Genomic DNA, 112500 nt, shown 5'->3' on the forward strand with positions numbered 1-112500 from the left:
AACTCTGGTCCGTGTACCACTCATTCCCTGGTCCATGTACTGGTCATTTCCTGCTCCAATTACCGCTCGTATCCTGGTCCATGTACTGCTCATACCCTAGTCCATACACCTTTCATACCCTGGTCCTTGTCCGGGTCATACTCTAACAAACCCTGCTCCATGTATCAGTCAAACCCTGCTCCATGTATCAGTCAAACCCTGCTCCATGTATCAGTCAAACCCTGCTCCATGTATCAGTCAAACCCTGCTCCATGTATCAGTCAAACCCTGGTTAACACCCTGGCCGGTGTAGCAGGGGGTGTCATTCTGCATACAATTAGCTTAAGGTCTGCCCTTTTTCAACCGCAAAAGAAAGGGCACTGTTGATTAATTTGGACATAAAAAAACTTTACCTCCCTCCCTCCCTCCCTCCATCCCCTGGACTGTTATATAAATGACAAGGAGGGAAAACTAATCACAGAGCAATCGGGAGCCCACTCAAACACACACATAGCAGACACCTACACAGACACACACATACACACACACACACACACACACACACACACACACACACACACGCACATATGAAGCCAAGGGAGAGGAGATGACAGGATAATCAGTTTGTTTTCGGTGTACTTCAGAGTGGAATGTGCTGGACCGGGCTGTAATGATGAGAGCGAGAGCCATAGTCACCCCTGGTCCAGGAGCTTCTGCACTCTCTGCCCACTCTCCCCATGACAAACACAGTGCACACAGTGTCTGGCTTGACCACCTGATATCTGACATAATGAGCAAGGGTGTACGTGTGTGTGTGTGTGTGTGTGTGTGTGTGTGTGTGTGTACGTGTGTACGTGTGTGTACGTGTGTGTGTGTGTGTGTGTGTGTGTGTGTGTGTATGTCCGAGAATGTGTGTGGGCTGTGGCAGGAAATAATGAATGAAGGAAGCAAGAGACTGTGCAGTGCATCTGGTGTCAGGCACTACAAGTCGCCCTGTCAACAAAGCCTAATCGCCGGCGACAGGCCCTATTAGAAGGACACCAGCGAAAAAGTGCTGCTTTTCCCAGATACCCCTCTAAGTGCAGATCATTACTCTCCATGTGTTAAACAAAGAGATATCTGTACTCCCTCTCTGGGCTCAGGCCATTAGCCGGCCTACAATACTGTGACATTTAAGCTAAACTCGCAGCAATATCTAGGCTTTTGCTGTGCTAATGTGGAAAATATCTCTTAATGTCTCTCTATCTCTATTTATCTAGCTATCTAGCTATATATCTATATATCAATCTCTCAATCTATATAGCTATCGCTCTAGCTAGCTATCAAATACATTTTCTGTGTAATTATCGGCCTACCTCTCTCTCTCTCTCTCTCTCTCTCTCTCTCTCTCTCTCTCTCTCTCTCTCTCTCTCTCTCTCTCTCTCTCTCTCTCTCTCTCTCTCTCTCTCTCTCGCTCTCTCTCTGGCAACATATAGATGCCAGTCTATATCTGTATCTGAACACGGCCTGGGTGTTTAATGTAACATTGTAAACAGTGGGCACTCTGGTATGGTTTTCCACTCGGCTGGCCAATGGTGAATGCTCACATTGTGCTTCAATATGCCAGACAATGTGACCCCATGCCTGGGAGGAATTACTCACATTCTACGTGGGACTGTGGAAAATCCATGAAGAGATGTTTACATGGTTCAAGTCAGAGTTACACGCAGATTCTTTTGTACATGAATTGCTGATTTGGCACCTGGAGTTCGTAGGCAAAATCATGTGTCTTATGGCATTTAGCTCAAGACAATTATTTCATTTTGAATGGTCCACTGGCCAAAGGCTATTTGGGTAGATCATTGCCAGCTGGGCTGGCAATGAATTTTTGGTGTTTTTTCCAGGTTCATGCTTTTTCCCACAGCAATGCTTGGCCCTCCATTTAACCCTGAGAGGTGCAGGCAGAGCGGGTTAATGTGTACCGGTGGTTACCGTACCCGCCCCGGCCCTGTTCCCCACCGCTCAGACCAAATGGAACAGGAGGAATATCCACTTGTCATGAACTCACAGGATGGAGCGGTGGGGAGGTGGTGTAGGAATGGCACAGAAATCTGAATGTGTGAGAGGGAGGTGACAGGGTCGGCGTATGGGGCCCAGGCTTTTGGGATAACAGCAGTAGCCATGCATAGGGGCTCCCTGGAGAGAACAAATGGCCCCGTTCGGAAAAAACACCCAACTCCTATTACAGCCCGCGGTAGCGGTTGCTTATGTATCTGTGGTCCAGGGGATTATTGTTAAGTCTATGCCATCAGTCAAACACCATCCGGTCATATTCGCTGTTGTCGCCCACTCTTGCTCATTGCTTATTGTTTCATTCCCCAGTTTTGACGGGATAAGCAATTCATAAGGACAATAAGGGCAGAATGTGATCATTTCTAGAAGCTCCAAACTTTTAATTAGGACATGGCAGCATACAACAAGAACATTAACAATAGAATACAAAACGATAAAGGGGCAATTATGTGGCAGTCATATGGTGGCTGCCAAGAACTCCATAAAACTAATTAGTAATGTCTGACAGCAGATGGTTCGGGGGTGGCGAGGAATACTGTTAAGGTATGTGTGTGATTGCATGACAGTGTCCTGTGCTGACATGTGCACACAAGACACACAAGAGATGTTGATTCCCAACAAAATGTTATTTTCTTCGGGAGTGGCAGAAGAAAAGAAGAATGATTGGCAGTTCTCTCTTTGGAAATCAATTAGGCAACTACAGTGCTCTGAATATTGAACCACGTCCAATGTGGATTAGACAGCTTTATTTTTGTTGATTGTTTGTTTTTAGTTAGCTAGCTAGTTACTAAATTAGATAAATAATAAGTAAGTAAGTACATTTATTTATTTATTTACTTATTTATTCATTAGTGAGTTAGCTGGCTAGTTGTTTGGTTGATCATTTGTTCGCTAGGTAGTTAGTGCAACAGATTGCCACAGACGTTTTGGCTGGCCGACTAACATTACATAAGTGATATGCCTCTTGATCTTATTTTAGAAATATGAAGAAAGTACATTTGTCTCTGTCCTTCGGTCTGGGGATGTTCCTCCATACAATGTGAGAAGGCGCTGAAGACAGCTGGCTTTTATAGCTGCTCTCATGGGAATGAATTTTGAATAGGCTCGGATGGCTTATGTATATTTCCCCTGTCAAATTCTATTCTTTGAACACAAAACTATTTTAACTTTAAGGGATGAAAGGCTGTGTTTTGTATTCTCTGCAATGCCTTGAACACAGAACTGCTCCATATGGGTAGCGGTGAAATAGCTTCCTAAATGTAATATCAAATGTAAAATCTCAGCCGTAGATGACATTTTCCTCCATTTGTATAAAAGCAATATTGCTTGAATCCGAAGTTACTGGTTTGCCAGGAAAATACCTAATAAATAACAATGAACACGGAAATCACGATTGCTATCTCTGTACATGCTAAGGCTTATAGGCCTACCTATCTTAATCTTTTCCATTGGGGATCTTTCTTTATTCCACGTATGGCGGCCTGGCCCAGGCGACATAAGGTTCCTTGCTTATTAAGTTACAGCCCTGATATCTCAGATCCATTTAAAAGACAGAACCAGGAACATGTTGAGGACACCACTTTATATTCCTGAAAGCATCATGGCCACTTTCCAGCAGCACTGGAATAAATGTAATTAACAATTATGGTCTGCCCTGCTTGACATCTCATTATTTGAATCTTTCCTGATGTCCTTCGCCTTTCCTGTTGGCCTCCATTTCCTGTCCTCTGCCGAGTAAAAGGGGAAGGGGGATGGGGTGGAGTGTGGGCGAGACAGACAGGAGTCTTAGGGGGTGCTTGTGTTGTTTAAGTACATTTTTGGCTGGGGTCTCAAAAGAGGGGGTTGAAAGAACGTCCGGCAAAAAACAAGTGGATTAGAAAATCCATTTGCGAGACACTGACACTGTGCCGCCCGTTGATATTCTGACATAAAAGAGTAGTGGGGTGCTGGCGGAGCAGGGGGTGGAGGTGGGCGAGGAGGTGCACACATCAAACACAGCAGTCCAACATGGGCTGTCTGAGGCAAGACATTAGAAGCAGGTGAAGTGGCTGATGGACGATATCTCTCTCCCGCTCTGACTTCCCCGAGCGCTTCTGCTCTCCAGCCAGGCCTGTTGCGGGACTTGATAAAGTCTTGCCGGAGTCACACTGCGGTGAGACGGAGGGGAACATCTGAGTAAACTTCACAAGTGCACTGACGCAACGTGCAATTCTCTCGCTGGGGAACCGAATTGAAAAAGAAGAAAAAAAAAAAGTAACTTTTCTTCATCCTAACCATAATGATATGCTTTTTTTTTTTTTCATTTTGCATATCAAACAGACGCCCTGTGTAAAAATGTTTTTCATGAATTCAAATGTTTGCAGGCCATGTGAAATCTAGGAGCTCTCTTACCCCGTTTATCTCCTCACTTACTTAATCCTCAAAGAAAATATTATGATGTAAGGGAAAAAAAAGACAAGCTGGAGGGACACCACATTGGCCCGGAAAAAAAAACAGCCTGTACTGTGACAACTTAAAAAACTAAAATAAATACAAAAACGACTGGAGCTTGCCTTCGTTTGATGGACCTGTCATAACAGGACGGGTGATGTGGGGTGTGCGCACTGCGAGCTTCGCAGATAATGAATGGCCTTGTCATCGACTCAGTGACCCAGCACACCTTTCAGCTAAACAGCGAGTGATGCTGCGCCTCATCCACGGCCCCATCAAAGAATCATTTTGTCATGGAGGATGAGACCTTGTTCCAAACAAATGTTTTTCAGGCAACACTTTGTTGAGTTGATGCGGCGTAAGAGTTTATTTGATACTAGGGGCCACGGAGAGACGGCCTGTAAACACATTCAACAGTGAACACATGTTTACTGTTTGGCTCTCCGCAGTGGCACTTAATAAAAGTTGGTCTCCAAACCGTACATGGCTTCAAAGGGTAAACCACACAACACGGCAAACTTGATCTATCTATTTTGTCAAACCAACGATTAGGCTTGCATTGTACGTTCACTACAAAGCATTCTCGAAAAGGAGACAGGGAAATAAAGTCCTCATTCCCATCTACAGACAAGTGGCCTGCTCTCCCCCACAACTTTCTGCCATGTCCTCTTCAAATGTTTGCCAAGTTTTCCTTTAATCAGATCAGATAAAGGAGATCCTTCCCCTTGAATCTGAGCAGCACCGTTTAATGAGGCCTCTCAAACTCTCGAGCGCATTTGCTTCAGCCCTGTTAACAATGTCAAAAACAAACCCTTGTGAAACGCAAGCAGCAGGAAAATGTGCTGCATTGCGTACAATCTGCATCTCTCTCTCTCTCTCTTTCTCTCTCTCTCTCTCTCCCTCTCTCTTCCTTCTCTCTCCCTCTCTCTCTCCCTGCAATGTATTCACCTCGTCTAGACGGCAGATGTGTGCGATACCAGATAGTTTGGGTCACAAGGGTTTTTCTGTGGCTACCCAAGGGAATCTTTGCCAAGGAAGAATATGAGGCAACATTTTTTAACAGATCAATTCCATAGAGTGTATTCTCGGCAGTCACACACACACACACAGACACACGCACACACACACACACACACACACACACACACACACACACACACACACACACACACAAACAAACACAGACACACACACACACACACACACACACACACACACACACACACACACACACACACAAACAAACACAGACACATGCTCACACACACACACACACACAGACTAACATGCACACATGTACACACACGCTTACTGTGATTTGGATAATTCCAGGCACTCACAAACAGGGATGACTGACCTTTCATCAATAGCCCACAGGGGACTAACAGGTTCTTGCTGCTGGCAGCGGTGCTAAGATGTGAGCCCTTGCTAGCAGCGGTGCACTGTGGCTTGTGAGCATCTCCATTCATGTCTAGCCCCCCTTTGCCGTTTTGCCGTAATGTGTCTGGGAAAGCGTCTCGTAATTGACTTGATGGAGGCCTTTTTTGCGTTTACGTTTTACTAAAACATCCCCGCATTGATCGGAAAGCTGGGAAAACGGTACATCTTACCTTCCCCCGTCCCCCCCTTCTCCTCCGTCCTTGTGGCGGCTGTGAGCGAAGGAATCCTCCAAGAGAGACACTCCTCCTCATAATCAAGACCCTGCCTGACACCAGAACCACAAGCAGCTCTGGCTCCCCTAGTTTGTTCTGCCCTCCCTAAGTCTCTGGGTTTGAGTCACAGGTCGCACTGGAACAAAAGTAATTAAGAGGGCAGAAGACGGGGGGGGGGGGGGGGGTGAACACGATTGTCGACGGGGGGGGGGGGGCACGAACGCGATTGTCGACGGGGGGGGGGGGGGGGGGGGCGAACGCGATTGTCAACGGGGGAAAGGGCCGAACGCGATTGTCGATGGGGGGGAGGCGATCGCGCTTTCATCGGAACATACGGTGAACTGACTAGGGGTGGCACCTGGGGTGGCCAGTCAGCTTCCAGGGGTGGCCACGGCCCCTGGCCACCACGTGGCTCCGCCACTGGGGTGAGCGCCACATCAAGACGGGCTCCTAGTCTGGTAGAAAAACTGTGATTTTGTCCCATCAAGGGTGCTTTCAAAATGTGATGGATCCAGCAGACAGAGACAGAATGGCTTAAGACAGCCACCGACACATCCATTCAGCAACAACCAGCGGGTGTCTCCGTGGTGACAGTGTTTGTGAATAGGGACTTCTCCAGCCCTACAAAAAGCCCCTCCATCTAAATCCTCATAAAAAGATAACTACATTCCAATCCACATTTGAATTCCACTGGGGAATTTGCTGATGGGATACTATTTTTCAAACAGTAAACCAAGCATCCTGGTATAGCTGATATTGGCAGTGCACAGCATGTCAACTTAATGCTTTTGCACTTTTACTGTGTGTGTGTGTGTGTGTGTGTGTGTGTGTGTGTGTGTGTGTGTGTGTGTGTGTGTGTGTGTGAGCATGCATGTGTGTGCTTGTGTGTGTGTGTGTGCATGCGTGCATGCGTGCGTGTGTATGAGCATGCATGTGTGTGCTTCTTTGTGTGTGTGTGTGTGTGTGTGTGTGTGTGTGCATGCCTGTGTGTGTGTGTGTGTCTGTGTCTGTGTGTATCTGTGTGTCTGTGTGTGTGAGCATGCATGTGTGTGTGCATGCCTGTGTGTGTGTGTGTGTGTGTGTGTGTGTGTGTGTGTGTGTGTGTGTGTGTGTATGGTGCACACAGTAAATACAGCAGACCCAATTCCGAGGTAAGAAGGATCCAAAAAGTTTTTAAAAAATTGGATGTTGGATTTTTGTGGTTGACCAACTGTAATATCCTCAACCAATGGACAGTAATTAGGATTGTATTTTATGTATACACGTATACTACATAGAGATGAGAGATATACGTACATAGCTTGAAGATAATAAATCAGTATTCCAGATTAAATGGGTCAATTGCGACATTTGATTAAATCTCTCAATTTGTATACCGGTAGTTGCCTTAGATATGAGATTGATGGTGTTTGATATGAGAGGATAACACTTTCAGATGCATGTGCCCTCCCCAAGGTCGGGAAATAATCCCCCTTGTGGAATCTCATCATCAATCTTGTTCGCATCAAACCCAACATAACTCCCAAACAAAACTCCAGCCAGTCGTGGCTTATTAGCACATAGCCCACAGAAAACAAGCCATTGTGCAGCAGGGGTTTGATGTGTGTGTGCAGCGAGGTACACATTTTGAAATAAAAATAATATTAGCAGCGATATTAATAGTTATGATAATATTAGAAACAATAATAATGATTATATTATTGATGAGATGAATATGTGCTATTATAATACAAATATTTATGATTACAAATATTGTAACAATATAAACAAATATAATACACATAAAATAATAATTATAGCAATACCATGTTGTGTATCAATTTATTATCTTTCGCTTTTTAAAAAGTGCATCTGTGTGAGATGACAGTGTGAGGGACAGTGGTGCCTGGGCACCATAATTATCAGGCCCTGTCCGCCAACACTTCTGTCTGGGAGCCGCTGAAGGCTGCAATGTTATTCTAAATTGGTTTCATGCTTCTAGCGCATGAAACCAGGTGAGATGTGCTTGAGTGATTTGTCTTCGTAATTATCCCTGCAATCACGTGGCAACCCAGGAGGCTTCCTCGGCCTCTTGTACAAAAGGACCATGTTCATGTCTGGCTTTTCAGGGTCAGTGCACACACACACACACACACACACACACACACACACACACACACACACACACACACACACACACACACACACACACACACACGCACAGACATATACCTACCCCCCCCCACACACACACACACACACACAGGTGAGTGGTATATCATAAATATATAATTTATCATAAAACGTCCAAAATAAAAGGCCTCAGTACTGTGGGGGGACTTAAAGGGGACACATTATACCACCAGGTGTGAGTGGGATTAGCCATTACGAGCCATTTTGAAAATGTGCCGCTTCTGACATCAAAGATGGGCGTGTGTCCACCTAGATGTATGACGGATATATATGACTGATCTATCCAGCATACATCTAGGTGGACACACCCACCTGTGATGTCAGAAGCAGCACATTTTCAAAACGGCTTGTAACCAAGCTGCAGCCTGTAGGACATGGACATCAACATCCAACTGCTACCGTCAAAATCGTTTTACGCCAGCGATGATGTTTAGTAAATTATGTCCCTTTCAGGGTTAGGATAGTAGTGGTTAGGGTAGTAGTGGTTAGGGTTAGGGATAGGGTAGTAGTGGTTAGGGTTAGGGTAGTAGTGGTTAGGGTTAGGGTAGTAGTGGTTAGGGTAAGGGTAGTAGTGGTTAGGGTTAGGGATAGGGTAGTAGTGGTTGGGGTTAGGGTAGTAGTGGTTAGGGTTAGGGTAGTAGTGGTTAGGGTTAGGGTAGTAGTGGTTAGGGTTAGGGATAGGGTAGTAGTGGTTGGGGTTATGGTAGTAGTGGTTAGGGTTACTGTAGTAGTGGTTAGGGTTAGGGTTAGGGATTGAAAGAAGAGACTGAAACTTCCCACGCCCCGTGAACCACGCTTCGCCACTGGACGTGAGTGAGTGACGGTAGCAGTTGGATGTGGATGTCCATGTCCTACAGGCTGCAGCCAGACCCCACTCCTTGTAACGGCTAATCACACTCACACCTGGTATAATATATATATACAGTGGCGGCTGGTGGTTTTTAAAGTGAGGGAGGAAGAACTGCGCTCTTGGTTGCCATTGGCCTGCTTGTACTGTTAGTGGTGTATGGTGGCATAAGTATGTGAGAATCAAGTTGTTTCAGGGTGTTTTGGTGAACTACAAAATATCAGGGAGGGATAATTATGTGAATAAAATTTATACAAATCCACCAGTGGCAGAATTGTACTTTGAAAGCTGGTGGGCAGCATGTCTTGGACTACAAGGGCAGAAGGAACGGATGCAAAGCCAATTAGTCAAATCAGGCCTCCTCTTGGTTTGTAAAATGAAATTAAAAAATCTGCTACAATTGTTTTAAGAAAAATGAAGGCACAAGACCAAAAGTGATGCCATTTAAAATGCATCGTGCTCTGAATCATTCACTAACATCCTTTCCACAATATTAAACAGAACGGTAAGAGTAACAAACAATTAAAAGAACAACAAGAACATAATTTCACAACTATTGACATGGGCTGTAAGCCTAACATTGTTTGAGGTAAAAGTGGATGTTAATGGATGTTTCAGAATGTTGGTCATGGTGTTAAGCCAAATAAGATTGAGGGACTTCATTTATAGATCAAGTCAATCCTCCTCGCTGTTTGTGTTGCAAAGATATCAGTGACCTGGTCATACCAAACAGGATATTTTTTAAGTGATTTCAGAATAACGGCGTGTGTAACTCCATGTTTTCGCCACCCTTTCAGACGGTTTGGTAACCCAACGGTGGAGTACCGAAAATAGGTAGACTCAGCGCGTTTATTTCGGCAAACTTTTGGCGGTGGAAACGCCAATATAAACTAACCGAACCGCAAATCGATCAGATCCCTTAGCTAGTCCCATAGAGGAGGACTTTCCTCCTCTCTCCCATTGACCCCCATGTTATCCACCGGCCGCCATTAGTTCCCGAGAAATTAATGGGAGTCAATGGAGGCTGAGGGAGGAACGTCCTCCCCAAAGTAATATTCAATAGGCGATAGGGGGTGCTAATTTCCCTTTACCCAGGGAAACAAACATTACATATACAAAGGCATTAAAGTAGTCATATTTAAGGGCATTAATTCATTACAGTAGTCTGGGAAATCTACACTTTTTATTCTCAACAATGTTACGGAGGATCTTCCTCCCTCTCCTCAATGGAGAAGCCTCCACTGGTATAATATGTCCCCTTTAAATAACACAGATGAGCTCATTATCCATTCTGGCTAGTTGAAATCTCAGTCCGTCAACAACATTAACATCTCAGTGTGTTATGTAACCTTTTGTCAGGCATCTCTTTGTGTGCTTAATTGCAAGAGCTGAAAGGATTAATTTGGTTTAAGAAAGTTTTGCTCTAAGAGGAGGTCATCTAAGGTAAATTATAACTGACAATGAGCTTCTCGTCCCCCTTGTGTTGTTAATGTAACAACACACCTCCATTGCCTTTGCTAGGGTTAGGGTTAGTCCAAACTGGTTCCACTGTTTTGTTTTGAAACTAACAAAACTAACAAAAAAACTAACATTAACTTTTAGATCGGGTAAAACTTAATATTGCCTCAGACCGGGATATCGGTTGAAGGTTCGTAAATTAGCTATTTTTACTCTAATTATCCCGGTCTGAGGCAATATTAAGTTTTACCCGATCTAAAAGTTAATCATATCAATTAACTTGAGTAGATGCATCCTATTAGATGCATCATAATAATACCGTTTTTGATACAGTTCCCAGCCGTCATTACATCCGACAGACGTACTGGTTTCCCCCCAACAGGTCACAGGTCATGTTCCCTCGACTTCCCGATACCGTCGACAACAAATCAGCCCCATTAAACTATGTGGAGACTACCCATCATTCCTACACGCACACATACACACACACACACACACACACACACACACACACACACACACACACACACACACACACACACACACACACACACACACACACACACACACACACACATACACAGACGCACACAAAAGTAATAACACTAGATAGACCACCATTGACATGCAATTCCCAGTTGGTATTAATCGCATTGAAACTGTTCTGTGGAAGAAGTAGAGTATCTGCACCAGAATTTCAGAATGAATTATCTTATCTTATTGGATCTTACCTTATATAATATCACGGTATACATTTTGGGCTACTTTTTACACTCTTTATTTGATTGACTGTTGAACTAGCCGTCAACCGTAACTTTGGGTTCATTAGTCATACATTGCATCAATGACATCAATTCAACCCTTCTCCTCCACCCTCTCCACCCTCCCTTAAGTCAACAAGGCTGCCCAAGTGACTGTGAGAAGGTGCAGTGACAGGGAACAGCTCAATGTGTCACTGCCAATATTAGGGTCCAACTCACAACCGGCCATAGAGATAGAGCAACGATAAGCCCATTCAGTGTGGAACATTTTTAGATATCTCAGCAGGTTGAAGAGGGAGAGGGAGAGGGAGAGAGAGAGAGGGGGGGCTGGGGGGCAGAGAGAGCACAATGCGTCATTGCCAATGTTAGGGTCCAGCTAACCACCGGTCAAAGAGAGAGAGCCACGATAAGGCTACTCAGAACATTTTCAGATACTTCAGCAGGTTGAAGAGGGGGAGAGAGAGAGAGAAGAGAGCAAGAGAGAGAGAGTGAAAGAACGAGAGAGAGAGAGAGCAGGAGAGAGAGAGAGAGAGAGAGAAAAGGGCAAGAGAGAGAAAGAGAGAGAGAGAGAGAGAAAGAGAGGGGAGAGAGATAGTAATTTGCTGGCACCTCAGTGGAGTTTCGACATCATTGAAGTGCTTTCAGCCAAAGTTCCAGTAAAGCGCCAACGCAAGCCAAGGCAAAGAGGTGTAGAATGTGTTGTGTATTTGCTCAGCTTATCTGACGGTGATGACTTCAGACCCGTTTGTTTCACTCTGGCCTTGTCGGCAACACATAGGCAGAGGGGTGTTGTACAGAATTTCTTGGAATCTGAGGCGCATGAGAAGAACAAGAAGAAGGAAGGACAAAATGTTTGACAAATCCACTTCAACCCGCTACTCAATGTTGAACCAGTAAAACATTCAGTTGCATTTGTGTATTTTGTGCAGTTAAGTGGCACTTCCGTAGCAATTCGTTTTTGCATTTTTCATTCATCCTTATTTTTATTTCCTTCCGTTTTTAATAGTTTCAGTTTTAGTTGTTCTATTCTTTGTCATACATACATACATACATACATACACATTGACAAAAACACAAACTGAAGCTTTCAGTTAGTAATCATTTTTTCTGTACAACCTTGCTATTGTATTATAAAAAATAGTTAGTTATTTTTTTATTTTTCATGAACAATAATAACCTTGCTTCCCAGCAATCTCAAACAGTTTCCCTCAGCTAAGGGAAGAGCCCAATGGTTTCCTATCTCTTGTTTTTGTTGTTGTTGTTTACAGACTCAACATGTACAATATTACATCTGTTTGCAATAATCCCTTTGAGGGAACAATACAATCCATTACGATTTTCCTGTTGGTTTTTCATTGTATACATTTTGAATGAATTGATCATACATGTTCCATGCGTCCAGCCTGTTTGACCAGAATGGAGAGCTGGGGTTTGTGAGATGTTCACTAACAAGTCAAGGGCGAAGGAAATTGGAAAAATAAATAAACAATATATGACACCCAAATGCAATGTAAATCATCTAAATCTCCATTGTACTGGCGTGTGTTTGTGTGTGCCTCATTAGTGACAGACCATTTAGCAGAGCAGCAGGTATGGGCGACAACAAAGACAGTGGCAGATATCATAACAGCATGCGCCATTCGGACGTAACCATCCACCCAATAAATAAATAATCGATATATTTGCATAACAGTTTCCTTCTACTCTCAATACGTTAATGTTGTGAAATTGTGAAATGCTGTGATGCTTTTTTACTCCCCCCTCCCCACACCCCCCCTTTGTAATTATCTTGTGGAAAAACACAAAGACGCAGCGGTCGAGTCACGCAAGGCGGTGTGATGAATTAGAGAGAGGAGGCAGAGTCGAACAGGGCTAGAATGATGCATTATGGGAGGTGTTTTTGTTTTTTAAAAGAAAAGCACCAAACTTGAAAATCCTATTAAGCAAGGGTTGACTTTTTTTTTTTCCTTTTTCTTGCATCAAAATGAATGCTATGGTTTGATTGGATGTCATTAACCTAGCTTGACCTCAGGATATAACCGATGAGGTGAAACTGGTCTTTGTCTCTATGCCTCCACAGCGGTTACTCATCGTAACAACACTGCACATTTGCCAATGCGCTTCGAAGCATTTCATAATCCAAACATGAAATAAATAAACAGAATCGAAAGGAAGGAATTTCCCTTTCATGAGAGAAATGCTAGGGTCACAATACTTTTTATTGAATGATTCACCATTGTTTAAAGGTCTTTGAAAAGATGATTTCTGCTAAACGTGAGGTGTGTGGTAAATATCCTCAATGCCTTCGCACACACAGACGTGGAAGTCTCAACTCGTTCAGCGGAGATAATGGCGACCATACGTTTGAGTCTGGTTCATGAAGGACGATGCGAGGAGGAGTCTGTTAAACATGCCGGCGTTCACAACGCACAAATTCGAATTAGCCTCCATCAGATAGCGTTGGCTTGTTTGTATTGTCATGCGTTGCAAATACATTGAGTTTCCTAATTGTCCACTCAGATGTTACGATTAAAACTCAAATGGAATTAACATCCTTGTGTTCCTGTGGACCTTTATTTGGCACTCCATTAATAGTATTCACGATGGAGCTTTCTTTAGCTCTGATTTGATTTTTTTGCAATATATGGGGCAGGACTCTCATATACAATACAATTCAATTAAATTAGGACGAATGTGTCTACACGTCATGCCTCAGGAGCGATGTGTTCCCCTAAAGCCAAAGAGACACACCGGTGCCCAAACAAGGAGTGTGAACAACAGAGGAGGGGACGGGGGCGACGGGTGTCTGTTGCGCAACGCATGCAAACAACAGCGGCGCAAATCCTTCGCTTTGTTCTCGTTGGTTTAATCCAAACTCCCAGTGAAGGACACTGAAGGACGCTGAAGCCGTGCAGCTGTTTGACCAAGAGCTTTCTGCAGCCTTCAAAGCAAACAGCGGCCAGGACAACACATCCGTGGGCTGATGTTGTCCAGGTCTGCTGGTCTCCGGGTGGAAAAAACACAATAAACAAGAAAAACATTTGTGTCCTCACCACAAACAAAACTATAGTGAACAAGCAGTTCTTCTACAATATGATACAGGAGGCGGGCAGAGAATGGCAGAGAGCATCACTTGGTTCTAGTGAAAGACGGGTGACGTAGATTTCATTTGGCTATGTTCTCTGCCGCCTTCTGTGGTGTGTCGTGTGGTATCCAAGATGACAACCTCGATGCCAGGGGGAGGAAATGGATGTCACAGGCTTGTTTTCCTGTTCAAATTGTGGATGGCGGAGGTTGGAGAAGCACAGGAGCTTGTGGCTTTGATCATATTGTTGCCGTGTAACATGAAAGCACAACACTGTGTTGGTTAGAAATTGTGCTTCTTCCATTAACAAAATAAACAGAGGTGCTGTCAGGGTGTTTGTACATGTATGTGTGTGTGTGTGTGTGTCTTTGTTTGTGTGCGTATGCACACACTTGTGTGGGTGGAAAATGTAAATGCCTTTTACATCTTCACAGGTCTGAAAAATCCAGACCTGTGCCATGAACATATACTACTGCCAACATCCTACTGCCTCTGAAAGTGCAACAAAGTATATGATCTACAAACCTTAAATATTGACTGGAAGCACATACACTGCAATCCAATATTTGTTTATCAGGTCTGACCGGGCGACTGATGCACTCCCAGCCGAGCGCTGTGGCGTTTAAGCCTGATCTACCGGTAAATGTGAGATGACACTCTATTACGAGCATCCTGACACCCCCAGGCCCTATATATGGTCATGATTCCACCACGTCCATAAGAGCCGTTCTGTCAGGACCGGTAGCGGTCTCATTGCCATGACGACAGCCCCCACCATCACTTGAAAACCAACCAATGCGGCTTGTTTTGACCCCGCTGCTGTTGAGAAATCCAGACCAACATTCAATCCTTTACCCAGTGGAAATATTTGGTATAATCTACACAATCAAGTCCTCTTTTTTCAGGGGGAAAGTCACAAAAAAAAAAAAGGCAAGATTGCGCATTTGTGTTGCCCATCTTGAAAAAACAATAAAAGCGGAAACAATGAAACTACAGCCAATCGTTTTTGTGGCGTCTTTTCTGTGAGGGCCCGAGGCAGACCTGGGATGAGGAAGCTAATGATGACTTTATGAGAAGTAATTCCTGACTCCAGAGGAAATTTAACTACATTAGCCTGAAGAGCTATAAAACGCGGGCTCTCAAATCAACCATCAACACTTCCAACAACAGCCCCTGTTACATGATGAGAAACATGCCAAGAAAGGCCTGGATGAATAGGATTGGGTTTCCATGCGTTGAAGGTTGATGTAACCTTTACATGTGTATGGGCAATCAGTCTTAATGTAGTTGGCCCAGTGCTTTGTTAACCTACTCACGTTAGATCACGTCTAATAAATGCGTTTTTTTTTCAATCAGTCCGCATTAGAACAGCAAACTAATGAACTGAACGTGGAACCCAATTAAAAGTTGACTATGAATGTGTATGTCAAAAGGTCAGCAATCTGTCTTACTGTACGCCGGGCCTCAATAACTTAACCTTGTCCAGTTGGATTAGAGTAAAAATAAACGTCACATACCAAAGAGTGGGAGGGGAACCAACTGCTCGGGGAGAAATCGATGTGGCTCTTTAAAGGTGAAGTCATAACCTCGGCGAAGGCTCTCCACAGCCAGGCCTGGCAAAGTGATTAATGTAGCTATTTTTAGATCATTTTCCCGCTGTACCTATTTATTTCATTATTTATTCGGTTTCTAAATCGAAACGGCAGACGGCGACGCTGCCAACAGAAACACTTTGTCAGCAACGTGATTGCATTTACATGGAAGAGTGGAGCCAAAGCTGGAGCAAATTAGAGAGGCGAGCCTCGGAGCTGCACAGAAACAACACGACGGTCCAAACAGAACGACGGGAGCGGAGGACTTCTTCAAATGAATCAACACCACGGCACTTTCAATGTCTTTGGTTAAACGTAAACCAAAAGGATCATCACTCTCGCCCTGATTGGTTGACACAGCCAACACTGTTTCTCAGCTCCCTTTGTGTTCTCCTTTCTCCTCCCTTTTTCTTTCCTCTCCTCCTTTATGGTGGACTTGTGGTTCTTTCCAGCCAACGAGCCGGTACCCCTCCACGTTTAGATGAGGGGGAGGGGGGGGAGAAGATGAGCGGCGGTGGAGGGAATGTAGAGCAGGAGGAGCCGAGCCACAGGAGCAGATGCTCAGTGTGCTATTCATACACCCGTGGCAGGGAAGTAGATCTGCACCCCCCCACACACACACACACACACACACACACACACCCCTACTACCTGCCGAGTGTTCGTCATTATTTGGTACAGCCTCGAATCGCGGCACATTGTCCTCTTGACAGCCACCTAAATGACTAGATCTGGTGTGAACGTGTGGGCCTATGTGTCTGACACCAGATCTAGTCCTTTCGGGTGCAGATAAATAATGTAAGAAGGTCTGGCGGCAGGCGCAGGGATAAAAGCCTGTGTTAACAAAGATGCTCCAAGTGGGAGGATACTGGTGTGGAGCGGGAGTTCGGCGTGCGTCATCCATGTGACTCCTCACTCGCAGAGTCCAGCTTAGTGCTCCTTTTGATGTAAGATTCATGGCTATAAGCTAAGCGCAGATCGCATCTTTTTATATAGGACGTGCTCGTGTAAAACAAAAAAAAAACTAAAACGATCTCATTTGCATTATAATGCACTAAAGATGACAAACTCGAGCTTGTACCAATATTGGTGGTCTGTGCAAACCTTAATCAAGCACCCGCACGATGCTTTTAGATCATATCACCATGGGCGCTTCAGTGGGAAGCTGATTCATTTCATATCCCCTCTCCCCGGCCCCAGACTCCTGCTGACACAGCAGCTGTGAAAAATGTGCATGTGCCCATGTGCATGTTGATGTGAATTTGTGTGTGTGTGTGTTCACGAACGTGTTTGTGTGTGTGTGTGCATGTGTCAGTGTGTGTGTGTGTGTGTGTGCATGTGTGTGTGTGTGTGTGTGTATACGTGCGTGTGTGTGTGTGTGTGTCAGTGTTTGTGCACGTGCGCCAGACTGTTGTTTATTGTGTGCCTGCATGCGTGTGAGTGTGTGTGTGTGTGTGTGTGTGCGTGTGCTTGTCTTTCCATGCAGGTGGTAAAAAGGGAGGGATGGCGGTGTGTGGGCAGAATAACAAATTTAGACTACTCCACACCTGAGGAGCTGTCACTGTCATAATCAACAGCTTATAATGCAGGCTAGAGAGAGGGGCCAGGCCTAGGGAGGAGGAAATGGGGACACAGTCGGTATCAAACCTCTGTCTGTGTTCTAGCCTCTTTTCTTTAAGCCCGTACTTTGCTGTACTGTGTGGAAATAAAGACCAGGGCCGTTTCTTCCCTTTTTTTTTGATCTCGGGCACCGCACGTTGAAATCTCTTCTTCTTCACTTTCAGCGCCAGACACCGAACAAGCTCTCAGTCGCTGCTTGTCACAGACGGAGCAAAAAGCCATGAGAGATAAAGCCCACTCCACCTTCATCTGGCTTCACGCTCCACCTGACCCAGCAGGCAAACTACATCCCGGACACGACTCGCCAAGAGCTCAAGGTGACACGTGTCTCCTACCCCCCCGCCCCCCCCAGCCGAGGCATCAATGCGTGGCCGTGCCATGTGTCCAGACACTCTTCTTACCCACGTCAAGCTAACAAGACCCCCCATCTCGGGGTGTCTCTCTGTCGCCGGGCCCCAGACTGACAGGCTCTCTGTCCCTGCCGGTGGAGGACCGGTCGGTGGGGAGAGGAACCCGACCCTGATCCCCCCCCCAGACTCTAATCCGACCGCTGCAGCCTGGGCCCAAGGCTGGGGAGGCAGGTCGAGTCTTCTCCAGCTCACTGTAGATCATTCATTCACTTCTTGTTGTATTGATAGTGTTGAAGGGTGTGTGTGTGTGTGTGTGTGTTTGTGTGTGTGGTGGAGGTGGGAGGTGGACTTTGGGGTAGGGCGGGGGTTGTAGTGGGTGGTGGTACAGCTGATGTTTGTTTTTTTTCTGCTGGGTCAGCGGCGAGCGGCCATAACGGGCGTCATGGCGGATAAATCAATGAAACCCAATTAGACTCCGAGAGGGGCCAAGGTGAGCGGGAAACGGAGTGTCCGAGGGAGCGGCGAGAGTGAGGAGGGACGCGACGGAGCGACCCGCCACCGTCGTTGTCCGTCCTCGGACACCGACGCCCGGGTTACATCTTCCGGGGGTAACACACAGGAGATTAACGTGTGTGTGTGTTGTCCCTGTGAGGTAGAACGGCAAATGTTATTCCACCACACAATTGAAACGAGAGTGAAGCTGTGAAATGAGCCCCGAATGCATGCACGGTGGAGTTGGGGCGTTGGCAGGGTTGGGGAGCGAGGGGGGGGGGGGGTATTACAGCTCTACACTGTTCTGCTTCACTTGGACAGAAGTCAGCTCTGCGGGCCGTGAAATACATCTGATATGATGAGTCAAAGGGCGGCCTGGGGTTCTCCAACAGAACTCAGGGGAGACAATCCGAGACTCCGCTCCTAGGGAGGGATGGCATACATCTGCTGCTTTTCTGGTGAGCCTTTTCCAAATGTCTCGGACAATTTCCCCCGGGGAGGCCGAGGACGGCCACCCCGAGCTCCATATGGGGAGCCGGAGTGAGAGGCAACAAGTCAGTGGAAGGAGCCAAGTCAGGAGGCTCCGCCCTGCTGAGCCTCCTGCCGCTGACATCTGCTGCTGCTTTAGCCTGGCCGGCTAGTTCAACTGCTGCTGCTCCAGCCGGGCTGCAGAGCCGTTGCTAAGCTTTTGAGGGGCCCTACGCACAGTTTGTTGGCGGGGTGGGGGTGGGGGGACTGCGTTGATAAAGGGTGCTCCGCCTCCGATGCGAAATAACAACGGTGGACCTGTTTGTAATTAATTCATATATTTTGAAAATTGTAATGTAATAATTATCAACCTTAATTTTGGGGGCCCCCCCCCAGGTACTTGGGGCCCTACGCGCTCTGCGTACTCTGCGTATGGGGAGCGGCGGCGCTGCCTAGCTGGCTAGTTCAACTGCTGCTGCTTCAGCCTGGCCGGCTAGTTCATCTGCTGCGGCTTTAGCCTGGTCGGCTGCTCTATCCAGGCCTTCAATCTAAATACAAGGTTCTATAATCACATAAGTACTGACATGCAGAAATATACCCCCACGCAAGCAGATACACATGCCAAGACACACCAACAAACACTGAAGGCCATACAAACATCAAGACAAACAATCTATGTCCTCTAATCTATAAAATGCCTTGCAAAGATATAAGGCATTGCTTCATAAATCACAACGACTTGAAGACAAGAGAAAATGAGAGCTTTCATGAGTCCTGAAAGTGGTCAATTTGACTTTGGTTTTTAACACAGAGGATCAATAGAAACAGCAGCAGAGCTTTGGGAAGGCCAAATACACAGTGCAGCTTAGCCTCAACCAAAAAACAACATTACTGCCCGTGGGAGTTTTCATGGACCAACAAAAATCTGTATGAACTTTTTTTTTTTACCATTTCACCATTATGAAAGGAAAATATATTCCTAAAAGCACCTTGACTGTGTTGCTTTTAATGCACCCGCAAACCTGAAGCACTTGAGTGCATTGCCGCTTAGTAAAAAACTTGTAATTATCCACATACGCTAGTGAGTGTAGTGCACGGGTTTCATTAAAGCAAGTCGTTTAATGTGAAATTCAAGGTATTCTTGCTTAAAAATAACAAGTAAGAGAAAAATATTTGGAAAAAAAAATACTCAACGGTAAAAGGAATCTCAACGATTCCTTGCAAAGCTAGGCCCCTAAATTAAACCAACAGTTATAGGAAGAAGGCTAAAGTGAGATCCAGGCGTTCATTGTAGATCTCTCCATCAGCGCTAGCCTTCATATGTATCCATCACAACACCTTCTTCCCCGTTCAGACGAGCTGATGGTCTGGCCTTAAATCAGACAGCCCAGGACTGTCAAGGACTGACAGCTCTGTCTCTGTACAGATCAATAGTGATAAGCGGAAATTGATTTTGAGTTGCAAATATCAAACATGAGCACGGAGAGTGAGAGAGAGAGGGAGACACAGAGTGCTTGCACAGCTACACTGGCTCCAGCGTCTGAGCGATAGGGAGCGATGGTGATGATGGTGGTAATACGCCTCTCTTCATTAACTCCTTTGAGAAGTGTTAAGCAATATATGTTAGGGAGAGTGATGGAGAGTGGGGGGGGAGAGATAATGTGTGTGTGTGTGTGTGTGTGTGTATGTGTGTGTGTGTGTGTTAAAGGGTGGGCTGAAAAACATATTACTTTCGCAATGATCTCGTCTTTATAATGAGAAAGGTTTTTTATTGCTTGGCTATGCCTTCATTGGATTTTCTCATATGGCATGTTTTGATTTGCAGTGATAGCAAAACAAGTGGATTGTAAATGATATGGTATCTGGCTTATGCTATGCTAATGCTAGAAGGCCAAGATAGCCATTGTAAGAAAATGGCTCTTCACAATTTGTAGCATGAATGTGTTTGTGGATGTCCGAAAGTGTGTCTGTGTTTATGTCTGTGTTTATGTGTGCATGTGCATGTGTGTGTGTGTGTGTGTGTGTGTGTGTGTGTGTGTGTGTGTGTGTGTGTGTGTGTGTGTGTGTGCGTGCCTATGCGTCTTTTCTGTTTAGTGCTGGAAATGAGAGAAAGGTAATCTCTTTCAAATTATTTATTCTTTCCATGGCCTGCTCTTGAGCACAGAGTCATAACAAACTCTTTAGCGAACCGTTTTATTCAAAAAAAGTTAAAAGGAATTTATTGAACTCCCTGAACACCAACCATGTGGACCTTGACACAGAAAACCTGTAGTGAATGACAAAGCAGCAAATGAGAGCCATTTCTAGTGCATTTGCCAAAACTCATTAGCCACACTTGTATTGCCCTGCTGAAGATCACATTCCCTTTCTCACTGGAGTTGTGTGCCGGGTTCAACAATATTCCCATTAATCAAGCGATCAATGGCTATTAGATTGGGGCCCCGCACCGACTCACAGCAGGCACATGTGGCCCCTGGCTTACGTGACAACCCCTGCAGTAAGCGAGGACATTCGCGTGCGTGTGCCACGTGACACGCAGGGAGATGAGGGTGAGTGTGAAAGCCTGCAGAGAATCCACTTTACCACTCTATTAGTGCGGTTCTGCCATTCAGACGGTGGCCAAAACGTCTTTTGCCGTGGAATTTGCTGCAATTAATAAGTTATATTATTATTGTTATTATTATTATTATTATTATTAAATTATATATACTATATATAATGTCCTTTCATGTATTGCAGCTATATTAAAAAGGCCTGAAGTATGAAGCGCCTCTTCGGGCATTGTGGTAAGCCTGTGAAAGCATCATTAGAATGCCAATTCATAGCTTCATGATGAATGCAATGTTTATTTCGCACACAAGGAAAGACACTCACACACGCACATACGCACACACACACACACACACACACATGCACCAAGTCATACACAACTCTCAGGTTTCATTGTAAAATATGCATAAAAGACTGAATGAGCCAATGGGCCCATTTGGCATGAGAGGAGAATCATCAGAGCACTACTGTGGCCCTTAGAGATCCGTTATTGAATGCAACACAATGAAGCTTGATTGGAATTGATAACTGCTTCAAATCCTAGGTCTCTCCTTTCCGATCGCTAATTTGTTCCAGGGCCACCTTTGACATGCCGAAGATTGCTAGCTTGTAGCAAGTTAATTAGCCTATTGTTAACATGGGGTCAATGTGTATATGCTCATAACCGTAGCAGACAGCTCCAGGATACCTGACTGATCGGTGTTCTCTGAGTATGACGTGTGAGAGCTGCCACTTTTGTAAAATGTATATCCTAATTGTCGTTGTTCCAGCGCCGACTGTCTGCTTGCTGTAATGCTGCATTCAGGTGATCCCACCCCTTATTAGCCGACAGCCGGGGTGTCAAAACAAACCTCTTCCCTTTTGCCTTTCTTCTCACAAAGTGTATTTTATTATCTTACAAACAGCGAAAAAACACAGAGTGGGCAAATCCTAGCCTTGACACGCCTGTTTGCCTGTTAGTCCTATCCTTGCGTATGCAAAACCATGGAAACAATGTGGGGAAGTGGCAAATGGCTTTGAAGAAAATTGCAGTTAAACATGTGTTGGGATTGCGGTAGGGGAGAGTGGCTCCCCCGCGACCACGGTAAAGAGGTCACGCATTGGACAATTCCGCCAACAAGGCCAGGCAATGTGAAGTCATTGTATTCAAATGGGAGCTCACACTTGCTCACGTCAAACACAGTCCTGGAGTGCCACTCAGGACTCCCCATTATCGTTTTGATCGAGAAACTACACCTTTGCCTCTGCTAGGCTGCTCGACTGGTGTGCGGTAAACTTTCTGAACAATGACATGTTTTTTTTTTCGTCCCTGACATATGGATACACCTGTCCACTGTCACATGTTCCAAAACACAAACACACCTCTCCACTTTCACGTGTACCAAGGCTAACATAGTGCAGGTTAAATTATTGGAGAGGTTTTACATTCTTATTTGTCAAATGCCAAAACAAAAAGTAAACAGAAATCTTCCATTGGCTCGAACAGACGGATTAACAAGAAAGGTTGTATAGTAATACATGCCAAATGCCAGGGAGGTGAGTGGTTTATAAGCAGGTCTCCCATAAAAGTCAAACCACTCTGGCTAACTGTTTTATCCTTAAATCCCAGGCAGGGGGGTGGCAGCAAAGTACACCTTAATCATGTTTACCGATAATTGTGCTCGGTCCAAATCCTACTAGTCTTCTCATTGCATCACCCATTTACAAAGGGGCTCAGGGGGCAACAATCTTGATATGAGTATAACTCTTGATACTCCCATGATATCCTGAGACCTCCCACTGCTTGCATATATACCAATCACAACAAGCCAGGCCCACAGGCCGAAGTGCTCCTTGAGGGGTTGAAATGCCCCCAAGAGAACTCAACGAGGGACCAGAGATCCCTGCATAATGTGATGTGTTCCACAGCATTTTGTACATGGAGCATTTTTCCATATTTTCTCCTCTAGCAAGTTCACCACAGCCCAATGGGAGCCCATCAGCATCAACTTGGTGTTGATGTTGTTCTCTGTGGACAGGGTCCATGGACTGGAATGCAGTGGGAGGGAAAAACACTAAAAGAGGATGATTTATTAGTATTTGTTTTGCCTTTATTTTAACCGGTGAGTATTTTGGGATTCAAAATATATTTTGCATACGTGGCCTGGCCAAGATCAAATAATACAGCAAGTCACACACAGTATGGAAAGACAACACATTATATTTCATGTTTTTGGGGAGTACAACTATCTGATTCAAATAGCTTAACCAGGAAAGGCCATAGTAAGAGCATGTACAGGCTAATGAGGCCAATTCTAGGTCCTGAATTAATTATTTCCTAACTTTAAAGGGAACCAGGTCTGTCATTTTTTGAGCTCATCCTGAAGCAAATTCCAAATAGAAACCGCTGAAAGCTTCATTCCCTCGGCCAATGAGAGCATTCGGAACTGCTAAAGAGAACATAGTCCTGGGAAGGAAGAGAATGTGATCATGTTGTGAAGCTTAAGACAGCGCATGTCCAGTAGCAAGTCGACTAACGGAGTTCTCTCCCATCGCCATGGCTCCACTTTTACTGTCCCCACATACTGTCCCCACAATCGTTTCACTGCTGCGGTGTGCAGTTGTCCTTAGTGCTTAAAATGATGTGCCGTCGGACAATAAATCTTCCTGCTCCATAATACCCCTCTGCCTGCCGGTGTGCAGAACTGATGGGATTGCAGAACTCCCAGAGAGTCGATGTCAGCGACCGACATCCTACTATTCTCACAAGTACATTGTGTCTGCTGAATACGGGGGCCGAATCATTTCAGCATTACCAGCCCTGCCCGCAGTCCCTCACAATGCAGACAAGCTTGTTAGGGTCCCCTGCTCCATGAGCCATTTCATTTTGTGATGCACTTTTACCTGGGACCTAAGTTTGATTTTGTTTTTCACAATGATTTCAGACGTAGTGTGTTTGGTAAAACAGTCTTCTCTGTTAGAGCCTCCCATCACTGGAATAACCTCCCTACCGAACTAAGAAAGACGAACAACTATGTGACCTTCAAACTTAACCTCAAAAGATGGCTTAAAGCAAATCAAATATGTAATCACTAGCTTCACGTGACTAGTATTACTCCTCTTGTAGTTCTGTCCCCCATATTGTGTTTACTATATTGTGTTTACCTATTTCTGTATTTACTGTATATGTTTCTGTACACAAGATTTTATTACCATTACCTTGTTTAACAACCTGCCCAGGGACTACAGATGAAGATTAGCCTATGGCTAAATCTGGCCCATTTACACTTCATGTGAAAACTGATGTGTTGATTAATGTGCACTGTCCCTTAAATAAACAAATAAATAATTAAAAATAAAAATAATGATTTATGATTAATGATGATTGTACAGCATGACTCCTGGTTTGAGTCGTAGAAGCTGTGTTGGAATTCCCCCATGGTGTTTAATAGCCAGCGCTGACTACTTTACTCTGGTGCCATTAAGACTAACAGTCTGTGATACCATTTGAAAGTAACCACAAAAAAAAAAGTAACCGCTCGAAAGGCTTCCACTCTGTTGGTTTTTTTGCTGGTTTTTACAAGCTATTAAAACACGACATAGGCGTAGAAAGAGTTGACTGTGAAGGGGTTGGCAGACTCCTGTAGATTGATTACAAACCACAAGTTTACACGATATTTGATGTATTCTCGCATCCTAATTTGGCTATAGCACTTAAAAATTGTACTGCAGCCTCTTATCCTAGCTTTGTTGAATACGGGGAATGGGTTAAGCCAGCAATTGTAAGTGCTTGGCACTTGTTTCTATGAATATCTTTACTGTACCAACAGCGATATATATATATATATATATATATATATATATATATATATATGTTGTTTCTCGTTCTTCTGACAAATGTACTTATATTAGTCACTTTTGATAAAAGTGCCGGCTAAATGCTCTCAATGTAAATACAAATGTAATGTAAATGTCAATGTTAAAGGATCTAACTGTCAAGGCAAGAATTCTGCAATTAAACCAAACATTGCTGTCAAAACAGCAAAGGGCTTCAAAACAGGTTGTAGAAAGGGAAACCCAGGGGACAACATGCCCTGACAACGTTTTGTCACACAACCAAAGGAATAAGGACACATGTGGCGTACATATGTGCCAAATTAGCAAACTAGACCAGTCTTTTGTTTATTGTCAGATATCATTGAATGCATAACTAGAACATTTATTTACTATGAATAGAACCAATTGAAATGGGTAATATTCAGCTATCACCAGCTGTCTCATGATGTTCTTCCAAAATCTAACAGAACACAGGAATGAGATTGGATGGGACTCCTCAGGAAATACACCATGTGGTGTGCTTTTTAGATGATATCTTAATCACCACACCACCATGGAATGGTGTGGTGAAGTGGTGTTTAAACTGTCAGAAGAAAATCTTGTCTAAGGGTTGGTTGGGGCCAGTGTTAGTAATAGCGTTAGAGTTAGTAAACAAAGCAAAAGTATGATTCTTTCAGGGTTTTTCAGAGTTAAATGCATCTTACGTGTTGTAAGAGGCCTTAGGCACATGACAAAGAGAGGAGGAGGTAGCCTAATTTGAATCACCACTTCAAACAAATATGTCAAAAGAGTTCTCCATAACCACACTGGAAAGTTCAGAATGAATGCGTGGCCATTGCTGCATTCACTCCATGAGATGCTCCAGATCCATATCAAGTGGAAATGACAGTGGGAACAGTCATTGAAGAAGTGCTAGCTGTGTCTTTTTCACAGCAACTGGTCGGCACTGTGTGATCCGACTGACAATAAGCCTGGCATATTAAACTACCTCATATGTAGAGTGGGGCCATACTGGTCGGCTGGGCGTCTCAAATATTCACCCTTATAGAGAACACTGTTGCATTTGACTGAAGGACTAAATATCCTACAAATGGAAAAATATGGACAAATTGAAAAAGGAAGCCCTAAGTATTAATACATCTTGGTCTAAAGTAAAAACATCCATTAGTTGGATCAATGGTAGAAATTTCAAATAAAGCAACACTCCATATCCAGATTAGTGTGTATGAGTGTTTGAGCCTATTTGTATGAGATTCAATAACGTGTGGCGATGATAACAATGCATAACACTGTGCATTGTCGCAGTTACCATTACTCATCTTAGGTCTCACTAATGGGCAGGCTGCTACTCTCAACGAGACGAGACGCAGAGGAAAACAGAAAACTTAATCCACTTCTCTCAAAAGCGTTGGACCTTACCCGACTAGCATACTGCCACAAATATATATAAGATATGATACGATACAACTTTATTAGTCCCCCATAGGAGAAATTTGTTTGTTGCAATAACCCAGCAGCAGTGGAAAAACGGATAAAAACATTTCTAAGGCCAGAATATACTTATCATAGATGTAGGGAATGGGGTGTTATTATAAAGGAGGCTCTATATGACCTGAATGAAGAACAGACCAGGATAAGAGACATGAAAATGAATACCTGAATGAGCCAAATCCAGACCAGAAAATACAGCAATTACAGGGCTGTGCATAGACATTTTGAGGGGCAAGGGCTCAAGCTAAAAGGGGGCCCTGCCATTCAAAACACACAAACACACACACATTCACACAGACACACACACACACACAGACAGACAGACAGACAGACAGACAGACAGACTTATGTATCGCTGACAGTGAAAAAAGTCTAGTCAAGTAAATATACATAGACCTGATTGGACAAATTGTGAAATGTTGCATCTTAACTTAGTTACAAACTGTTTTATGGGCGAAAGGGTTTTACTTCCTGAACTTTTATTACTGTAAGATATGTTGTTTAAGGGTAACGAAAGCAGAACCTTTGGCAGATACCCTATATGCTGCGTATGCAATACTTTTGAAGTGGTTTGTAACCAACCAGCCATTGCCAAATGTTTGCTTCCGGGGTAACGCACCACAGGGATGTGGTGAGTTAGCCAACAGCTGTGCAGTAATCAACAAACCATATGACCATGGTTATTGTTGATGTCCATTCAAAGTTGATTGTTTTTCTACTCTAGTTGATGACGGCCGAATAAAACGTCCACTGCAAGAGAAACCTTAATGTTCTCTCTTGGACGCTGGTATTCCTTCCTTCACTTCAGCGGTTTTTAACTCATTCCTCAGAGATGATGGAGGGAAAAGGTTTCCCCCACCATTCAACCCTGCTTGAAATGGAGTGGCAAAAAAGAGCTGTCCGAAGTTCAAGAAAGAATGGACCAAACAAGTTATTCATTCCGTTCGAACGCCCAAGAGACCATACCCATTTCCTGTTCAATTATAGCAACACCACACACAAAGTGACTGAATGCATGCCAGCAGAGTTGATTTTGAAACAACAACCCACAAGTCACTTTTTGGTACTGATGGCCAGATTTGTCATTTTCAATTATGGAGAAGCAACAGCACAAGAGGCCGTGCAAATCGTATTTTGAGCCTTTAGGAAACTCCATTGGCATAGAGAGGGCTGTGGCTGGTCCTTTCATAAAAATACCAGATCACAGGTGAGATTTTGAATACAATGGCCCTCTGTTCCACTAGCCTCTACAAGTAGATCACCAAGTCCAACACTTAAAAGACAGAATATATTCACTGAACTTTTAGGAACATGAAAAGAACAGACTGAAGCCGGGCTACCCTCAAACGCCAGACACCCAGAGGCAAAACCTAGCCCTTGAGAGGCACCCATCAAAAATATTGTCCATTTGAAATGAACCAGAGGTTATCAATCTGTCATTCTTTGGGCAAATAAAAAGCGTGCTACAACTCAAAAATCCCTCGCTTGACCAGTAGCTGTGATGAAATTCACGCTCACTGGAAGAAATAAAGCATGACATTTCTTGTGGTTGTCCTCATTATTTAAATATTACAGCAGGAAACGTATGCAGGATTGGAATATAGGGTAATGGTGATTGAACGGTGCTCTGACCCACGGAGGGTTTATTTACAGTGTGGGATCACCTGAGTGTTCACCAGGCAGTCAGACTCGCGGTATCATTTAATAGGCTCCCTACTTAGGAATGATCAAGGTTACTAAATTTTTCCAGTCATTTGGGACTTTAATATGACAGTGAATGTGATTTGAATAGAAAACACATCCATTCAAGTCAAAATAAACCAAAAACATTAAACACAAGACTAAACTTTAAGGAACGACGTTGCTTAAAGTTCACTTAGCAATGCAATATCATTTTATCAATACAACGACAGGTTGAAGAATGTGTTTGTGTGTGTGTAGGTGTGCGTGTGTGTTTTAGTGACCTTGTTGATTTTTTCCCTTCTGCTTGTGCCGCGTGTCACAGTGATGTGTGCTATATCTGTTGTGTGAGAAGAAAAGGTGTGAATGTTGATGCTGCCGACCTTCTGACACTTTCAGGCATGAGACTCAACGTCTCAGACTGAGTCCCCCCAGCACCTCCATGGCCACCACACATCACACAGCAACCTCAGTGGGGAAACATCACTCAAAGAATATATTTTCAGAACACTACCCTGAACTCTCTGTGTAGCCCAGCACTGGTTATAAAATATACTCAATCAGCGGCGGGTATGTTCCCGTTCTCTTTTGCATGTTCTCAGGCATGTCACTTTTAAAGAGGAACAGGCATCAAGCCCGAGGGAAAGATGCTTGGTGTGCATAGCTCGGGCCGCTCGGATTGGTTTCCTCAAATATGGAACATGATATTGTGTGATTGAATGCCGCAAGTAATAATTGGATTTCTTTCTAACGCCTCTCTTCCCTGCCTAGACCCGTACAGATGGAAGATAAGTCCTAACCCATTAATCAAAGAGGGAGCATTTTGATCCCACTCTCAATTAGAATAGATTACATAAACTCAACAATTTGCAGCGAATATGATTTAAATAATCAACAGGTCATTCTGCTTGATCTCTTTGCAGCAAACAACATAAAGAATTTATGAGGAAATCTTATCCTTGTTGAAAGTAAAGCCAAACAGAAAACAATCAAAATCCTATTACAGTTTTAGATTACGGAGAGGTAAACTAATATAATATTTATATTGAATTGATTCCAAAATTAATGTATTTGTCATTGTTTTCTCTATGATAGGATATTGACATCTCATGTTTGCTTTTATGAGCTAAAATAGTATCCATAGACGCATTGGAAACACTTTACAATTGGCAGTAACATTAATTAACCATTAATTAACATCAATTAATGCAGTAATAAGCATTTACTAATTAGTTGTTATTGTTCATTAACACTAACTTATGTGTCTAGTTTATTTAGTAATGGCGTTCTTGTTAATTAAGGTATTCATTTATTATTTATGTCAGGGTTCTGGGTTTGTGTCATGTGATTCACTTCCTGATCCTTGAGGCAATTTGTGACAAATTGCCTCAAGGATTTTAAGGACCCAGGTGCACAACAAGACTATTTTCAAAAAAGGCTTTACTTACTCAAAAAGACAAGAACAGGAAGCACCGTGACCAATACATACAATGACAGAGCAGTGAACTGAATATAGGGAAGTACTTAAATTCACAGAACTAAACAAGACACAGGGAACAAGGTACAACGAGAGGCAGGAGAGTCAGGTGAGGGGCGGAGACACATAATCACAAGACAAACCAAACTGAAGCACATGGCTGGGACAACAAGGAACAGGAAGTGAATCACATGACACAAACCCAGAACCCTGACAATTTAATGGTGTTACCCTTACCCACTAACCCCTATGCATATTATATTTAATAATACTTATTATCACATTATCTACATCCATTACTTGTTAATCAATGTACCCTCATTGTGAAGTGTTACTTGATCATATGCAAAATCTTGAAAATAACCTCTAAATGAAATGTGCTGATTGAATTGCAGAATCACTTATACCCAGGCTCAACAGGCGATTCAGCCAACTCATTTTCCAAGTGTGCTTGACCCATATGCTTAACCTCAAGTCACAAATATTATATCCTGTTTGTTTTGGGATTAACAATAGAATATAAAGTTTGAAGTGGTTTGCAGGTGTAAGTAAGCACTTGGACACAAACCAAAAACTTATACTCATTTGCTTATTGTTTGATAAGGGAGATTCAATATTTTCACGCCAAACCAAATTGTACACGTGCACCAGATTCAATGAATCCCACAGAGCTTTTCCTGAATGTAACTATGTGTCTGAAGCTCTGAGGTAATTTAAACATCATCATCCTTCATCACATGATAAGATAATGTGAAGGAATTATTCATTGCACATATTTTATAAGGGGGAGAGAGACTAAAAAGCCTATACTTACATATTCTAGTCTTAAGTGAAGATGATGCATACAACTGTACTTGTAATTACATACTGGATTGGACATTTATGAAACAGAATAGACTCTTGAAAAGACAAAAGATGTAGAGATACCATTTATTTATTTTAATTTAATAGACTAGACTAGTCAGATTACAGTTCAACAGTTATTAACCGACCTATATCTCGATTTGATGTTTTTTTGTAGTCCTGTTTATTAGTAGCCCACTCTTCCCCAACGCAAGCCTTGCCATTACCTTTTCCTTAGTTAATGTATACGTCAAAAATGTCTATACCATTACCTTTTCCTTAGTTTATGTATACGTCAAAAATGTCTATACCACACAAATATACCAAACAGTAAAAGTCATACAGTAAAAACATACCCAACTTAAATTTAGAAAATCAACCAACATTTACTTCTTCATGTGTCCTGTGTTAAACAAGACTGGTGGTGCTACTGACCGTTACATTTTGAAAAATGTGACCAACAAACAACCACTTCACAGTGAAATGAGTAACACGACCGGTAGGGAGAGACAGTGAGATCGCCTGGTGGCTTTTGTGCTCGGTCTCGGGCTGCATGGGAGGGAGCAGCAGCAGCCTCAGTACCAGCCGTAGCCCGTACCAGGCGGTGATCTCAGAACTGAGCGGAAAGTGGATCGGGGAGGCTGCTACATGCTGCCGCCTTTGTCGTAAGACGAGACTGTGTAATAGACGGATATTTACCACCGATTTCGAGGGACAATACACGCGATATCCATGTACTTAATCGAGGGACGGGGTCTGCTTCTGCTGGTGCTCTTCGCCGGACTGCAGGTAACGTGTTCGCCGTGTTTGAGTAGAGTTTACACCGGACGGTTTTTCCCGTGGTGGTGGTGGCGATGCTACTGCCCGCTAACGGGAGGTGACGAGGAGCCGCTCTCCGCCGTCCGAGTGCTCTCCGTGTTCCGGCGGAATGGGGACATCATGTCTAGCTCATATACTTCGCATGTTTCCTTATGATATTATAATAAAAACATACCAGTGTTGTGTATTTCAGCAAGATGAAAACATCGGATGGCTCTTGTGCTAAATAATTGTTAACGGCAGTTTTAGGGGTTGAATTGTCCGTGCTATGGATGGATGTAGACGGCGGGTCTCATTTGAAAAAAGCTAGCCCGTTTCGTTCACTTTCTTCGTGTATAGTTTGATATTCTGTCTTATCATTGATACGAGTCGAATGAGGTGTTCGTAGCGATGGTTCACAGGCTCTCACTGGGGTGTTTTTATGACGGACCTTCAAGTTGTGGCTATGTATTTGAGACCAGCAAGTTGGGCTTTAATTGCCCGTCCACCATCAAGCGTTAGCAAGATGTAGTTTTGCTAACTCGTTGGTTAATCTAACTAAATGTGGGTCTGTGACGTGTACTTGCCTTTGTCGTCCACCTAGTAAGGCTGGAGGTGAATGTGGACTTCTGGTCAAATGCTATTTATTTGTATCCTTGAAGATGCACTTGGTTTCAATTGGGCTACTCCTCTCGATATACAACATGCGAGGAGCCTACTCCGTCCCCACGATGCAATTGTTATTCATCCAGAAATGTATATTTAAAGAAACGACGCGATTACAAATAGAACAAATACGAACATTAGATTGCCTGGATATCATTTCATTAATCAGTGTACTGTTGGAAACAGGCGAAAAGCGTCGGTTTCCCTTCCCCCCCCCCTCCCCAAGCATTTTTGTATAAATTCCACTGATTAAGAATGGCAAGTGGCACGGATACCCACAATGCGCTTTTTCACTGGGGTCTCCTCGTTTCAAATTCTTTGGAGAATGCATGCAGATTAGACCAGCAAAAAAGCCCCTGTTGGACATGGGACTAGTTATTCCTTATGGCCAGCTTGTATTTCTCTAGTGGGCATGTACACATGCCAGTTGCTATTGAATCAATCTAACTTGTGTTTGTCTTATTCTGCGTTTGAGCCCTTTTAAATTACAACATATAATGTAGATCTATACCTGGAATGTCTTTAGTATAATGTCAGTATCTTTCAGTATAATTATAATGTTATTTTTTAGCTATGTTAGTTTCTGACCTATATTATTGCATTTATGTTGTACAGAATTAAATAGGAGGGCATATGCAACAATGGAAAACAAAAAATACACCATAGCCATGGAACAGTGATTTTAGACGTTTCCCAGGCTTTTTATAACATTCATACACTGGGGGGGGTTTCCGCACTGTGTAATGTTAGCATCTTGGTGTTATTGTTCCTTGTTTCGGTGCCTCAATGTGGAGTGTTTGTCCAGAGGAGTAGAGTGATCAGAGGTGCTGGCCAGGAGTACCAGCCCCTGGCGTGGGCCCACTGGAGGACAAATGGAGCTTGTTCTTGCCTAGCCATGCTTTTTTGGCTAATGCTTAACCCTTTTGGCCTCATTATCCTAATTGCGGTCCCCACTATAAAAACAACAGATGCTTTTGTACAAGAACGGCGAGTTCAGAACGTGACCAAGAGGTTTTTAGAGGTATGCGGGTGCATGTTGGAGTGTTGATTTATGACTCTCCCCTAACCCCTCTCCCCCCCCTTCTCCCCCCTTTAGATCGCAGCAGAGTGCAGGAGCACCCCTGTGTGCCGGCCGGGGTTCTCCGAAGATGTGTACCATGCAGTGTTACCCCATATTGCAGAGAAAGGGGAGCCCCTTTTCACCGGTAAGGGAAGCAATAATGCTGTGTTGGAGCTGTTCCCTGCTGAATACTCATAATGTATGTGTGGGCATACGCATGCTTGTGTGTGTGGCATACAACTGTGTTCGCGGCTTTGAGGGGAAGGCTGCAACAAGGCTGACATATTTAAACAATTAGTTTTGGTGTAGTAGTATGGGCTCACAAGTCGTTAGGTTTTGCTTGTAAACCACCGGCAGACTGGTTCAACTTTATTACGGTTTTACCTTTTCCACTGCAGATGTTTTTTTTTTTGTGTTTCTGAATACATTCGCTGAATATTGAAATTTATATGTTCTTGAGATTGACATAAACTGCTGGCTTTGTTTATGAAGACATGCTAAAGCCAGCTGGAACATGATATGCTGTCTCTTTCACCAGGCACACCTTCTGTTGTAATGAATAGAAATGAGTCGCATACGCCACATAAATATCTCACTTTCCTCACACCGAGATAGCACAGTCGGCCAACTCAACATTCAGCGGTTTGTCCAGTGTGCCTGCTCACTGAATGATTGATGTTATTATGACATTATTTATAATAATTTTCATTTGTCTTGCGACAAGCATGTGACAATTTATTTGATCATTTTTATTTCCAACTGTATATTAAGTAGGGTCCCTCTGTCAGTTACTTGTCCTACAAGGTTCCATGATGGACCCATGCTGGAATGTGTTCAGTGGCAATGCAGTTTTCAGCTGCTGTGTCCACTCAATGAACAGTGAGCATTACTGCAATGTATGCATTGTTTAAAGGGTTTTGACTTGGTCATGACACCTCTTTGGGTAAAAACTTTAAGTCCAGCATTTTTTTTTTGTTGATGTGGTGTGTATTTTTTTCCACACAGCCATCCTGCTGTAAACCGAGAAGGGGGGGGGATGTTTTTTTTTTCTAACAAGCCATTACATTGCAAGAGAGCCGTCCTTGCCACAATTTGAAGTGAGGATGCAGCTAGCGTGAAACAGTGCTTGGGCCAACAGAGAGCAATAAAAGCTGGAATATGTCATCGACGTGCTATTAGAGCCTTGAGGTCATTTGGACCAGAAAACATTCTCACTTGCGTTGGATTTCACAGTCCGACCCTAAAACTCACAGGCAGGCGTTAGGGTGAGTCAGGGGGATAGGATAGGAGTGGAAGGGAATGTATAGCCATAAAAGAGGGCAGAGGAAAGGATGCAGTGAAAGGAAAATACAAAAAGGAAAGGAGAAGGGGGGGGCTTAGATGGGTGGGGCTGGTTTTCTTTTCTTGTTGCAAACCTTACCTCAAGCACAAGTTTTCCGTTTGATCCTGGAGGTGATGGATTTCCCTCTGTGTTTTCTGTGGATGAGCCATGACCAGGGGTAATCGGGTTCCCTTTTGTTGTTTGCACCCCCACCACCACCACAGACCCCATCCCTCTAGCCCTCCATAGAGACTCTTCCTTAACCAACCCCCCACCTCCACCACCTTTTCTCTCTTCTCCCTGCTACCCTCCCTTCCCCCAGTGTTTTCTACCGCTCGCTGAAGGGTTCCTTGACAGAGGAGGCACTCCTGTGTCATTGTAATGCAGTGGAGCTCAGCGGCGTGGGATGATGTTAATGAAACTCCCATTCGCTAATGAAAGGCTCCTGTGGCATGTTTTGAAAGACAAAGCCCCCGCTGTGTGGACACCGGGGCCCCAAGTTTTTCAAATGGGCTTCCACCCTGCTGGTTGTGAATATTGTTTCTGACCAGGAGCCTAAGGATTTTTTTGTCTTCCTTTTATGGCCACATGCTGCAGGTTAATGCATTATGCCACTATGCTTTACTGTGTGAATGCCTCTCTGCATTTCATTATCTTTCTTAATTGCGCCCCAAGGCCCTAAATAATGAATAAGAATGGATTGAGTGAATCTTGTTTGGGGGTCTTTTTTTTCCTTCCTCTTCTGTGTGTTCCAACTCAAGCGCAGAGCATTTCCTTGTTATGTCAGAAGTGATCTAGATGGCTCATTATGATGTGCACCAACTTGTCCTCATTTTGAAAGCTATTAGTGAGCGCTTTGCAATCGTCTGCTGGCCTGCGCACGCACCCTGCGTAGCGGAAACCAGAGCCCCTCAGAATATGAGTGTAATATTATCAGTGACCGGTATAAGGTGACAGTAATGTGACTCCCATGCTCTTGCTGTGTGACCTCAGAACGGACAAGGATGAAGAGCAGCTATGAGATCCCTCCACACATCACAAGTCCTGGCTTTCCCCCATATTATTGATCAGCAGAATACACATCCTGCTATCAGTTAAATAGCTGCAAATAGAGGTGCCATTCACATGCAAACGGTGACATTGTCCATCTAAAATGAAGCTCTTCCTGTGTATTCGGTGATTGAAAAGCTTTGGGCAGTGTGATTAAACTGTTTTGCTGTGAAATTCAATCATAGCTCGAGACCGGTATGTTTTACTGCGATGCGGTTGAGGAAACTTCCCATTGATCAGAGGTAGAAATCTTTAACGTGCTGTTTGGACAAAGACAGTCAGGGAAGGCCGAGGCAGACGGGTCCCTGACACCTCCGCCCCTCTAATGCCCCACCGGGCAGGCCAGCGGTGGTGGTGGTGTTGGTGGTGGTGGGGGTGTTTGTTCATTGTTTGCTAATGCAAGAACCACGTCAGGCTTAGTAGAATTCCCACTGTCTGCCCTCTCGGGGCCCCCGTATGACCTTGCTTCAGAGATTAGACTATTTGCTCATGCCTGATACTGGGTGCAGAGAAACGACCGTACATGGTTATTTATCTTTCCCTCCCCCTCACATCACAAGGTACGGAATGCAGTTTGATCAGCCGAGGCCCTGGCTCCAGCAGAGCGCTTGACTCATTTTTATTTAGATGTTTGCATGGAGTGAATCATCTTTATTTCTTTAATTTTTTCCACATGTTAAATATTTTATTTCAGATGTGCTAAGGTGGTTTGCTGCCTTTTTCTTTTTTTGGTCTAAAAGCATCTGGGGGGCTTCAGAGAGCCGAGAGACGGGTTTTAAAGATGTGACGCGTAAAGCAGGCTTGTAATGAGAGTCAGACCGGGAATTATGCAGCACCGACGTCCCTCTACAAAACTGGGTTAATGAAAAACCAAGAGCCTAATTGAGCTTAATAAACTCTTATGCTGCTTTTCTGCTGTCCTCCCATCCCACATTTATTTTTTTCTACACTTCACAGCACTTCAAATTTAAACACCACATGTGTTGCAGGGTTGGAAATACACACTGCTACTTGCTTGTGCTTTTAATACTTAAAATGCCATTCCTTGGCATGCTAATGCCAAGGAATGGTGGTTCCAGTGGTAGTGTTAAAATACTCACAAATGCTAGCAGGTACGCTCATGTTCATTAAGATGATGTCTCATTAGCCTTTACCACAGTTGAAAGTCGTAACCGTGACGCCTTTGGGAAGTACAAAGTCCTGCGAGAGGTTCTGATTCATGTTTTTGACTCAGTCCATTTGAATGCCATTGTTCTGGTTCCCTGCGTTGTGTCAAGATTCTTGACGGCCCCTGGTACAGCCTGGGCCACTCCCAGATGTGTCAGAGAGGCCCCAGTGTTTGGTCAGATGTGACCCCGGCCGACCCTCTCCTGTAAATTGGGCCAAGTGCTTGGCAACCGACAAAGCGATTTTTACTGCTCTGGGGTGACTCAGATTGGTAGGGAGGGGTGGGGGGGGGGGTGTATTTCTGGCCAGTTCCAGATGAATGAGAGACCAGCCAAAGGGGTCCTGACCCTCACCAAGGGGGTTCTCTGAATGTGCAGCACCCCTTAGAACAAGGAGTGCTGACCTGTGTTGTTGATCATCTATCATTGGGAAAAGTAGAACCATGCCAAGTCATAGACCTTTGTGTGCACAGCCAGCCATGCCAGTATGCTGCCATTGGCTGGATTAGTCTTTGTTCTCTTATTACGTGATGAATAATAACGCTAATAAAAAATCAGAACGAGAATAATTTACTGATGCGCATATTTCTTTCCCCTTCCAATGTGTTCTTATTTTTTAAACAAAGACATGAGTGATACGCAGAGTAAGATCAAACGCATGCCTTCTTCCACACGAAACGCCACAGTTCTCAGTGAAGCCGGTCGTTTGAAGGTATTTCTCCCCGCTATCGAGGTCATTCTTTGTCGTACGAGGTGAGAGCTGATGTCTTCGCCGGTCTTGAATTATTCACCAGTCAAACATATCTCCTCTTTAATATTCAATTCCTTGTTTAAGATGAGAGCTATAAGCACAGAAGTCTCTTGAGGACAAGATGAGCATAGCGCAAAGCACCGGGCAAAAAACCAAGGAACCCGTGTAATTTATTTCCTCTTTATAAAGCCTGCTCCATGTTTCACGTATAGCGTTATGCGGATTCCATAGTGGGACACATCAAGTGTAGCCAAGTGTTTGATCGGACCTGCCTTCCCCCCCCCCCCCCACCCCCCCAACCCCGTCCTCATATGTTTTAAGCCGAGGCAGCACTTCCAGTGTAAGGAATGTTTTCCAAGACAAGTCCATTGCTCCCCCACCTCTTTTTTTTTTTTCTCTGAATCAATAAATCCAGGGTCTTTGTTTGGACTGATCAATACATTGGAATGAAGGCTGTGCTCCAATTCCCAGCTAAGGCATCGCTGGCGGGTTTTCGACTGAATCTGCTTTATTCTTTGTTGTTATCAGCCGCTATACATTTTCATCCGCTGTCTGTGTTGTTTTTCCTGGCTGTTTCTTTTCTTCTACATCCTGGCCTAGATAACAACCATACAGTGTGGCAGCAGATTGGATCTAGGTGGTATAAGGCTTTGAAACCGGACCTTTTGATGCAATTTAGCAACAGGGACAATACAATACCGCACCGTAAGGAATATAACCAAGACGAAACACAGGCTCGGCACATTAGGGCCACCTTTTATCATTTGTCAGAGTAGCCATGGCTCCAGTGCAGGGGATCATAACGCTACAATAATAACGTTGTAAATGCGTTATGAAGGAGACGGCACCAGTCAAGGGTGGGTGGGTGGGTGGGGGGGGGGGAGACATGCGCCCCGGTGTCTCCTTGCCTGTACCAGGAGGGATTGCTGGGTGGAGAGACACGGTGACAGAAGAGGGCATATTTTATTTATGTGTGACTTTTTTTCACTCTAAAGCAGCACCTCCTTATCAGGTAGCCTGCACATCGTCATTTTAAATTTGGAGGCAATGGAGGGGCAGACTTGAGATATGCCCGAGTGGCCGATAGAGTATTTTGTCGAGGTTTGACCGGCCAGCCTCTCGCCACTTCTAGTCCTATCGCTCATAACCCCCCTCCGACCCTAGCTGCTGCCGTTGGCACCCGCAGGCTTGTGTGACACTGACATTAGACAGTGGTTAAGGTGTGTGTGTGTGTGTGTGTGTGTGTGTGTGTGTGTGTGTGTGTGTGTGTGTGTGTGTGTGTGTGTGTGTGTGTGTGTGTGTGTGTGTGTGTGTGTGTGTGTGTGTGTGTGTGTGTGTGTGTGTGTGTGTCGGACGCTTGTCCTTGGCATATAATTAGCCCTGTGCAACTCAGACATCCCTCTGTGGTGGTGAGGGCTCCTCCAGCTAGCACTTCCGCAGGCCCCAGCTGTTGCTAAGGACCACGCGTCCAAAGCCACAGCTGTCAACGCATGATGCTAGCATTCATATGCAGCAACACCAGCACACACAATCACTGGCCTGTTATCTGACTGCAAAATACCCAGTTGATACCCTTTTTAAAATTTATTTATTTTGTAGTTGTGTGTCATCCTGGCCTTTTGAGAGCTCAATCTTCTAATAAAGAGATTCATAGTTCTATTATAATCCAGGATGGATCGGTTACAGTTTGCCGCCCCTTTCATGGTACTTCGGTGCCGTCATGTGAAGGTCACAGGGGTTTTATTGTTTATTTGGCCCTAGATCACACCTGGGCCCCACCGGGCCTTGACACGCGATTGCTTAGGTTTTGAAATGTATGTGCTTCCATCTGAAAGACTGTCAAAAGGAAAAAGATGAATTGAGTTTGGTAAAACAATCCTTCTCTGTGAGCACTCGTTCATGACTAGCGAAATACTTTTTGGAAATGGTTTGTTAGTTGAGGTGTTGAAGTTTCGACTTGACACCAGGGATATCGGGAAGGTGCGGTTTCGGACCCTGCCATGTAATGAGGTCATGCATAAATAGCATTGTTGACCCGAAACTCTCGCTCGTATGTCTCGTATGCCTCATTTAACTAGGCTAATATTATTTTTCACTGATAACATGACTGAAGGCGATAATATGTCTCGCAAGTCCTTACTTTGCATAGTTTATTTTTTTCTTAATATTTGTTTTCACATTTTAGGAATGTTGGCATTCATGGCTAACAAGCACTTCTGCTGTCCGGCAAAACGAAGCCCTTAAAAAAACAACAACGGTGTCTCCTTTCTTCAATCTTTGGTTGGATTTTTTTTGTTTGCCCTGGAATGAATTTGAATTTACAACTGCAGCCTTGATTTGCAGATCCAGGGTGTGGCCTTTTGGCTGCCAGATACTGCACTGCACAACCTGTTTCTAACTAGGCCTCACTGAAGGAAACCACAGTGAATGTAGATGTGCCGTAAAGTGTCCTCTTTCTCTGCTGGGTCAATCGGGGGGGGGAAACGAATACCCAAATTAATATATTAATGAGATGCTTTGAGCGAATGTAGAGCTGCATGTTTCAGCAGCGTCAAAACCAGCTCCCATGTTCCCCCCACTAGCCGTGCTCTGTGCTCTGGTGTGCAATCGGCGGCACTGCAATCAAAAACCCATGCTGTGCTAAAGAGGGTACACAAACTGGCACGCCATTATTCCTCTGACAACAAAAGAGAGGGAGACTTGGAGCAGGGATACATTAATTGACCCAGATAGTAGAACCGTGTTCACAAAGGCCAATATCCTGCCTCAGAAGAGACGTCCACCTCCCCGCCGGCTCCACAACCTATTGTGTTCCAGCGGGGGCTTCTATTTCAATGTAGCAGCGCTTCTCCCTCCACACTGTCTGCATGCTAGCCCTCTGATTACTCGCCAGTTGTTATCTGGTGATATCGCCTGATGGAGCCCGTTTTCTATTTCTTTTTCGTTTACCTACTCCTTCACCCCCTCCTCTCTCCGTCCGTCCTCTAACCTCGACCCCGGAGATGGATGGCTCCCCCGGCTCTCCCTAGAATGATGGATGGGACTTAATTGAGTAACACATGGACGGCAGTGAAGCATTTAGTCAAACATTCTAGCGGACAAAAAGAAAAAAACATGCATTTCCCAATGATGACTTCCTATGATGAGGGTGTTCACTGGTGTGTATAATGAGTTGCTTCAGCTTTTGTTGAATGTATTGAGAAGGCTGTGCCTTTTTAATACGTTCCTGTTTTTATTCAAAGCTAAAAGTCGAGGTGTGTATCTTGAGCTTGCATGAGATACAACCACTGCCTGCCACCCTCCATTTTTATTGATCATTTCTTGCTCTGGTCTCGTGGCAGAACAGCTTTCCTATTTATATTTATTGTCATGTCTGTAGGATGGGGGTAAAAATAAAAAAACTCATCACCTAGATTTATATACATTTAATCTAGTACTTTGTTGTGATTCGGAACATGCTGTGTGAACTGTATTTCATCTCCCCGCCCAAACGTTTGCTCATCTGATGAGTGTGGCAAAGTGTATTGCCTGTCCCCATCCGGGTTGATCTACCGTTACCGGGCCTTGCTGACACCACAGCTTGCCATCACAAACACGGATATTATGATTGACCCGCCGCGATTTAGGAGCCTCCATTTCAGCGTGTGCTCTCCGCCAGAGAGCCACATTTCGCGGCAGCATGGCCCGCATTGACTGGGGTTTATATTATCTCCCTCTCCCTGTGTCGATATTTACTGAGGCATTAAAGGAGTGTGCAGCATGTTGCCACTTTATTTCCTGTTGGACCGCCGTCCCAGCAGGAGGGGCGCCGGATGGGGGCTGTGGGGTTACTGGAGGATGTAAGTACTGTTACAAGCAGAGGGTCCATTCCATGCTCCGTGCTTCCCGGGCGCAGCGAGCATCAGAAAATCTGAACACGCCATATGAACCAATTTGTTGATGAAACAACGGGCCAACGCAATTAAAAAAGAAAATATGTGTTTCAAGAGAACGCCATGTATAGTGCATGACGCCATCGCCATGTCTGCTGCCATGCGAGAAACCTTGAGGCATGCAAACAAAGTAGAAGATGACTGAGTTAACAAACTTAAAGGGAATGCCGCGGCACGTAGCTCCACTCCCCCCCCCCCCCCCCCCCCCCCCCCCCCCCCCCCCAGGTCTGGCGTGGTTTTCCAGGGAGAGTTCAGACGAAACAACACCACCACCACGCATGGCTCACCGGAATGCAACAAGCATGCAATCGTGTACAGACTCCCTGTCAGCCCTTCACTCTCCCACTAAGTGTTCTAAGCACTGTGGCCTTTTGTAGAAGATAAGCTTTCTTCGTGTGACTTGAGGAGTTTGGAATAACGGCCTCCGCCGTTAATTTATGGCATTGCTAACCATATGAGGGCTGTGAGCCAAGGTTATTGACCTTTCACGCCTGTCACTAGTGATAGAGGGAGCCAGGCCCCAGGAGGAGAATGAATTGGGCTTATTAAGGCGGCCAGGCCTTTGAATAAAACCTATGGGGCAACTTTAATCTCCAATTTTCCTCTTCTTCTGGAAATGTAAATCACATTTCTTTTTTCCTTCACACTTTGACCAATTGTCTCCCGTCAGAGATGGAATTGAGGGCATGGGCGGAATCACTGAGACCGAACCGCACCGCGCTCCTCTGCTCTCCATCAGGATGCAGCATGTGGACTGACACAGGGATTAGCCTGAGCGATGCAGCAATTACAGTAACTCATCTTAAAGTGAGGTGTGAGGGTGATTATCAGATGCAGAGGAACGGTTTTCTGAAATTACCTTGAATCGATGATCAAGGTATTTATTATACTTCTGCAGCAGCCCGGCTTCACGGTTCTTATTTTGGCCAGAAATCCATTTCCTTTGCCCATCTTCGGTCGTGATTGATGTGTCCATTTTGTTTGCTGGACAGACAAAAGGGGGCTGCAACATCTGAATTAAATGGAGTAGGGGAAGAATGTCCAGCAGGACGAGGGAGCGACAGAGACATGGGCGGAGGAGACTGACCGCATGTTATTTCAGCCCCGCACTCCCTCTAGGCTCCCAGGCTAGAGGACCTGGTGGGAGGCAGAGAGAGGGAGGGAGGCGTGGGGGGAGGCATGCGTTTATATTGGAGCAACATGCTGTCTGACTATTTTTCCAGCTTTTTGCCACTTGTGTATATAATCACACGCACTGCCCCCAATGTTGAAGCAAAACCATCTATTATTGACTCTGCGGAGGCTTATCTAAGTCTGATCCACTGTTAACGTCTTATTGTACATAGGGCCACTATCATAACCCCCAGTGGAAATGAGAAATAGATGGTGTGTGTGTGTGTGTGTGTGTGTGTGTGTGTGTGTGTGTGTGTGTGTGTGTGTGTGTGTGTGTGTGTGTGTGTGTGTGTGTGTGTGTGTGTGTGTGTGAGAGAGATATTAGACGCCGTCCCCGGTTAGGTCCTAACTTTAAAGGGCATTTTTAATAACCGAGAGGAAGCCCATTAGACTGTTCTATTGTTCAGTGATTCATACATATACTTAGTTTGGTTTTCATTGCAGCCTCATTTGGAGATCCTGACCAGAGATGTAATCGGCAACCGCAGCTGTGGTATTCATTCAGATGAGCCTGTTAAATATTTCAACCCTTTGTTTATTTGCAGCCAGACTGTGTGAGCCGATGAAGTGAAATGGCAAATGTGTTAGTGAATGTTCTGCACAAGCTTTGTGCGTGCATTGCTTATGTGTGTCTGTGTGTGTACGTGATGTGTGTGTGTGTGTGTGTTATCATGCGGTTTACTCCAGTATAAACAACATGGGAAAAAAAATGGGGGGGCGAAGAAAAAAAGGTTGTATTGGTCAAAAGGGCAGCAGGGCTTAAGGCCTACATGGAAGAATCTATTTTGGACCTGAAACATCACAAATGTCCAGGACAAGTGGGTGTCAGCTGACTGGATAACGTACACAAGAGAGGGGAGGCTCCGCCTCCGTGCCTTCAAAGCCTCTGGAGGCGCGGCCAGGGACATAAACCATCTGCCTGACAGGACTTTATTATTTTTGGTACTGGCTGTTTGCTTTACAGACACAGCCGCGTAGGCAGACACAGACAGCAAGACGGACAGGCATGCGTGGACCGTAAACGCATATAGACGCCGTGCAGCACACCGCATTGGATGAGCAGGGGAAAGACAACTGCGGTGATTCCCATTTGAATGTGAAAGGGCTGCATATCCCCCTGTGTGTCCTGCCGAGAATGTGCTGTCTAGGAGGGCTGAGGTCATAGAGACACAAACAAAGCATTGTTTTCTATTCAGCGGGCTTAGCCGTTGCAGAGGGACTTTTTCATGCAGTGCAGGACAGGCCATTGTCAGGGTGTGGAGGGAGGGGCCTGCCGGTATATATCCATTGAGTCTTTTTTTTGCTTTGAGTTTGAGGTAGAAATGCCATTAAACCTGCGTTTGCAATGACTCACTTTCACAAGTGGTTTCTTTCAGTCAGACAAAATAATTGATGCCTGCCTGTTTTTTTACCTTTTCTTTACGCATGCTACCTGTGTGCACCGACATGATCAATGTGTTCCAGGACATGGCGACGTGTAAAGGAGACCTGTGGCTTTATGAACGCAAGATGGAGTGTGTTTAAAACCCACCCTTGTCTTTGATACTCGAGTGCGCTGGCACGCAAGCTCGCCCCCTCCCTCGCGAGTGCATTGTCATGCCCACAGCTGTGCACACTACCGTGATTCATAGTTTGTGAATGATTAGGTTGGCCTCGGTTCCACACTGCTCCTAAAAACGGGGACCGTCTCAATGAATTTCTATGCCAGCAGCTAGCGAAACACCCCCTAGAATCCACATCGGCCACGGCCCGCGCCCGCTCGTTTCTATAACACGGGCGGATGAAAATAAACATGGCTTCTTTTTGATGAAACGTGGCTTCTTTATGTGAGGAGGCCCAACAAAAAAAAATGGAAGCTATTAAAGCCGTAATGCCACAGCTCCTTCACACAGGGGAATGGACCGCCGTGGCGGCTGAGGGTGTGCCGCGTGCAGTTCTAGGTAAGAGGGCTGGTTTTTATGGAGTCTGTTATCGGTGACGCGGAGCCCGTTCTTTTTATTCATTCATTTATTTATTTATTTATTTCATGCACACTCGTCCCTAGCTGAGACAGTGCCTGCCCCCCCCCCCGCTCAGCCCATCTCCTCCAATCCCAGCCCATGATAAGCCCCAGCCTTTATTTATTGGCCCGTCCAGTGCACGCTTACAAAACCTGATTGCACCTCCATCGATTGGTGTCCACTTGAAATAACGTGGCCCGGACACCAGGCACCCACACCAGCAGGTTTTTATTTTCTTACTCTGCCTCCTCCCTCCATCCCTCCGACTCTTCCTCCTATCTCTCTCCCCTCCTCCCTCCTGTAAATTTTTTTTTTTTAAATCCATCCTGAGAATGCTATACAGGCAGGGCAGGAGTTCCTTAGTGGCTTATCTTGCCTTACACCAGACCACCGAGGGGTCTAAGCATGTGTATGCAGGCAGCTGTGCTCCACTGTTAAACGCCATTCTGCACCGGATAAGTGGGGATTGGCGTGCTCCCTGGAAGTCTGAGGGGGGAATTCATCTGCTCAAAAAATGCGACAGCTGGGCAGAGCTTTGCCCTACGCCAACTCCCTTTACTCTTTTGATATGAATGAGAGCAAGGAAGGAAGAGAGATAGAGAGGGAGAGAGAGATAGCACCTAGACTGAGACCAAGAGAGATAACACGGAGCGGGGTAGATGGAGAGAGAGGGAGATAGCACTAACACTGAGTGAGGGAGGGATAGATGGCACAGAGGGAGAGAGAGAGGGACACCGAGAGAGATGGAGAGATAGCACCAACAGCCATGGCACCACCAGTCAGAGTGAGAGAGAGTGGTAGATGGCACAGATGCTGACAGAGCAAGAGATATCGCCAATACAGAGAGGGAGAGACTGATGGAGTGAGGTAGAGAGCGAGGGAGAGCCTGAGGGAGAGCCCGATGGCGCTAGGGACAGCAGCAGGAGGGGGCAGCTTTAAAGAGTGTGGATGCCACTGCAAATGTTGGCACACGTGTTATGAGTTAACGCCGACATAACTGTTTTCAAAAGTAGCCTTGCCCATTAACGACGCGCCGCCGGCTCGTCAACTCTTCGCCCTGTGTTTTTTTTTTTTTTTTAACGTCCCGTGCTGTAAACACAGAGCATTAATAGGAGGAAGGGCATAAGAAGAGTAATTTATGTGTGGAGGAGAAGCCTGAAGATGAGCCCTCCCCCAGGGATTAATGGGAGCCTCTGTCTCTGTTCACAGGAAATATGAAAGGCCCTTTGTTGGTAGAGGGCTTGCTGCTGCCAGCAAATAACTACCCTTGTCATATCGAAAATCCCCAACCTCTAAATTCATTGCCTCTGCCTCTCATCCTTCAACCTCCTCTTTTTTTCTTCCTCCGCCCCCCCCCCCCCCTCCCTCTAAGCCGGTGTGTTCTCTGTCAAAGTCGCTCATTTATGATTCTGCAGCGCGCCCCGCGTTCCGTAGCCCCGGAGACGAGGGGAGACGGAGGCGCTGGCGGTTAGTATTCACTGTCACTTCCTCCCCCCCCCCAGTTCCGGCCACGGGGGTAGGCTGGGGACCCACTGGGTGGAATTGCAGGGAGTACAGGTGGTGGAACACGCGCTCACCTTTTGAGGCCATGTTTACCTCTGTCGGCTCCTCTGCTCTCCTCTGTTGGCATAACTTTAGCTCATCATACGGCGATACACACCGTGCCCGACACTGACCGACCCCCTTTTCTTCTTGCTGTTTTTTTTTTTTTTCTTTTTCCTTTTTAGATGCAACACGTCCAGCGAGTGGTCCAGCCAACTGGGGATAATGGGTTATTTTTAGTATGAGACCACTGCCTAAACATGCCTGCTTTCAGGCATAGGGGAAGAGATAAAGACTAGGCTATCAGTGGAAGGAAATAACCGTTTGGCACTTGCACACTGGCAGTGTGTGTTTCATCGGGTCACACCTTGATCTCGTCACACCTGTGGCTCAAGACAGGAGGCTGAGAGGCTGCGGCGAGGTGTTAATTAGTTGAGGACACCTGCGAAAAAATGACTTGGCTCCACGAAAATGGGACGACGCTATTCATGCCATTTTATTTTTTTTGTCTAATGTTTTGTCTCCCTTTTTTATCTGTTATTTCTTCATTTTTTTTCCCTTTTTCTCAGACTTCTTTGTCTCTGGAATGGAATGCTATTATTTTACGCTTCTCTTGCCTTGGCTTCGCTGTTTGCACTGCACTCGCTCTGCTAAACATTTCAATACAGTTTTAGCGGATTAACGTGTTATTACAAAAATGCTCTGTTCAGTGTGCTTATCAACACTTGAAGAGTTTTTTATTCTATTATAAAAAAAAATCATTACATGTTTGGGTTTTTGTGGAGACACAGACGTGACTGGAATTTTAATGTGATTGCTTTGAAGAGAAGAGTTTTCTGTTTGCTTTAAAGAGTGGATGTTTACTGGACTTAGTGTGAGATGTAAAGGCCATCTGTTTGAAATCAATCACACTCGATTAAAGTGGATCACAAAAAGATATTGCATAAACCATATTATTCACAACTATGTGAAGAGACCAAACTATATTTTTCGAAATTAAACTAGAATCCCTTTTCTGGGAACATGCAGCACAATTCTTTTTCGTTTTTTCTCCCGCGTTCTTCTGTACCTTGTGATGATTGGAGCTATTGCTTGGGCTTTTCCACACAAGGTGTTCCATATGCAAGGGAGAGAATCAATTGCCTCCATATTGACTTCCCCGGGCTGTTTCAAATGGATTTGACATGGATAATGCTGTTGTGTTTGCAACCAAAGGGGGAGGGGACTTAATAATGACTGGGAACCCCCAACTAGAAAATAAAAGGGGGGAGGGAGACGGGGGGGAGGAAAAGTCTGAAAAGAAGAAGAGGGAGAACTTGAAGCTGACGGGGCCCAAACTTGGCAGGGGCTATGCGTTGTCAGGGGCAACCCTATTGGCTGCCTTTAACTGTCCTCTCAGCCCTCTCTGTAGGAGGACCTGACCTCAGGCTTTAAATCAGATGTGGCCCAGAAAAGGCCAGCACAACACTTTGAGCCCTATAATAGTGATCACAAATGCTACACATTGCGTAGAGCAGTGTTTCTCAACCTTTTTTGAGCAAACGCCCCCCTTACCTTACCCTGATCCTCTGGGTAAGGCCCCCCCCCTGATCCTCTGGGTATGCCCCCCCCCCCCCCTCGTGCTACATTGCTTGAATAAAAAAACTTCTGTGCCGCTGGTTTCTTCTGGACAAGAAAATGTGTATTCAGAGTTTTATTAAAAGGTTTTATTATTGAGCTATTGAAGTTTAATACGTAACAGTGCTTGTGTACATTTTTATTAGTTATTGAACTGTTAAGCCGCAAACTTGGGTTCAATATGTGTCCCTTTGTTTACGTGACGTTGCCTAGCAACGCTGCACATGTGCAGAGCATGTGCAGCCTTTATTCGCTTCGTTCCGAGTTGGCGAGTAGCACGTTTAAAGGCTCATTTATGCTCGACGTACGGACGTAATTGTACGCGTCCGTTTCTAACGTTGTTACCGTCACTGCTCACATACTTCCATGCGTCCTTTACGTTGGCATAGATGTTAACCAATACATCCACTAGGGGGCAGCGCAGAGTCAAAAGTTTATGACAACAAACCATAGACTGTAAAAAGAAAACAACAAACATGGCGACTATGGAGGAGGTCTTGATTATGTACATAATAAATAAAAGAAGAAAACGGGCTCGTTGTAAGAGGCGGTGGTCGGTAAGGCCGTCGTCGTCTTCTTCTTCTGTCTCACACTGGCTCTAGGCTCCGTATCGGGTAGTGACGGCAACAGCGCCCCCACGGCTTCCGGTGGTACTGCTCCGTTTGGTGCGTATCCGTAAGCTTTGTGGAAACGGTCGAAAAACGGACGAAATGAACGCAGAGTACGGACGAAAGGCTCCGTCCGTATCCGTATGCGTATTTAACGTTGAGCATAAATGAGCCTTAAGTTCGCGGCCAAATAGTAATTAAAGTAGTTTGTTACTATACAAGTTAAGCGCCTGTAACATCAGTGTTAAATGCGTATGTGCTGGTTGGTGTGCGTACCTTATGAAAGTAAGTGTTTATCGGTTCACAGACGTAATGAGAGACGTTGCAGTGGTCTACATATAATGCGCACGTTCTATTGTTTACAATTAGCATGCTAAGCAGAGTTAGCTTTATTCACGTCTTGTGTTGCCTTACTATGTAATATGGATGAGATTCATGTTGCTTAGTGTAATGCCCCATCCACCGCTTGCTTTGCATGTCCCGCAAACCAACCAGTGGAAGTCAGGGGAGGGCGAAATAGTTTCGGAAAGCACCACGCTACTGCGATGAGGTGGATTTGTTTATCGGCGTTACTATGGCGATCATGACAGTACTGAGCATAAAGTAAAAAGTAGATGAGACGACAGAGGGGTTAGAAACCCATATTAAGATTTTTATTTCAGTTATCCTATTTTTGCACCGAAAATATTTGAAAACCATGAAAGTTTAAAAAGTAAAAAATAATGACCACTACACAAGCCCCCGTTGAGAAACCCTGGTGTAGAGCAATGCAGTCACGTTGTTGCACTCTTTAGCGCACTAGATGACCTGGCCACTCCTGCAGTATTTATGGGGGACATCTCGATAAGAAGGCCTACTTTGCATACAGTATGTCGTGCTAATTCCATCTCTTTGAAACCAGTCGAGTCTGAAGCGGGGGCCGGAGAAGTAGATTCGGTCACCCAACCATTTAATGTCTTTATTTAACGCCATGATTATGACCATTTAATGTCTTTATTTAACGCCATGATTATGACGGTGAGAAAACGGTGAGATCATTTGTTTAACTCGCCAGACTGGGAGTTGATGGCTGGGTTTGCGTGGGGTGGGTCAGGAAGTTTAATGGCCGTGCTCGGGAAAGGATAAGCCTTATTAAGTCCGATGGGCCCTCCTGTCTCATATACGCTAATGTGGCCGTGATAGACGGAGGAATCCTTGTTTTGGATACATCGGAAACCATAAAGCGAACCCTGCTCCCGGCCCTGGAGTTTGTAATTGGCCATTAAGGGCCATGTTTGGAGATGGAAGGGCCAGATGTCCCTTATGTGTCTGGAGCCCTTCCGAGGGCCGAGAGGCCGGGTGCCGTAAAGGGCGAGAGAGAGAGGGCTGGACACTGTCCTTCATTAAAGGAGACCTGGGGTTGGTTGGTCGGCCGGCCTCCTCGTAAAAGCTCTTTAATGTTCTTTCCAGAGATGCTCTACGACGCCGTTTGCCCACAGTTCCACAGCCGTAAAAGAAAAAAAACGAAAGAAGCCTGAATTCCCTCGGAAGTCTCTCTCTCTGTCCGAGGTCCCTGCACCAGCTGTCTATCCGTGTTCAGATCTACCCCTGGGCTCCACTCCCGCGCAGTTTGCAGTGTGCCACATGTAATGTTGATCTTAAAAGGTTGGGTCCCGTCGGGCCGATAAAACGTGTGTCTCTCAAGGAAGACCGGCTGATTGAGTGGTACACATGCGGGGACACCAACACCAAGGGCTTCACCATTTGATGTAATATCATGTAACCTTGGTGATTCAACATTGAGTGATCCGCGCGGCAATTGGGGATTTCTCATGTTACCGGCCCGTGTGTCTTGCTGTCATTGCTTATTCTAGCCCTAATAGGCTTAGGAAGATGACTTTTGTTTGTTTTACCTCGGTCTAAGTGAATGTAGATCTCCTTAATGTGGGTTGTGATTCATTCTCGGTTGGTCATTAACAGTAATACACAGAGGGGCTCTGCTCTCTCTGAACGTCCTATCTCTTGTTTGTCTTTGCGCTGAACCCTATGGACAGCTGCCATGGAAGCCAGTCCGGGGGTCGCCGCGGTGATGACGACCCCCTTAATGTGGATTCCAGTGAAGCGGAAAGACAAATGTTTGTGGTTCCAGATCCTCCCGGTGTCCTGGGCCGCTACAGCTGTCATGTTAGCTCCTTCCTGCCCCCCCCCCCCCCCCCCCCCCCACTGCCCAGAATGCAACAGAATATGTACTAGCATCTCTGCTGCGGGCTCTCTTTGAGATGTACTGTAGTCTCTGTGATCTGACAGAATCCAACACACTTGACAGGTTGTTCTTCCTATACGGAGGAACCGCACCGGCAACGACTCAATGCTCCGATCATACGATTTAGTGCATGTCTGAAACTGTGCCAGCCTAGGTTTGCATACAAGTGAACGTCAAGCACATTGAAGTCTGAATCAATAAGTTTGAACCAAATCTAGATGTTTTTAAATAGAAAAACCTAAAAAAATAAAGGCTTACTATCCAGCACATAGTAATGCGCATGTCTAATTGCCCTCGGTTATTCCCCTCCTGCTGTGTCCTTAAATTAATTATTCTCTTTATTTTGTGGGAGCAGTCAGACCTTGTTTGCCTGTTGACCACGATAAGCTCCACACTTGAAATTCTTATTTTGTTATTTATTCTGACTTATCAGTTTAAGTGGTTTTGGCCAAGTGCAGTGGAAAGTTTTCCCTTCTCTGCCAGTGCAGGAGAGATCACATTAAGTCTTTGGTTGGTGACGGATGAATCTTTTTTAATGTGACAACTGAAAGGAACCCCTCGTTTTCCCCACTGGCTAGGCTCTATTTGAAACGCACGCACGCACGCACGCACGCACGCACGCACGCACGCACGCACGCACGCACGCACGCGCACAGCTTTCTCCTCTTTTTCTTTGTTTCCACTGTTTACATTTATTTATTTCACTCTCTCCACCCCCCTCCCCCTTACACTGCTTCGGTTACCGTCTCCCAGCGCTCTCACTCTTGATGAAATCTGTATGCAAAACAGAGCTTTGGGTTACAGTACAGCCTGGAAAACACTTCACAAAAGGTAGCCCCAGTGAATAACTTGAGTGGTGAAGTTGCGAGGAGGAAGGCCATGGATGTGGTGGTGGTGGTGGCGGCGGGTGTGGGGGCTGCTCTCACTACAGACTTGGCTGAAGGCATTCAGCTCCCGCTTCCATTGAGTCCGTCCACACAGCAATGTGTGGCCAGCCCGATCTCTGACCTCTCTCTCCGCCCACACTTTGTGTGCAAGTTGCCGTACCAAATGAGAGGGGATGATACGATCATCATTTTCATGCACATGAGTTTGTTTATGCAAGGGTTTGCTTCTGTATGTGGTGTGTGTGTGTGTGTGTGTGTGTGTGTGTGTGTGTGTGTGTGTGTGTGTGTGTGTGTGTGTGTGTGTGTGTGTGTGTGTGTGTGTGTGTGTGTGTGTGTGTGTGTGTGTGTGTGTGTGTGCGTGCGTTCGTTCCTTGTGTCCCTCAGTGACTGCTTATCTTCTCTTTTGTCCTCCGTGTTTAATTCTTTAATTCTTAACTTCCCTTTCCTTTTGCTTTTCTGATCTTTGTGCACACGGGTGCGTGCGTTTACAGCCTCGCTAAACGCCGCTCAGAGGCATGAAAACTGCAGTGTTCCGGTAGAAACCAGAAACTGGCCGTGGTGTAAGTGAACCTCCTCCACCCTCTGTTGTTGTGGTGCTGCTTGGGAAGGTAACCAGAGACCCACCCCCCCCCCCCCAACCCCCCCAGATCTACTCCTCATTCGCCTCGGAGCCCCCCTCCTGCCCAAAGAGCTGTCATTGTCTCTGCACATAAAGGCAGAGGGAAGCGCCGGTAACGCTAGACGGAGCACCGTGCTGGTCCACAGACAACGCCCTCTTCCCAGCCTCTATCCCCTGCTGACCATTACCGACCCGCCAGGGGTTAGTCTCCGCTCCGCAACCCAATAGCCTTGATGGCTGCCATGAAAGCCAAGTTAACGTTCTTTTCTTTACTGCCTACGCTTCAGGCGAGGTCTCAGAACATATGTCAGCCCTTCCCTTGGTGCGCGGGCCGCCATGATGACTATGAGGGTTGTTCATTGGACAGCTTCGGTGATGCGGGCCCACAGGTGGATGCAATGGGGTCAAGTGTTTTCTTTTCTACGTTTGACTATCTAGACCCTCAGATTTTACTTCTTTGAAAAATCAAATGTAGGAGTTTGGAAACTGTAAATAGACCTGTTCTTGGATACCAGGCAATAGGGCTGCAACGATTCGTCGACATTCTCGACAAAAATTGAAATTGTCGACAATGAATTCCATTGTCGACAATTATCGCCAGACGTGTTTTTCCAACGGAGTGAGGCATCTCACTTCATTACAATCTCTGCCGAGAGTCGCACATGCGCAATAGCGTCTCTGCCGAGTTAAGTAGTAAAGTTTGGGAGCATTTTAGCCTGGATACGGCGAATAAAAAATATTACTTTCAAAGTTTGCAAAGCAAACCTTGCGTATCACGGCAGCACCTCGGTGATGCAACATTTAAAGAGAAAGCACGTCGGACATTTGATCGAAACGGAGTCTGACTCGCCTCGGTAAGATTAAAGTAACATTAAAGCCAATACGTTTTGTTGTCCAAATAAAATTATTATCTCGGTGGATAACCGCGCCTGCGGTGTGGAAACCGTGTGCTTCATCCGAGCAGTGTTTGTAATAACGCAGTTTAAAACAATGGCGTTAGGTAACGCCGTTATTTTATCAGTAACAGGGTAATCTAACTAATTCATTTTTCCGTCGTTACAACACCATTACTTTTACTGACAGTTTAATGCGGTGCGTTACTATGAATTGATTGAATAAACGGTGTAATCCGAACGCACCCCTGGCTGCACACACAAACTGCTAGTGAGGAGACCGGGTTTAACAATGAGATAAGCGATTATGATTGGCTAAGGCAGAGTCGTGTTTCATGGTAGCCAATCGGAGCAAATGTTTTTACACACAAGCCAGGATAGCCAGGATACGCGTGCCACCCGCACACACAAACACCAAACAGAGTCGAAGAAGCAGCAGAGATAGCGAGTCCGGAGCAATCCGATGAAAAGTTGGCATTTTCAAGGTGGAGATATAAGCACTACTTCAAATTCATTGAGGTCAAAGGCAAGAATGTGCATGTAAAGTGAACATTATGTCCAGGAGCAAAGACTTTGTCGACATCCGTTGTAAGCAACTCTAATTTAATGAAGCATCCCACAACGACACACGCATCTACAAAGCTACTTTTTTTTTTTTTTTTTACAGTAACGCAAATAATTACTTTCCCTGGTAACTAATTACTTATTATAGAGTAATTCAGTTACTAACTCAGTTATATATATATTGAATAAAAGATGCATTTTTCATTGAAGTACCCATCTTTCTTGTGTTTATTATCATTTGCCACATAATTAAAGCAACCTCATGCTAAATTTAATTTATAATTAATAATTTTGTAATTAATTCAATAGTCGGTGACTAGTCGACTATTAAAATAGTCGTTAGTTGCAGCCCTACCAGGCGACCGTCAATGCGTTCTGCTTTTAGAGTGGATTTTAATTACGGACAGCTCTAGTCTTAATTATTGTTTTTTCTGTGTAATCTCTTCTTTCTTTTTACCGCAAACCGAAATATTTAAAAAACAATAACCACTACCACCCCCTCCAAGTTCTGCACAAAATTGCCTTTTGATTGCCTTACCTAGTCTACACCAATGTGCTGGCTTTTTGGGTCTGGCATTAGCTTTGGAAGATGAAATGTGTATGCTGGTGTACCTTTGCAATGCTAAAGTTCGTTCTTTATATTTACTGTGTGCAGCAGGGCATTCAACTTGGCACACACAATTATTAACTGTCCGACAGCATCTGTTTTCCTTCCCCGGATATGTTGGACAGCATGTGTTTTATACATCGGCCAAATAACATGATGTGCCGTTCATTTGAAGTAATTACCACTGAGGCCTATACTTAGTGTGCTTGGACCTTTTACTCTCTTCCAAAGCCCAGTGCGACTCTGGCGCTCACGTGATCCAAACCATCTGGCGAAGCGGAGGGAAATGGAGAGGGAACCGCATCGCTGACGGTCTGGGCTGCACAGTCATACGCTGACCTCATAGCTCACAATGAGGTCAGACAGATTTCCCCATCCTGCGAAAGAGAAAACGCAGCTTGTTATTGAGTTTTTTGGTTAACATCTTGACAACAACTGATTCTAACTGAAGCCTTGCCCAGGCCCTTTCAATTCTTAACACCAACGGTTAGCCTTACAAACAGAGGGAAGTGTCAGAGTCACACGATGCAGGCACAACGCTGACATCATTGAAGCGGTGAGACTGTAAAGCTGCCAGCTGGGCTTTTTTTTTATTTGTATTTACGGCTGCCACGTTTTGTGTATGAGGTGGTTTCAGAGGAGACCCACAGTGTGATCCGGGGAGGAACTCGGTCGACAGCAGCCGCCACGGACACGGATTTACAGCCGCGGTTCCCCCCCTCTGCACCGGAGGATTAGCGACTCCAACACGGCCGTGATATTAAAGTTTGCTTTACTGCTCCCATCGTGGAGCACGCAGGGTTGGAGACGGCCGATATCGAATCCGTGTAATGAAGTATTCAGCCACTCGTCTTGGGCGACCACCACTGGCAACGCCTATGTTGTCTGATCCGTCCCTGGTGGTCCTGGAGGAAATAAAAACCTGGCAGAGGGGATTGGGTTCATTAATAAGATCTACCCCCAACCAGAAATACTTCATAGAGAAATGACTTATTTTTTTCTTTTCCGCCCACGCTTACACGAACACAAACGTACGTTCACTCACATAAACCGTGTCCCGGGCGAAACCTTGAACAAAATTATTTTCTTTCCTTTTTTTTTTTTTTTGTAAGTAATACTTTTAGTGTAGCACATTTTTACCAACCAATAAACGCAATGAGTCCGGGCCGGTGGAAATGCTGGGGCCCCCATCCCCGGCCAAGTGATTTAGAGGCCCTGCAGATAGCTGGACGCCCTCAGCCACTGCCTGATCAGCAATCTGAGTAATGGGACCAGCAGAAGAGTCAGAGCCACGCGGACCCCCAGTCGCCCCCGCACGCTCATTCACATGCTCTGAAGAATGCGATCAATCCCTGGTCTGAGGAACCCTCTATTCTGGTACCTGGAGGCCCTGGCATGGGACTTTTCTTGAAGAAAATAGGACTGCACCTGGCACAATTTAATCCTTCAAACTATTTCCTAACGTGGAAGCGCTGCCTTGGTCTGTGTTTGTGTAATGGATGCCCGACGGCCAGTTGCTGCTGACTGTAGATTTCCCCGGTCCCTGTGAAAACACACACACACACACACACACACACACACACACACACACACACACACACACACACACACACACACACACACACACACACACACACACACACACACACTCTTGAAGTCAGGTTAAATACAAATCTTTCTCAATTCTTCAATGTTTTAAATGTTTGTTCTCTCACTAACAATTTGCCCATTATTTTGGACGAATCATGACGGATCTGGTGATCATTGCTTTTATGAGCTTCTATAATTGGGATATCTTAAGACCCCCCTCTGAGTTAAAGGGAGGGGGGAGAATGGGGGCCACACAGGAGCAGGCTAAGCAGACCACCATGTGGTTAGATGTCTAATCACTCCTTATGTGTGAGCTGTTTATAGGGTAGTACAAACCAGGGATGTTTTCAGCAAATACAGAACCCGCTCCTAATGAGTGGGGCTATGTTTCTGGTGAATCCATCTCTGTTGGCAAACACGTTACTCCTTGGAGCTAGCATTAACAACCGGGCCGTCCAGACACTTGTATTTTCCTCTCTCTCTGTTCCTCTTTTTCTCTATATTTATGCGCCTGTATTGCTTGTTTTGTTTGTGTCCCTGTTATGGAAACTCAGAGGAGCTATGGCTGTTGTCTCCATTCACGGGTCCTGAAAGCCCACTTAATAACCAAGTCAGCATCATGGCAGCATCCATCTGAAAGCGTTCCATCAAAGTAGGAGGTAAATACCACTCAAAAATGTACAAACCTATAACCACAAATCTCAACAGCAGCAAGCGGTTGGTCGTGCTGTCCTTTTTTTCTTTTATGCCTCAAAACAAGTACGAAGTATATGGGTTTTTTTTGCCACCGTGGTTGATGTCGCTGTGACCCTCTTGAACATGGCTTTCACTGTGAGGCGACAGAAGATTCCCACGGGCCCCCCCGAGTTTAAGAACCTGAGGTCTGGTAACATTTCCGCAGGCGGCCGGACCAAGTGGAGACAGATTTGTACATGGCCGCGCTTGCGGTTTTTGGTGTTACAGCTGAACACAAACTGAGGCCAGATGTGTTTTTGGAGTCAGTCTCTCTCGCTCACTCTTGCTCTCTCTCACTCTCCCTGAGATATATCCCCCTCCTTCCTCTCACTCACCCTCGACTTCCCCATCTCTCCCCCCTCTCCCCCCCTAATCTGGTACTTATTGTGTCTGTAATAAAGCGCAGCTGCACAGATCCTTTGCTGAACCCGTTCAGTTCAGCTGATTACATGTGGGCTGAGAAGGGGCTCTCCTCTTGTAGGGCTCATGCAGTCGTACAGCTACATCTCGTGCACTCTTGGATGTCGTAATCATTTTTGCAACCGGCATCGGAGCTTGCGTGTGGGGAACAAAGCATCTGCACCATTTCCAACCCAGTCTCTCGCCGTGGCTAGTTGTTATACTAGCCTTGTCGCCCGTTTCTGCAGTGAGCGTTATTGCTCCTTCTTTGGATGTTACACCCTGCTCGGGTTACTGCACTCATTTCTTTGTGTGTGACACACAACATAGAATGAAGTGAGCCCTCTCCTGTTTAATATATATTACGTGAATCGTGTGCTTACTCTGAAAACGTGTTTTGGCCTGCTAGCACGCATGTAGTCAGATGGATTTCTCCCTCTCCCAACATTTCCGCAAATATTGCCCATTTCAGTTATTTGTTGGTATGGAAATGCCTTTTGTGATAATCAAATTGTTTGTGCAGTTGTGATGAGCAATGGATTGTTGCTCACACTGCATTAGTTTAAGGTGAGGCCTGCTCTTGCATGTCAATTTGCCGGGTTGGATTGTGTCAAATTGCTTCTGCCTTGAAGTCAAAAGAAGCCATGCATATCAAAGGCAGACACACTAATGCAAAGATGTCGGTCTCTGGTAAATTGACGCTGCATTGCGTTTCAGAAATCGAGCTATTCTTCAAAGAGAACAACAGCAGAAGGATCAACATGTGACTTCTTTGTATTAGGTAAACCAACTTTCCCCCTCGTACACCACAAACACGGTTTGAGCGGTGAAGGCTTTCAGAACGCGGCTGAGCTCTTAGGAACGTCTTCAATGTGAGGATTGCTCTGGGAAAAAGACAGTCGGGCAATTACACAACTCTATTCAATCAATATGAAAGGAATGTCTATCAAAAAGCCCAGAGATACAGATATGAAAATGAAAATCCTACGCAGTGCTCTTCCCTGCCTTCATTTGAACCAGCAGGTAAAGGCAGGCTGAAAGTGACAGCCGGAACACCCAGCTCATGGCTTTCTTTCTAGCAGGAGATGCAAGTGCAGCAGGATTAGCTCGGTCTGACACATTGTTTGTTTGTAAATGTATACAAGTGCGTGTTTGTTTCCCTTCCCCGAAGTAGTGCACTGTAACAAGCTGACAAAATTGTGGACGTGGTGAATCTGCAAGCTTCCGGAGATCAACACAGTGTTGGGTTTAATCGTACTCCTGTGTATGTTTCCCAATGTTTTTCCCGAAAGGATGGGCTAATTGTGTTTTGAGTAGAATTTGACACTTATTGATTCAAACATGCAGTGGAAAAAATGCACACACCCTGTATATTGGCAGCTGCATTAATCCTTCTCTTTGACCAAACCTCTTTTCATTGGAATTTTTTTTGTCTTTCTTTCTTTCTTTAAATAATCAGGTTCCTTTTATTCAAAGCTTCTTTTTTTCCATCTCTTTGCTTTTGTTTTTTCTAATGTAGTGAGGAAATCCCTTGTTTAACAATTGAATTCCCATTGACTGCCCAAACGCAAAATGGGCCAAAGGGCGAGGGAAAGCTAAGACATTCTCATGGTTAATGTTTTGGCATTAAGCAATCCGAGACTGGCAATGATTCGCCACAATACCAGAATGTCACCCTGTTTGGTTAATGTGGTAGAGCAGTGACTAAATCCAAACATGAACTCGTACTTGGATGTCTTTGGAATGAGTTGTATATCTCAATATGTACATTAGATACTGCACTGTTGGGTTTCATTAATTATATATGTGCATCATATAACAACTGCAAGCCTCATTTATCATAACATGCAGTCCTTACTTAAACATACATGCTCCTCGTTTCTGTACGTGTGGGTGTGAGAAGCCTTGTGGGTATTTGATATCTGTGCATGCATAAACGGCCTGAGCAAATCAGTTGTTGCTCTTGCTGCGAGGGGAGGAGCTGTACCAACTACTGTCTTACTGTATAATGGCGTTCTCCGGGGACGCCCTGCCTCGTCTTCTTTTGTCTTCCGCTTCATTTCCGAGCCAAAAAGATTTGCATGCATCCTTTCTCCCTTCCCACCACGCCTCGATTTCTCCTTTGCGTTCTCCTTCTCCCTCCCGCTCCTCCCAAGGAAAGAAGGCAGTGTGCTGCAATTCTATTAGCATCGCTCCTGAGAATCCCGCAACACGAAACACGCCAGCCCATGCTTTATGTGCAGTGGCACAATGGCAGAGGGGATTATTTCCAGTTCAAGTTTTCAATTTTTCAGTAGCTTTTAGAGGTAAGTGCACAACGGCATAAAAATTAAGCACATTCCCTCCGTGAACCGTTAATTGGTCTTTTTATATCCACAGTGTAGTTATGTCACCGCCGCCCTCCTCTCTCCACCCCTTCGCCCCACAACGGCTCTGTTTGGTTAGCTCGTGGAGCTTAAAGGAAAGTGTGTGTGTGTGTGTGTGTGTGTGTGTGTGTGTGTGTGTGTGTGTGTGTGTGTGTGTGTGTGTGTGTGTGTGTGTGTGTGTGTGTGTGTGTGTGTGTGTGTGTGTGTGTGTGTGTGTGTGTGTTTATGGGAGACATAAAAACGAAAGGTAAAAAATACAGCACTGTGTGTTTGTGTGTGCGTTAGTGTGTGTGCACGCGGGTGTGTGTTCAGTTGTGATTGGGAGCACTGGACCGTGGCGCTCTTTACCTGAGCTTTTCATTTGCAGCGTTTTGATTGACAACTTGGCTGTGCAGGGGAGGCATGCATGGTGGTCTCCCTGGAAGGCGGAGCCAGCACTAACAATGTCTTTATTAGCTATTTATTCTCCTGTTAATTAGTATTCGATTTTTAGGGCCGTCGTTGGTCGCCATTCCAGAGCATCTTTGGAGCACACAAACATAGGTTGCTGATATCAAGGAGCTGGCCTATATAGAATCAATATAATTAAAATTCCCAGGGCCGTCATTGTTTTTCCTAATTTAGGTAAGCCTAAGAGGTCAGGCTTCGTTGAAAACCAGCCATGAGTGCCATCCCCATCCATAAATGAGATCGGATGTTTTGTACCAAGTGGTGCATGTAGTGGTGACTATTGTTGTTGTTATTGTCTGTGTGCTAGGGCCATGGATGTCACACGGGTTGGCCCTCACGCAGCGTGATGCTATACGAGCATTGTCTGTGTGTTCTGTCGGGATAAGGGCCGCCAGGTGACACGTTTGTTGATACGTTATCGTCTCGAGAAAATCTGAATCGCCTCACATGAGCTTGTTAGCAAACGGCTTTGAGAGGCAACAGCGCTCATTTCCGTCGTTGAACTCTCAGGGCGGGGAGGTCAATTGGTGTGTCCCTTTAAAAACAGTCTGTATGTAAATATGCATGGGGTGCGCAATATCTGTATGATTACAGGCCACCAGCCCTGTCACACATGACGGTTGTGTTTGCTGTGGATGGAGCAGGCTCTTGTAGCATTTAATGAACAGAGTGTAGCGCAAAGGCGTAGGAGGTTAGGCAATTTGTCTGAATTTAATCACGCCCTAATGTACAGCAGTGTTAATTCTATCAAAATTGATAACATATAAATGGCTTCCGGGCTGGTCAAGCCCGCGGGAAATTGCTTTGTCTTCTTGCACTTTCATTTGCAAAGCGTCTATATGTTGCAACTTATTATAGTTCGAAGGCACGTTGCGGTTGGTTTTCATTATCTGGTCCTTCTGAACTAACACACAAAATCATTCATAGCCCACGAATTAATGTGCTGAATTGTCATAATTAATGAACATCCATCGTTTCTCCAGTACATATTTCACGGTCAAAGTCCGCAATTTGCCTCCGGGCAAACCACTAACAAACACCAAATTAGCAATCCATGTACATTCACTGCCTTTGTTTTGTTGGTTCCTTCGTATTTCTTTAGTTCATCCTGTCCTTCTTTTCCTTTCTTAAACATGTGTGGAAGGCGTCCTGGCCGAGATGATCAAGGGTGCATGGTAAATAGCTTTGAAGCTGTGGTCCTCAGATCAAAAGAGCTAACTAATGCCCCATTACAGGTTGCACTCAGGCAGTTTAGTTCCCAGCCCCCGTGTTCCAACCGCTTCAGTAAAATATGCTGTGCTTGGCACCACAGAGCTGAGCTTTACACTGATCAGCTGATGAGGCTGCCTTTCATGTGTACTATCTTCTACCAAAATGTCATCCGTCGGCTAAGCACGTTCTATCAAATGCGCAGCCCGAATCAGAGAATACCCACACGTGCTGACCCGTGTAAAAACAATCCAACATAAGTTTGAATTATCTAGGTCAGGTTGGTTAGGGGTGAGGTTGTGGGGGAGGTTTTGGCCGATGGCTAACCATTAACATGATTTCCCCCCCACACTCAAATATTTGTTAACATGGCAAAACGGGCACATTTTGAGAATGGATTACTCTGCAGCAGGCAATATTATCTTTGATCTTAGACAAGTCTTCATAAAATACATGGTATATTCATATGCAATACAATTAATACGTCATAGATGGTAGGGCTGGGCGGTAGATCGATGTTTGAAATATATCGATATTTCTTCAAACGAGATATGGAAAAAGGCGCTATCGTCAACATCGATTTCAATTTGCGTTGAAATTACAGCACATTTGCTCCAAAAAAAGCCGTTCCGAGCCACGCCTGCCGCCTGCTATTTCATCACTCTGCTTATTTCTCTCCGTCCCGCTCTGCATCTGGCTCACACACAGTGTTGCCAGATTTGTTCAAATTTCCCGCACAATCTGGCAATACTGGCTGCAGCGCGTCGGTCCCAGGGTTGCCCGATTGGGTGGGAAATCTTACCCAATCTGGCAACACTGCTCACACACACTCTGCCCCGGCCCCGCTCTTCCACTCACGTCACTTTTTTAAACCCCCCCCTTAGCGCGAAACATGGTGTCCGTCAAACGTGTTTGCCACATCTTGCTCAGACTGTTTTTGACTGATTTAATTTTACATGTTTAGCTACCCTGGCCTACACCCAAATTTAGGATTGAGTTTGCAATCAGCAAAGCAGGTTAACGAGCACGGCGACGCAGGCAGGCTGGAAATGAAAGCACAGCGGCGCCCCCGATGTAGAATGACGAGTTGGAGCGCGGCAACGGCAACTATGCTATTGCGTCAACAAATATATCTTATATTGACCTTCTTCTTGAAAATATTAATGACTTTTGGTCCATATGGCCCAGCCCTAATAGACGGCTCGTGATGTGGTTCAGCGTGTGTCAAATGGGACTGTCCTCAGTCAGAACAGCAGCTTGGTCCAGTGGGGATGGATGCAGGAGGCAACGGCGCATATCCTCAAATGTTTTTTTGCTGCACTGTTCGGTCACAGGGAAATGACATCTGCAGTACACAGCGCAGTAGAGTGTAGACAAAAAGGTAAAATGGCATTTTATCCACAGTCTGATTCCCCCCACCCCTCCCAAACCGCCCCACCGAAAAAAGGCATTCCAGTGTCTTGACCTGCTCCCGGCCTCCCAGCGCACACAGATTGCTTTTCTGTCTCCCCCACTCTATCCTTCTTATTTCCATCTCCACGCCCGAGTCCTTCTTTCGGCACGAAGGCCGTAACCACTTTGGAAGAAGCGAGGTGTGCAGGTCACCGGGCAGTGCGTAAGGAGATGCAGAGCAATTAAAAACCTCTGACCTTTCACGCCAGGGCTAAAGGAGTGCTGTAATGGACATAAAGTTCACCACCTCATTTCTAATTATGTTGATTAAGATTCAGAAGGACTTGATCAACTCAAGCTAGCTCCTTTTATGTTTAGTGTATTTTCCATCAGACACTGCGGACGATAAACCTCACCTGTTTCAATGCACCAGACTAGCGAGGCTTAAAGCTGAAAGGCACCATAAAGAGAGTTGGAGAGGAGTTGACATCCTGTTAATGTGGTCAGTTTAATACCCCGCTAAAGCCCCTGTATCAGGCTGCTCGTCTTGATGGCTCACAGAGCAAAATCCCGGTAGCTATGCGCTGATAACTGCTGAAGGATGTAGCTTAGTCTTATCAGCCCTTGGCTCCAGTGACACAGTAATCCACACAATGCCAGGCTGTCATTGCTCTGGAAAACACAAAATTATTTAATTTATCCAACAAAAGACCTTGATTTGTTCTGTTGTGTTGTACGTCACCTATGGCTAGAAATAGTCTGAGGGAATATCTGCTAATGTTACGTTTTTATATATACATTAAAAGAAAAGCATCATGCTTCGTTCTCTTACAGCGTGAGCAGTGTTTCTCCTACATGCAGTCAGCAATGACACAGTGGTGCCACTACTGGATGACTATTGCCTCTGCAGCCATCAGCCATGCCAAAATGTATTTGCTAATGCCTCAGAATATGCTATGTTTGATTTAAAAACATATATGTCAGATACCTTACTGCACTTATTGCCATAACTGTCGGTGGAGACGTATTGTAGAAAAATTACGAAAAATGAGTGCTCAAAGAATAAAGAACATGTTGTTACTGTAGGTGGTAATAGCTCAAGAAGGGCTTATGACTCAACATAGAAGCATAAAGAGAATAAGTGACTCGATAATAAAGTATTTTCCATTTTTGATTGTGTAGAACAGAGACAGCAGTATTATGAAGCCCAGATTACAGGATTGCTACAAATTGCAGTCTCAAAACGGTGTTGTGCTAAGAATAATGCCTCGAGAAATGTACCTGTGTATTTATTGTTACGTTATATAGTTAATAGGGCTGTCATTCTCATTTTATTCCCCTTATCAACATGGAAAAGTGGATTGGCTTGCTTTGTTCAAATGTTTTTTTATTGAAAACAACATGCCATATTCTGCAGTGTTCAATTTCACACTCACATTCTCACTTGGAGCAGTCATTCGCACTTATACTCTCACTTATTCGCACGCAAAAATAATCTCTCACACAATGTAACATCGTCCATCAATAAAAGGGCAAAAAACAACAACAAAAAAAGTTAACCTTGCGATAAAAAATTGACCGCACTAATAGTTATACTATTGTATTAGGCCATTTATGTTGGATTTCACCAGGGCACTCCTTGAATCAGTGACCACGTCCACACGCATGAGCACCGTGCACACGCACATCAGCACCCTGCGCACATTGAAATAGTGCACCTCACACACACACCTCACAACAGCTGCTGGCAGGAATCGTCGAGGAAACACTTAGGCTCTTCTATATGTAATGTTTGAACCGTTATTAGTCTGCTGTTACCACGATGAAACTCAGCAGGTAGATTTCAGCTCTGTGGGTTCCTGAGTTGGGAGACTGCCGGAGTGAATGCTAATGCAACTTCCTTTTGTTGCCATCCATTATTTTGTTCCTATCCATGTCACAATGCCACGCCACTCTATGCTAATTGCTATGAGTTTCTCTCTCCAACTGCATGGTTTCTTTTCATATTTGTAATCTACTTATTGTAGATAAGTAATCTACAAGAGTTACATTACTTACCTTATTTGTCTTTGACAAAATGAGACATGATCTAACAGTATGTAAACTACTATTTATAAGGGAATGGGTCACTGTAATCGTTAGTTAGCTCTTTCAGCGTTTAGCTCTAATATTTTAGCATTAGCATGATGTGTCTTATGCTTTTACTGTTAACTTAATAATATATGCCGGAAAACTACGACTATGTTGACGAGGTAATTCTTCATAGTTAAAGTGTGACCCATTGTTCAACACGGCTGGACATTTCAATATCGGTGCGCTTTCAGTTGAAATCTGAAGAGCCAGCTAGACTTGCATTGGAACATATGAGAGTCTTATAAACATTGGGGCGGAGATGGGTGTCTCAGACAGAGCGCTGTTCCATCTCATCCTCTGCGAGGGTGGGGGTGGGGTAGGGGTCTCAGCATGGGGTCACTGTATACATCCTATCCGGAACATAGCTTGTGAATAATGCATTTCGTCAGGGGAGGGTGTTTTACCGCCTGCCCAAGGGGAAAGCCACCTGGGTCATTTGCCCTGGTTAGCATTTCTCCACAGCCACTGATGAAACACCTCTTCTGGAATGCTTCACAGTTGTCAAAGACCTCATTTCAAAATGACAAATGATACTTATATGTTCTTGTGAGAAATAAAGCGTTTATGTTAACGTAGCTTGAAAGTATTAAAATGCAGTTAATAGTAGTGGGCGGCTTAAACAATAAATGCGAAACAAAATGAACCTTTTCTTATATTTCTTATATTAACTTAGCTTGACGGTATCAAAATAAAGTTTCTAATTGGTTGATTAAACAATGAATGGAAAACAATAAAGCTATATACCTATCTATGTACGAAAAAGGCTTTCTAGGATTTTATGTAAGCCTTTATGAAAAATCTTTAATCTTTTGTATCGCATACATGCAACAATCTATTAGAGCATATGAAGTAGAATGTCACAAAACAATGTTTATAATTATATTTCCAATATTTATTATAAAGAAAATGTAATAGTTTTCTCTTCACTATTTACAAACGCACTGCAAAATAAATAGTTTGTTTTCTCAGTATCCGCCTGATTCCTCATGATTGTCGTTATTATTACGTATGACACAAGGAGGGGCACTCTGTCTGCTCCCCCACAGTGTGCATGCTGGCAGGCATGCATAAAGCCAGTAGAACCGCTAACATTTTCATAACATCAGTGTGTGTGTGTGTGTGTGTGTGTGTGTGTGTGTGTGTGTGTGTGTGTGTGTGTGTGTGTGTGTGTGTGTGTGTGTGTGTGTGTGTGTGTGTGTGTGTGTGTGTGTGTGTGGGGGGGGGGGGGGGGGTTTGTCTGAGTGGGAGTGATCACGTGCTGGAGCAGACAATAGGGGGGCACTTTGGAGAGGTTAGTTTGGGCTTTTGTGAAGCTTGCTGGTGGGGGGGCTGAAGGGAGTTGAATAGGATCATTGAATCAGAGGTAATTTTGGGCCCCGGTGTGGGGCTTTAGTTGGGCCGCCCTTTTTCGCTGACAGCCTTGTTTTTTCCCCTTCTGCCTCTCTTTTCTCCCCCCCAGCAGCCCCTGTGCTGCATCGGCGTTTCTGTCCAAACCAAAGGCTTTTATCTTTGTGTCCATGACGACATGTCGGATAGGGCATGGCAGCGGAGATCCCTCTTACCCTGGTTCCTCTGGGGAGCCAGTGCATCTAGATACAGTTGGCCCCCACATCTTCCAGGTTTTTTTTCTTTTTCTCCGCAGCACGCCCTGCCATACATTCTGCCGGGGCTTCCTGAGCCTCCTGACCGGGTGTGATAAATGAACAGACACACTCTGCACATCCCCATTCATTATCATTGAAAATGCCGCTTTCTGCCGGGAGTTGGTGCAACAATTACCATGGTGGCTGACGGTCGAGGAGCCTCCCAGAGGTGTTGAGGCGCTGGCCAAATCTCAGGGATTGCTAAAGAGCCGGAGCCGGGCTCCGAGAGGGCTTTGGCCCACATAGGCTCCCAAGGCAAATGCTGTAGACCGCCATAGCACGTGTGCTATGGCAATCGTACATTTGGCGATGAGGCGCGGCCAAATATACCAGCAGAATGGATCATGGAAATGCCATGCCTATTTGTCAGGGACTTTGGAAGGGGCATTTTGGTGGAATGATGTTGTGGAATCGTCAGAGTTTAGCAATGCACCCCCATGTCTAATTCAAATCGAATGACATCAATCTGATGGTTGTATTTTATGTTTGGGCAATGGCCTTTATTGGTTTGTGTGTTTTGGCTGACGGTTTTCAATAAAGCAGGGTTGAAATTTAATTTAGATGTGATTTAATTTGAGCTCTCAATTGTTCTGCCATCTTGGGCCAACCAATTTTAACTAATATTGACTTTTGTAATTATTCTAATGGATGGAGCTACCTTTATTGACCCTGGGGAGCGGTTAAAATGGGAGGAAAAACAAACAAACAAAAAACTGAGTATTTTTCTTCCTTTAATCATTTATTAATTTGTCATTCCACACTTAACGTCGCATTACATGATTTGTTTTTGATACAGGTGAATGGAGGTGGTTGCATTACTACCAACAAGGAGGTAGACGCATGTCATACACAAAGCCAAAAGGTGCACAGTACAAAGTACTCATGTTTACATTGTAGCACACATGACTCAAACCATAATCCCCAACATCCTTGATGGAGCCGGTACGAATCCCTTCCTCACCTTGAACTTTTCGAGACATGTTAAGTGTGTGTGTGTGTGTGTGTGTGTGTGTGTGTGTGTGTGTGTGTGTGTGTGTGTGTGTGTGTGTGTGTGTGTGTGTGTGTGTGTGTGTGTGTGTGTGTGTGTGTGTGGTGCAGTACTTGGTATTCCTCCCCTGATATGCTGACTTGAGGGTGGGGGGTGCGGCTAAGGTGCTTGCCGGAAGACTTCAGACTTACAGTTAGCCCTGCTTCAAGGCAACACCTTCGGTCTGGGAGTGAAGGTCACCTGTATTGCTGAAGTCAACCATGCCCCCCTCTCCACCAGACAAGGAGCACAGCTAATTGGTTAAGGGTGCTCGGACAGGGCCAGTGAAGAGGCAGAGGGGTGGTCGACTCAAACTGCAGTTCAGCAGCACTATTAGAGCTGTTTGTTTTTGGGGAAACCTTTTTGCAGGTAAAAGCTCAATTGCTGCCTGTTAGCCCCGCTGATGGTCAGATGAATCACGTTTCCCCTCGCTGGAGTCGTCTGCCGTGAAAATATATATTTTTTTAAATCAAACTAGTTTTCTTTTTTTTTTAAATTGAAATGTTACTTCTAAAGCCTGTCAGAAACAAGATAGCAGCCTTGTCCATGTCGAAGGTGTTTTTTTGTCCTTCTGCTGGGGTTTGATAAAGTAGGACAAGATTGTATTTTTATTCATTGGGATGAATATATTAAGATGTTTTTAGTGGTTTATTTTCAATTGCAGTGCCATCTCGCCTTCCTTGTCTCCCACATCTCCCCGCCTCTCTCGCATCTCTTGCCCCCTCTCTCCGCCTCCCTTTACAATTCTCTGTACATTGAAAGGAAAGAAACATCATTCTCTGGACCTATTTTATATATTTTTTATCCTACCAATATTCATCGCTTTGATAACAGTCCCCTGTCAGGGGCGGAATTGACTGTCCCTTTCCTGCTGTGTTGCTGCAACACATTGTGCCTCTTGATCCCCCCATGCACACAAAAGAATAAAAGACAAAAAAACAACCACAGGGAAAGTACATTTCGCCTGCGTCTCGCCCGTTCATAAACACGCCTGTCCAGGGCACGGGTAATGGCAAGCCGAACGCGTGTGTTCACCCACTGTGCGGCTCTGCTGCCAGCACCCGCCTGTTTGTGTATTCCATGCACGTGCACAGGGTTTTTGAAGTTTTATCATTGTCTGCCCCCTTATCAGCATCCCCAAATAAATTGGCCCCGAGGTTAATCCTTTTAAGTTCCTCCCGGCTCTGGAAGGGGCAGGTAGCGACCCCGGCACTGCCCCCCCTGCAGGAGGGGCCCGGTTGCCGGGGCGCTGCGAAACACGTCCCCCCTGTCCCCATGGTAGCGGAACAAAGGAAGATTAGGTAGCCTCCTCCAAGGCTTTTATTAAGTAATTCCACGTCTGCTTCAATAATTCAATGCGGCACCCGCAGTCGTGGCGCCAGTGTGAAGCCCTGTGTCTCAGCGTTCACATCTTTCGTGGTTCGCAGGAAACTTTGCCGTGTGTGTGTGTGTGTGTGTGTGTGTGTGTGTGCTTTGAACACCGAGGCATAGTGGGAAATCTATGTGTCTTCGAGCGAAAGCTGGAGATGGTGTGGGAGGGGGAGGTGGTGGTCAGGGAAATGTATCCGGGTAAAGGTACGAGATGAAGAGGATCTGAGGTATAGTCTGTTTGTGTTCTGTGTCCTTTTGGTGTGTGTGTGTGTGTGTGTATATGTGTGTGCTTGCTGTGTTGTGCGACATGAGCTGTCAGTGCTGTACTGTCACTCACCTGTAACACGAACCTGTGTTGTATGAGTGCCACTGTGGCGCTCAGGGACTGCTTGAACCGCCCCTCCCGTGTGTGTGTGTGTGTGTGTGTGTGTGTGTGTGTGTGTGTGTGTGGGGGGGGGGGGCTTCATGTCTGTATTTGGTGCATGTGCATGCTGTACAACTGTATGAAGTACAAGAGGATGGGAGGATTGGTATCCCTCTGCGGAGGACATCCCAGGGTCTGTCACTGGGGACTCGGTCTTGTAAGACTCACCCGGCCTAGTGTGGCACAGGTGATCTCTCTCGCCGTGGCTCTGGGTTGGCTTCCAGCAAAGGGCTTAAACCGGTGATTTCTCTTCGCCCCAGAAAACAACGTTTGGCCTCGTCAGGGTTCTAAATGGAGTGTTTTGGTATTTAATGGGCTTCTGAAACCGCCCCCGAGAGACCCATTTTTCTCAGCGTTGTTATCTCTCCTTCTCTCTTCATCCTTTCTCCCTGTGTTTCTTTTTTTGTGTTCCTGCCTTCCTCTCCGTCTCTCACTCCCCCACCGCCCCACCTGTTTGGAGACATACCTCTGAGGCTCAGCTCGAAGTGAATAATGTATGAGTGAGGAGAAGCGTGGTGGACTGTTTAAAGAAGCACCGCGGAGTGGACTGTAGCTCAGACCAGGAGGTCTGTCCGACTGTCTTTCAGAATGACAGTCCGACTGTCTGTCCGAATGTCTGTCCGTCTTTGTTTCCATTGTTTCGGTTTCTTTCAAAAACATAATAATCAGTCCCTCTCGCATTCTATTACAAACCTTCTTGATCTCTTTCTTAAGCTGTCAGGTTTTTGTCAATGTTCTTTGACTTGCCCCAGACGTCTTTCTTTCTTTCATCCTCCTCAATCCTCTCTCTCTCTCTCTCCCGTGCCTCTGCAGTGATTTTCGAGGATTGCGGCGGTGAGGAGCCGGTGACGTTGGAGAGCAGCAGGCCGCACGACTTCCGGATAGAGGCGGACGGTGTGATCTACGCCGCCAGACGCCTCCGGATCGCCGAGCATCGCCCGGCGCCGCTCGTGATCACGGCCAGCCGCGCCGCCGCCGACCAGCGCTGGGAGACCAAGATCCAGCTGACGCCTCACACGCATCAGGTGTGTGGGCACTCCTTTCCCTTATCCCGTCCAAACGTCCCCCCGCCCCCGGCGACAGAACCACCACCACAATCATATCGTCAAATCGTCCTTGTTGATTGTCTCGACTTGTGTTCCTGGTTCCAGGAGCGTGGCGTAATCAATTCTGCCCCGCGCGTCAAATAACTTTCGCTTATTAGCCGCACAGCACATTCACACATGACTCGCTCTCTAAATTGTAGCAGGTGTTCCGGGAGACTGGATGGATGCTCGCTAATTAAAACTTAATGTGTCGTTTTACTAGGGGCACAAACATATACTCATCACGGTCAGTGGGTAGCAAAGCGCAGATGCAAAACAAGCCCGCCCATAATGTTGATTTCACCAAGCCTGACTGGTGCTCATAGGGTTATTGCCCTCTCACCTAATAACAAACCCCAAACAAGGCGACCAGAAGGCCCCCAGCCCCCTGCCGGTGACTCTGGTCCAAACGCAGAGCGTCTGCCTTGGGTGTAGGCCGCCGCTCCAAACCCGTTTTCACTGGAGGCGTTTGTTTAGTCATGTGTTTAGGTATTAGCATGTCCTTGTGTGTCGGGTAATATTGTGTCTGGCTGCGGATCAGAGGGGAACTCTGTAATCATGCGCCGCATGTGGCCCCGCCCATGGAGTTGGGAGTCAAATCCTCAATGAAGGTCTCCAGGTTTCACAGTGCGTGACTGTGAAACCTGGAGACCTTCATTGAGGATTTGACTCCCAATTCCATTCGGTTATGGGATCCTTCCCAATTAGATGACGTGGTGTCTTTGAAAATGTACTGGAATGGGGGGTTTTTGACCCACACACTCCAAACGCGTTCCTGTACTCTCATTCGCCACGCAGTGCTTTTTTTACCCATGTCCTATAAGCAAAGCTTTGTGAGCATGGGATAGCAATCATGGCTGTGAGATTCCAGATTAGGGGCTCTCTCATGTCTTAATGAACATCCCCTTAATACAATAGCATTGCTTGTTTTTACCAAGACTCGTGCCGTGCCTATCATCTCTAGCCAAACTGTTCTGAAATGAACGGCACCGCGGGCTACTTCAATATGTGCTGCATGCTGGGCAATCTCATTAAAGGTGTTTTTCCCCTGTTTTATCCCGTTTCCAAACAACACGTCCATGCCGACGGTTATGCCTGGGTACGTCATCGCAGAGTGTGCGATAATCGTCCGGGTTTAAATGAACCTGGTAGCAGGGAGTGATGAAGGCGGCCTTTTCTAAAATCAACCCCCTTTTTTTTTCCTCGTGACATCCGCTGAATATACCCGAGTCCGAGCAGCTATGTGGTTTTAATGACACCATTAGTCACCGCTATCTTTTCAGTTAGGAAAACACAATGCGTCTTAAAAAAAAAGATAAACATTGGCAGGCAATAGTTTCAGCCACACTTGAATATAAACCTCACATAAATAATGTAGGATAACGGCAGCGCTGCCCACGATAGTTTTAGTTGGTTAAAAAAATAAAATTTTAATCTAAATTCTCGTACGTGTTTCTGCGGACAACAGAGCAGCAGGTTTGGCCCCGATTGGTTTGTAATGAAATCAGGATTCGACTCTCCCTCTCTATCTGGCTAAGTTGACGAGGTCATAGGCAGTTATCTTTCTCCCAGCACAATTATTGTCATGAATCATCACGCATCTCCTAATCACATCAGTGATTAGAATGCATTTTTTTTTCCGTTCCTTTATTAGTGCTGCAAACTCGTCAACCCTGGGGAAACATTTTAATCAATGGCAAGCAAACAAGGCCCTCATTAAACATGAGTGTGCTGATTTCTACCATCACACACCCTGAAGCGGCTTTAACTTCAGCGGCAGTCCTCCTGGAGTCCATCCCTCCACATCTGAGGAAGGGCTATTCCACATGAGGGACTGTATAGCCAAAATGAGTAGTCCTGTTTTGGGGGTGATCACTCAGAAGCCGCGGAAAAGAGAACCCCAGATGTCGGTGTTTGTATCCTAAATGATCGCACATACAAACGATCCCCTTCCACACTCAATCTCGCTGAAGCAGATTCACACCGCACATCACGGAGGAGTTAGCATTTCGGCGGCGGCGGCGATGTTGCCGGATGGCGTTGGATGGAGGTTGTGGCGGGGGTGACGAACTCTAAGGGGCGGCCTCCTCCTCCGACAGACCTCCAAGTCGCAGCGCTGAGATTCATCATTCCACACGCGGGGTCGGGAATAATTACTGCCCTTCGCACATGGCTCGTTTTAATGGCGTAACAGATATTTCTGAAACGTGCCCTGGTCCTTATCTATCACACCGCACGCCTCTCTGCATTTCAAATGTGCGAACGCGGTGTAATCGGATTGCAAACATGATTAGTGAAGAGCTCTCCCGACGGCTCCCCCGATCTCTGTGGTGGCAGTGGGGGGGGGGGGGGGGGGCGGTGGCCCGGCATATGGGTAGCATCGTAAGGTCGATAAGCAGTAATTAATTTCTGTGTTTGCACTGCAAAGATTTCAGCGACGTTGTAACCAATCAAAAGATTTAGCCTAATGGTTAAAACTGAAGGAACAGAAGGATGAGTTTGGGGGGAGAGGGAGGGGGGGCGGGTTCTTACCCAGAATGGCTCAGCCGCACGGTGTGGAATTACAGCTGTCATTTATTGACTTTGACGAGTGTCTGCGTATTGTTTCTCGCTGTTTAGCCGTCCCTCCCCGCCTTGTCTCGTTCAAGGTTATTTTAAACTTTTGCTGGCATTACTTCAGTCTTTCCTCGCTTCTGGAACGGCGGCACAGGCAATTTGAGCCATCTGGGCGCTGGGTTGTCTGGCTCGCAGGTACCATCCTCTTTTGTTTCAAATCTCATTCATTACAGCCGAGGGAGAGCCTGGCTGCTACATTATGGCCACCGCTGTGTCGGCGTGGGCATGCTCTATTAGGAGAACCTCTCCTATTAGGAGAGGTGGGCTGCTTTTAAAAAAAATAATAATAAAAAATAGAGCCAAATGCCGCTCATGGTCGAGGTTACTGCAGCGCTCAAACCATTTCGAAGCAGTCTTGAAACGACAAACATAAACATCAACAGCCATGCCTTGAAATATCCTTGGCTCCAAAGCACAAAGAGATATTTAAAGTGAACAGAAAAACGCAAGGCTTTCAAACTTTGGACGGAGGGAAAATATATAGGTTTTCCGGAATAACCGGTTTAGGTTATACAGTTATATTGAAAAGGTGTTCCATAAGCTTCCTATATGGAGTCAGACATATTACAAAATTGATGTGCTACGAATAGAGGCAAAGGTACACAGCAGAAAGCTTCATATTAAACATTACAAAGATAGCCCTAGTGCTTTTGATGTTGAAATGTCTCATAAAGCCAGGAAGGGCTGCCACATCATGGCCAGTTTGGACACACAATGTGCTATCAACGTTGTGAGACTCTGTCACATGAACAGCATTTCAATGCAGGTGAACGGCTTCAATGACATTGATGGAAGTCACTCGTGTGTGTTGAAAAAGGGCGGCTTGTTGTCTGCAGGACTAAGACACTATCCCTGTTTTAATATTCCTGTTCGAATCCCTTTTTTATTTTTATTTTGAAGTGTTCCTCTGTCATCCCCTCCCTCAGGTCCAGAAAGCGGCTGACCCTCGAGACGCGTCGCAGGGCTTGGAGGAGGCGGTGCTCCCCCGGCAGAGCGCCGACGCCCCGTACAAGCGCACCAAGAGAAGCTGGGTCTTGCCACCCATCAACGTCCCGGAGAACATGCGAGGGCCATTTCCCAAAGAGATTCTCACGGTGAGGCCACCGCATTTACACGCCATGCGCGCACGGGTACGCACTTAGGCACGCGTGTACACCCACACAAACACCGGGAACACACACACACACATACACATACATACATACATACATACATACATACATACATAGATAGATAGATAGATAGATAGATAGATAGATAGATAGATAGATAGATAGATAGATAGATAGATAGATAGACGCCTGACAACCTTGTAGCACTCCTCGGCTGAGCCGTCACCCGATGAACCAGGCCCCTACTTTTGTCTCCAATAATACGCCTCCCATTTATAGCACTCAACCTAAAGGAATCGGGAGGTTGAGCTCTTCTCTCACCTCCCCCGCCCCTGTATTATTGGTGATGGTTTCTTTGGGGAATGGGAGGTGGGGGGGGGCGGAAGTGCTGTCGGTGTTTGCCTGTTGAGATATTATCCCCTTTTATCGCGTCTGAAGGACACTTCAATACAGGCCCGTCCATCCCCCGAACACACCTGGTCAGAGTGCAGTCTGCACCAGCAAGCCCTCTTGAGTCAGTATAGGAAGTCAGCTCTCTGTGTGTGTGTGTGTGTGTGTGTGTGACAACGGGCACTGTGTTCTCCTTGTAAACATAGGGGGGTAGAAATCCACAAAGGGCCATCGTGTTGAACTTCATTGGTAAAATACTAAGGCTTCATGCACTAAAAACAGCAATCGCTTTCAGATTGCCTGTTGTGAATTTGCCCGTTGCCCAACACTGAAGATGTGCTCGCCCTCACAGATCCGATCAGATGGCGATAACAAGAGCTCCCTGAAGTACAGCCTGTCGGGCCCCGGCGCCGACCAGGCCCCCATCGGCGTCTTCATCGTCGACCCCATCTCTGGCGTGCTATCGGTCACCAAGTCCCTGGACAGAGAGGAGATCGCCGCCTACCATGTAAGTGTGAAAAGAAACACTGAATAGAAAGTGTGTTTTTATATTTATTTTTATTTTCTTGTGTTATTCTTTGTGTCAAGGGGAATGCGCCTTCTCTTTTGCCACTGCTTTTTACATTCCTGCCCATTGACATGCACCGAGGACTGCCCCGAAGGCCCACTCATCCCCCAAGCCCTGAAGTGATAGGGTGGAGGCGTGGGTGGATGGGTGGGTGAGTGAACGGTGGTGGAAGTCTGACAGCTCTGACTTACCGGTCTGAGCATTGAAAGGATCCGATTTGAGACCTTTTGAGGAGCGCTTTTGATTTTGCGAGAGAGGCGTCTGGAAGTGAATTGAAATGTGTTTTTCTCGTGTCATTTCATCCAAGTCGAAGTCTAAAGATCAGGCCACGCGTGATCCTTTCCTGAAAGATGTGCAAACACACACGGGGATCACGTTGCCTGCCTCTCATTGGTTTATTCTTTGGTTTTAGCTGAGGGCCCACGTAGAGGACCTCAACGGACACCCGACAGAGGACCCCATGGACCTCTTCATCCGCGTGGTCGACATGAACGACAACAAGCCACAGTTTGAACATCAGATCTGGAACGGAACCGTCTCCAAGGCCTCCAGGCCCAGTGAGTACACCAGAGACCCATGCTTACCCTCCAACTGTGACCAGCACCGGCTTGAAAACTACGCTAGCACACAGAAATTTATTCAAAATAATAATAACAAACACACTTTTAATTGGGTGGCCATTTTGTGTATATGCCGTACTATGTACCATTGTAATTGATGCTATTGATAAACAGGTGAGAAAGAGCATTGTTGTGTAAAGTAGTGTACAGGGCACATATTTACATGTGTACAGTACATTGCCAATGCAATTTGATTGTTTATTTATATATTTTTTGTAAAAACCATGACCAGAACACAATGAAGTGCCAAAAATACAAGAGCGCAAAGGCCCAGTTTTAAAATGCAGCTGACTAAAAGGCATGTCTCTTGCCTTTGCTTTTCTTTGATTATATCACAGGCACATTTGTTATGACCGTACCTGCGCACGACCAAGATGACCCTGAGTCAGCCAACGCACTGCTGCATTACAAGATCCTGACCCAGAGCCCCGCCAGTCCGTCAGACGTGTTCACCATCAACAACAAGACGGGGAACATCACACTCGCCGGAGACGTTGACCCAGAGGTATGCTTATCTGTTACTTTTAAAAGTCGAGGTATCCTCCTCTCTCTCGCCTCCCCTCTGTTTCTCCCTCCTGTTTCTGCCTCTTTTGAAATTCAGTTCATGCAGCCCTTCAAACTAATTAAATTCACATTAATATCAGTCTTGTTAGATTGCATTGCATTGTCGAGTAACACAAACCTCCCCCTGAACCGGAAAAAAAATAAAACCTTGAAGGAACTTGATGCATTTACAAATATTGCGGCAGTCGGTGCAGTCGTGATGAAATCGGACGGCTTCTCTGTAATCTGAGCCCTGTGGGCCTACCGCTTTAGTCGCTCTATTTGCCGGTCACCTGGGTAGCTTTTCAACATGAAAATACCTTACCTTTACCTCCACGTCTGAGGTGTGGGATTGAAATGATGATTTCCACACTTACATGACATACAACAACATGACACTACTGACATACAAACAAACACACGCTCTCACTCGCTCACATTGAAGAATATGTGGGAATGCATGAATGTCATTTTCTGTTACTTGGTAGATACTGGATCGGTTAATCTAGTGCTCATGTGGTGAGGGCAACGCAGTGGTGATGTGGGTAGTATAGGTTAGTAGCATAGGGCAGGTTGTTCAACCAGTGGTACACGTACCACCGTTGGTAGGGGGAGGGTACTGCAGGCGATACCTGGGATTCTATTCTTGAAATTTTCCTTCTGTTTAAAATAGAAAATATAATATTGGATTGAAATTGAAAATAAATATATTTAAGATATTGTTCAGTATATATAGTATTCTTGCTTGCTATTAATTCAATAACGCTGCTATTTTGGTTGTAGTCCGTAACATGATCTCCATAGATTATTCTTTTGTAAAAGTAGCGTTGCTGACTGCTTTCAACTTTCAACTGCTTTCAGCTTTCAACTCTTTTCTACTTTCCAGTGTTTTGTGTTTAAAGGGGGCGTTGGAACTCTTTGCTCAGCCAGCTCATGTGCATTTCTTCCGAAATTACTGGCATAAGTCACACTTCCAACAGTATGGGGAAACACTTTTTTTTTTTGGTAGTACTCATGTGGTCTCTTCCTTCCAACCCTTACCAGGAAGTGCCACAGTACACGCTGATCATCGAGGCCACGGACATGGAGGGGTATGGCCTCTCCAACACGGCCACCGCCGTCATCCGGGTCATCGGAGACACCAGGATGCCAGCAGCAATGGTAGGGACTCTTACTCCTTGGCTGGGGAGAGCTGTCCTCTAAAGTGCCCCAGCTCTGCATCCGATCCCACCATGTCAATATGTACTCAGAGCCCACTCTCTTGCTCGCTCCCTTGTGCTTGCCCAGCATCCCCCCCACCCCCTCAAATAAAACAGAAAGCCGGATATGTCTGGATATGTGTATAACAAGCAATAACCCCCCTTTAACTACATGATGTTGTTACACAAGCAGAGAAGCAGCAGAGCGTAGCTAACCACGTTTAGGGATATGCTGGGTGGAGTTGAATCCAGAGCGCTGCAATAACGCAGTCGCTCATGCGAGATGGAAGAGGGACGGCTTGTTGCCTTTCAGAACTATGCTGACCTCATCATGTCTCGCGTTTCCCCGGTTTTTAAATCCACAACACTTTATTTTGTTTTGAATCCCATCTCTCCCGGTCTGCCCCCCGTTCCCACGTGGGTGTTTTTTAAGACACTTTAGAGGTTATTCACGGCACGTCCTCTCCTCTCTCTCCAGGCCGCTGACCCTCCAGGCGAGTCCCGGGGCCTGAAGGAAATCGTGTTCCCCCGGAGGAACGCAGACAGCCAGCTCAAACGCATGAAGAGAGACTGGGTCATCCCCCCAATCAACGTGGCGGAGAACTCGCGCGGTCCATTCCCGCAGGAGCTTGTCCGGGTAAGCACACCGCCGCGTGTGTGTTCTCCCTGGAAACAGAAGGGCCCAGATCACAAAGTGCTTTGATCTCACACGATTAACCGGATCGACGTCTTAGCCGGGGAATGCGCAGTTTAGATAATACACAGGCTCCCGTGCGTTTACAACATCTACACTGCACTCCTCCTCATTCAATGATCCTCGTTACTATCTAGTTTGCTCCATTCAATATACAGCGATCGGTTTACCACAGCGGATGTCCCCGATGACCGACGCTGACAATGTGCTCCCCCCCCCCTACAGATCAGATCGGACAACGATAAAAGCCGCTCCCTGAGGTACAGCGTGACGGGCCCCGGCGCCGACCAGCCCCCTACCAGTATCTTCATCATCAACCCCATCTCTGGAGAGCTGTCGGTCACCAAGCCCCTGGACAGAGAAAACATTGCCAACTTCCACGTGAGTCTGAAACAAGAGTCAGGGCCTGGAGGGAATTGTCGAGAGTTGGATCAATCCTCTTTTATCCCGCTTTATTAAGGGGAATGCTTTTCTCTTTGGTCTCGCTTTTTACATTCCTGCCCATTGGCATGTGCTCAAGGCTGCCTCGTAGAGAGACCAGAGACCCTGAATCATGGCCCTATTGGGCGGGTGGGCGGGTGGGGTCGCAGTCTGTTCATTACGAGACATTTGAAGAGTGCCGTTTTTTTTCTCGCCGTGAGACATGGAGTATAAAACGGAACATCATTTTCTTGTTTGTTTCTTCAGCCATGCGTCGAACAAGGCCAGATGTTTTTTTTTTTCGCTTAAAGTTAGAGAAATGAGCAAGAACATATGCAGTGCTCCAGTTCTTCTGCCTTTCATTTGTTTCTATGTACAGTATATATATATATATATATATATGTAAATACGATATATGTAAATAGCCCGTTCCTCATTGATGTGTCGGGACTGTGTGCGTTTTGATGTGTTCAGCTGAGGGCCCACGCGGTGGACCTGAACGGGAACCAGGTGGAGAACCCCATCGACATCATCATCAACGTCATCGACATGAACGACAACCGGCCCGAGTTTGAGCACCAGATGTGGAACGGCTCAGTTTCCGAGGGGTCCAAGCCCGGTAAGATCCCGAGACGAGCCCAGCGCTGATCCTCAGCCTGTGACCAGAAGCGACCTATAGCTCTCTACACACACACACACACACACCACTGTGCCACGTCACACACTTCCGACGGCGCTGTTATCGCACGGGGTCTCTTTGTTTACCCGACTCGTCCGTCGAGTCATTTGGCACCACGAGCACGGGACGTGACGGGGTTGTGCACGTTGTGTGTTTACTGTGTGAAGCTCAACAACGCATCGTCTCACTGCCCTGCATGTGACGATGCGTTGTGCGCGCGACCAACCCATCATCTAAACGCACACAGGCACGTTCGTCATGACCGTCACCTCGGTGGACAAGGACGACCCCAAGACGGCCAACGGAATGCTGCGCTACAAGATCCTGTCCCAGAACCCCGAGAGCCCGTCCTCCAACATGTTCACCATCAACAACAAGACCGGAGGCATCATCACGGTGGCGGCCGGTCTGGACCGCGAGGTAGGCTTAGTTTCTCTCTTCAGTGCCCGTCTCTTCTGTCTGCCCTTGTTTATCCTTTCATAGCGTCAATAAACGCTATGTCTGTCTGACATGTCGGGTTCATGTTAATATCAGTTGTGTCAGTGCGGCTGGTGCGTCGACGATTGCATAAGCGGCGTTTACCAGACCTTGAGTGAACCACGGCCGAGCCTCAAGCGATCGATTTGTGTTTGTGCGTTCATATTTGGCTGAAGGCTGCAGGGCGAGTCAGTGAGATAGTCGATTGTTGGTGAGGTTTATCCCCACCTGCCCGCTCCCCTCGCACTGGATTCTCTTGTGTGGCCAGCGATCACTCACACCATAACCCACATTATCGTTGGTATTCATCAGGAACGGCCATGTTTATAGTAGAGTATAACAAAGTACTGCTAAGTACCACTGTTAAAAATAATTGCATGGCTGTGACTTTAGAATTTAGTAAAATGATGCGCCCTTTATTTTTGTGTGGTAACTTATCTTTTGACGGGAAAGCCAACACCCCCTATTACCTAGCCCCTGATTTGTCACCCGAGTAGCTTTTAACAAGATCTGTCCAGATACAAATGATATTGCACTTAGTAACACGCACACTCCCTCGTATCGTAGTGTGGATGGGAATGTATTATGGATGTGATTTTCTGTGGCTTCAATTGGATCAGCACAATGACTCTCTATTATGTTATTATTGCAACACAGTTTACAGGTCGTATTTCCACGGTGTGGGGAAAGTGTTGTTTCCACACACACTGACGTCTGTTTTCTTTGAACCCTTTCCAGAAAGTGCCGCAGTACACGCTGATCATCCAGGCCACAGACATGGAGGGCAACCCCATGTACGGCCTCTCCAACACGGCCACCGCCCTCATCAGGGTCACGGACATCAACGACAACCCCCCAGAGTTCACCGCCGAGACGGTAAGGGAACGGGCCTCCTCATCCCGGGAGCGCTCTCCTCTGGAGCTCCGCCCCGCATCTCCTAATGAGTCAATATGTGCTCAGCACCGCCTACTCACTCCCTCACTCTCTTCTGTCTGCCCTGCATTTTCCCAAAGACACGCATAGCAGGAATGAGCCACAGGCAAAGTGTTGCAACCCTGCTTAACTACCACACACACACACACACACACACACACACACACACACACACACACACACACACATCTTCCCCCTAATGGTGACACATGCAAGTACTGGCAATGTGTTTCGGTTACTGTTAGTTGCAAGGGAAAATACCTATAATTAGTCATTTTAAAACGATGATTCTGGATGTTGCAACATGTTTTGATTAATACAACCCCTGAGTTATGTTGAATTGAAGTAAAATAAACCAATAATAAACTAACATGCAGCCGTCCATAACGTGTTCAGATAACCGCCGGCAAACCAAACTCAACCAAATTCGGTGAAAACGTGTGTTCTATGTTTATACAGGACATGTTGCTTGCATTTCTGTTTATGCCTAAAACCAATTAAAGCTCTGGTAGGCAACTTTGGAGAAACCAGCCAGAGTAAGCTAGATTTTGAAGCATCCAACCAAAATAAATCCCGCCCCTCCCTTCAGGCCTCCTTCCAAAGCCCCCCCCCACCCTAAAACACATGACGAGCGTGCTAGCTTTAGTAATAGCTCTGCTTAGCCTTGTGGAAGCCTCCGGTCATGCACAAAGAGTGCACAGAGTGTGCGCAGGTAGGCTGTTAGGAAGGTAGACGGAGAGGAAGGCCATCAAATCAATTCATTCAGGCTGAATGAAATGATTGGATATGCTTATTACATCCCCGTGACAGCCACAGATACTGAATACTTATTTTCTTGTCAGAGTATTTTATTGATTGCTGTCGGGAGGTAAGGAAATTTGTGACAAAGGAAAAATTGGCTACCCTATGTTTTAAGACAAAGAAATTACAGAAAAATATTTGTGAAATCCAAGTGAATGATGGCTAGAAACAGCATGGCAGTGTTTTGTATTTATTTTAAGCACGTATTCTCTCTCCACCCATAGTTGGGTGACAGGTCCACGGTGAATTCTTTGAGCGAAACTCTAGACCCACTTTCAACTCGCTGATGACAAGTCCAAGTCCAGAGCCATTCTTTGACATGTCGCAAAGGCTCCAAAATAGTTCAGCTTCAACCCCAAATGACTTTTTTTGCTATAGTACTGGGTTATAAACTAGGATAGGAATGTAACTTTGGAGCATAATGCTCAATTTCAAAATGTAGAGGGAAACCCAATGTTTTCAAATCCAATGCTTAATCAATGACAATCACAGATTTCAGATCTACTTCAAAATAATCAAGCGTGCAATATACATATTTATTATATATCAGTAATGCGATCCTGCTGTAAAACTTGGTATTGCTTATTGTGTAGAATGAATAATAATAAATGAATAAACTCTAAAGTGAAATGGTAGAACCAGATTTTAGCACTACAGACAACCGGCTGGCCAACTTCTTCTCCGGGATAAGTTTGAGTTTGTTTGCATGGTGCAGTCTGTTAAACAAAAACCCATGGTCGAACATTGGGCAATTAATTTTTAATACTTGTTTCTAGGGATCATCCCTTGATCTCAGTAAAATAAAATTGCATACAGTTAAGAATATCAACGCCCCCAACAGCTTTATGCAGACCATAATATATACCCATACATAGGGTGAGTTATATAACGATCAATATCCGCTCCAAAATGTCACGGTGCTCACGAACACTCAGATATTCTTGAGTAAACGGTATTTATACAACACTATTAAAATCCTATGAAAAGATTAAATTGAAGGGTTATTTTTGTATTTAATTTTTGAATGCCAATATTTTAAAGACTCATGTTCTCAGTATTCAAAGACTCAAGTGCTTATGGGAAAGTCTGATTTCCCCCTCAGTCTCTCCCTCCCCCTCTCGGCCTATTCCTCCCCCTCTTTCTCTCTCTCTCTCTCTCGCTATAAGCAAGCGGTGTAGAATCCCAATGCGTGTGAATACAGACATGCATCCCTTTGTCCCCACGCTGTCCCTGCTGCAGCGGCTCCCTAACGGTGTGTGTGTCTCTCGCTCGCTCTCTCTCTTTCGCTCTCTCTCTCTCTCTCTCTCATGGCTTATTCATGCAGTTCTTCGGCGAGGTGCCCGAGAACCGCGTGAACGTCATCGTGACCAACCTGACGGTGACTGACAAGGACCAGCCCAACACGAACGCCTGGAATGCCGTTTACAAAATCACCGGGGGCGACAGCACCGGCAGGTTCTCCGTGCCCACCGATCCCACCACTAACGAGGGCCTGGTTACCGTCGTCAAGGTAAGTTATCCCGGAGACGGTTTTGGCGCGCCCTGTGCACGTGGCCGCGCGTGTAGGGATGAACAGTCAAAGGCGTTGTCGTGTGCAGCGCTGGACAGTGTGTATTAGGCTCGCCGCCGTCGCACTCGCTCGATAAACCTGGGTGTTATTAATTTTTAAAATTTCTCCATCGCATTGATTGCCGCATTGTGAATATGATTACGATCTCTGCCCGGGATTGATTCACACGGTGACGCCGATTATTCATCTCTCTCTTGTGTGTGTGTGTGTGTGTGTGTCTCTCTCGGCTGCAGCCCATCGACTACGAGACCAGCAGAACGTACGTGCTGACGGTGGTGGCCACCAACGAGATCGCGCTGGCCCGCGGCATCCACTCGCCACGGCAGTCCACCGCCACGGTGTCCATACGGGTGACGGACGTCAACGAGAGCCCCTACTTCGAGCCCAACCCCAAGCTGATCCGGCTGGAGGAGGGCATGTCGGCCGAGACCACGCTGACCATCTTCACGGCCATCGACCCCGACCGCTTCATGCAGCAGAACATCAGGTACCCTGCCGCAGCACATCGGGAGCCCCTGGGGGGGGGGGGGGGGGGGGGGGGGAGCACAGAGGGAAGTCTTTTGTTTGTGCCGTGTTATCCGGGGGAAAGCCGAGGAGGCAGAAACACGGAGCGCCGTCTTCAAAGGGAATTAAAAGAAGGAGCTCAAAGTGTTGTTATGTTTGGCGCTTTTCGTTTCCCCAAAAAACTCCCGTAGGTGCTGCCGCGCTCGTTATACAGAAAAATAATCAATTGCAGATAATCCCTGCCTGAAGATTAGGCTCCAAAGTCTGTCATCGACTAGTACCAAGCGAGTGTAAAAGACGCAAGCATGTAACGCTGGGCCCTTATCTCCCAATCAGGTACTCCAAACTCCAAGACCCCGCCCACTGGCTCCGGATCGACCCCAACACAGGCCGCATCAGCACGACGGCGGTCCTGGACCGCGAGTCGCCCTACGTGAAGAACAGCCTGTACAACGCCACCTTCCTCGCCACCGACAGCGGTACGGAAACAAAGTTCTCGAGTTCTTTTCAAGCTCGGTTAAAAATAGCACGTCACATTTTCCTGGCAGCGCAATTTTTGTATTGTGTGCTCCCTCTTTCCAGGTGCAAACACTTACTTTCCTGTTGGGTACTTTTTTTTATAGTTTCGACCCATCTCTCTTTCCCCTTTCAGAAAAAAAGTTGTCAGTCGTAGCAGAAGTTTCCTCGGTACTCTGGCGAAGGTCGCCCTCCCGCCCCCACGCTTTTATTGATTGCGTACGGCTGTTGTTGTTGTGCGGCGGCGGCGGCCGTGGTGTTATTTTTTTGGTGTGACCAGCACAATAGGCAGGTGGCTCGGAAGGCAGTTTCTCGGAAGCGCCTTCGCCGCTCCAGCCTCGGAGCCGCCCGCCATGCCTGAAGGTCAGGCCCGTAGCATGCACCCGGCATGTCTGGTGCGCCGGTACAGCCGCTCAGCTGGAGGTTAATGCGCTCGCGATCCTTGAACCGGCGGGCGGTGGCAGGGCTGCTGACGCATTCCCCACCTCCACCTCCCACCTCCCCGCCCGCCCCGCTCGGTCGGCAGCGTGTTTTTTACGCGCTGTTCAGGTTTCCCCTGTTCTCCGGAGCAAAGCTCAGGCCAATAGGCTTAAAAACTCTCTCAATAAAGATGTTTCTCTGCTTTAATGGCTCGGGATTAGACGACTAGCTCCTTTGAACGTGGCCTGAATGGCTGAGAATGGAGCGGGGGGGGGGGCGGGGGGAGGAACGGAGCAGGCTGCGGTGGGGGCCCCCCTGCTTTAGTGAACGCATAGAGGAGACGAGCGCTGCGACTGTGGGCTCCGTGTGTCTCTCTGCTTTAGTATTCTGGTCTCGTGGCCTTCGTCAGGAAGACGATCCACACACACGCATGCAGAGAGAAGAGAGCGTACTCCCCCCTCCCCCCCCCCTCTCTCTTCCTACATCCCCACTAGCTAAATGTTCTCATATCTGTCTCTTTCTGTTCCTCCCTCCTCCTAGTGAAGCTTGTTTCCCCCCTCCTCCCTCCCACGTCTTAGATCAGTATGCAGTTTGGAAGGGTCCTCTCCCACAGGGTCGGCTGGCTCCCTAAAGTGACCTATTTTAGCATGCGAGCGATTGCATAAAGTTTACTATATAGTAGCTTTACACAGAGTACCCGGTAATGGTTTGAGCTGTGGGGGAGGGATTGGGGAGGGGGGGGGATGAGTACCAACAATGGAGCAGCATGAAATCCCTTCCTGAGGTACTTTACGTCTGTTGTAAAAACCAGACTACGTGCTGATGTTGTGTGCGTCTCCCGCTGTCCTCCTCATCCCCCAATCCAGGCTCGCCGGCAGCCAGCGGCACGGGCACCCTCCAGATCTTCCTGCTGGACATCAACGACAACGCGCCGCGCGTCTTCCCCCAGGAGACCGAGGTGTGCGAGAAGCCGGAGCCCAACGCCATCAACATCACGGCGCTGGACGGCGACCTGAACCCCAACGCGGGGCCGTTCGTCTTCGAGCTGACCCACAGACCCGCCGACGTCCGGAGGAACTGGACCATCACCAGGATCAGCGGTACGCCCCCCCCCACGCCTAGCTTAGCTTAGCCTAACGTAGCTTAGCTTGGAGTAGTACAACTACATCCCTTAGCTTAGTTTAGCTTAGCCTTGAGGGGTATGCCCACATCCCTTAGCTTAGCTTAGCTCTTCACAGCTCCTGTAAAAGGAGCGACACAAAACCCAATTCATTATAAAGCGAGAAAATGGCGGTTAACTTCGGGCCGTCATGGTTTGCAGCAGAATATAGATCACAGATTTAGTCGGTGGGAGGCTCGTGTGCTGCATTTAGCCAAGGACGTCACCTTCATTAGCTGTCAAGCGGTGCCTCACGCAAATAGTGCATGCATTTTATGCTTCATGGGGTAAGGGTTTTGGAGGAATGTAGAGTGTTCAGTGTCCTTACTGGACCTCTGTAGTACCCCCATGGGGGCGGTGGAGGAGTGGAACCCCCCTGTGACGCAGCTCTAGTCCCTGGCGAGACCATTGACGTGTCACACTTATAACACTATGGCCCTTATTTCCGCCTGTGCAAAACACAGACAGTCAGCATGAAACATGGACACAAAGCCCCTCTTTATATAATTCCCAGAGGCACCGAACACTGTACTGTTATTAACATCCACAAGGCGGACAGGTCAACAATTACATTTCCTCGATTTTACTCTTGGTCTTGATCCATCTTCCGGCCGTGCAGGATGTTTGCGACGTGCACGAGTGGTACAATGCTGAGATCAAGCACAGCTATGAACCATGGCAAATAAACATAAAGTGCTCTCTAAATTACCTCTCATATGTTGTAATTATTAGTGGTCCGCTTAAGAATAATAACAGATGTTGCCTCCGCCACACAGTCTTTCATTAATTATGCTAATTGGAACACATTCACATTGTAGCTCTTATTGTAATTATCGTTGCAGTGCGGAAGCCATTGAATTGTGCCATTTAAAAAAAAAAATCATGGTTCTAAACAGGTTAGGAGACATATGGATTATAACCACTAGGAATTTAGACTAAGCGGCAATATCAAAACGTATCGAGTTGGTACGTAAGCCCCAAATCTAAATCCCTACCATTTTTTTGGATTAGATAGGCTGACACAAATTCCAGGTAGGAATTCCTGCTGCTTTTTTTTCCATGTGCGTAATAAGGTCATAATAACACTGTGTAAGAACACAGTCTATGAAAATCCCCATGTGTTGAGTTTGTATTTAATCCTGCCTGTTCCGGATACGAAATGAAACACTGGTTTCTTATCTACATATTGAACCGTGATAGGTCAACGCTACTCGTGAATTCACAAATTGTGTTCATTCGGGCTCCAGTTTTCAAACCATCTTCTCTTATTAAACAGAGGCTAATTCTGACGGAAGCATTCATCAAACATGCATTTTTAAACACGTCACGTCTCCTCCCGCCCCCAAACCAATCAGGCGACTACGCCCAGATGAGCCTGAAGATCGGCTTCCTGGAGCGCGGCATCTACGAGATCCCCATCATCGTCACGGACTCGGGCAACCTGCCCATGTCCAACACGTCCTACCTGCGCGTCAAGGTGTGCCAGTGTGACGTGCACGGGGACTGCACCGACCAGCAGCACATCATCGCCGCCGGCCTGGGCACGGGCGCCATCATCGCCATCCTCCTCTGCATCATCATCCTCCTCAGTGAGTGTCTCCGATGCGCACGCATGAAACGCACATACACGGGCCACATACGCACGCACATATGCACGCACACACACACACACACACCACGTTACAAACTCCTTAAACGTAATACATACCACATGGATACACACGGCATATACATCGCACACATGCAAACTTGATACATACACACACACACACACACACGGTACAAAGACACGCACACATGCGCAATATTACCATCACTATTAGACCTCTTCCCAGCGCCCAGTAAAGCAATATGGGAATTACAGCGCATCACTGAGCATCATCCCAGCTACGGCTAGATTACCAGCGGATTACCCGGACAGATAGCCCCGATCCGGCCCCGCGGCCTTGCTTGTAAAAACACTGGATTGGATTACGTTTGTGCGGGAATATGTAGGTTGTTTATGCCTTATGTGATGTGAGACTCATTGCTTCCCTCCCCCTCTCTCTCCCTCCCCTCCCCTCCTCCCTCTCTTGTCTGTCCGTGTCTCTCGCCCCGCCCGTAGTCCTGGTGCTGCTGTTTGTGGTGTGGATGAAGCGTCGCGACAAGGAGCGGCAGGCCAAGCAGCTGCTGATCGACCCCGAGGACGACGTCAGGGACAACATCCTGAAGTACGACGAGGAGGGCGGCGGCGAGGAGGACCAGGTACAGCGGCGCACGCACACCTCATGTTCACAACCACGCTCGCACTGTTGACATACGCACATACACGTTATAAAAGCACACACACGTGCACGCGTACACAGGTACCAAGGGTGCAACATAAAGGTTACACACGCACGCGCATACACACACACGCACGCACACCCCGCATCACAAACTCATACAAACTTCACATCGCACACATGCAAACTTGATACACACACACACACACACAGGACACAAAGACACACACACACACTCAGAAGCTCACTTAACCAGTCGCGCGTCATTCAATTGCGATGGCGTTCTCATACTAACTCACACGCAAATTCAATTGTCCCCACGACCTCTTGTTAGTGGAGCGGTATCATTTGGTAAACTACACTCTAATGTCACAAGATGGGCTGTTTTCCTGCTGCTGCCTGAGCTGGTCCAGTGGTTCAGGTACAGTGGGGGAGAGAGAGAGCGGAGTCAAATACCCCGCCCCCCCCCCAATCCCACCACTCCTCCCCCCATCTGCTCTGGGGCCCCCATCCTCTAAATTAGCCTGGGAGGCTCGTAATTGGAAATGTGCTGTCGTTTAGAGACAGACATCTGCTGTGGCGTCATAACAAAGGCCTGTCTAAGGTAACAATATGACGGGGAGGTTGTTACCCAGCTGCCCGTGATCAGATGAGAGAGAGCTCACTCACACTCACCACCGTGGGCCGGGCGCAGAAGTCATGAAACAAAAACTAAAACTCACAATCTGTGTTTTTTTTTTTTTTTCTTTCTATTTCGTCTCCTTCTTTTTCCAAAGTGGCGAGGGCGAGCTGTCACAGCTGAGAGCAGCTTCGTGTGATGGAATGTACCTCGGAGGCGGTGCGGGCGGGGGCGGGGGGGGGGGGGGGGGGGGAACGACCCGCGCGGATTTATCGAAAGAGAACAAGCTTCCATTTTGAATGGCGCCGGGGGCAGTTTGGCCGGGAGAAAATGGACTTGTCTGAGGAATTGAGGAGTCTGTGTTGGAGGAGGGTAGGGGGAGTGAACAGGAGGAACTGGACCTGACTCTCCTGTCGCCGTGGTCTTTATAATGCCCGCCTCTGTTCTCCCTATCTCCTCGCTGGGGAGGAAATTGACGTGTCAGGCCATTGGTCGGTGGGCCCGGTGTATTATTTCAGCGTCTGCAGCCACTGTCCAGGCTAGTATTGCTCTGCTCAGCGCAAATTTCCCCTGCAGAGAATTGTACATATAAATATAAATATAGATTTATGGCTTAATGGCTATTGTTGTTTCAAGCTCAACTTAAAGCTGTAAGTACAGGGGCCGGCTCTAATTCAATCAGGCCAACAGTCCTGTACTGTAATTCCAGTCAGGTAGCCCCGCGCCCCCCCCACCTCCTGCTGTAATAGCTTCCTGTGCTGGAGCCTGATAATAGTGCAGCTGGACGTGGCGGAGGAACGTGTGTACGTGCTGAAGCAGGGTCAGGCGGTCGCTGTGTAACAACGGGCCGGGGTGTGCCGGTACGACCACAGCGTACGGCTGAATATCTCCGAGGAGGGACTCTTCTTCTCTTTTCTTTTTAATGTAAGCAATCGTTTTCATTGTTGGGTTTTAATTTTTCATTTCTACGCTCCCCCGTGTGCTTGGGCCTCGATCCGGGCAGAGTTTTTGTTTAACGCCACAAAACGAGTTGACCTACTCTGCGGGGTCAGTCTGGAGCCGGGGGGGGGGGGGGGGGAGTGTGGGAGGGAGGGAGATGTGATGTGTGGCGGATATTGTTCGGTGCCGAGGCTGGCAGCTCAACAGGCCTCTATCTTCCCGCCATCTGATCGAATTACACGGCCATAATCAATGTGTTTGTTTCGGGCTGACGGAGGGGTTTCATTAGCGCGGAGGGGCTAGGGCGCTGGTGGTCGTGGCAACGCACGTCTGATTGTGTTTGCGGGCCCAGAGTGGTGGTGGTGGTTGTCGTCACGCAGGGGTTTGTTATGGGGTGCATGATATTCATGTGTTTTTTGTAAATGTGGACGTTTTGTTTATCTCTGCGTCGGCAAACGTATCAAGTGTTCATCTCCGTAAATGATAGCCGCACGCACAGACATTTTAGATACGGTGGGGGGAGGGGGGTATTAGAGATGGATGGATTACCGAAAATCTTCTAAAGAGGACAATCCATCATGCACGCTTATTAGGCACACACCCTAATTCTCAGATGGCATTTTGTCTGTGGTATCAGGGCTGTCACCATGATGCCATAGAGTCCATCTAGCTTAGCATGAGACCCACCTCTTGCTCTACACATCTCTCTCTCTCTCTCTCTCTCTCTCTCTCTCTCTGGCTATCCCTCTTTCTACACATCCCTCTCTCTCTCTCTGGCTATCCCTCTCTAACCCTCTCTCTCGCCATCTCTCTCCCTCTTGCTATCCCTCCCTCACGACTTCTTCCTCTCTCCCCTGCCTCTTTCTCTCTTTCCCTCCATCTCTCTCTCTCTCCCCCTTTCTCTTCATCCGTCCCCCCACCTCTCTCTATCTCTGTCTCTCCCTCTTTCTCTCTATCCGTCCCTCCACATTTCTCTCCCTCCCTCCCTCTCTCCCTCCCTCCTGCTCACCCCTCTGCACATGACTTTGCACAAACTGCGAGCCATTCAGGTTGCCTTGGTAATGTTAATAGGATTAGCGATGGCTTACGCATATCCACCGTACCATGTCTGGGCACTGATTAGAGCAAAACTGTTTCCTGCGCGCCCTTGCTTTAGCTTAGCGCGCCGCGCAAGAGGGAGAGAGTTCTGCCCGTTTTGATGTAGTCGTTTCCGTGTCCCGCCATGTTGTTATATCTGAGCGCACCAAGCCCCTTTCCAAAGTGCAGGCATTAAGTTTCCCCGGCGTCCGCCTCCTGGCTCTTTTGTGGGAATTAAAACACTATAAAGTTTGAAACAGCGCGCACCACCCTTTGACCTTGCGCGGTATAAACGTTCTCCCTCCGTTACATCAACGGGGACAGTCGCAGCGTCCATAAAACCCGGAGCGTATGAGTGTGCACCGGGGTCCAATCCGGCGTGTCGGAGGGACGTGTGCCCCCCCCCCCCGGTCCTAACTCTTCCTCCTCCTCCTCCTCCTCCTCCCCAGGACTATGACCTGAGCCAGCTGCAGCAGCCCGACACAATAGAACCGGACGCCATCAAGCCCGTGGGGGTGCGGAGGATGGACGAGAGGCCCCTCCACCCGGAGCCCCAGTATCCCATGAGGTCGGCCGCGCCCCACCCCGGAGACATCGGGGACTTCATCAATGAGGTAAGAGGTGCCCCCCCCCCCCCCCCCCCCCACCCCCCAGACCGAAGCGTTTAAAGAGCGGTAAAATCAAACCTCAGGGACGGTGACACAACCAGTCCTATGATGTCACCAGGCAAGTGGCATAGCACGATGACCAATCAGGGGGCTTTAAAAGTGCTGGCCGTTTCCCGGGTCTGGTTTTAGTCATGGGCTACTCTTTGGATGAGAGGTAGTTCTTGGGGAAAGGGGGAAAGTTTATGGGGAAAGTTTAAAGTAACGTCCTTTAATGTAGCAGAGAATGAAGTTTCCCTCACTTCCAACTATTATTAACGCCCCGTTGTCAAAGTATTTCTTATCAGGACTGCAGGCCCCCGATAGGCACAAAAATCTAAGAGTGATCCATACAGAATGTATTCTATTCTCCCTCGCAGTCCATTTGAAAGAATCTGTCCATACACGGTCTATACGCGCCTGCATTTAAACGGGCTGATGGAAGAGCCAACACGTTGGCTCTCTGTAATAATGTACTGCTCAACACGACTTTATACGCCCCGAGCCTGCATCGACTCAGCCGTGGAGGAGAAGGAGGAGGAGGAGGAGGAATGTAAAATGAGGATTTCAAATTGTGTAATGGTGTAAAAAAAAAAAGATAGTGTACTTTGTTGTTTGCTCTCCGAGTGCTGGATCACTCCTATGTATTAATCTCCCCGCTTACCGCCCCCCTCCACCAAACGATGCGGCCCTATCCACTCGTGTCTTCCCCTTCCCCAACGCCGTGCTGAAAGCCCCTAATAGACTCATTGTTCCAGACGAGATCCACCCAGATTATGTGCCTGTTTTGCATTCTCTCTGCAATGAATGCGCATCGCTGTCCCCAGCCAACCGCCTCAGTGTGTGTGTAATATTTCATATCTCAGCGTGGCCGGCGGGGGGAGGGGGGGGATTGTTGCACTTCTTAATGTGCTGACCTAGAAATTTACATACAACACCGCCAGTGGCAGCCGGTGTCTGAGTCTCCCCTCTTCTGAGTGTCTCCTACGGCCCGTGCCGGAGAACCACGCGCCAACGCCGGGTCGGGAGGCGCGATGAGCACCCTGACCGCCGTCGAAAGCGATATCGAATTGTTAATTCAACGCATGCTTTTTATCGGCCGTTTACCAGACGTTTAGTTATGTCGGCCTTCTGGCGCCGGTGCCGGCGAGAGCGAACTGCCTCCGACGCAGCGGCATTTGAGAACCTTTTCAAACGTCAAGGACGTAGCGCATTTCTGTAGCGCGAGGACGACGGGGGGAAAGGAACACTTTAGAAGTGGAGCGGAGGAATGAAAACACGATAAGAGCGTGGGCGGTCTTGTCTTTTTAAAAATTTTATATTTAGTTTTATTTTTTTCCACAGTGTGCTTTGGAGGCAATATTAAAACTCTAAACTTTAAAGGGGACCTGGGATCCTAATTAAATAAGAGATTAGAAAAAAAAAAAGAGAAAAATGCTTTGCTTTTCTGCATGCCCAGGAATGTAACCTCTGAGCAACGCCAACTGGGTCTGGTATTGACTCTGTTGCCTCGGTGTGTGTGTGTGTGTGTGTGTGTGTGTGTGTGTGTGTGTGTGTGTGTGTGTGTGTGTGTGTGTGTGTGTGTGTGTGTGTGTGTGTGTGTGTGTGTGTGAATGTTTGTGTGCATGCCCCCGCGTCTGTGTGAGTCTGTGTGCACGCATGTGTGTGTGGCGTGCGAGGCTAGCTTGCGAAGCGGCACAGCCTGGCATGACCTTTCCAGGTGCGGCATGCGGCATGGGAACTCGGCCCAGCTAAAGAAGTCCGCCAGCGGTAACACGAGTGCGCGGTGCCCTGTTGTTTGGGGCATTACTTTTTTCCGCGCAGCCTATTCACAGCGGCGACGGGCTCTGCTCGCACCGGCCGGCGGTAAATTAAATCACAGAAGTCCTCATTGTTTTTTTTTCTGCCGTGGCACGGGCAAGACAATGCCAAGAATGCTGCAGCGAGGACAGTGCTCTCCGCACGCCTGAGAGGAGGGCTTTGTCTCGGGCGCCGGGTGGTAATGAAGGTGGGAGTAGGCGAGGGAGGATGGGCAGAGTGATTGACTAACCTTATGAAGCTGCCAGTGGGAAGTCGGTTGTGCAGTGGAAGAAAGGGAGGTGGGGGGGGTGCATAACCAGTGGAGCAGCGATGGCTGTAATTGTAATGAACGATCCGTCTGTCATATTCCGTAGCAAATGATCAACCACCGCAGCCCTGAGCAAACATTTAACACGGGGTAACAAGTGGAAAATAATCGCTAAGTGCCCTGGCACTTTATTACCATTTATCTTTTCATCGGAGGGAGCGCGGCTGCCGCTGTACCGGGGAGGCGGGGAGGGATGGGCCGATAAATCTCTGCCGCGTTGGCCGCCCCCGCCTGCCGCGTCGATTGCGTCGCACCCTTTTCTCCTTTTAATTCAGTTATTGTTTGTAAGGTGTCTCCCTGCCCGGCGATAAGCGACGGCGGGGGGAGCGTGGGGAGGGGGGCGGTGGGGGGAGACGGGAGCGGGGCGCCGATCCAAAGTGGTTCACGGCCAGAGCACATATCCACGGCGAGATTAGCAATCCATCACGTCTCTATGGTCCCGTTGAGCAGCAGGGTCTGGAAATCAATAGTAATCCATGAGGACCTCTGGTGACGCTGTGAGGGCTTCTGGGAACGCTGGAACACAATCTTCAAAACGGCAACGCACAGTTGCCCCGCGCGATGAGATAATGTGGCTGCACACACACACGCACGCACGCACGCACGCACACATGCATGCACGCACGCACACACACGTCTCTCTCATCTCTTGTGTAACAGTCCTTAGTGCAGTCCCGCTGATACTTTCAGAAATGAATAAAATATATAAGAAATGACTCCCTGACGGACATTAGATGAAAGTAAGCGTCTGTGCCAGAGTTGTATCGGCTGTGTGGGTGTGGGTGGGGGTTGGGGGGGGTGGGGAGCCACGCTGTCTCTCCAGTGGGGGCCGATCCCCGGTGATCTGAGGACGACGGTCCGACTCGATCTTGGCTTTTGATCAACTGCCGGGATAATCCCACCCCCTCATCCCGACCAAAGCGCGGCGGAACAGCCCCCCCGCGCCAGAGCCTGATTAATCCAGACAAGGTCGGCGTTTCCTGGACACGTACGGCGAGGAGCAAGGAGGGGGAGGTGGGCGGAGAACCACTGGCGGTGTTCACTATAGATTAGGCCGCTCCGGGGCCGGCTGGCGGCGCCCGGGTTTACAGCGTGTTGCCGCCGCTCAATCGCTGTTGCAGCGGCGGTAGGGAGCGCGGTCGCCGATCCCCCTCTCTCCCTCACCCCTCGGTTTTCTCTGTCATCCCCCTCTCTCCCTCACACCTCTGTTTTCTCTCTCCCCCCCCTCCAGGGCCTGAAGGCTGCAGACAACGACCCCACGGCCCCGCCCTACGACTCCCTCCTGGTGTTCGACTACGAGGGCAGCGGCTCCACCGCCGGCTCCCTGAGCTCCCTGAACTCGTCCAGCAGCGGGGGCGACCAGGACTACGACTACCTCAACGACTGGGGCCCGCGCTTCAGGAAACTGGCCGACATGTACGGGGGCTGCGACGACTAGGAGCGCAGGGCGGGGGGGGACGCACGGCGACCGCGACCACCACCACGACGACCACGACGACGACCGCTTCGTTAACGAAATTGAAAATACGAGTACAAAAAAAAAACGAGAAGAAGACGAATAACATCGGAAAAAAAAGAAAAAACACGACAAAAAAGGAAGGATTTTTGTTTTTTTCCTCTCCTCCCCTCCCGATCCACCGCCAGCCAGCCAGCCGCCGCAGACGCCACCTCGCGGACAGACGCCGATATCTCCGACATCCCTCGACTCACCGATTTGGAACGGGACCTCCGAGACCGCGAACGCGACAGAAATTTGATAAAACATCATTCCGAAGTATTTTCCATAAAAAAAACAACCCGAAATGACGCAAAAGAAGATGAACCGACCGACCTAGGCTTATTGTTGTAGTCTACGCATTAACATATGCTTGTGGAGGGCGCCGGCACAGGTTCTGGTGGCCATGTTTCTTGCCGAGGGGAGAGAACATTGGTGGACCGTCGCCGTTTTTTGGATTGTTGGTGTTGAACGCGCTCAGTTACACTTGAATTTCACAGTACAGAAGCACTGGGATATAACGTGCCTTTTTGTACATTGTTTTGGATCTGAATGATTAGTTTTATGTTCAACGCTTTAATGGTACTGACTTTTTTGGAGTGATCTCAAAACATGAAGTATGTTTAAACTATGGTATGCTTCTCCATGCTCCCAACCTCTCCTTCCCCCCCCCCCCCCCCCCCATCCCACCCGCCCACCCGACACCCCCTGGGTTGTTAGATATGATTATTTAAGATATGACATGAAGGATCCTTTGTTAGCCCGATGGGGAGCACCGATTTAAAGCAGCACTGTACAGTACGCTAGACTTCTAGACTTTTTCACTAAAAAAACATTTAAACTTATGCAGCTGGTTGCAAATAAAGGGAGTTATGAATCATACTTTTGTAGCAGAATATTTTTTTTTCCTTTTATTTCTGAAGTGGTGTAGTATAAAAAAAAAACTGTTTTTGGTCTAATCCATGTACACTTCATTTGCCTTAGTCATCTGATATTTTGAAATCTTCACTGTAAAAAGATGTGTGTACATATGTTTTTTTTCTTTTTCTTTTTTGTTTTGATGTAGTATACGAAGTGCAAAAGGTTCCAAACATATAAATGTATAATTTGGACAACAAAAACGAACGAGTTTTTTGCATGTTTTTATCTTTTCACAACAGAACTGAAAAAAAAAATGTTGTTTCCAAAATTTATTTACAAAGTGGAAAGAAATAAAAAATCGGGTTACAATAAATGTGTAGAAGTTAAGAGTTTTTTGTATAAAATAAAGAAATAAAAAACCATTAAGACAAAAAAAAGGAAAAGGAAAAAATGGTGATCTTCTCAGCACAACTGTTTGATTTGTACCAAAAAAAGGAGGTTGGTGGCGACAGTGTGGTATGACGTAGTCACGAATGAACCAATCAGCTTTAAGACTGGGAAAAGGTTTTTCAACTCGAGTCCTTGAGAATTATCATATGTAATGGAATACAAATTATACATCTCTGACCCCAACCATCCAAATAAAATGCTAATTTTGGAGCGAAATCTGCCTTTTTAATTGTTTTTCTTTCTCAAGCATATTCCATATTTCTGCTGCTCTGAAACCGACATTTTTCCCCTATTTTCCAGTCCAAAGACGGAAAAAAAATAATTCTGCAACATTTATTTTCACTTATTGCCTTTGTCGTCAAACAAGCGCAAAAGAGAAGAAAATTCCTCGTTCTTTTCACCCTCGCACAGTTGTACTCTTCTCTTTGCATCTGCTCACCTTGGGTTCAATGGCAATACACCGAAATACCAGAGTCTCACGGTGACGAGGGTGCACACACTGTGCTGTGGAATGCATGGCTCCCTTAGCACGGGGTGAAGCTGACCTCCAGACCAAGGACAACGCCAAGGACTGCCTCGGGGAACGGCTTCTGGACCCCAGAGACGCAGGCGGAAATGGAAAGAAGAAAAAGTTTGGGCTTCTAGCGCTGTGTGTGTGTGTGCGTGTGTTTTCATGCGTGTCTGCTATAGGATGGGGTTCGTGGTTGTGCTGTGGCTTCGGTTGATCTTTTCCCAGCAAAGTCCACACTGTGAGGCCGGCCGCAGTCTCCAAACCTAAACCATTTAGCCTTCTGCCCCGGCGAAGATAAGATGGATGGATGGAGAGATATATATAGATGGATCCAATTTAGGTTGGATTTATAGCCCTCAAAAAAGTAAACCGCTATTGTCCCTATTTGTGTGTGTGTGCGTGCGTGTACAGTGGAACTCTGTGGTCTATTTGTAGTGGTGTGATTAACTGCGTCGTCCTTAACCATTTCCCATGGTTTCTGCGGAAAAAAACGCCATGTTTTCTTTGGCTTGGGTAAACTCCTCTCTTACGCGACTCTCAGTGATACTTGAGTTCTTTGGAAATACCCCTGGCCGGGTGTATATCACTTTTCCCAGAATGTGCTGAGCGGCGCACACACCACTCCCTAGAAGGAACACAACAGATTTATGTTGGCCAATGTGATGTGAAGTGATGTTAAGCAGCAGACTCCAAAACTATGCATCATAAAACTGCAGCTGAGTCAGTTCATGTTAACCAAAGGCCCCCTTCCTTTAACTCTGAAGGGATTTAGTTTTATCAGCGATATTAATATTATTGTTATAGTTATTTGAATAATTTATATTTACAGTAGGGCGGTTTTAATGCGGTCCGTCTCTCTCTGCTCACACAAGGGCAATTGTTTTTCCGCTCCAGTTCTCTGTTCCGACTCCTCTAGGCACGGATGTGGTTTGTGACTCACTGAACTGCTTACAAAAAGGGTTCATTGACTTCAACGTCCAGTTCGCACCAGATAAGAGTCACACACACAAGTCACAGAAGCATGCATCAAACATCTGTCCAAAAAAAGATCAGGCTGAGACTACGATAATAGACCCAGCTGCCTCTGCTCATTGCAGACTCTCTCTCTTTTCTACTCAGCAGGATTCTCTACCGCCCTACATTATTGCTCCGGTGTCCAGTTTGCTCAACTCAGATTATTATTTCCAAAGAAATGAAATCCTCCCTCCCTCCATTATTATTTTTTTTTAATGTTTCATTATTCTTCAATAGTGAAGGACATAATTGATATTCCTGCACTGCTTTTAAGTTCCATGTCATGGATTATCCCCCCAGTGGAGCCTGTGATGTCCGGAGCCGTAGAAAAGGCCAGTGATGGACCGTTCCCTGACTTACCCGATAAGACACTGATTAGACACACTTAACACTGATAAGACTGTTTTTGATGTGACAAACCCAATGTAGAGAATTAATTAGAGCATACTTTCTACCAGAGATATTTCACTTGGAATGACTGTGGAAAGACTTCGTTCTTGGTTTATTTTTTGTTACATTACAAAAAAAGATGACACAGTGACACTGTCACAGTTCACATGAAGTGTGAACATATTTGCAAGGCTGTATGAAGAGGAAGTAGTTCAGCTCTTCATTGGCAGATTTTAATGCTGAAACAGCAGGGGTTAAAAAAAGGACAAAACCCTTGAATTCGATCAATGGCAAATAATTAACTTCCCATCAACGCTAAGAAAACATTTCTTGAAAAAAACTGGTTCTTTGAGATGACTGTTTGTTGATGTGTACTTCAGTGAGATTCACTAAGCAACGATTTAAAAACACCCTCAATATTCCCTTGCATTGAGTTCAGCTATCGTATAGTGAACTCCTTCACACCCGATTGGCAGATTACATAAACCAAGAGAAGTGTACACACACACACCACCCACTAGTATGTACTTAACCATAGATCCAGTCTGGGAAAACTCGAGCGCACGCCGGAGGTGGATGGGAGCCGTGTCCTACACTCCGCTGTGCTTCCTGTTTTTCGGAGGTTGATGATTGGAGCGCTCCACGCTTGATTTGCCCACCGATGGGCCGCTGTGTGATTGGTGGGGTGATCGCCGTGGCAGCACAGCGCTGCAACACAGGCACCCAGGTGGAGAGTAGGATGTACCTATCACAGACACCTGCCAACGATAACTGCTGATCCTGCCGGCTGTGTCCCCATCCATCGCTATAGCGACGGGCACTGATTGTGATGCGTGTCTGCTGGAAGAGGTAAAAGTGTGACCTTCAGCTGTGCTGGCGGCTCCAGCCGCCGCCACCGCCACCGCACCCAGACGGCTTTTGTTGGCTGAACTTTTTTCTCGCTGCTCAATTATTTAGTGGGGCTGCGTACTCGCTCTGCATAGTCCGTCGGGAAGTTAAGAAACAGACAACCAGGGGATGGGGCCTGCGAATAATTGGCCGTGCATATCTGAGTGTTCCAACGTCTAGGTGTGGACTCTGGGGCTCGGTGGTGGTGGTGGGGGGGGGGGAGTCTGGGTGGGATGGGGGTTGGAGGGGGACAAAGGCCTTGTTTGTTGTTGGGGCCGTAGCAGGTGTGTTTCCAGGGAGCGGGTCCCTGTTGGGTGGGGGTTGCGGCGTGTCACCGGCGCCGTGGCGCCCGCCGTGCCGCGGAGGACGTGCGGAATACTGAGCAGCCGTCAGGATGCGAACCCCCGGCCCGCTTAAGTTATGCCGCTGCTGACCTTTGGTGGACTTTGAGGAGATGGATGCTCCCCGGCCGGTGAGTAGAAAGAGCATATTTCTTATTGTATTCCAGCAATCCCCCCCCCCCCCACCCGTCCCCCCTTTCTCCCCCATCTCCCCCATCTCCCCCGTCCTCCCCTATGCCTTTGAATAAATAAGCAAGTGGAGCGCGGATGATGAAGCGATCCCATGGAGAAGGAGGCGATGCATGCTTTAATGCATGTCCGGGTCCATGTATCTGTGTGTGTGTGTGTGTGTGTGTGTGTGTGTGTGCGTAGGTGTGTGTGTGTGTGTCTCCCTGTTTGCTTATAAGGTAGCGCTCTGTTTCAATTGAAATGCCATCGCCTCCCACCCGCTCCCACGGCTGCGAGGATACGAGAGCCGGTGTGAAACGCTGCCACCGCAGACAATGGGAGGCACCTGTCCAGCTACCTCAGTCAAACTCACACCTAGCCCCCACCACCGCCAACCCCCCCCCCCCCACCCCCCGCTACCACCACCACCACCCCCACCCCCCAACACCCCCACTGCCGTGCACAACCCACGTCCAAGCTTGCCTCCCTCATGTGGGACACAGCACATGGGGGAGGGGGCTCTAAACGGCTAACAGATATGTCTCCTTTTCTGTGCAGCTGATTTATCAGGTCTCATTCACCAACACCCACACAATTATTCCCATTCCAGACCCAGACGTCGCAGCACTGGAGCGGTGGGGGTGGGGGTGGGGGTGGGGGGTTGGGCTGGGGAGGGGAGGTGGGGGGGGATGGAGAGGGGGAGGCACCGAGACGAGAATGATGAACGATATTTCTTCCGCGTGATGCATATCAGCCTGAGCATGTGATTTCCGGCGTGGACGTTCAATGTCACTTTGGGCTGCTGTCTGCTGGAGGGAGAGAGAGAGAGAGAGCGGTGCATGAAAACGCCGTTTCTCCATCTCGCACGGCGTATTCTCACGCATGAATGGTCAGCGCGTTCCGCACAAAGGCGGTGTAATCATAGTGGCCGCCCGCAGACACCTAGGAACCACGCCGCGCCTCTCGCGCTATCTTCCTCCCTCTTTTTGTGTTTTGCTTTATTTTGTATTCTTCTTCTTCTTCTTCTTCTTCTTCTTCTCTGATCTCTCTCGCGGCCAAAAAGAAATGCCACGGCGACAATAAGAAAGAAGCTATCGTGCCGAGCGAAATTGCCTATGGGACATATCCACCGTAGGCAGGTGTAATAGGCTAGGCTGCTATCTACATTTTTGTTTTGTTCTAGGGCTAAATCGTCCCGGCGAATCCCTGGGAAAAAAAAGTAATTGGGAGGCAGAGAAGAAAGTGCTTTTCCCGGGAGTGCCGGTGGATTTATTCGGATGTCTGCTTTAAAACGAGTAAACACTTGACATTCCTTTTACCTCGTGTCATTAAGGCTTCGTGTCCCTTGGCTCACGCTACACAATGGCTGTGTAATTCTCATAATAACGAAAAAAAAGAAAAAAAGAAATGTCATTACGTTGCCTTTGGTGGGCTCTGTACTCGTTGGATAATAAATTAGCTGCAGGCTAGACAGGCGCAGACTGCATTGTGGCGGCCGGTTGTACAATGGTACAGTTGTTGCGGTTGAGGTGGTCTATGTGTCGCAAAGGGACAGGAACGAGGCCAGTGGGTCGTCTGTGCTGACCGGATACTGGGCCCTTTTGTAGTCTCCCTTTTGTAGGGGGGGGGATGCCTGGCAACACCAGCGAGGACAACGCACACACACACAAAGACACAAAATGTCTTATCAGCCATGTGTTGTGAGGGCAATGTGGTAATGGAGGACGTATTGATTAAAGTGAGTTTTAATCGCCACATCGTTTGTTTGGGTCATGAAAGGGGACGGCTCCCGCAGGGGACGACTCTTATGAAGAGCTTGCTCAGGCGGCGGGAGAGAAGAACGTGGTTATTCTGTCGGCGACACGGCCAGTGTAAAAATAATGGGCCAATTCTGAGCGGTAATACTGCGTAACCACTGATCACATTGTTGTGATACGCGGCCGTCCTGTTATCTCATTTACCCCTCGCTCCCCTGGAAAAAGAGGATGAAATTAAATCCTTTAAGGTTGAAGATTTCTCTTTCATACTAATGTAGCGTTGCCCTGACTAACCTTTACCAGGTGTGAAACTGATTTCCATGGCAATGGGATAACGTTAAATAAGTTTCACCCTTAGCCCATAATCTCTGCTCAGACCATTGTGTTTGTGTTTTTTTTTTTTACCTGACCTTTCTGCCACGAGTCTAAGTGGCGATTGGCAAACAGCTTTAAAATGCAGGGTTGCAAGCGGCAGATGTCTGTCGTCCTCGTCAGAAAAGCTTTAGAAGCTATGCCCTCTTGGAGTCGAAAACGTAAAAGGGAAAACGAAAAGAAAGTATAGCTGATTCCTGAGGGGTGCGTGTGTTTGTCTAGAGTTAATGGTGCATGCACATGCTTTTATTTCATTACAATAATAACACCCTCCAGGGAACGCGCATGGACTAAATAAAACAAACTAATGTGACCAAGGACGTTAGCGAGTCATCGCTTATTTGATCACAAAATGCTTTCAGGGTAAGCCGCTATGTAGACACAGTATCCATGGACAGGGGACGGTCAGGGTATCAATGAAGGGCTTTCTTAGCCTGGCCCGGTTATGGGTGTATAAACTGGTAATTGTGTAGTGGAAATATGGATTTAGGTAACATGTAAATGGATAAATATGATTAGATCTCATCTATACTTTCCTCAACAGTGATAAACAGTAACCAATAGTTACTGCTTTGTAGGCTATTGTCTGTGATATAGACAACAGCCGATACCTCCAATGACTACACAACTCACTAAAGTGAGTGTTTGCGCTTTTGTTCGCCCTTTAATTATCGTTTGTGAATACTTGGTACGCAAGTAACTCGCTAAAGTGAGCGTTAAAGATCGGTTTGCGCTTTTGTTCGCCCCTTTGATTATTGTTTGTTTGTAATTTTTGTGATCATCATTTTCTAATGAACATTATAAAAATAATACAAATTATGGCAAAAGACACAGAACATAATTAATGAATTCTGGAACAATTCTAATGATTAAATCATGCATGATGAAAACTATTCTTAGACTTATACACTATATATGTATACTTAAAGACGACTACACTACACAACGTTCTCTCATGATCCCAATCATCAGTCACACAAATGATAATGGGATGTGAAACATTATGGTGAAAGTCACACGGCGTTTGTCACGGCCTGACTGGGTGTGTGTGGCGATGTGTGCACGGCAGAACTACACTTCCCTTGTGCCCTTTGGGCCTCAGGCCTCGGACGCCTTGCTTTGAAGGCTCACTGTAATGATGCCAATAATAATGTATTCAGGGAAGGGTGCGGCGTCAATAGCTCGCGAAGTGAATCAATAATTAATTTGATATTACACGCCACAGCTTGGCATCTATTACTGCCCATTAGTTCCTTAATAAGGACACATAGAAGTGTGATTAATAAACACAGGTCACGCAACCCCCCTCCCTACAACAAAATGCGCGGGTTTTCCGGGAAATAAACATGGAGTTTGAACAGGGAAATGATAAAGTGCTAATTGGTAATTAACTCCTATTTATACAAATGTCTTGATTACAAATCAAACGGCGAACGTCGTGCTGATTTCATGCCGTTGTAGTCACGTTGCTTCAACTTATAGTCATGCGTGTTATTATGAATGTTTCGTGCTCATGTTTGAATCATACATCATGTATTTATATAAATATCTATGTATATATGCTTGTTTGTGTGCATGCTTATTATTTTTAATCTCTCAACCCTTCCCCTCTAATGTTCTATGCTTTTCCCTGTGCATAGATTAGCACATTTCCCTGAAATAATGACCAGAACACCGCCCATGTAAAGAAACAAATAAGAGAAGCCACACATCCAAAAGCTTTTCCTACAAAGAAGGTAACATGAAAACAAGGGGCATTTCCAATATGCTAATCCAAAATGAGTCACACTTTAATGAATACCAATTAGTCACTAATAAGCAGCCTGTAAATTAAAACATAACTTTTCCTTATTACCTTTCCTTTATATGGAGAAACACAAAAAAACACACAGTAAAACAAAGAGTGGCCGTCGATGTGTGCGTTCCAACGCCACATCACCTTTGCAGAATTTCCATCAAGACAACAACAATTGAAGTCTTATGTTTAGATCAATGAGTGTCAAGAGAGGCTTGGTTCAAACCTCCCAGCAACTGGTTTTCCTTTGGAGCTCAAAGCAGGGCTGTTCGTTTCCGGGCCCCTGTTAACCCAGATTGACGGGGTTAGGGACCCATGGCGCTGTGTGATGATGGCACACCATGCCCTTGTTATCTTGATTTCCTGATGTGAGTGCGTGTGTGTGTGTGTGTGTGTGTGTGTGTGTGTGTGTGTGTGTGTGTGTGTACACCTGTGTGTATGTGCATGAGTGTGCGCACACGTGTGAGCTCGCACTGGGGCTCCATTGCTGCCACCATCCTGTGTGATCAATCACAACTTATAATGAGAGTGAGAGAGTGAGAGAGAGAGAGAGAGAGAGAGAGAGAGAGAGAGAGAGAGAGAGAGAGAGAGAGAGTGGTGAAGCTTCTTTAATTTCCTTTCCCCCTCCCTGCTGCCTACCTGCTTTCTCACCTCCGTGACGCTCAATCTTTCCCTCCTCCTGCTCTCGTTCCGTCCACCTCCCCCGACACGTCTGGCTGATGTTCATGGCTTTTTATTGTGTGTCACAGCGGGTTTCAACCACCACCACATTTCCATACTCACTCTCTCTCTCACTCTCCTTTGCTCTCTCTCTCTCTCTTTTGCTCTCTCTCTCTCCTTCTTTCGCTCTGCAACTTTCTTTCTCTCTCTGCCCATCTCTCTCTCTCTCTCTCTCTCTCTCTCTCTCTCTCTCTCTCTCTCTCTCTCTCCTCGTGTATCTCTCTCTCCCCCCATCGAGTCGGTGGCGCATCATTACCGTGATGCGCCCGTGTCATTTGAGACGTACAGACAGTTATGACACAGCGCTTCAGGCCCGGCTATCATTACCAACACTAATGAGAAAGTGGAAGAAGAATGTGTTCCCCTCAGTTCCCCGCCAACCTCCTGAAAGTAGCAGGTAATTAGCATTAGCATGTATTAAGAGCCATTACCAACACAGCCAGAGTGTCTCTGTACAGTAACTTGTTTTAAAGGGCCCAGCGATGAAATCACAGGACACAGTGGTGTGAGGGAGACAGACGCCAAGTCTGGCCAGCCATGAGTACATTAACTGTGGCTTACACGTAATGCATGCAGAGAAACACTAAAGCGAGCTTTGCCCTAGACTCTAGCTGCAGAGTCCCCAGCTATTCTAAGAATGGTCATTAAATAACAAAATAGACAGTTCTCAACAAGTAAATGTAGGGTTTTTTGTCATTGTATGGATCAGTGCGTGTGCTTCTGCATGTTGGTGTGCATGTGTGTGTGTGTGTGTCTGTGTGTGTGTGTGTGTGTGTGTGTGTGTGTGTGTGTCTATGCCATTCCCGAGAAAAAGTTTCAACTGTCTCCGCTTGCTCGATAGAGAATGCGGGCAGGGAAAGGGATTCATTCTAGTTCCCACCGGCTCACAAAAATCCCATCGCTGGGTTGAGTTATATCTGGCTTGGCTTTATTTCGTATTTGTGCATAAAGCCTGGTCGATAAGGAATCGCTGATCACATGAGAAGAATACTCTCGGAGCCGCATTTCCGCCACAGATATACAAATAATACAACGTTTTGGGGAATGGCAGAGGCCAATCGATGACCTGCGTTTCTGAACACACACCCAAGGACGGCATCGCTGTTCAACGGGTCTCAAATGAACCCGATACTGTAGCTGCGTGCAGTGTGCACACAACGCCACGTGACGCCACTGACATCTGGACATGGTCATCCGAGTGTTTGTTTCCGATACCATTGAACACGTTGAGAAGCTGCCCAATACTGCACACCCTGAACCAATGTTGTGACCCGTTTGGTTAGCCGTGCGTACGGATTCTGTCGGGCAGAAAGCAGTGCTGCTATTCTTTCTCATAGAAAAAAACAAGATTAGTTCTTTTGGTATTATTCATTTGATGACCTTCTAGATTTCTTTATATTTTCTGTAGAACTGCATGACTGCGGCGTCTCCGATGAACGCGCCGTGCTCCGGCGTGCCTCCCCGTGCACAACGACTGGCAGAGAACACGCTGCACACAGCGCAGCACACATGGACCTGAGAAGGACAGATCACCTATTGGCAGGGCTGTCTTTATTCCAGCCCAGCAGGGGGAGAGAGAGAAACGTATGGAGAAACACACAGAGAGGGAGAGAGAGAGGGTGAGAGAGAGAGAGCGAGAGAGAGGTATTCTCCTGATAGCTTGACCTCCCTGCTCCCTCCACCATACGGTGTAAAGGAAACTCAGGTGGAGGGCAGGAGGTGGAAGCTGTTGTGGAGTTACATGTTGGGTGGGCTGGAGGTAAAGGTCATGAAGAAGTATTTGTTGTGCTGGCGGGGATGACGGTGGTGGTTGTATACACTTGTATTTACTCGACATCCGTCTGCATCCTTCGTCCCTCCAGGGACAGTGGTGAGGATAAGAAATAAATAAACAAATAAACAGGAAAACATCCCTTTGTGCTCGAGTCGCTCTGATGGCTGCCAGGGTTGGCAACGGACGGCCAACGGAGAGATGCAACATATGGGAGTGTGTGGGTAGGATGCGCTGGGCCAACCAGGGAACTCAGGGACACACACACACAAACAGGCATGCACACACATATACACACGTACACACACACAAAGATGCACGCACAAACAGGCAGGCACACACAGACACACAAAGACACACACACAAACAGGCGTGCACATACACACACACACACACACACACACACACACCGACGCACACACACACACACACACACACACACACACCAACGCACAAACACACACACACACACACACACAAACAAAGACACACAGAGGCACGCACAACCATGCATACACACATGCACACACACACACACACACACACACACACACACACACACAGATGGCAAACGTATGCACAGCGCAACGGAGCCATACAGCCGGTGTGCAGCGTGGAACGTGAAGAGACGTGCAGAATAAAGGGAGAGAGGCAGAGTAGACAGGAAAGGCGGCAACCAGAGAGAATCACCGGGGATACATTTGAATTATTTGCGAGAGTCTGCAGAGAGAGCCACTAATGTGTCAGAGCAACACATGCACACTTTAGAGGCCTGCCAAAGAGGCCTTATTTAGATCGGTAGAGGACTGTGGGGGTGGTGTGTGTGGGGGTGTGTGTGTGGGGGTGTGGGTAGGGGGGAATGGGGGCTGTCCCCAGGGCCCCACTCGGGCTATTAGTGGGACACCTGTACCTGCGCGGCGGCGCTGGCAGCCTCAGTGCTCCCGGCCGCTCGGCAGAGCTCAAGGACGCCGCGAGAGAACAGCCAGCACATCCTCTCACCTTGAGCCAATCAAACACTCCAACGCTATTTCATTCTCGGGCTAAGGCGGTGTTTGTATGAAAGCCAAGAAAAAGGGGAAATATGACGGCGACTAAGCGTTGGGGAAAGTGCGAGAGAGAGGGAGGGAGAGAGAGAGAGAGAGAGGGGGAGAGAGAGAGAGAGAGAGAGAGGGAGAGAGAGATAGCCAGAGGGGACAAAAGAGTGGGAGGGGGGGGGGCATGGGGGGAGAGGGAGGGAGAGCGGTGAGAGGGATAGAGGGAGGGAGAGAGGTGGGAGAGAGACAGAGAGATTGACAGAGAGAGAGGGAGTCGGGATAGAGACTAAGAGAGAGAGGGATGAAGGTGGGAGAGAGAAAGACAGAGAGAGAGAGAGAAGGAAAGAGCTAGAGAGGAGGAGGAGAACAGTGAAAGAGGGAGAGAAATGGAGTGAGGGAGGGAGGGAGAGAAAGAGGGAGAGAGAGATACAACATGAGTGTGAGGAATGAGTGTTGCCTCGTGAGGATTTAACAGATCACAAGTTATGGGCTGCATTCCATTCAGGGAGAGGAAGTCCACTGGTGCACGCAAGTCCTTGAACAGCTTATTTTATAAATCCATCCGCATTAGATTCCTTCTTTACAATGTATATTGTTCTCAGCATTCACGTGTATCTACATGGACAAATCTATCCCCCATATGACGCACAGGCTTGTGTTGTAAATTGGTATAATATTGAAAAATAATGATGTGTCATATGTTGTCCTTGAGCAAAATATAAAAATAAGCGCATTAGGTTGTGTCCACAATTCATCATAATGCTTCTTCTCAAGGTTAACACTCATGTATGTTTTAATCAATGTGTCATCTTGTCCGAAATACTGGAGGAGCCAATTACTGAGCTAAGGACCGGCTTTTTTAAACCCAGCCTACAACATTGAAAAGCTTGTGGGAATTTGTTAGTGGAAAAGAAAGAAATCCTTGCTGCTTTACGGAGACATTAATATTGCAGGCCTCTGGACGATTGCCGGAATTGTGCGTTTTTCTTCTCCAAAGCTAAGTAGAGAGGTGAAGGGCTGTGACCCACTTCAATAATGACGAACAATGAAATTAGTCCTGAAAGCTTACAGAACGAAGCGCGCTCCATTCTGGACACACAATCTTTTATTCATACAGAATATTATCCCCCTCGCCGTGTCGGAGAGATGCATAACCAGGACAAATACACACGCTCATATCAATAGCTCAACATCGGCCCGCTCTGTAGAAAAACGTCTGTCTGGGCTGGACTGGTGTGTGTGTGTGTGTGTGCGTGTGTGTGCGTGTGTGTGCGAGAGCGTGAGTGCGTGTGTGTGCGATTTCCAGGAAACGACGACGGAGAAAGAGAACGGAACGGCCTGGCCGATTAGCCGGGCCTCATTGGAGCTCTGAGAGCCCCTGATACAAATGACTAATGCCCTCATTCCTCCGCCCCCTCACCCCCTCACCCCCCTCACCCCCCCTCCACCACCCATCCACCCACGCCCCCCCCCCCCCCCCACACAGCCCACCTAAGGAGTGGTGCGAGCGATTACAGAGCCATTAGCGAAACGCCAAGGGAGGGGGGGGGGGGGGGAGGGGGGAGGGGGGGTGGCTGGTGTGGTCCTCCCTCCCTCGCGGACCCACACCAGATTTATGACGGCTGGGGCTCATGCACCGGTGACCCTCTCGGCGCGGCGGGCCCCATTGTGAGTCTGCACCCAGAGATGCAGTTAATGGCTGCGCACAATGGGGCTGAATGGCCTCCACCGCCATGATGGATCTGGAGCATTGTGGAGGGCTCTTCAGAGGTGGTGGTGGGTGGGGGGGGGGGGTGGGGGGTGGGGGTGGGGGAGGAGGAGAGAGAAAACAGGTATTTCAGAGGCCTTGTTATAGCGGAAAAGTGTAGAAAAGAGATGGAGGTAGGCGGCCGGGAGGGGGGGGGGGGTGGGCGGAGGAGGGGGGGGGGGGGGATGGCGGGGGAGGGGGAGGAGGGGGGGGGGGGGGGGATGGCGGGGGGAGGAGGAGGGAGGGAGAGGGGGGGGTAATGTGTGGACATTGTAATTGGGACACAGGGCTTGTGGCTTGCCGTGGCAACACACTTTAATAGCGCATGAAGGGAAGTGATTTGTTTCTAATCCCGCCGCTGGAAGTGTCCCAGAAGTGTCCGGCGATATGAGCGGTGATGGGGGGGGGGGGGGGGGGGGGGGGCGCAGGGGGGAGAGGGGGGGGGAAGGAATAAATGGATATGTGCGGATGCATGAACATGAGTGAACAAGTAGCGTGCCCCTCAGCGTGCCCACTCACGCACACACAAGCACACACTCACACGCACACACACACACACACACACACACACACACGCACACGCTCACACACACACATACACGGATGAAATCAGCTAGCAGCCCATGAAAGCCATCAGCCCGTGACAGACACCTCTTATCCCAGAGAATCGTCCATTGTGGGCGTGGACACAATTATGTCTATATTAACAGAACGGCGTACGAATGTATAACCATCAGGACGATTTGAGTGTCATTAGATTTAAGAGGCCAACGTCGGATTAGCATCATGACATCACCAGCCCTCCCCCCTCCCCCACTTCCCTGTAGCCACTCCTGACCTTTGTCTCTACTCTAGGTTGGATGACTCGCAGGTCCTGAGTCAACAGATCCACTCTGTCTCTGTCTCTCTCTCTCTCTCTGTCTCGCTCTCTCTCTGTCTCTCCCGTGCTCTCTCTCCCTCTCCCTCTCTCTCGCTCTCTCCCTCGCTCCCTCTCTCTCTGTCTCTCTAGCTCTCTCTCCCTCTCTCCCTCTCTCTCTTTCGCCCTCTCTCTCTCTCTCTCTCTCTCTCTCTCTCCCCAGCAGTAAATCGTCTCCCTTATTTACCGGGTGGTGGTTTGGCACCACCACCCGCACCACCACGGTGATGGAGTTGCAGTGAATATGGGGGGGGGGGGGGATTACAGCTCAGACCAATGGTCCCTGAACTGCAATGTGCTTATGTATTTATTAATTCATTGTTCTCACTTTCTTTCTTTCATTCATTCATTCATTCATTTATTCTTTCTTTCTTTCTATTTTTATTTCTTTCCTTCTTTCTCCTATCCTGTTCCCTTATGAACGTGAAGGCATTGATTAGATGTTGTCTGTGTGTGTTGGTGTGTGTGTGTGTGTGTGTGTGTGTTGTGCTGGAGCAAACAGACAGACAAAGGCCCTCCAGGCACATGCTTCCGTGCCAGGGACACTATTCACAATTAGCGCTCCATTCCCCGCAAAAATAAAACCTCTCCATCAAAGCTATTCACTATTAAAGCTCATTTTTGGCCACATCGGCGGCCCGATGATCAATGCCACGGTAATGACAACCCAACGTCTTCATCAAGTCGAGTAAACATTGGCGCTGGTAATTAAACTCCATTCCTTTGAAAGGATGCGGAAAAACACGTTCTGGGCCAACGTAGGATGAAAAGAAAACACTCAACACTCACGCTTCAGAGAACAGCCTTTTTTCACTCCACAGAATGGAGCCGGCTTCAGGCAAACTCTGCCTGAATCGGGCTGACGTCCTGGACAATCAAACCAGAGGGTGGGCACTCACAGGAGACCGCCGCATCAGACTGAAGATGAAGCTGGATGGCTATCAAGGTTGAATTCCCTATCATCTTCCTGCCTCCACCACCGCCGCCGCCACCACCATCACCTCCACCACCACCACCTTCATCCTATCCTGTCAGGTACACATGACAATAGAGGAAGTCTTTAAAGATACATTAGCACGGCGCAAATAAATCCATCACTGAGCGCCGCATTTGAATACACACACGCGCACACACACACACACACACACACACACACACACACACACACACACACACACACGCACGCACACACAGCAGAAACCCTACCCTGCAACTTGTCCTGCTCTGCATGCAGGTGGGTTGGGGTGATGTTTGGGGGGTTGGGGGGTTGGGTGGGGAGTGTGTTGAATGTAATGACTCCAGCCCAGGTTTAGTCTCAGGAGGATATTACAACGTCAAGCACAACCGATACGGAGAGAAAAGCCACGGCTCACTTTTTCAAAATAAAAGCTCCCCCCGGACGTCCTTTGGTGGCTTCACTCTGTGTGCTACGTGGAGCCAATGACCCGGTGTGGTCGCGCAGCCCGGCGCAGGGCCCAGAGATGTTCCCGGAGGGGGACCGGGGGGGGGGGGGGGGGGGGTGGCCTGTAACGCTGATGGAATGTGTTCCCTCACCCTGCTGGAGTCAATTTGCGCAAGGGGAGGGGGTGGGTGGGAAGATGTTGACGTGGCAAATTTCGCAACATTCAATGAAAATAGAATTATGTGGCAAATAAAAAGAGGATTTCCGTTAAGTCTTCTGCTTTTCTTTGCCGCCTGATCTTTTGACTGTCAGTTTAGCAGATATGAAATGAAAATAAAGTCATGTTTATTCCAGTGTGTGTGTGTGTGTGTGTGCGTGTGTGTGTGTGCGTGCGTGTGTGTGCGTGTGTGTGTGTGCGTGTGTGTGTGTGTGTGTGTGTGTGTGTGTAGTTGTGTGTGTGTGTGTGTGTGTGTGTGTGTGTGTGTGTGTGTGTGTGTGTGTGTGTGTGTGTGTGTGTGTGTGTGGATCCCACTCCTGAATAAATCCTGTGATCCTCTGATAGAGCAGTATGTTTTGTTCCACTAAAGAAGGATACAGCTTTATCAAAGGACAACTGTGTGTATCTCCAGGCCCATTGAGGGCTCTGGGCAGAGGAGCACAGCCTCCTAGTATTTACTGACGGTGTTTATCACAGCGTTTTGTTGCTGTTCTCCTCCAGACCCACTATCTGGCGGTCCGATTTCAAGGGGGAGAGATGGACGGACACCCTTTGGTGATTCGAGTAGCTAGAATACTTGGGAAAATCATATACATAACAACCAAACACGCTATAAATGTATTGAAATGCATTTGATTCTGATGCTAGGATCATAGCAACGTTACGCACTTTCTTTTATTAGCATTTTTTTTTTTTTTCATATTTGTTGAAATTCAATTGGCCGTGCGTTTGACAGCAATCAATAAATCAGATGCATCTGACAAAGTGGAGGAAGCACTCGGGTATCTTGGCCAGTCGCAGACCTATCTAGCAACCAGGCTAACGGCACGCACTCTGCCAGCATACTAATTGGGCATGACCGGAGCCTTCCACAAGGGTAGGCAGACCTGTTGCTAAAGCCAGTCATGTATTATATGATATTTTCTGTTGGATACTTTCAAACCCTAGCTTACTCTACTGTGTGTGCTTTCTCCGGGTTTTTCGACCCTTTGCTTTGATATTGCAATATTAATTATATTTGATATTGATGCGTGCCACATACCAAATGGATCCCGGTTTGAAGAAGTTATGGAATATTTCCCCCAGAATATATATCGAACGTATCTTGGATTGTGTATCATATTATTATTTATTATTATAGGATTTGGCATCGCCAAATCATTCAATGTTTGATGTTACCTTCAACATCAAAAATATGCTTACACTTCTATTATTCGTGCTTCTTATATCCAAGAAGCCAGTCATTGAATTGAACTGGTGGCGGGCCTCCACAAGGGAAGGCACATAAACAGCCACAAAAACTGCAATAACATTCAAGGGTGAACCACTATAATGCATGTGTCTATGCATTTACGCGAAAAAGGAAATAAACACAAATCTCACGTCCACAGGCTGCCAATACAGTCCCAGTGGCGTTCCATCACGCCGCGGGTCCCCACCGTCCCCTCTTCCACCGCTCCTGAAATACAACACAGATAATAAAGAGGGAGGGCCGCATGTAGGCGCCATACTACCCCTCTGTCTGTCTCTGCCTGGCTGAGTTTTGTTGAGCCAAGCAGCTCTGACTGTTGGGGGGGGGAGGCTGGATACAGTAGATCTCAGGTGCTCACCCCCCCCCCCCCCC

The 112500-nt window shown here is 46.8% G+C and overlaps 1 protein-coding gene across 1 annotated transcript; it reads left to right on the forward strand.

Annotated features, from left to right (window-relative positions):
• The first annotated feature begins 31398 nt into the window (after positions 1-31398).
• Positions 31399-96049, forward strand: LOC311360881 (cadherin-2-like). Its single transcript, XM_084480979.1, has 21 exons — positions 31399-31604; positions 33376-33484; positions 69864-70075; positions 73678-73845; positions 74606-74761; positions 75234-75378; positions 75780-75946; positions 77029-77145; positions 77662-77820; positions 78103-78258; positions 78772-78916; positions 79224-79396; positions 80192-80329; positions 82512-82697; positions 82991-83244; positions 83598-83740; positions 85064-85297; positions 86712-86945; positions 87461-87600; positions 90705-90869; positions 94259-96049. Exons 1-21 carry the CDS (start codon positions 31548-31550, stop codon positions 94463-94465), a joined length of 3465 nt encoding a protein of 1154 aa, XP_084337105.1. The 5' UTR covers positions 31399-31547; the 3' UTR covers positions 94466-96049.
• Positions 96050-112500: the final 16451 nt, after the last annotated feature.

Source organism: Micromesistius poutassou (genome assembly GCF_964030765.1).
Source record: "Micromesistius poutassou genome assembly, chromosome: 16".
NCBI classification, from domain to species: Eukaryota; Metazoa; Chordata; class Actinopteri; order Gadiformes; family Gadidae; genus Micromesistius; species Micromesistius poutassou.

Coding starts and splice junctions, on each gene's coding strand:
- LOC311360881 (XM_084480979.1), top strand. CDS start 31,548: ATGTACTTAATCGAGGGACGGGGTCTGCTTCTGCTGGTGCTCTTCGCC. Junction 73,846..74,605: donor TTCCCAAAGAGATTCTCACG/GTGAGGCCACCG, acceptor TCGCCCTCACAG/ATCCGATCAGATGGCGATAA. Junction 75,947..77,028: donor CCGGAGACGTTGACCCAGAG/GTATGCTTATCT, acceptor AACCCTTACCAG/GAAGTGCCACAGTACACGCT.